The 111,159-nt window shown below is 42.7% G+C and overlaps 1 protein-coding gene across 3 annotated transcripts; it reads left to right on the top strand.

Annotated features, from left to right (window-relative positions):
* Window positions 1-3,265: 3,265 nt before the first annotated feature.
* On the top strand, window positions 3,266-99,650 carry SMC6 (structural maintenance of chromosomes 6). Of its 3 annotated transcripts, XM_075598411.1 has the most exons (28): window positions 3,266-3,548; window positions 5,700-5,851; window positions 16,941-17,058; window positions 17,242-17,347; window positions 18,319-18,455; window positions 18,718-18,779; window positions 24,326-24,406; window positions 26,678-26,779; window positions 27,156-27,275; window positions 28,945-29,043; window positions 29,828-29,974; window positions 31,845-31,933; window positions 33,392-33,556; window positions 39,679-39,857; window positions 41,776-41,977; window positions 43,032-43,146; window positions 45,077-45,237; window positions 47,828-47,963; window positions 54,509-54,589; window positions 59,193-59,363; window positions 61,501-61,638; window positions 64,666-64,811; window positions 70,859-70,984; window positions 73,161-73,266; window positions 77,616-77,768; window positions 85,515-85,612; window positions 94,875-94,935; window positions 98,372-98,440. In XM_075598411.1, the coding sequence occupies exons 2-27, from the start codon at window positions 5,705-5,707 to the stop codon at window positions 94,897-94,899; spliced, it is 3,210 nt and encodes a 1,069-aa protein (XP_075454526.1). In that variant the 5' UTR covers window positions 3,266-3,548; window positions 5,700-5,704; the 3' UTR covers window positions 94,900-94,935; window positions 98,372-98,440. The 3 variants fall into 3 exon arrangements, with proteins under 3 accessions (XP_075454526.1, XP_075454527.1, XP_075454525.1); XM_075598410.1 differs by lacking the exon at window positions 94,875-94,935 and having other exon boundaries at window positions 3,267-3,548; window positions 98,372-99,650; XM_075598412.1 differs by lacking the exons at window positions 77,616-77,768; window positions 85,515-85,612; window positions 94,875-94,935; window positions 98,372-98,440 and adding an exon at window positions 73,451-75,440.
* Window positions 99,651-111,159: the final 11,509 nt, after the last annotated feature.

The following is a 111,159-nucleotide window of genomic DNA, read 5'->3' as shown; positions in this document are numbered from 1 at the left end:
ACACACACACACATGCATACACACACACACATGCATACACACACACATGCATACACACACGCATACACACACACACATGCATACACATACACACATGCATACACACACACATGCATACACACACACACACAATGCATACACACACACACACACACACAGACAGGAGACATGGATCGGGGCAGAAGGGAGACATGGATCGGGCAGAAGGGGGACGGATCGGGCAGAAGGGGGACGAATCAGGCAGAAGGGGGACGGATCAGGCAGAAGGGGGACAGGGATTGGGCAGAAGGGGGACGGATCAGGGCAGAAGGGGGGCAGGGATCGGGGCAGAAGGGGGACAATGATCGGGCAGAAGGGGGACAGACCGTCAGGGGGCGGGCGCGTCACTGGCCGGGGGCGGGCCAGTGACGTCACGGAGCTGGTTCGCCCTCATTGGGCGAACCGCTCACGTGACCGGCCTGTCTCGCCGGCAAGCTGGGGAATTTTAAATTCCCCTAAGACCTGCGCTTCCGCAAGCGCGCAGAAGCACAGGTGAGCCCCTACTAAAGCCCTCTAATTGCGGCTGTAGTGGCTCAGTGCTGAGCGGGAGCGCGTGTCAGCACGCTTCCGCCAGCAAGCGCCAAACATGGCCAAGGCCTAAGGCTTGTATGTTGGGGTTAGGGATAGGCTGACATATTAGGTGAGTATGTTACTGTAGGGTTAGGCTGACATATTAGGTGGGTATGTTACTGTAGGGTTAGGCTGACATATTAGGTGGGTATGTTACTGTAGGGTTAGGCTGACATATATATTAGGTGGGTATGTGATATTAGGCTGGTATATTGGGGTTAGGCTGACAGGCTGGTATATTAGGGTTAAGCTGACATTAGGATGGCATGTTAGGGTTAGGCTGACATATAAAGCTGGTATGTTAGGGTTAAGCTGACATATTAGGCTGGTATATTGGGGTTAGGCTGACATTAGGATGGCATGTTAGGGTTAGGCTGGCACATTAGGCGGGTATGCTAGTGTTAGGCTGGCATGTTAGGGTTATTGCACGAGGCAGCTAGGTTTAGGACTCTGTCTCAAGGTCTCTCAGCAACATGAGATTGACCTCATTCTGCACGAGACAGCCTTAATATGTGGGACTGGTGTGTGTATGTGAACATCTGTGTACACTACAGTATGTTATTGGATGCGCGAGTGAAGGCATCAACTAGACTTAGTGGCCACTTTGAGTGTATGTTTTCTTGTCTGCATTTTTTTTTTGTGTGTTCTCTCCCCACAGGACAAACGCCTTGACAGATTTGCTGACATTTTGAGGGTAATCTTTCTGCCGTCCTATCTTACATCTGCCAGAAGTTAATAAATGTGTATCGAGAGTGATACACCAAAGAATCCCCTTTAGATAGGCGCACTGCAGACCTGAAAATAAAGACGGTCAGGGGTAGGATGTAGTGTGTATAAATAAAAAACTTTATTAAATATTTGTGTATAAATAAAAACTTTATTGAATATTAGTGTAATAATGTACACAAAACAGTATATAGTGCTGTACTATACACTGACTAATAATAGACTGCTGTAGATCTATGTCAACCTCCGTCAAGCGTCTCACTGTGCTCCCATTAGTTCTGTCTCCCTTGAAGTGTGAAAATCTAGGCAGATGCTCTAAATGTCAATAATCTAGATGGGTTATTGTAACCCTATGACATATTGGTAGGTATAGGCTCTACCGAGACTAACAGAGAAGTTCACGCAGCACATCAACGTAATGTGCACACTGCGCATGCGTCATGTAAGTTAAAACAGTAGAGTCTGTTTATATGCGAGTTGCGCATGCGCCGGGGCAGTGCGTGAAGTAAATGAGCGAGGTCCCTTTCTATAGATCTGCCAGAAGTTTCAACCAAATCGGTGCAGCCCCCCATCCTGGAATTTTTGTTTTTTTGCAGTGATAAAAAAAAAAACCTTAAACGGTGCATCTCATCAACCGTATTCTTGATACAACATATTAAATATATTATTTTGCAACGTCTACCAAAAGTTCAGACAATTTGCTTGACCCGTTTCAGAGAAATTAAATATTTTAAATGAAATTAAATTGTAACCACGGCAACAAACAAAACTGTATAACGACATACTTGAAAACGAGCGGTAACTCTCAATGTATTACTTCCTGGTAAAATATTTTATAAATAAATAAAACAACCTGTAGCTTTACTTTGACATCCAGGCGGCAGTGATAATTATCCACTGTGCAATAGGTTTTTGATTGATTTTCCACGGTATTCACAATGTCAGTATAACTGTTCATACACTCCGGCCTTCTTTATGAGTAATGAATTGTGTGTTGTCTCCTGTTTTTCCACTTTTGGACAGTTTGTTGTGAATGAAATTGTCATTGTTACATGGAAGTGTTTAACAGTTTGTGATATTATATTAAACGTATTCCCTTTTCAAGTCTCAATAATGTGCGAGTTGAAGTGGTATTTAGTATCTACATTTTGGTTTGACTTCAAGACAGCGCTTGATCGTTGTGACAGACAAGAGCTGCCTTTCTGGGCAACTTCGTTGCTGCGGCCTTGACGGTCAGTGGAAACCAGGCTTATTTATTGGCTCGTACACAGTACTGTACTGTAGTGTGACAATACTAGAACAAATTTGATTTTTAAATCCACAAATTAATGGAGTTTGACATTTCCTCGTTATGTATCTTTGTCATATTAGGTGTAATCGCTCATCCCATAATGCAGTATAAAATAGAGCGTTTTTCTTGTTGTATAGAATTTCAGCGGTGCGCAAACTGGGAGGTGCGAGATTTTTTTTGGGGGGGGGGGGGGGTAGCGGGCAGCTCCCCCCCAGGCATTAAAATTAAATGCCGGGGGACCGCGCGAAGCCTCTGCAACCTCTACTTGCCAGCCGGCTCCATTGGGTCATGGTAACGTGACATCGCATGACGCCGCGGGTCATGTGATGTCACACGACCCCACGGCATCGCGAGAGGTAGGGGGGCGGGGGGTGCACCAAGGAGGACAGCAGGTACAGGGGGTGGGGGCCCCTGGTATATATCATATCTGTGTGTATTGTGTATCAGTGTCTTTGTGGCTGTGTATACATGTATTATCAGTATTTTAGGGCCCGTGTCAATGGGTGAAGCTGACAGCTCCTATAGCAGTAGCAGCACAGCGCGTCACTGCATGCTAATGAGGGGGCCCAGTGAGTGACAGGAGAAGTCATATGATGCGTGGGGCCTCGCGTTGACAGGCTCGCGCAATGTCAGAAACACCGTGACGCACGTCCGGGAGGGGCGGCGCATGTGCGTTCACGTGCCGGGTCGGTGGGGCTTGCGGTTTGAATTAAGTTGTGTTCCGGCGGCTCGGGCGGGGAAACAGTCACACAACCTTCAGGAAGAACCGCCACCCGACTGTCGGGGAGAGAGGAGAACCGACACACTGTGGCAAGCAGCATAAACTGCACAACGTAATAATACGGTGGACACAATAACTTACCAATACAAGTACCCGGACACACACGTGACACCAGTAACAAACCCCCCACCCAGAATCCAGGTGAAATCTTCAACCTCGTGTGTGTGTGTGTGTGTGTGTTTTATAGAACAATTTTGTGAGTGTCCTGTACATAGGAAATCCATTGTAATATTTACATTACAGTAATCCCTACTACAAGCGTGTGTGTGTATATATTATTATTATTTTTAATAAGAAGAGACACTTGGGTTTATATTTGGGCTGTGTCTGCAGAGATTGGGTTGACGTGACTTTTAGACCCACTGTGCTGTTTATTTTGGATCTGTAGATGGCACATGAGCGGATGATCCAAAGACCAAAAGTGACCGGACAGAGTGTAGACTGTGTCCAAATATGCTCTGTCACCTAAAGAAACCTTAAGTTTGTGCAATGACAGCCAGATTTAAGATAATAAATGTGAAATGCTTCAAATGAAAAACCTCTAACATATTCGCATATAAATAAACATCAGGACATACTTGAAAACGAGAGGTAACTCAATATATTACTTCCTGGTAAAATATTTGATAAATAATCACTTGGCAGCTTGATGCTAGCAAACCACCAGAAGCACTGACACAATATACTGTATTACTTGAACCACATCATTAACATGATCTGCGTGTTACATAGCCCCTATTAGTTTCAAACCACCACGGGAGAACTGGCAGTCCACATAACACCGTGCAACTCTGTCAATATGATTCCCATTTAGTGAATTTGTCTTGTATGAATTATACTTAACACTTTTGGTGACTAAAAAGACACACCTCTGCACATTGCAAAACATTGGCAGCCAGTGGGTACAACTGGTTAGTGACTAATGGCCACAGTCTGATTTTCTAAATGGGAATAGCCCCAGGTTAGTAAAGACTTGCATGACCTTCACAGCATGTTTATATTTTCCTTGTCCTTTTAAATGATATGACAACCTGCAAACAGTCGTCACAAAGCAGAGGCCATGGTGTCAATATAATGAGAAATGTTTTGATTAAAGCCGCAGTTCAAACAATATCCTACATGTGTGTTTGAAGTGACCCTTCTTGCTGGCAACTACTAAATTCTCATAGGTCAAAACTCCTTCACGGAGACGAAAATACGTAACGGAAGTAAAGCGCGTGCAAGAGCGTGTGCGTGCCCCTGCTGGCTAATCTCACAGCACTAAAAATCATCGCTAGAGACGAAAATGCGATCGGGCGCGTGCATGAGCGCTCGTGCAGAAGTGGCCAGCGCCACCCGCAGAAGCACCCTAAACAGGCAATCTATGTATATTCTGTGAGATTCAGCACATCCTTCTGCATTCTGAATTCTAGTATTTTTAATGTACATATATTATGCTGACGTTTAAAACATGGAAGAACAGAGATAAGGGAGTGCAACAGTCCTCCACTCCCATATTACATTAATTAGGTATCCAGATTTGCAAATCCTAAATCCCATTGAATAATAGTGAGGGGCTGGCCTCTCTAAATGTCCTGGAAGTACAATTAAATAATTAGTGGGGGAAAAAGATAGAACACGCGTGCTCGGCGCGCACACCAAGTGAAACTTCTTTGTGTTGTGTCACTGAAATTGTAATTATACTCTTGAAAGGCTTTCATTCAATTTCAGTGACAAAACACAAAAGTTTCACTTACGAGTGTGCTCGGCCCACACTCTGTCTTTTTTTAATTTATCAGTTATAATATCTGTTCTGTACTACTGTATGATAAAATACTTTGTAGCATTTAAAAAAATAATTTAAAAAGATTTTTAATATATTATAATGTAACGAGCATTTTTGTTATAGCAATAATTTACAAAGCTACATCCCCTTCCTCTTCTGAAACAGGCTCTAGCACACCCCTTTTTGAGCCCTGCCCCCTCTAGCAGTGAACCAATTTTATCTAGTGACTGCCTGGTCACATGATCTTCCCCACAGAAATTAGCATCTTGGGTCCTCTTCTGCTGCACTGTGACAGCCATTTAGTGAACCTCGAGCCGAATCTTCGCCGATCACAGAAGATCGGAGCGATCAGCAACTTGGCTAATCACTTGTCGATGTGTAGATTGTATTGATGCGCATATTGAATGGCAAAAAAATATTTATAGAAAGGTAGCTTGAACTGCTGCTTTAAACCTATAAAACCACACTTAGTTACGTTATCTGCTTCCCTCATTATTCATACGATTTTCTACTTTTTTTTGTTTAAGCACGGATGGGTAAGAGAAAAGAAGGAGGTCCTGTGACTCCTGCTGGACATAGTAAGAAACCAAGACAAAGAGCTGAAGTTTCACAAGATGAGACGGAAAACGAGGAAGACTTGTCCCATGTTTGTTCTCAGTCGGCATCCGTTTCTCAGTCAGTAAGTTGGACATACAGACCGGTGTTTCTGTAAAGATGACGTGGTTTGATTCTGTTGAGTTTTTCTTATGCCTCTTTGCTCTCTGTGGGATGAGGCTGTAACCCTATGACTTCATTTAGTCACACGTTTTGCTGCTTCTTTCATACTTTGAAGTATACTTTGTATGTAGTCTAAAAAGAGGAAAAACATGATGGAAATTGTATTTGTTTTTACTTTATTTTGTTTTCTTTGCCCTGTCACATTTTTGTTGAACTTAGTAAGTAAGTAAAGTATACTGCAGTCAACCAAAGCTAAGTGAATAGTAAGTATATAACATTTGTTTTTCTTTTTACAAATATGTATATACAGTATAATGTCCATGAACCACTCGTGTAGCAGATGTGTTCTGGAAGTTGGGTTTCCCAATTTTAACAAAAGCCTTCTTGAAAGGTCAGATAAGGAAAAATAAAAAAAACAAGCACATAGTTGAGGAATAATATTTAAAAAATAGCCCCAAATTTCCACTGGCACATCTATACTATATTGCTAAGTTTGTTATTCCGTTTGTTTGTATGCCGGAAGGATCGACATTTCACAAACGGCACCACGTAGCACAACAACTGTCACTGGCTATTCTGCAGCGGATTTGTAGGTCAACGCAACTATTTTGAGGTTCCAATATGACTCGCCTCCCAAATTATGGACATTCTAAGTTTCCCTCGGGTGTCCTACAAAAATGTTAGTGCAGGAGCGGGGGGCGTGGCTACTAAGGCAGGGGGCGTGTCATTGGCTTGTGTGTGTGTGTGTGAGAGAGATGGGGTTGTAATGCGTAGCTCACCACAAATGAGGCGCGACCGCGGGGCTGAGCTAAGGAATTGTATATAACGCCAACCACAACAGCGAGGGCACGTCTAGAGTGTAGGATAGTCGTTCAGGCCGGATCAGGGTAACGGAAGACAGCGTAAGTGAGGTACTTGCCGGGTCTTGGAGTATGGAGCAGCAGATCGTTGGGGTACTTAGCCAGAGTCAGGGTTGGTGAGCGTAGAGTAGTCGTGGTTCCAAAGCCAGGGTCAGTTCAGGAGAGTATCACAGGGTAGTATCCATGCAGGGTCAGGCAACAGGGTACAAGCAGACAGGAACTAGGCAGTGAGTGCAGTGTCGCACAAACAGAGGTTATGCCCGGCAATGACTGGGAGCACTGAGAACATATTTATAGGACCTCCCACCAATGGGAGGCAACTAGGAAGCAGGCGAATGACACAGGATAGGCTGCTGGACTACACAGGTGCTGTGCACAACACGTAGACGACCCGGTCGCGCGCCATCATCATGCGCCGCAAGAGCTGTGCCATCACGGGGCGGAGACCAGAGGCAGGACCCGTGGGACAGGAGGCGGAGCGAGGAGTGACACTGCGCAGCGTAACCGTGACGTCACGGCGGAGACAAGAGGCAGGGCCCGTGGAGGTAGAGGCGGAACAAGGGGTGCAAACGCGCTGCGTAATGGTGACGTCAGGCCGGGGCGGGGACTGCTGACCACCGAGGAGACCGAGCGCCAAGATAGGAGGGACGGGAGTGTGCGCCATGCCCAGGAACCGAAGGGGACCGCACAGAACCCGCACGTAAGTACTGCTGCCACCAGGTTGCCACTCTTGAGTAGAGGGCCACAGATGGAGGCTATATGGAGGAGGTGGAATCTCTAAAGAGAGAGACACACATGGAGCCAAGGTAAAATCTCACAATTTATCCAAAAACAATAAAAGTGGAGGCTTACAAGATCCCAATGGGATAACAGCATAGAACGTTGGTGATCAAAACATCACATCACGCCGTCTCTGCTGCTTCAAGCCGCCATGGTGCATCACTGCCTGGAGCTGACACGTCACTTCCGGTATTGCAGCCGATTTGAAGATGACGTCACGGGATTCCCAGCAGTCTCTCTCCCTCTCGTTTCGCCGTTCTGAATGACGCGTAGAGCGTGACCCTGCAATCGAGAGGGAGAGAGACTGCTGGGAATCCCGTGACGTCATCTTCAAATCGGCTGCAATACCGGAAGTGACGTGTCGGCTCCAATACCGGAAGCAGCAAAGACGGCTTGAAGCAGCAAAGACGGCGTGATGTGATGTTTTGATCACCAACGTTCTATGCTGTTATCGCATTGGGATCTTGTAAGCCTCCACTTTTATTGTTTTTGGATAAATTGTGAGATTTTACCTTGGCTCCGTGTGTGTCTCTCTCTTTAGAGATTACACCTCCTCCATATAGCCTCCATCTGTGGCCCTCTAGTCTGTTATTTTTCAGCTACAGAGGTTCTCTTTTGGGAGCTCCATTTGTTTCATATTGCTACAGTGTTGCACTATGTATTTTATTTCTTTTTAAGGTACCAACGCTCCCCTGGTTCTTCTTTGTCCTTGTTCGTGTGGACCTTGAAACAGTCCTTCTAAGGGTTTGAGTGTTTATCTGTTCCTTTTTATTTGCATGTGATTTCATTTTGCATTTTATTTTTTCTTCTGGTCTTTTGTTTACACATTATTAGTATTCACTTGCACTGTGTTTAGTTGAAAATATATTGAGCGACATCTAGTTTGTTGGCTGCCACTCTTGAGTGCCATGGTAGTCCAATGGGCGGGTGAGGATTAAAGGGGCAGGAGCAGCAAAATGGTGAATCCTCACAGGGGGGGGATATGCCAGCTAGTGAGGGGAGATGTACCAGCAGGTGGGGGGGGGGGGGAGATGTGTAGAAGCGCGGGGAGATGTGCCGGAAGCAGGGGGAGATGTTCCGGCAGCAAGGGGAGATGTGCCGGCGGAGGGGGGTGCGGGGAGATGTTCCGGCAGCGGGGGGTGGGGGGGAGATGTGCTGGCAGTGGGAGGGGGGCAGGGAGATGTGCCGACAGCTCCCCGGGCGAAGCCGGGTACAAAAGCTAGTAAGAGAATAAAACAACTATTGCATGGCAGGGTCTATTCTTTTTGAAGTCCCATTGCATGTTTATACCATAGGATCACTGTCCCTTGCTCTCCATGTCCTCAGCTCCCGTGTACTTCCTTGTGTGTCCTCTTCGTGATGTCACTGCGTGATGTGTGCAAGCCACATTCCTATGCTTTTTGCAGTAAATTACGCCGTAAGAGGATGAGCCTCACATAGTCCATATATATATCTATATTCTTCTTAAAGGCTCAATTTGATTATTCAATTACCAGATACAGTACATCTACAATACAATCATTGCAGCTGTGCAAAAAATTACAACTGTACATCAAATGCACGATTAAAAAATCCATATGTGTAAAAGCATATTGAACATTACATTTTACACATTTTCCTTCATTGTATTCATATACATGGTCCTGTGGACTTAAGTCTCTCTCTCTTGTTTTGAACTCCTGACACCCATTTATTTAAAAAACAAAAAAATGTACACTGAGCATTTTAAATTTATAATCGGGCTGTTAATAGGATAGAGCAGGGGTTCTTAACCTGTGGTCCATGGATCCCCTGGGGTCCGTAGAGCGAGTCAGGAAAAAAAATAACTGCATAAAACGGAACCAGAATAAAGAAAATTTAAACTCTGACGATATTTTATTTCTGAGAAATAAGTACTTAGAGCAGCTCTGCTACCACATAAATGTACAAGCAACACTATAACTAGTTCAATACTAAGTGGTGCTCCCTGGAGTAGAATAGATTTACATACAAAGAAAAGGGTGCAAATCCCTTTTCTTCACCTACATGTTTTTTTTTAGTGTTTTTATTCTGGTCTGTCTTGTATGTTAATTTCATCAATTGTACATTTTTAATACATTTTGTATCCACCATGAGTGCCCCGTTATTATAATAATAATAATAGCATGTTCTTGTATAGCACTGCTAGTTTTATGTAGCGCTTTAGAGACATTTTTCAGGCACAGGTCCCTTACATTAGAAAAGAGACATTTTGAGACGGATATTGTACTTTGGGGATTGGGGGGCTTGGGGGGGTTGAATCAAAATGGATAGCTCAAAAGCTACAAACTACTTGATAAAATTGTTGAGATTGATTGTTATGTTCAGTTAAGTGAGTGAGTTAAAGGTTAATGAAAAAATAAAAATGGGGGGAAAAACCCCCAAAGTATTTCAGGTTTGAAAGGAAAAGCTCAGGTACAGGAAATGTATGAGGTGTTACATGAGGGATACATATACAAATGCATCCAGAGGAAATAGATGATTGTTAAGCAAGTAGATTGTGGCTCCTTAAAATGTGATGTGGATATCAGTCACAACTGCAATTTCGTTGACATTGATGTATGTTTAGATGTTTCCAACAAAAAATGAAATAAAAAAAGGGGGGTGGGCACTTATGATTACATTGTACATATATATTCAAGGTCAAAACAAGGAACTTTAGAGGGACCAACCTTTTCATCCTAAGAACGGTACAAAAGGGGATCCCTTAAATGAAAATTAGGTTTCACTATCCGCAAAAGAAAGGGTTGTTTACAATAAGGGCAGTTAAGTATTTTTTGTTACATGATTGAAGCAGGGGGTCTACGTAGCTAAAGCCCATTAATTCCAACTCGAGACCACCTGCTTCCAGAGATTTTTTTTTTACCTCTGTAGCGGGTGCTGGTATCTCGGAAACTGATAAGTGTTGCAACACACAGAAAGAGAGTGACAAAAACAAACTCTAAATTTGCAGGAGAAAATAAGGACCTTAGAAGAGGCACATAAAACAAACCACAATGCAATAATTGAAATCAAGTAATTCTTTTTCAGAGGGAAATTAAATATGTGCTTGATTGACAAAGCTGAAAAGGCTATAGCAGCGGTGCGCAAACTAGGGGGTGCACCCCCTTGGGGGGGCGAAAGATTTAGGGGCGGGCGTAGGCGGTGTACGGCAAAACCTGGGGGCGGGCAGAGCTGTGCACGGGCAGCCAAGAAGCTCATGCTCGTGCTGCTGTTTCTGTGTGCTTGGTAGTGTGCAAAAAACCAGGCGCTTACCTCAGATTAGAAACAAAAGTGTGCTTACAGTAAAGCGGTCAATTCGACAGTAGCTCTCTTACAAATACTTAGAGCAAACAGTAGGATCCCTTCAGCTTCAACCCCAGAAAAGGGTTAATCCAGAGCCCTTATAGAAACATGGGAACAAACAAACAATGGGGGAGCATGGGATTAGAAAGACATATACAATAATAATGGTGATGAATATTGACAGTAGTTCCAAAGGTGGGGGGCGGGTTGTAAATATAATAATACTTACACAGCCATGTGTAAGCAACCACAATTAGTGATCACCTCCTTGAGGGCGAGCTGTGCCTCTCCCAGGTAGATATAGCTGTATGTTGATGGGGTTAGGGGAAATTATATATAATCTATAAGGCTATACTCACACGGCCCTGTGTGAGCTGGTGTAGAGATTGGTTACTTTGGGGTTAAATTTAACCCATCCACATCTATTCGTCACGTAATGGGGGTTTTCTCCAGTATCCAGGGCAGCACGAAAATCAGTGCTAACTCCCAGGCGTCAGCCAGGCTCTCCCCCCAGGTGTTATGATGCATGGGGGGGGGGGGGAGGGGTTGGGTGATGAGAAAAACGAGTGAGGCACGGTTCCAGTTAAATATTCACAAGAAATCGCATTTATTAATTAAAACAGCAAAGGGACTCACATACATATAGAATGGAACCCTGGCCTCCTCACGCAGTCCAGGATCGAGTTTGAGCAGCTTTGTGCGCCCTTCCCGCGTCCGGTATGCAGGAAGAAAAACTATCCTGCTGGGCTGCAAACACTGCTCCACGGTCTGACTGCGGAAGCCTCCTTAGGTCAAAATCTTCTGGTGGTTTAGAGCAACGCGTTTCGTCGACACATCGACTTCCTAATGTTATTTGAGCCTGAGGAAGTCGATGTGTCGACAAAACGCGTTGCTCTAAACCACCAGAAGATTTTGACCTAAGGAGGCTTCCGCAGTCAGACCATGTCTGTGTTATGTCTGTATTGTGTGTGTGTGTGTGTGTGTGTGTGTGTTGGTTGTGATTGTGTGTGTGTTGTCGGTTGTTATTGTGTGGTGTGATTGAGTTTGTGTTGTGTCTGTGGGTGTTATTGATTGTGTGGTGTGTGTTGGTTGTGGTTGTGTGGTTGTGTGTGTGTGTGTGTGTGTTTGATGTGATTGAATGCAGCGGTGCGAAAAATGGGGAGCGTACGCTCTCCCAAGCTTGGCGCTTGGGGAGACGAACAAAATTTACTTTGAAGCGCACTCAGCAGCAGTCAATGTGCACACACACACACACTTGGCCACACAAACACCACACAAAAATAGCCCCAATCCATGCTCCCCCCCCCCCCCCCCCCCCCGTTTGTGCTTGCAAAATTATGCAGGACACCCTGTGCTTATGCTTGGGAGAGTTGGTGATGTCACCGCTCTCAGCGGCAGCGTGGACGCAGCCTAATTTTGCAAGCGCGAGCTGTTGAAATAAGTATTTAGACATATTTGTATTTACATTGTATACCGTTTAATAAAGGTGTGTGTTTTATTTTTATTTTTTCATGCGATTGATTATATCAGGCAGGGGGGCCCGAGAAATTTCATGGGTGAAAGGGGGGGGGGGGGGGGCTCGGATTAAAAAGTTTGCTCATCCCTGGGCTATAGCATGGACAACATTTTTATGAGAAAGCTAACAAGGCGGATACACTGCTGGCCACAAGGTTAAGGAAAGATAGGGTACAATCTGCAATACAAAGTATCAGAAAAGAGGATGGTGTTTGCACAGCAAACCCACAGACAATAGACAATTCACCAAATTCTATAAAGATCTATATAATGGAAATAAAGGAGACAAAGGCAACAAATATTAAGAAAAAACAGGAGAGAAAAAAAATCTCAAAAATATGAATCTACCTAGACTTTCACCACCAGATATACAAAGACTATCCCTGTCGATAACATTGAAAGAAGTTTTAGAAACAATAAAAGGACTGAAAAATTCCCAGGTCCAGATGGCCTATCAAATATATACAAGAAATTAGCTAATATATTAGCACCCTACCTAATAATAAAAATATTTAACAAAATATTAGAGGGAGAGAAGTTTCCACAAACAATGCTTGAATCAAAAATAATATTAATACATAAGGAGGGCAAAGACTCTACACAATGCAAAAGTTATAGACCAATTTCACTGATTAATAATGATATAATTTCCCCCAAAAAAATATTAGCCACTAGATTGAACGGGTATCTCTGATAGATGTAGATCAGGCAGGGTTTATACAGGGACGGCAAGCAAAACCATACACCATCAATGCTATTGTCCCTGGACACAGAGAAAGCGTTTGATCGCATCCTCTTCCTCTATTGATTTCTCTGGGGGGGTACCCCAGGGCTTTGTCCTGGGACCCCTTCTCTTTTCTCTTTACACACACTCTAGGTGACCTAATCACATCTTTTGGGTTTAAATATCACCTCTATGCTGACGACACTCAAATTTACCTTTCAACCCCTGACCTTACACCTGCTATACAGACGAAAGTTTCTGAATTCCTTTCTGGAATATCATCCTGGATGGCCATCCGCCGACTGAAACTTAACATGGCAAAAACAGAGCTCCTTATACTTCCTCCCAAACCTGGCCCTACTACCTCCTTCCACATTACTGTTGGAAATACGATCATTCACCCTGTAGCTCAAGCACGCTGCCTAGGGGTCACACTCTATTCCTCTCTCACATGCAAAACGTTTCTAAAACTTGTCGCTTTTTCCTCCGCAATATCACAAAGATACGCTCTTTCCTCTGTTACTCAACTGCTAAAACTCTGACTCGGGCCCTCATTCTCTCCCGTCTCGATTACTGCAACCTCCTGCTGTCCGGCCTTCCTGCCTCTCACCTGTCTCCCCTACAATCTATCCTAAACGCTGCTGCCAGAATCACTCTAGTCTTTCCTAAATCTGTCTCCGCGTCTCCCCTCCTAAAATACCTCTCCTGGCTTCCGATCAAATCCCGCATCTCACACTCAATTCTCCTCCTCACTTTTAAAGCTTTACACTCTTCTGCCCCTCCTTACATCTCAGCCCTAATTTCTCGATATGCACCATCCCGACTCTTGCGTTCTTCTCAAGGATGTCTTCTATCTACCCCCTTTTGTATCTAAAGCTCTCTCCTGCCTTAAACCTTTCTCACTTTCTGCCCCGCACCCCTGGAATGCCCTTCCTCTCAATATCCGACTAGCACCCTCTCTATCCACCTTTAAGTCCCACCTTAAGACACATTTGCTTAAAGAAGCATATGAATAGCACTGGATAATCCTGGACACATGATACATAAAGCTTGGCCTCCTGCAGACGCACTTACTAGAATTCCCTCCTACTGTCTCTATATGTTCCCCTACCAACCAATTAGAATGTAAGCTCCTCGGAGCAGGGACTCTTCTTCCTTAATGTTACTTTTATGTCTGAAGCACTTATTCCCATGACCTGTTATTTATATTATTTGTTATTTATATGATTACAACATGTATTACTACTGTGAAGCGCTATGTACATTTATGGCGCTATATAAATAAAGACATACAATACAATTGGGGGTATATTGTTGGAGACACTCAGGGCCTTTGGAGTCAGGCAAATTTATGAGCACTATAGCCTCACTATACGGTGAACCTACAGCTAAATTATGCTACCTCAATATGCAGACAGATTAAATAGACATCAAAAATGGTACGAGACAAGGTTGCCCTCTGTCACCCCTGCTGTTCTCACTAGCGATAGAACCTTTAGCAGCCCAAATTAGATCAAACACAGATATCGGGGGGATAGGGGTCAAGCGAAAGATATACAAGCTATCACTGTTTGCAGATGACATATTATTAACGATATCAAGACCCCTGACTTAACTGCCAAATCTATTCAACAACCTATCAGAGTTCCAAAAAATGTCAGGGTTTAAAATAAATAACGACAAATCTTAAGCCTTAAATATAAACCTCCCACAAGAACAATTGAAGCTCATTAAACTAAATTTTAATTTTAAATGGAAGCCTCGGGCTATAAAATACTTTTGAATCTGGTTAACCAATGCGCAGGACACCATATATGAGGCAAACTACCTTGCAATTATAAAAACCTTGAAAAAAGAGCTAGGGGAATGGTCCAGATAGCATTTACTCTACCTATCCAAGAGATATGGTATTAAAATGAATCTATTACCAAGAATCCTATACTAATTCCACACCTTACCAGTGCAAGCTAGGAATATACACAATTTACAGACAAAAATAACGAGATATATATGGAACAACAAAAAAGCGAGAATAAAACGACCCCTGCTTTATCAATGTAAAACATCCGGAGGCTTAGCTCTGCCACATTTAATGCAGTATTACCAGGCAGCTCACCTGAGCCAGCTCACCTAAGCCAGCTGATCCACTGGCATGCTCACAAAAAGGTGAAAAAATGGGTGGAGATAGTCTGACATACTCTCAAATTCATCTATTGATATGGTATTCTGGTTAACAAAGAAAGATAGACCCCAACTGATGATGCCCCTGGAGTCTGTGTCACATTCACTTAAAATGTGGAACTCTTTGAACATCAAACATACTGTCGGTTGACCAATTTAAAATCTCAGATGACGCCATTATTTGGGAATCCTAGCTTTCCCCAGCAACATGGAATCAATAGCTTTCCAGGAATGGAGCAAGACAGGAATAAGGAGGGTCAAGGATCTATGGTCAAATAAAGAAATAAAAAGCTTTGGGACAGTAATGAGAGATTTGGGTTACATAAGTCTGCCTTCTTTAGGTATCTCCATCTGAGAGTGATTTTACACTTTTTTTAGGACGTGTCTCGACGGAAGATAAGAAAGGCCTGATCTCAACGGTATATAAGCTATTAGCGGATGTTATATCAGAAACCGAAAAAACCCACATTTATGACAAAATGGGAAGAGGCCCTATGAGTAGAACTAGACTAAGAGGAGTGGGACAATATATTGGGGATTGCAAACAGTTCCACGTGTGTTTTTAATTTTGTTTAAAAATGCATGCAAAGTACTCCACCACTGGTATTATACCCCACTTAGATCATCCACGTTTTTAGAAATGTATTGCCTCTGCTCAAGAGGATGTGACTGGTAGGGATCGTTTGTGCACATGTGGTGGACATGCCCAAAGGTTACAAAGCTATGGAAGGTCACCCATGATGTGGCACAGGCGATCCTCGGGGTTGCCTTCCCCTTAGACCCATGGATGGCTTGCTATACAGACCAATTGAAAATATGGAAATAAGTGAAATTAAACCACTGATTTATATATATTCAGCAGCTAGGTGTGAAATAGCCACAGCATGGAATCGGGGACAACAACCAGCACTAGACGCAGTTAAAGCGAGGCTCCGGAGTGTTTGTCTAATGGAAAAAATGACAGGGATACAAAATGACACAGTCAAAGTGACCAGAAATTCCTGAAAGTGTGGGATCCATGGCGAAACTATATAGGTGATAGATATTTTACTAGGGGAACCCTCCAAATCTGAAGAGCAACAAAGTAGAAAAGCCATAAAGACACATAAATAAAAAATCCTTCCATACTAATACCTTTAATTTTAATCTAGTGATGTGGTTTGCATCTAAACATAATGTTGCAGCAGACCCGGAAGGGTATTCCGTATTACGCAAAAGGACTGAATGTACCATATGTTACATAACCTCCACAACGTGGAAAATACTGTAAATGCAATGATGTTTTTTCCCCCCTCCTTTTCTCCTCTTTTTGTCCTTTATCATTTGATAGTGGCTAGCTTGTTGTTTTTTCTATTGTTCTAAAGTGCTGCTGTTTAAGTTTATGCTGATTATAAAGGTACCACACTTATGTGAAAAAAAAAAAAAGAGTAACATGCTACCCTTTTATTTTCTATACCCCTCCCCACCTTTTTCATAGAAAACTAAAAGAACAAGTTTAAAAAAAATAAATAAATAAATAAAAAAAAGAGAAATCGAATTGCCATTTCTGGTGTCAGGAAGGATTTTTACCCCCTGATTAAAATTAATTGACAAGTGCTCCTTTGGGGCTTTCTGTATGCCTTCTTCCCGATCAATATAACTAAAAAAGGATGAATCTCATGCAAGTCCCTCTTTATTTTGTTTTCTAGAGCACAGCTGAAGTTGGGATAATTGAAAGCATCTCGCTGAAAAACTTCATGTGTCATTCAATGCTCGGACCATTTCGGTTTGGACCAAACGTCAACTTTGTAGTTGGCAACAATGGGAGTAAGTATGACACCTGAAATAATCTTTTGGGGTTTTCAGCAGAAAAAAATGTGGCCGAGACTAAGTTGTTAGGAACAGGACAGGATTCACGAAGCTCTGATACCGCGTTTAACTTCAATGGAAGTTAACGGAGCGTTGTATAGAAGCTAAGGAATTTCCCCTGGTTCTCTGATTTCTCTTTAGGTGGCAAGAGTGCAGTCTTGACAGCTCTCATTGTTGGCCTGGGTGGAAAAGCAGCGATCACCAACAGAGGATCATCAATAAAAGGATTTGTTAAGGATGGCCAGACGTGAGTCAATTCCTTGTTTTTCCATTGTAGATAGTCACCGATAAGACATTCGACTGTGCATGATATAATCTCCCTTATGAATTTGCACGGGTAAAATAGTTGTTATTGCGGGTTTGCCCCTGTGTTTTCACACACAAATACAAGTGTACACACACACACACACACACACACACACACACACACACACACACACACACACACACACACACACACACACACAAAAAGCACACTCTCCTAGTGCATATAGAGTAATTATAACAAATGTATTAAAATAAGGACAACATAGTCCGATAGCAATAAGAAAAATAGTCTCTGAGGAGCAGTGATTGGTTGAAAGAAAAAAATACTGCAGCTCCGTGTGTGTAACCGAAGGAGTCCCGTATGGTAAATGCGGTATGTATTTGTGAAATTACTTTCCAGCGGCACGGTTAGAACTTATTCTGGAGATAATAAAGTGTCCCTCTACTGATGTGGACAAGTCCCTACAGAACTGATCAGGGATACACGCTTACCGTGCACCCGTGAGCTGGTCCTGCGGTATGCAGGAGGGAGCAGGTTAATTGCAGACCTGATGTGTGTATGACGTTGGAGCTAAAGTCCACCGGAGTACTTTATATTTAAGATGGTAACCGCAGATTTCCAGTTAGTGGATGATACATATACGTTTGTGTGTGTGTGTGTGTGTGTGTGTGTGTGTGTGTGTGTGTGTGTACATGCACATATACACACACTCACAAACACACGCACACATCTAGGGATCAGCCAGTACAGTCCTGGTGAAACATATTACATAGCTCTTTGTAATTATTGTTGATGAGGGAAAAAAACCTCACAGATTTGTATTTAGACGTAAACTATTTAGTCTACACAGGAGAAAAAAGTTCACTTCTAAAACTGCTTTTCTATGTATTGTTAATGGGTTTTTCATATGAATTTCGTTACGTTTGTTAAATATCTATTTTGTTTCCCAGCTCTGCAGATGTTTCGATTACGTTACGGAACAGAGGGTCCGATGCGTTCAGACCCGAGGTTTATGGCGACTCCATCATAGTGCAGCAGCATTTTACTACAGACGGCAATCGTAGTTACAAACTAAAAAGTACAACAGGTACGAGAACAATACTTACTGGCTTGCAGGTTATACTCCTTGCAAGAATGTGTATTTAAAAAAAGGAAAATAAAGGGAAAATCTAATTTGGCAACAGTTCTATTTACTGAAAGTGATTACATTCACTATCTAGAAACCTAAAGACATACTATTATACACCATTCTTGACAACATAAAGACAGACAAGGATTTGCGTAGGTGTCGTTAAAAAGGCTTGTTGGTACAATATCTGGCATTATTAACCTCCTATTTTCTTGTTTAGGGATACTGGTTTCTTCAAAAAAAGAAGAGCTTATATCAGTCCTTGATCATTTCAATATCCAGGTAATTTGGAAATCCTGACTACTTGGTGTAAGTGGGGGTACGTCACAATGCACAATATTCTGTGCTAGTCCTGTAACTGGGAGAGACCCAAACATTTTAACAAATAATTGGCATGTTTATCGTTAGACGTCTATTTAGTAATGTCCAGAACTGACTACTTCGTTGCTAGTGACCACTTGAATGGCTGTACAAATTAATATATGATCTAGACTGCTTGAGTCTGGTATTTTATAGATACCTGGAATGTCAGTGTGTAGTGTATAACCTCATGGGCCAAAAGTGATCGGTAATTACAAAATGCCTTCTGCAACTGCTGCCCTGTTTCCCCAGCTCTGCAGCTGAGATCAGTATGGTAATCCAGAACCCCTTCAGCAATGCATAGTTAAAAGAAACCTCACTCGCCCGTGTGCTTCAGGAAAAAGCTGCAGCGCATTGCTGTGCTAGGCTGATCACGTTGAGGAAAAGTTTACTTAATACGTGATAGGTCAACTATGGAGAAGCTATTCCTCCAGCTCTTAATGAAATAAGTAGGTTGTATAATGCGTATTGTTTTAAAGCAGCAATGAAGTTGGTGTCTTGTCCTTTGAATATCTCCTTCTTTTTTTTTTTACTTTGTTTATTTTTTTTCTAGTGTTAGAAAAGCTGAAAACAGGGGGGATAGGGAGTGATCAACTTAAATCTTGCTAATTAACAAACAGTCATACGATAATTATATGTGGGTGCAAACTGAACTGAAAGTGAATCAGTGAAATAGGGGACACAAAATGATTGTGTACAAGGAGAATTCACTTAAATGCACACCTCTCTATTATATAAAAATTTTAATCTTTATTATTATTTACTTAAAACATATATTATCGAGTGTTCATGTAATTGTAATAAAAATATATTAAACAAAATTAAACAGAGCAGTGACAATCCCTGAGATATATATTGCCACTCATATGCTTAATTAGCAATGAGATGGTAGGGATAGAGACTGCAGATCAGCGAGGTGGGTATATCCACCAATATCAGCAGTTGACCACAGTTAAGTGAGGGAGAGCCAAATGGATCAGATAACAACTCTCAAAGTACATACTATAAACACATATTAATGTGCAGTCCAGTATTAATCAGGGACAATGCAAAAGTATCATACTATTGATGAAATAATTGCATTGGCCACACCACGCTGTGTGTGTATGATTGGTGTATAAATATATACTCCTAATAGAGTGCCACAGCATGTGATGCAGCAAGGATCCACAGCAATGGACCCCCACTGCTATGGGTGTAAAGCACTATGATGAATAAATAAACGTGTAGCATAGATGTTACATAGATTGAACTAAATGCATCACCACAGAAGCAGGATTAAATACTGGACATAGATGCCTATTCTTGAGGAGATGTGTACAACCTCACTAATAATACATATCTAGACTGTAGTTTATTTATTTATAAAATATTTTACCAGGAAGTAATACATTGAGAGTTACCTCTCGTTTTCAAGTATGTCCTGGGCACAGAGTAAAACAAATAATACATGGTTACAAATACAGTTACATAAATGAACAGGGTATACATTATATACAAGACATTGCGTGCACAGTTAAAGAAAATATATATTATGAGCGTATGAAACAGTTACAGACCAGGTTAAAATGTGAGACAGCCTTAGATTTGAAAGAACTTAAACTGGTGGTGGATGCGAGAGTCTCTGGTAGGTTGTTCCAGTTTTGGGGTGCACGGAAGGAGAAGGAGGAACGTCCGGATACTTTGTTGAGCCTTGGGACCATGAATAGTCTTTTGGAGTTCTGATCTCAGGTGATGAGTGCTGCAAGTGGTAGGGGTGAGGAGCTTGTTCAGGTAGCTGGGTAGCTTGCCCATGAAGAATTTAAAGGCAAGACAGGAAAGGTGAACATTGCGCCTAGACTCTAGTGATGACCAATCTAGTTCTTTGAGCATTTCGCAGTGATGTGTGTTGTAGTTGCATTGGAGAACAAAATGACAAATTGAATTGTAGAGGGTGTCAAGTTTGCTAAGGTGGATTTGAGGAGCCGAGCCATATACTATGTCTCCATAGTCAATAATTGGCATTAGCATCTGCTGTGCGATACGCTTTCTGACCAGGAGACTTAGGGAGGATTTGTTCCTGTAAAGTATCCCTAGTTTGGCATAGGTCTTGGTTGTCAGGGTATCAATGTGCATCCCGAATGTTAAGTGGGAGTCAAACCATAAGCACAGGTATTTAAAACTAGTGACAGGTGTTAGGCTGGTGTTAGCGTTGGTTCTAATCAGGAGCTCAGTCACTGGAAGCTTTACAAATTTAGTCTTGGTCCCAAATACCATTGTTACAGTTTTGTCAGTGTTTAAAAAACAGTTTGTTTTGGGAAATCCAGTTTTCAAGTCTCAAAAAGTCAGACTGAAGTATGTGTTGAAGGTCAGAGAGGCTATGACTGTGTGCATATAGGATTGTGTCAACTGCATACATGTGTATTGAGGCTCCCTTACAAGCTGTGGGAAGATCATTAATGAACACTGAGAAGAGTAGGGGCCCCAGAACAGAGCCTTGCGGGACACCACAGGTGATATCCAGGGGGTTGGAGTTAGAGCCTGAGATGGACACATGTTGGGATCTTCCTGATAGGTAGGACTGAAACCAGTTTAAAGCATGTTTCCCTATTCCAGAGCTCTGGAGCTTGTTAAGCAGGATAGCATGATCGACTGTGTCAAAAGCCTTTGCAAAGTCTAGGAATACTGCACCAGTGAGTTGTCCCCGTTCCATTCCACACTGGATTTCATTGCAAACTTTTAACAGGGTAGTTACGGTGGAGTGTTTGGGGCGAAATCCAGATTGGAATTGGCTAGGGAAATTTGTCTTGGTGTAGAAATCGCTTAATTGGGAGTGGACACATTTTTCCATGACTTTGGATAGAATTGGGAGAAGTGAGTTTGAGACAGTGTTTTTGTCCCCACTTTTGAAGATTGGGACAACTCTGGCAGTTTTCCAGGTCTTAGGGATATGGCCTGCAGACAGGATAGAGTTGACTATGGACGCAATTGGTTTGGCAATGGCTGGGGCACCAAGTCGTAGGAACCTAGATTGTAGTAAGTCGGGTCCACATTGGCTGCTTAGTTTTAGTTTGAGGAGCGCTTGTATAATCTCCTTTTCAGATACTGGTCCAAATTGAAAAATGTGGGCAGTGTTGGGAGGGGGTGGGACTGTAGGGATACTCCCAGAATGAGATTCATGTTTGGGGTTTGTGCTGCGTTTCGCTAATAAGTTAGTGGCACACCCCACAAAGTAATCATTGAATGCATTTGCGATGTCAGTGGGGTTTGTCAGAGTAATATCCCCCTTAGTGATATTACTTGGTTGTTGATGGTTAGGAGGCTGGAATATATGGTTGATAACCTTCCAGAAGTTAGCTGGGTTTGATGTATTCTGGTGGAGATTGTCAGAGTAATATTGTGCTTTTGCATGCCTTGTTTGCCTTGTGCACATGTTCCGCATGCATCTGTAGTGATTGAGATCCTTGGTAGTGCCAGGTACTTTGTAGCTTTTCCACAAGGCACCCCTGAACTGGTAGAGTGCTATAAGGTCAGGTGTAACCCATGGAAGGTGGGCCCCCCGTACCCTTATTTTGCGTAGTGGAGCATGTGTATCGCAGAGTTTTAAGAACTTGGATTGGAAATAGTCGAGCGCAGAATCAGGGTCGGGAATTAAATCGATTCTGTGCCATGGGCAGTTGGTAAGGTCATCCAGAAACTGTTGTGGTTTAAAGTTTTTAAATGTTCTAGTGAGGAGAACTTTAGGGCTTGATTGGGGCGGTTTAATTTTCCTTACACAGTACACTATTTCATGGTCACTGAAAATATCAGGAAGGATGCCAGAGGATTGGATTCTGCTGGGGTTTGAGGAGAGAATCCAGTCTAGCAAGGAATGGTTATGCGATTTCAGGTTTATCCGTGTGGGTTGGGAAATGAGTTGCGATAGGTTAAGTGACTTGAGTTGTATCTGGATTTTGTGGTTTTTAGGGTCAAGCCAATTAAAGTTGAAATTCCCAAGAACTAGCAGCTCACTCTTCTCATTCAGAGAGGAAATGGAGCCAAGAAATTGGGTGATATCAGTCAAGGATTGTAGAGGGGCTTTAGGGGGGCGGTAGATGCCAGCAAGCAAGATGGGCTTAGAAAAGGGGAGGCAGATTTTGCTAAATATCTCTTTGACCTATCTCTCCTAAAAATGGAGTATCTCTGAATGGCAATATTTGCATCAGGGGTTTTAGGGGATAGCCATGTTTCTGTAAGAACGATGGCTTTGGGTTTATGCATAAGGCACCATGCCCTTAGTTCGTCCAGTTTGGGCAGCAGGCTCCGGATGTTTATATGGGCGACAGATAGCCCTTTTTGGAATTTAAAGGTGGAATTCTCAAGGGCATGGGACAGAGCTGAAATGGGAGGACCTTGGTTAGGTTCAATATCACCTGCTAAAGAGAGTAATGGTATGAGTAGAAATTTGGTTAGTTGTTTGATAGTTGTAAATTTGTGCTGTTTTCCATTAGAGTGAGCAGTGGTTGGTGTGCTGGTTTTTAGAGTTCTCCACCAACATTCAGTAGATAGTACAAGGCTTTTGAGTAGTCCAGGGTGTATGGTGATGTTGGGTGTGGGCCAGGATGGAGGAGTTTGTAGTGGATAGAGGGAGTAACATCTCCACGAGGCCAGGAGAAAGAAAAAAGTTAAAATACATAGCAGGTTCATGATGGCAGAGGTAGGCAGTGCTGCAAGGAGCTGTTGTGAGCAGAGTGAGTGTGAGCAGACTAACAGCAGGTGTGTGCCTGTTCCTTGTCAAATGTTTAGCTGTATTGCAATGCTAGAGTCAGTTCAGGGTTTCAGTGTATTGTGCAGTCAGTTTTGGGAGAGACTGCAGTAAATAAGTTGTAAAGGGGTGGGGGGTTGATAGCACTGACCATACACTAAAACTTAAACAGCTCCATAACGGAGACTGATAACATTATCACGTGTCCAACGCACGTTCCCCTCCAGCTACGGAGCTTCTTCAGGGACAATTGCTCAAACTCAAACTAGAAAATTAATGTCGGCTACGCTTCCGCACGCTTGCGGAATCGTGTGCGAGCCCCTGCTAAATCTGCTCTCATTGCGGCTGCAGGGGCTCACAGCCGAGCGTGAGCGCGGGTCGGCGGCTAAGCGCTGACCATGCCCGCGGCCTTAGATTGCACTTGGGAGAACTCCATTTTAACCTCCAGGACACTAAATAGTTCAAACAGGTTAAAAAAAATAAACCTGATTTGTAAAGGGCACAGAAACAAAGTTTTTAAAAGGAAAGTTAAAAAAATAAAATGCCAAAAAAAGCGATCTGTGCAGACTGCTGCGTTACAATGTGTTTCATCAGTTGGTAAAAATAATGACATTAGTGTATTACACATTTGAATGATCCTATAAGATTGGTGTTTTGAAATACTACTTGGCTGGGTGGGTGATTTCTATTGGCCATAGAAACGTATGAATAAAATGCACAAAGTACATGTATGTCTCTCTTGTAGGTTGATAATCCTGTGTCTGTTCTAACTCAAGAGATGAGCAAGCATTTCTTACAGTCCAAGAATGAAGGAGACAAGTATAAGGTGAGCTAAGTCTTTTTAAAAATGACCAATGGCTTCTCCGACCTTCACTTTTTTGTTTCATTTTAAAAGAAAAATACATTTTTCCAAGGGAAATAGTGTGTGTGTGTGTGTGTGTGTGTGTGTGTGTGTGTGTGTGTGTGTGTGTGTGTGTCTCTGTGTGTGTGTGTGTGTGTCTCTGTGTGTGTGTGTGTGTGTGTGTCTCTGTGTGTGTGTGTGTGTGTCTCTGTGTGTGTGTGTGTCTCTGTGTGTGTGTGTGTCTCTGTGTGTGTGTGTGTCTCTGTGTGTGTGTGTGTGTCTGTGTGTGTGTGTGTCTGTGTGTGTGTGTGTCTCTGTGTGTGTGTGTGTCTCTGTGTGTGTGTGTGTCTCTGTGTGTGTGTGTCTCTGTGTGTGTGTGTGTGTCTCTGTGTGTGTGTGTGTGTGTGTCTCTGTGTCTGTGTGTGTGTGTGTCTCTGTGTGTGTGTGTGTGTGTCTCTGTGTGTGTGTGTGTGTCTCTGTGTGTGTGTGTGTGTCTCTGTGTGTGTGTGTGTGTGTGTGTCTCTGTGTGTGTGTGTGTCTGGGGCACACTGATTCTGACTTTCATATGAAGAAAGTCTACCTGTCACTGCTCCTGTATCATTGTTGAATATGGTTGTGACAGTAGGGCTAGATGTGACTGCTTTTAATAAAGGTTAAGCCCGCCATTACACCTACCTGTCAAAGTACATCTGTATTACGCTGCGTTTATAGTGACAGCGACGACGAGAGTTTGCACGCGCGGCGCGAACAACAAACCTCTCGTCTGAGGCCGCCCATAGAGCGCTCATGATTCTGCAGAAGACAAACAACTGTCTTTGCCGGGCGACGGCAGTGCCACGTGCGCGGTTCAGCCCATGAGGGCGAACCGCTCACGTGACATCACGGCCACACCTCCCCGTCGCGCAAACCCAAAGAGCAGAACTCGCTCAAGCACCCCCTCTATAATAGCAGCTTAATGGTTGTGTATATGTATCTGTTGTGTAGCCAGGTTCCTGCACTTCAAGGACCTGGGATTAATTCTGTGTTCAGCTGGAAATGTTGCAAGTTGCCAGTGACCTTTCCATGTAACTCTTTTTATGTAACCGAACTTATGTTGCAGTTAAAACCCACCAATCGGGCTAGGTCATATTGAAGGCACCTGGCCTTAACCCTCCTTCAAATGTATCTACTTTGTGCTATGGGGTATAAAGGTGGGGAAGGAGGCCCCTACTAGTGGGCTCTAGTGGGGATTCCAGAGCTAGTGCCATTTATTTATAGGTCCCGGAGTTCTGGGCCCTGTGTATGTAGGTTGGGGTCTCTGATAGCAGTGCCTGCTGAACACTGCGTGGGAGCATAACAGGGAAAATATCTGCGTAGTATTCCCCAGTTGGGAGTGTGTGTTTTATGTCTGAACAGTTGTGGTTATCTTTTACCAATAACATCACTTTTATTAACTCTGTTCTGTCTGGCGAGTTGATCCTTGGTGTGTTAGAGTCCTGGTCTCCCGTGACAAGTGTGTTTAAATACTATGTTTACCACGGCGACTCTTGCTGCTTTTCTATAATGTACACAATGTGGGGGGAGGATTTTTTTCCTCCTTGTACCTGATGAATTGGTACGATTGTGTTGCTCTCTTCCCTCCTTGCATATTGTACAGCAACGGTGTGCAAACTGGGGGGAGGGGGATTTGTCTGGGGGGGCGCGGGCGGTTGCAGAGGTCCCGCGCTCCTCCCCAAGGCATTAAAATTAATGACGAGGGATCGCGTGAGGCCTCTACAATATAAAACTTAATGGGATTCGGACATGTCTCCATGGCAACGCGGCGTCAACGGACACCGCGGGATCGTGACGTCACCGGCATCAAATGAAGCCGCGGGTCACGTGACCTGATGTCACGTGACCCCGGAGCGTCATTTGCCGTGCATGCCAGGTAGGAGAGGGGGTGCGAGACCGGGGATGCCAGGCAGGGGGTGCAGCATCAGACATTTGTGCTCACCTGTTCTACAGTTTTATCCCTTGGAAATGCAGCAGAAATAACATTAATTAAGAATAGTCTGTGATTGTAAACTTTGTTGCAGAGTAATGTGTTATAAATCGTTTAAGCAGTGAATGGGGTTAAATACGTGTACATTATTGTGTTTATCTGGTGTGTATTTTATAAAGCATTTTTTTTTCACTAGTGTCTGCAAAGCCATCCTATTTCCTATTTCTCACGTTCTATACACTGTTCTGTGTGCAGTTCTCCAAAGTGATTATTTCACGACTCTATTTTTATAGTTTTTCATGAAAGCGACACAATTAGAGCAGATGAAAGAGGATTATTCATACATCATGGAGACAAAATCCAGGACTCATGATCAGGTTGAGCAAGGAGTTGAGGTAAGTGAAGAAGTTAAACAAATTGAAGTCAGAAAGCCAGGTTAAAGCACGAAGACCGTATCCATCCGGCTGCCCCCTTATGTACAGGATCTCTCCCAATCTCTAGAGCAAACTAGATGGTAACCTTTTAAGTGAGGTATGTTGTTCTTGTATATCAAGTGTAAGCCCGGTGTGGCCAAGTCCATTGTTAATTGAGCCACCTGTGCTGAAGCAGGGATATCCTGAAAACCGGATCTATTTATGGGCTTTAAGGACTTGGGTTGGCCACCCCTGGTGTAAGCCGTAAACAAATATGACAGTACAGATGATCGATTTATGCTTTTATACATGCAGCCCTACAAGGAATAATATACATATATGGGTCCTTGTTTTCTAGCGACTTCACGATCTTCGAAGTGAGTGTATGGAGAAAGAGGAGAAATTTAAAAGTATTGCATCATTGGGAGAGATGAAGGACAAGCTAGAAGACCTCAGGCATAAAATGGCTTGGGCAGTGGTAAGCTTTCCTACTGTTCCAGTTGGTCTGTGCTTCTCACACAGAAAACGAAAGGCACGCAGACAAGATTTTAATGCTATTCAATTATAGAACCCTACTGGCATTTATTATAAGCATATGTTTTCTTACTAAACTATTACATTTTCCTTTATTGTAGTGAAAAGGTAAGAGTTATGTGGCTGACATTTAAACCTCAAGTGTACTCTTAGGCCGTGCTTATACCAAATGCGGCCGTGTGCCTGACGTCAAAACAAATGCGTGTTTTCCACTGAGCGCCCATTAAGTACGCGCGACCGAGGTGGCCACGCGCGCGATTTTCGAGCAGATCTCAGGAATTGATTTTCCTGAGCAACGGCGGCATCACGTGAGCATTTCAGCAAATGAGATGTGAGACGATCACGTGACATCATGGCCACGCCTCCTGCTGCCTGCTGCCTTCAGTGCAGGTTTCGGGCGTGAGTGCGCGCGCCCTGCCGGCTCTGGTATAATCGCAGCCTTAGATGCATGACGTTTTAATGTTATGCTATTAAATACATACCTTTATTGCTTAACTAATACACATCTCAATTTGTTCAAGTATAGCTAAATAGCCATATGGGATTCTACAGCACTAAAATGAGATGTGTGATGACAATGTGTTTTCTGCCGTCCGTAGGTATCTGTTTAAGTTGATTCTCTATAGTAAGGTTCCCCATCTTTTTGCAGTGCAGCACCTCTCTTTAAATTTCTGCGTGCAAACTTCAGGCTGTGTTATGGGATTCTGAGGTTTGTGTTTACAATTAGTTTTTGCCGCTTCAGAGGATCATAATTGAAAGAAATATGAAAGAAATGTATTATTCGTAATAGAAGCTTGTTTTGTGTACAAGCAATGCCTGTTGCTGATTAGGTATGGTTAGTTTAAGCTATTACATACTGTACATACCCACGCGTAATCCTTGGTGCACAAGGACTCTGTAGAGCAGGTTTTTTAGTACATGCTGCATAAGGCCTCGTTCAGGGTGCCTGCTCGCGACGTGCGCGCGCACGTTCGAAACAAAGTATTTAAAGTATATAGCAGTTGTCAGGGTAAAAGCTACCCTGTCGCCGAAGTACGGAGTTGACGCTTGCTACAGTTTGCATAAACAACTCAAGTTGTTTTTTCAAGCTGCAGCAGCGTCACTGGTACTTCGGCAGCCAATCAAATGATTCGTGAAAATGATTTGAACGGTGCAACATCCATCCCTAAGCTGAGGTCTGTAGCCCCGCCTCCTCAACGCTAGCAAAGGCCTGCTGGGGATGATGTGCACACATCGCCCAGCAGACGGACGCTCGCACACGCGGACGCGCGCCCTCCACCTCCTGTCTGCCACTTTGAAAGAGGCCTTAGACCATGTTGTACCTTTTGTGCTAATTGGACGTGGGCTGTATGTACACAGAGCTGAAGGTAAGGCAATAATTCATTACTGTAGAATGCATAAACCCTTTTTGAAAGTTCATCACCCAATAATGTATGTTTTCTATGTGGTTTTTAATCACTTGTAATCAATCAGAATTGTAATGGCTGATCACTGTAACTAACTAAGTGTATGTTCTGAGCTTCAAAAAGTTTGCAAAACTAAAAATAAATATTTGTATCAGACTTATTTTGTACTATGACTTGAAAATCAGTGCACTTTTGTTTTTAATTCAGGTCATTGAGACTGAAAAACAAATTAAGCCAGTCAGAGACCTAATCAATGCAGAAGAAGGACGCACAGTGAAGTACGAGCAGAAGATCGATGAATGGCAGGTATATATGTACATCTTCCGCTAGTAGGAAAGCGAACATAACCAGTTTGCTGCCGGAAAGGCTTTTACAACATTACAGCAAAAAGATTCAAATAGGAAACCTATCATTTGTCATAGTATTCTTTTTTATGATTTCTGATATGTACAACCAGCTGTCGGAAAAATCACACAAATAGGTATGATTATTATATATGTAGATTAGGTCTGTGGTCCTCACCTATTTTGCCCAGTGTGACCATCTGGGTTTTTTCATTTTGCATTTTATAATGCACAGTACACCCTTAGGGACTGATTCTATATGTGCCAAAGTGGATGGTCGTTGTATTGACTTTACTCGGGAAGTAGCAACAAATAGTGTATTGTCTTTTGTGTTTTTATTTCTCCTTGTTTGAGGTTTGTATTATACTGTATTATATCTGATTTGTATTATAGAGTGTATAGCTGCGCTTAGTGTCGGCGATAGCGATGTTGCGTTTAAACAAATACATTGCCGCCGTCACGTGCACGTATAGTAAGCGCGGAGCGACGGCTTGGTCGCGATCGCTGGAAGTCATCTCAATTTGATTTTTCCAACGACCGTAGGCTGCTGTCGCCGGCACTATAAGCATAGCCTATCACACACACACACACACACACACACACACACACACACACACACACACACACACACACACACACACACACACACACACACACACACACACACACCACCCCCCCTTCAAAGTGCCCCCCCTGTCAGATACACTTTATAATGTTATAAACCAAATCCTTTACTTTAATTCTAGATGAAAGTGAATAAGGCTGAAGAGAAGTTCAGAGCCATACAGGATCAACTTGAAAAGATAAGCCAGGAAGCCCTGGCATTGAAGCCCCAGGGTATCTCTTTAAAACAAGATGTCCAAAGAAAAAAGGAAGCATACAATGAAGCAGAGGTAAAATGAATCTAGTTTGTGTAACTTATAGGTCGGCCAGTTAAATTCGACTTTTGTTGTTCAGTCTTTGTGCCTTGCATCCAGTATGATGAGCAGCATTAGACTTTGGCTGTGTCCATAGAGCCTCAGCCCGCGCTCCACGCTGACTCTGAGGCTCGCCTGCGATTTTATGGACTGGCAGACGAGCCAGCGTGCACGATCGGGGGGAGGCGGGGCATTGACGTCGCTGGGCCAATAGCCCGCGGCGCTGTTACGTTGACACTGCTTTGCTGTGATTGGAGGTTTTCAGCCGACAGCGCGCTTAAAAACAGCATTTGCTGTCGGCTTAAAAACCCAAATCCGCACGCCTGCGGACGCTCGCGTGAGCCCCCTCTAAAGACATCCTCATTGAGGATGCCGGGGCTCAGCGCGGAGCGTCCGCACGGCTCAGCGCTGCCTGTCCTTCCATGGACGCAGCCTTTGCCACCAACGCTGTGTTCTCTCCTTTTATTGCATTTATGGTTTTGATTTTAAAGGAAGTCCAGGTTTTGGGGAGCGCAGATATATGAAAAAGAAAAGCATACAAAATACTGCAAAATGTCTGGTGTGAACTTGATTATCAGAATCCAGCAGCGTTTGTGCTCACAAATTCCCAATTATTTAGTGCATATCCAAAATCAATGGCAATGGTGTGTCTTTGCGGTGTCTTTATAACTGTACCAAGTAGATCCACAGGTGTAGTAGCCTTCGTGGAATAAGGTGAAAAGCCAAATGGTGCAGACTGTATATAGAAGTAGGAGGGAGGAGGGTCGGGAGGTTGCAGGTGAATATAGCCTTTTTATTGTGCAGAGTGCACAAATGATCCGCTTTTCGGCGGCGGCCTGGAATTTAACCCGTCATGTGACTGGGGCCCTACTGTATACCTATTCTTTCTACTGTTTCTGAAAATTATAATTTACGACCGCATGTGTCCAAATTAAAAACAAGTATGAGTCACAGTAGAAGTTGAATCCTTCCTAAAATTCATCAACACAATGTGTTTTAGTGAGAGTTAGGGGAGATTGCAGCTCTAAGGCTGCGTCCATAGATGGACAAGCCGTGCTGAGGCGTGCGGATGCTCCGCGCTGAGCCCCTGCATCCTCAATGAGGATGCCTTGAGAGGGGGCTCACGCGAGCGTCCGCAGGCGTGCTGAGGCTTTGGAGATTTCAGCCGAGCGCCAAGTTGTTTTTCAGCACGCTGTCGGCTGAAAACATCCAATCAGCCTGAAGCAGCGTCAACGTCAGTGACATTGACGTCAGTGCGTCGCGGGCAACTGGCCCAGCGACGTCACTGCCCCGCCTCCAACCACCTCCCCCCGGCTCCCTTCGCGCACGCTGGCTCGCCTGCAAGTCCGTGCAATCGCGCTGACTGAAGCAGGCGAGCCTCAGCGTTAGCGCGCCTCCGCTCTCCCCACATCTCTATGGCCCGGGCCTAAGTCTGTGACGGACACATTTATTTTAGTTTGTCTGATTTTGATTGTCATTGTAAAGCAGTAAGGAATTTAAAAGATCCTTGTATAATATTTTACCTCCTTTATAGGAACATAGAAATTAGAAGAAGCACCAGTCTTCTCATGGGAATAAGGACTTGTAGGAGTATCTGTTAATTATCGGTTATTCAAGCTCACCATACTTTCTCGCATATCTACATGATTTTACAGTCCGTGAACTTATAAAGCATTGCTTTGAAATCTTAGGTAGGGAGCCAAATAAAGAGCTAAAAATAAAATATGTTCGGTAAAACGTTTTCTCTCTCTGCAATCTGACACCAGAAAATAACACCAATATTTTCTACTTCTTTGTTCTCCGTTTCTTTTTCTTTTCTTAAACTGATAATCATTTTTCTCTCTAGCGTTTGTGCAACCGCCAACAGATGGAATTAAAGCGATTAGAAAGAGATGCAGAACAACTCCGCAAGCGTATTGAGGAGCTAGAAAAAAGGTGGGGTTTTTCTTTCTCTATAAATGCTGCTTTTTTTATTCTGCAATATAGTAAGAAATATAGAAAAAATTGATAATTGCGCCAACCGTAATACAGTATAGTTCAAGACTTCAGTCCTTCACAGAGTGTAATCCTGCTGCCCGAGTTTCTTAGAGGTGATTCACCAACCTCTATGTAATGTCAGAAAAGGGGGGGGGTGATCCTTCGGCGCGTCGTTCCACTTGTGATTCCGGGACACATGAAATGTAAAATAGAGAGGGGAACCACAATCAGGGATGATTCAATACATAATAGTACCTTGTGGATTTAAAAAGGGAACACGCTTACATTAAGCAAGCAGATCTTCAACTGCTGATGGGGGGGGGGGAGGGAGGAGGACCTCTTGATGGTTCCTCAAATAGGGAAGAGAAGGGAAATATAGTGTAACACTGTTTATTATACAACAAATAGAATAGAGATTAAAAACTCACAAGCGGCCAATAATTATTGGCATAGAGAGGAGATGTCTCCAGACTCCACAGAGCGTCCTTCCAAAGAATTGGTGGTCTCTTGTGGCTTCCGTTCCAGCTGGTGAGATGGTATGTCAGGGTACAGTTAACATCAGGGAGGATCTCCAGGAACTCGTGTACGAACCGGATCTCCTTCCGTTTGTCTTTCTCCTTACACTCCTTCCACAGCTCCCTCCTATCGGGCATGCGCTCCGGACGAAATGCTGGCCAAGCTGGAATAGTACTTTCCTCTGTGCGGTGGCCTGCTTTGTATCCTCCCCCCTTCTCTTCTTCCAGTGTTCATGAAATAAGGATGTGGGTGGGAGGTGACTGGCTGTACAAGCATTTGCTGAACTCTGTGATATCACACAAAAGGGAGAAGTCTGAGGAAATCAAACCCCTCCCATGCCTTTGCTCGCCTGTTTTTAAACCCCCAACTCCCCAAATATTTCAGAATACTTAATATGTGTCAAATTTGGGTAAAAAAAGGCATAAATTCCAAGATGTAACCCCATAAACTTGTCACTGGCTTTAGTTCATGTTGATCCCCGGAGCAATTGCTATTTTGGTTTGAATACCATAATTGTGCATTTAATGGACAAATTCTGTCATTCAGGCAGCTGCAGTACACGGCATATACGTACGAAATCTAGATTAAGGAAGAGGAAGTATCAAACCAGCAAACTAAATAGTGTAAAGCAACTTTAAAAACGTCAGGGAAAGTATTTTATGGTTAAGCACTTTTGTTGCAATCAAAAGGTTATGCAGCTCACACTGCTGGAACGCTTTAAAATAATCTTTCCCCTGCATTATTTCCTTTTTGCCTCACCTTTTTGTGTGTATTTATTTCTAATCTGTCTACAGTTTTATTTAGCGCATTTCTTTTACTGAGCAGAGCTAAATTTTTGAAGACAAAAAAAAAAAATCTATCCTTTTTGATTACATAGTAACCGATGTCTCTCTGGCTTAGTTCTGATCAGAGTTCTGAAAACGACAAGGCGGAAAGGCTGTCGGAAATAGGTCGGCTGAAGAACAGCATGAAAGCTCTTCGTGATCAAGAGATTACCACCAACGAGCAAATGGACCAGTATCAGCATGCTATTTCTAAATACAAGGAAGAGCTTACTAGGCTCAGGTATGTTCATTTGTACATTGATTTACTAAATACAGCTCAACCCCGTTATAACGCGATCCGTTACAACGCGAATCCGCTTATAGCGCGATGCAAGCGTGGCTCCCAATTTTCGTATTTATGAATACTTTACAACACGATTATTGGAATCTTAAATACTTTATTGTACAATGCATACAATTGTACATTATTTCTAACGTGATCCGCTTATAACGCGATGTGATTCTTTGGACCCCAAGCACAGCGTTATAAAGGGGTTGAGCTGTATATGGAACATACTAAATATACCCAATTGTATTCTGGTTTCCTGGCTTTTGGTGCCATGTGATGTCCAGACTCATCTTGGTCAGACAACTAGTAAGTGTACAGTGCTACCTTGTGTACCTGCTCTCTGGTAAATACCAAGTAGAGGCCCTTAAAGTAGTGAAACCTCATTTTGTTTGTAGGGGTCTGCAGTACATTACACATCCCTTCTGTAATGTATCAGAAATGGGCTGTTAGAAGTGCTTCTGTTTACTTTTCGAGGCATTAATGGAACGTGAAATACCACTTATACCACTTAAAGAATCCTTCCCTATCTTAATAAAAATAAACATTCAACCAAACGGTGTGTGTGTTGATAGGAGAGGTAATAAAACACACACACACACACTTTATATTTATATAGAGTTGCAAAAGAGCTACCAGTTTCAAGTCCCCGATGGATTTATAATTACATTTTGGGTTTAGCGTTCCAGAGGTCCATTTCCTGTGTGGCCCCTATGAGGTCTTTTCGGCATGTTTAGCTGAATGAAATAGTGGAGGAATGCCTTTAAAATAACATTTCCGGACTAAAACCTAATTAGATTATCACTCCAAATGGGACCTTCTAGCAGCCACACAGCCACAGGACCTCTCTGGGACTCTGACTCAGTGAAGTAACACCAAAGCCACAGGAGACTAGAAGCTGGCAGCTCTTCTGCAACTAGAAATAAATACAGTAATAACCAGCTAATAACACTCTTCAGACAGTCACAATATTATCTGCTCATCCTATTGGGGGCTTGGGTGACAGAAAAGGGAAAGGTACTTGTAAACACAGATACTATAGTAGAAGGAAAGAGAATCTATTGTGTGCTCTACACTCGCAATTCTTAAATTAATCACACATACTGTTTGATAATGCTCTAAATAAAATACTTTTTAGGATCAACAAACAACAAATTAAAATACATTATTGATTCAGTTTCAGTGCCTTCTAAAAGAGCCCTATTTGCTACAGTGATAATGAATCTCAAATGCTGAGTAATATCTTATAGTGATTGATTTTCACTTGAAAAAGAAGTGCTTGATGAGCTGCCTTTAAGGCCACGATTATTGTGGCGGCATGCGCGTGATGTAATGCGTGCCTGCTGGACGGGCGAAACATGAACTTGAGGTCAGAGGGGGTGTGACCATGATGTCACGTGAGCGGTTCGCCCTCATTGGCTGAACCGCACACGTGACCCGGCCGTCGTGTGACAAACACAAAATTGTTTCTCGCGAAAAAATGGCCATGCCACCGCGCTTGTTCACGCCCACTGTCGCGCTCACTATGGGAGCCATCATCAAGGTACACACTTGTTCCGGCGGCGCACGCCGTCACTATAATCGTAGCCTTAGGCCGCAATTAGTGGCAGCAACGGCACACGAGCGGTGCGAACAAAAGACGTCTTGTCTGAGGCAGCCCATAGAGTGGGTGACCGATTCTCAAGAAGACAAACTATTTTGTCTTTGGCGGGCGACAGCCAGGTCACATGCGTGATTCTGCCAATGAGGGCGAACCGCTCATGTGAAGTCACTGCTACGCCTCCCCAGGCCTCGGTGCAGGTTTTGCGCGAGTGACATGTGTGTGTGACATCACGCGCTCTGTCTCCCTTACGCGACCACTAGAATTGCGGCCTTACACGGCAGAACACTGGGTTTGACATAATATCCCAATTTATGCACTGTAGAGATGGGTAGAAACAAAAATATTGAGGGGTGGTCTAAGCCAGGGGTGCGCAAAAAACTAGACTTTTGGGGGGTGGGGGGGCATGCTGATAATCAATTCGGGTGCCGTGTCCTCAAAGCTCCACCATGTGGAGAGAGAGAGAGGGGGGCGGGGGGCTACTCCGGGCCGAGGGATACTGAACACAAGCTGAAAACACCCCCTTGGGCCTCTGCGCATGCTGTCGTAACTAGTTCTAGGCCCCGGGAAAGCTGTCTGTGGCCCTGCAACCAAATCGTGGTACAGTATGTAGGTCCTAGCATTACTGCAAAAAAGTGCACTTGCAAAAAGCTCTCATAACCTCTCTAAGGTCACGTTCAGGGTGGCTGCTACGGACGCTTGTTGTATTAATTTGTTATATATTATGTGGTATGTTTTGGGGTTTCTTGAGCTTGCTGGGATTCTGTGTGTTTTATCACCATTTTATATAACCCTGTTAGCGGCGGCAAAGGACGATGCAGAAGCACCTTTGACATTTTTAACGTGTTTTAAGATATTTTTTATTTTTTTACATTTCAAATTGGAACAGCAAAACAACAAATATCTTAGAAAATACAACAATACATACTTTTCTTTGGGTCACAAATAACGAAGGAAAGACGGCCATGATTTCAAAATTGCTGTGATTTAAAGTATTAACTGTTTTATTTTGCCACATTACTTTAAACCAGCGTTTCCCAAACTTTTTTTTCTGTGACCCTGTTATTTTTGAACTTCTCCTTCGTGACCCACTAAAAAATTTATCGCCTATAGGTAAAATAAAACAGTTATGAATGTCCATACAGATTTCATATATTCTCCCAATCCCCTCTATACTCTCCCCCCCCCCATTCTCTCTCTGACCTGCACAGAAGCACACAGTCACTGACCTACAGACACTCGCACAGACAGACCAACACAGACACTGACCATGCACAGACACAGCCACTGCTGGCCTGCACAGACACACACACAGTCACTGATACACACACACACACACACACAGCCACTGACACATACGCACACACAGACACTGATACACACACACACACACAGACACTGGTACACACAAACACACAGACACACACATTGATACACACACACACACACAGCCACTGATACACACAGCCATTGATACACACACACACACACACACACACACACACAGGCACTGATACACACACACACACACTCTCCCCTATACACACACAGACACACACAGTGAATTACAGGCAGCGACGGATGTGAGTGACTGGAGAGGGGGGCGGGGGAGAGAGGAAAGGACGGCGATCCAAGCAGGCGGCTCCACCGCCTCCCCCTGCCCGTCAGCGACTGCGCAGCCACCATTGCCCGCCCCCGTGCCCATCTCCCACACCAACTGACATAGACAGTGGGTGGGTGGCTGGGAGACGGTGACAGTGACAGGGTGACAGTGACTGGGTGGGTGGGTGACAGTGACTGGGTGGGTAGGTGTGTGGGAGAGGGTGACTGGGTGACAGTGACTGGGTGAGTGACAGTGCCTGAGTGGGTGACAGTAACTGGGTGGGTGACAGTGACTGGGTGGGTGACAGTGACTGGGTGGGTGGTAGACGGTGACAGTGACTGGGTGACAGTGATTGGGTGGGTGACAGTGATTGGGTGGGTGACAGTGATTGGGTGGGTGACAGTGATTGGGTGGGTGGCAGTGATTGGGTGACAGTGACTGGGTGGGTGACAGTGACTGGGTGGGTGACAGTGACTGGGTGGGAGACAGTGACTGGGAGGGTGGGAGACAGTGACTGGGTGGGAGAGGGTGACTAGGTGACAGTGACTGGGTGGGTGACAGTGACTGGGTGGGTGACTGACTGGGTGGGGTGACTTACCTTGCCGCCGGACGCTTTCCCCCGCTGCCCCCGATATCCCCGCGGCAGCTGCCCGGGACGGGAGGTGGGCTTGGGGGCGCGGGAGGTGGGCTCGGGAGGGGGGGGGCATGGGAGGTGAGCTCGGGGGGAACACGGGAAGCTGGCCGCGGGGGGAAGCGGGCCGCAGTAGGAGCTAGTACTTCCCCCTCCATCCCACGTAATGTGCGGGCCGCAGAGGAGCTAGTACTTCCCCCTCCGTCCCACGTAACGTGCGGGCCGCAGAGGAGCTAGTACTTCCCCCTCCGTCCCACGTAACGTGCGGGCCACAGAGGAGCTAGTACTTCCCCCTCCGTCCCACGTAACGTGCGGGCCGCAGAGGAGCTAGTACTTCCCCCTCCGTCCCACGTAACGTGCGGGCCACAGAGGAGCTAGTACTTCCCCCTCCGTCCCACGTAACGTGCGGGCCGCAGAGGAGCTAGTACTTCCCCCTCCGTCCCACGTAACGTGCGGGCCACAGAGGAGCTAGTACTTCCCCCTCCGTCCCACGTAACGTGCGGGCCGCAGAGGAGCTAGTACTTCCCCCTCCGTCCCACGTAACGTGCGGGCCGCAGAGGAGCTAGTACTTCCCCCTCCGTCCCACGTAACGTGCGGGCCGCAGAGGAGCTAGTACTTCCCCCTCCGTCCCACGTAACGTGCGGGCCGCAGAGGAGCTAGTACTTCCCCCTCCGTCCCACGTAACGTGCGGGCCGCAGAGGAGCTAGTACTTCCCCCTCCGTCCCACGTAACGTGCGGGCCGCAGAGGAGCTAGTACTTCCCCCTCCGTCCCACGTAACGTGCGGGCTGCAGAGGAGCTAGTACTTCCCCCTCCGTCCCACGTAACGTGCGGGCCGCAGAGGAGCTAGTACTTCCCCCTCCGTCCCACGTAACGTGCGGGCCGCAGAGGAGCTAGTACTTCCCCCTCCGTCCCACGTAACGTGCGGGCCGCAAAGGAGCTAGTACTTCCCCCTCCGTCCCACGTAACGTGCGGGCCGCAGAGGAGCTAGTACTTCCCCCTCCGTCCCACGTAACGTGCGGGCCACAGAGGAGCTAGTACTTCCCCCTCCGTCCCACGTAACGTGCGGGCCGCAGAGGAGCTAGTACTTCCCCCTCCGTCCCACGTAACGTGCGGGCCGCAGAGGAGCTAGTACTTCCCCCTCCGTCCCACGTAACGTGCGGGCCGCAGAGGAGCTAGTACTTCCCCCTCCGTCCCACGTAACGTGCGGGCCGCAGAGGAGCTAGTACTTCCCCCTCCGTCCCACGTAACGTGCGGGCCGCAGAGGAGCTAGTACTTCCCCCTCCGTCCCACGTAACGTGCGGGCCGCAGAGGAGCTAGTACTTCCCCCTCCGTCCCACGTAACGTGCGGGCCGCAGAGGAGCTAGTACTTCCCCCTCCGTCCCACGTAACGTGCGGGCCGCAGAGGAGCTAGTACATCCCCCTCCGTCCCACGTAACGTGCGGGCCGCAGAGGAGCTAGTACTTCCCCCTCCGTCCCACGTAACGTGCGGGCCGCAGAGGAGCTAGTACTTCCCCCTCCGTCCCACGTAACGTGCGGGCCGCAGAGGAGCTAGTACATCCCCCTCCGTCCCACGTAACGTGCGGGCCGCAGAGGAGCTAGTACTTCCCCCTCCGTCCCACGTAACGTGCGGGCCGTAGAGGAGCTAGTACTTCCCCCTCCGTCCCACGTTGGGAGCGGGGGGGGGGGAGCCCCTGCTTGCTCTGCGCATGCGTGCGGGACCGCAGGGGAATCACGCCAATTTTTTTTTAACTTGAGAGGGGGGCACCGCGTGGCCAGACTCGCTGCGACCCGGCAATTTTGGTTTCGTGGCCCGGTGCCGGGTCGCGACCCACCATTTGGGAAACGTTGCTGTAAACCATTCCCATTGAAGTCAATAGGCCTGAACTGTTACTCCAGTCGGTACAGGATAAGGCCCTGAGTATTTGTGTGGTTTATGTGATGCTGGTTGTTCTCAGATATTCTTAGATTTTTTTTTAATTGTTGGCAGCCATGTTAAATGTTTCTGTAATTGTATCGTAGTGTTGGCTTTTCTTGGGAATTATGTGCACTTTTATGTAACTTCTTGTGTAGTTGCAATTTTTAAAACTTTTTTCAAACTGTTGCCCTGCGAACGGGCTGTGACGTTTCTATATCTCAGAACTCAGATAACTTGTCAATTGTTGACATTCATGGATTTTAGCAGAGCTACAGCTGTATTTTCATACATAAGATATATAGCTGGATATCTCCTCTTCCTCCTCAGGAATGAAGAGCGTGAGGTGAAACAGAGACTGGAACGACACAGAAGACAGTTAAATGAATTCCAGGACAGTAAAACGGATAAATTGAAAAGATTTGGACAACACATGCCATCCTTTCTCGCCCTAATTGAAGATTTCTACAGACAAGGGCGTTTTACAAAGAAGCCCGTTGGGCCATTGGGTACGTTTTCTGAGATAATATGTGATCTATATATAATTATGCTATGCTATTATTGATAGCAGTTTGCCAACATATTCTATACAAAATAACAGCCAAACATAAATAGTGCAGCTCATCCCCCTTATAACGCTGTGCTTGGGGTCCAAAGAATCACCTCGCGCTATATGCGGATCGCGTTAGAAATAAGTCTGATAACCACAAGATGCGGCAATGCAGAGCACAGCGGAACAACAGGACTCGCTGTCCTGTGGAGTCCTGTTGTTCCGCTGTGCTCTGCATTGCCGCAACTTGTGGTTACCAGACTGTCTACACAACCCAGCAGAAGCACGCACATCAGAAGAAAACGGGCATGGTTCACGTGAGTCTTTGCATTGCAGCAATTTACTGGGAGGTGCACTACAGGTGTCCATAGGCGGTTATAGACTTGGTCTTTATGGGGAGTGATGTGGTGGGGCTTATATATATCTCCGCTTACAGCACTCACCAGGACTATATATATGTCTTTATTTCACGCCCACCTGCATACCCCAGCACTCATCTGTGTATAATACCAACCGTTTATTATTCTTCTTCAATCAAGATTGTATATACATTTACCACTTTTGGTCATTAGTAGCACTATTACAGAACTATGTTCTTCTACCCCGCGTTAGAAATAATGTACGATTGTATGCATTGTACAATAAAGTATTTAAGATACCAATAATCGTGTTGTAAAGTATTCATAAATACGAAAATTGGGAGCCACGCGTGCATCGCGTTTTAAGCGGATTCGCATTTTAACGGATCGCATTGTAACGGGGTTGAGCTGTACTATGTATAATGGCATGTGGAATATATATGTGAAAAGGCATCTTCTGGCAGTTGATTTCTGCTGCAGTAAAGATTCCAGGAGCATATAACCTAATATGAACAACCCCAGTGGGACAATGGAATAAAGAAACACAAGGAAAATGGCTTGTGATGTTGAAGATGTTAGATCATGAGTGATGCAACTAGAATACATACAGTATGTTTCCTGTCAGCAGCAGTTAGTTTTGTGGAGAGAATTGTGTGTGTGGAGATGAAGGGCGAGAAAACAATAATGTTTGTAAAGAAAAGGTGTCAACACTGTATGCCTTAAAGGTGCATTCCCACATAGCTGTCTGAAAGCAACCTTTTGAACAACAATTTAACAATCTCGGCTTCTTTAAAACAATCTAATCATTCTAAAAGCAGATATTTGACATGTTTCCAGGTCCCCATGTGATATGGTAAGCTCCCCTAGTACACACCACTTGCAATGTTTATAGTTTTTACTAGTGTTGACGTGACCAAAAAGCTAATCTAAATACATGAAAACCCACCAATTTCATCATTACTAACAAGTCTATATTCCTTACCATGCTGCATTTTCCCAGGGAAATTAAAATGAACTTCACTGATCTTAGGAGGTTTATAAACGTTCTAAGAACGGCACTTGCATGGCTCTTAGAACGTCTACAAACGCCGCCCTGCTCCCCAACCTCCTCGCCACCTGACAGGGCTCTAAATCTGCCTCTGTGTGCTGAAACCTCTCATCTGATTTTCTGGGAAGTGCAGGTGAGATGTCATTTGAGCTTTTTTCAAAAAAAAAAAAAAAAAAAAAAAAAAAAAAAAACTAATTCTAAGTCGATGGCTCCTTTTTCCCCTATTGAACTCCAATCTCACCCTAGTGACTTGGGAATGGTGGGAAAGAGATCTGGGTTAATTTTGATACGGAAATGACTTACAATCAAATAATTGCGTTCTGTATTTTTTCTCTGGGTATGGGAGCAGCCAACTTCCACTGATTGCTTTGGCTCCTGTTGCTTCGGGAGTAGTACGTCATCAGAAATTTGAATGCCCCAGTTGGTAATGATTTTGTTGCCTGTTTTTGTTTGTTTTGTCTTCAATGTAGGAGCTTGCATCCGTCTCAAAGATCCCCAGCTTGCTCTTGCCGTGGAAAGTTGCCTAAAAGCATTGCTTCAAGCTTTCTGCTGTGATAATCATAAAGATGAAAGAATGCTACAGAGTCTTATGGCCAAACATTTTCCACCAGGTCTGAGACCACAAATTATTGTCTACGAGTTTCGAAATGAAGTTTATAATGTTGGGCAAAGGTGAGATTTCTTTGATTTGAAGAACAGTTGTTGCCTTGTGAAGGTCTCTACATTTTTTTTATTGTAAGCAAGCTTTAAACAAGAGCTTATCTTCATTCTTCTATAATTAACTGACCAAACCCAGAGATAATCTTTTGGCCACTCTCACTGTATTTAGCAACACCTGATCATTCTAAGGGGTTTAAACCACCTATTGTTTTCCTCCATAAACGGCCTTTACTTTTTATTTTCATGCATACTACATATTTGACTAGCAAATTATCCAGCTGTTTTGAATATAAGATTAATGTTGATGTATTTGCTGGCCCTTTTTAATATGGTTTCCAATTTCCTAAAAGTCTGTCTGTGTCTCCTGTCTGTTGTGTCTCCTGTCTGTTGTGTCTCCTGTCTGTTGTGTCTCCTGTCTGTGTGTTTAAAAAATGGTTGAGACTTAGTCCTCGTTCAGGGTGGCAGAGACAGGAGGTGGAGGGCGTGTGTGCGCTCGTCAGTCTGCTGGGCGATGTGTGCACATCATCCCCAGCAGACCTTTGCTAGCGTTGAGGAGGCGGGTCTACAGACCTGAGGTTAGGGATGGGTGTTGCTCTGTTCAAATAATTTTCAAGAATGATTTGATTGGCTAACGAAGTACCAGTGACGCTGCTGCAGCTTGAAAACAACTTGAGTTGTTTATGCAAACTGTAGCAAGCGTCAACTCTGTACTTCGGAGATGGGTAGCTGCTACCCTGACAACCGCTATTGTGTTTAAACACCTTGTTTCGGACGTGCGCGGTTGCGAAGCAGGCACCCTGAACAAGGCCTTAGAACTACTGTGTGACCATGCTCATGCTTCTATAAAGAAAGTAAAAGATTAAGATTGATAGACAAGTTCCTACATGAGTTTTATTTCACATCCTTGCTAAGTAGATGCAGATTTTCAAGGTAATACAGTATGCATATCACTTTTATTGATGTATTTTTTTTTCTATTATGTAAAAAAAAAATGTGGGGCTTGCATTAGGTTATTATATGTGTATATATGTTGCTTAAATTAATATTATTTCAAATATTCCTCTAGAGCCGTGTTTCATCCAGAATTTCCAACAGTGCTGAATGCGTTAGAAATAGATAACACCGTGGTTACAAATTGCTTGATTGATATGAGAGGCATCGAGACGATATTGTTAATTAAGGTATGCAAATTGGACATCCCTATTTAACTTACTGCAATCCCAACCGGTTTTCAAACTTCGCCTTGGTAATGAGCCAGTCAACATATGTGGTCATGATCAGGAGCTCAAAGCAGGGAATGCTTTGATATGAATGTCACTTTGTGTATCAGTGTGTGCTGAGCGGACTGGAGCTCTTTTTCCATTTTTACTAAATGACTGCCATTCAGTTTCAGTGCCCAGATTTTTTTGTGCAAGCCAAGTCTTAAATTCTGAGCACCACATACCCTTAGCTGTCATTGCAAGCCCCTTTAACATAAGCCCCTGCTAAATCCTCCATTGACCATACAGTTCCAACCATTGAGATCCCTAATCATATTGACCTGCTACACCCAATCACTAACTATTTTTGCACTCCCCCCGTATAAATTTGAGCGCATTATATTTGTTTTTTCACCTTCCAGTTATGGTCCATTCACTTCCATGGGCTTTAGCGTGTATGTTTAGCTCTTGGAGATTGTCTTATTGCATAAAACCACTTAAATTGCCAGGAGACGATGGCTGATATTTATTTATTATATTTCTACTGAGCTCCGCTGCCCAAGTCAGCCTAGGTAGGCCACACAAGCGTCGAGATGCTCTGGCGACGGTCTGTTGACTTGGTATCTTAAAGCTGCAGTTCAAGCTTTTTTTTTTTTTACTTCAATAGTTTCATGTGGGCAATCTCTACTTACCTAAAGAACTGCATAACTGCCGGTCAATTTGTTCTCCGTCTATTGATCAGGCGAAGTTTGGCGACATCTTTAGATCTGGGGAATGTAAATGGTTGCTATTTGAACAAACATGCTTGTTAAAATAGAATACAAGAAAATTGGTCTTTTAAAGTTGTTGTTTTTTTTTTAAACAGAAAATGCTAAAAGTTTTTTTTTTTTATTATAGAACTAATTTATTAAAAAAACACACATGCAGGATATTGCTTGAACTGCAGCTTTAAATGTGGCACATTCAACTAATGATAACTGTAATTATTGTAACCTATTAAACATATAATTATATATTTTTGAATGTTTTTCTCCGAAGTCAAAACTTAGGGACTGATTTTTACTGCATGATCTATCATCGTGAACATGCATTTTCTAATTGGTGTGAGAATCCCGTTACCTTATAAATGAGGTGGAGCAAACCGGACTAACAACAAGTTGACTCTGAATGCACAGTACAGTATATTAAGTGCGGACTAGTGGTGGGCAACATGAGCCCTCAGAAAATCCATACATTACCTAAATAACCTGCAGCCTTATCTCTGTAATTGCCCTTCATGCCTTGCACCCCTCTAATTACCGTCAAGGTAAAGCAGCGTTACCTTTTCCAAACCAGTTTCTGTGCGGCCTTACCCCTTCCTGCGTCTTCCAAAGGCAAGCCTGACCTCTCTTGGAGCATGTCTGTATAGCTGGGCCCCTGAACTTCAACAAGGAGAGAGTGCAGGGTTTGGGGGCCCAGGTGAATCCTCCATGGGCCACCTATTGCCCACCAATGTTGTAGACCTGACCTTGAGGACTGGAGTTGGCCACTCCTGGTGTAGACAATTTCAAAATTACTGACTTTCAGAAAATAGTTAAATACTTAAAAAAACCATATTGAAGGTGTCCCCTACATTGTTGGCTCAGTTTGGTGAGGCTGCATCTATTGTTTACATTTTCTCATAGAAGGCAATTGCTTTTTTGTTGCTTGATGAATGAATAAAATCACGATACACTGTATTATTCACCCTGCTGCGCGGAGCTCATGCTTTTTACTGTAGCTTTGTATACTCTAAGAAAGTGATTTACGCCTTATCCTCAGAAATTATTCCCAAATAATTGACACTCACGGTGGACTTCTTCGTTATTTAATACTTGATTGGGGAAAATAACGCCATACGTCTTTGATTTGAGTCTTTGAAAATGTCTTGCAGAATAACAGCGAAGCTCGAAAAGTAATGCAGCAAAGCGTACCGCCTAAAAACTGCAGAGTAGCCTTTACTGGAGAAGGGGACCAAGTGTTTACTGACCGCTACTATTCATCGGATAACGACAGAGCTAAATACCTGAGTGGAGATGTGGAAGTGGAAATAAGGTGTTCTATTGATTTCTGATTGCATGATACTTCTTTAGTACTCGAGATGTGGATTGCTGAATTAAAAGGAGCATTGAAACTTTTAATTATATCAAATAAATAATTAACTACTTAATTACAATAAGTTCCATGAAAATAAAACTCCCAACATAATTATAAAGCAAACATTTATCTAAATTGGAATTAATAATTTAGCTTGGAAGCGGCAATCTTGCCATATTGCCTGCTCCCATTTTATATATACGCACACGTGCACACACATGTATACATACGCACATACACACATACATTCACACACCTACTTACCTTGGGGTTCTCTGGTAGCTTAAATTGGTTATTTCATGCTCCAGGGTCCTTCCGGTTACCGAGATACTGGTAAAGTTACCGGCATTACTTCCGTTTTTCTTGGGTACTTAAATGATAGTCGAGTTGCAGTGGGAAGCCACAGCAGGGGTTGCCAATTCCTTTTGGCTTACTTGGCCAGCGAGATTTGAACAGCCATTTTGTTTCTCATGGAGGTGCAGAGACACCAGTAACTTTGGGAACTGTGGGGATGGGGGTTATTTAAATAAAATAATCAGTTCGAAAAAGCATTTATCCTTTCCCATTTAGTATTCCAACCCTGTTAATAATTTAATGATCATTAGGTGGAGTTTTATTTTTAAGCCTTAAAACAGTGCTGGAATTAAGTTCTTCCCCCGTGTGTTTGTGTGTCTTCAATTATACAACAGTAAACAAGGAAGCCTCAATGCATATCCAAGCTGGCAAATTATTTGATTCATTTCTATGGTTTTTTTTCTTATCATTTTGGCTCATTGGCCGAAACACGTTAAGCCACCAACCATGTAAAGGAAGACCCTATCAGCAGGTCCTACACTACTCAAACAGTGTCCTTTTACATTTCCTCCACTGCATAGAGAAACGCGGAAACTAAACAATGATCTAGTCGGTAGCATGGGATGCATAACATGTACGCAGTGCCTAAGGTGTTAACAATTAGAGCAATATTTGTGGTATGTGTGAGCTACAGGGGAATTAACCAGAAGTTCCATAAGAATTAGTGGAAATATGTATACTTGCCAAGATTATTGATGCAGGAAAGATCATCTCCAACTACCTCCAGGGGCAGGAAATCTCTCAAGGATTACCTGTGTTTACGTGAACCTGCTGATTAGCGCTTGCATGGGTGAGCTTAAATTAAGAGGGACCACATACCCCCCAACAAGATACAATTAGACACAATCTTAGCGGGCTCAAAATCCAGACCCACAATATTATATATTTAATTGTGCCAACTGGAGTCCATTTTCATATAAACATATATTACAGTTATTAGATTTAAACTTAGAAACATAAATGACTTCACTTCTGACTCCTGACTAGCTGAGAAAATGTAAATACAAGTTCCTACACAATAATTCATGTTGCTCTTGTCAGGCTCACATTCTGAAGTGTTTTCTCAGTGAAGAAAACATTAGTAGTCTTATATATTTGCAATAATACAAACTATCCAGCACTCACTGTCTATATAAATCATAAGTCAAAAATGGAATGATACCAAAAAAGTATAATTTAATGTATATACAAGCGAACTAAAACCACATACGACAACCACTAAAAAATGCAACATAATAGAAAAATAAACACAGACAGTCCAGTGAAGTGATAGGGGGAGGAGGGAAACCAAAGGGGGACAATACAATAATGGGTACAACAAGGGGAGACAGAGGGGGGGGGGGCAACGTTTCGGCGAACACCCCTTTTTAGGCCCGTTCCCCCTCACTCCAAAGGAACAGAGGGGTACTTCCCTGTCCCCACAGCCCACAGAGACCAAATCAAGTACCAAACAAAATTAAACAACCCCCCACACAAATAGAAGGAAAAAGTCAGCTTTGTTATATAACTATGACTTATGATTTATATAGACAGTGAGTGCTGGATAGTTTGTATTATTGTATATATATTATTCGAGGAATTGGGTCCTCTTTTATCCTTGGCACCCTGCACTGCTTATATATCTACTACTGATTTGTGAGTGCTGTTTATCAGTATTTTGTTCAGTCTTATATATTTAACAATACTTGTTTTACAAATCAGTTTTGAAGAATATATATTCATGTCGGGTGATAACTGGTAATTATACTGCTAATGATTAATGTGCAGTTGAAATTATTACACTGCTTTTTAATATATGGGTATACCAACATATTAGTGTGGGGAGCCAATTAAACTGAAATAGTCTCAAATGTGATATCCATTCTAAATCTATAAAACAATACTTTCAAATATTAGAGGAATGTAACCATTAACTCACGTGCTTCATTACAGCTAGAATGTAACTTCGTGTGTGAATTTGGGAGGTTTTAATGTATTGGGACTCTGCATGTCTAGATACGTTTGACAATATTGAAACCGCTCATATTATACAAATGTATTAAGATGGGATGTTAAAACATTTGACAAATCTCTGACCTAATGTTTTCAAGTCTTAATCCATTTATTTGGAGCCGTTTGTGCAATGTCTTAAATTTATTTATTTTTTGTTAAATCTGTACTAAACCTTCAGTTCTTGTCTCTTATTTCTCTGCAGTCACTTGGAGAATGAAGTTAGAAATATGGTAGCACAGTTGTCAACATACCAGCAGCGTTTGCACGCCATAGAAAATGACATTCGCCAAAACGAGGACTGTTTAAACCGGTGTAATCAATCAAAGAAAAAAATACAGGTAAATTAGGTGTATGCTTTGGATGGTTACCTTTTTTGGGGCATCAGCATTTGTTTTTGTATTTTAATGCCTTTCGCTCTTCTGTTCACAAATATATTCCACTAGCTGAGAGACCCGGCGCTGCCCGTGAGTTAAATTTCCTGCTCCCTCTCCCCCCTATTTCTGTGCTCCCCCTCTCCCACCCCCCAGAGGGAGGGAGGGACAGTGGACAGGAGGGAGGGGTGGGGACAGGAGGGAGGGGTGGACACAGTGGACAGGAGGGGGGGGACAGTGGGAGGTGAGGTGAGTGAGCACTGGGGAGGGAGGTGAGGCCTTTTTTATAAGGGGGCTGGTAGCCATGAGTGTTTATTATAGACAGAGGGTGGCCCTCGCCCCACACAAACCATGTCCGCCCACTCTGTCTGACATTGACACACCTACTGGCTGTCTGGATTCTGACTGACCCCGCAGCGAGGGTAAATCCTGTAGCCTCTGATAGAGGGAGCAACCGTCACGCGCCAAGGGGGAGGGGTGAGCGCGCTGACAGTGACGGGTCTTTGGGGGGGAAAACACGCACCTGACAGGAGCTGGGCGGGAACAGACCGCCTCACTATTGGCAACGCCGCCATCTTTTTTGACCTTACGCGAGTGCCCAGCAGAGGGGGTGAGCGCTCGGACAGTGGCGGGTCTTTGGGCGGGAAAACACGCACCTGACAGGAGCCGGGCGGGAACAGACCGCCTCACTATTGGCAACGACGCCATAGCCTGAGGAAAGAAAGAGCGACATCTGGTGGGAGTAGCTGCAGGAGGAAGGGAGTCATTCCGGAGGCTGCCTGGCCACTGCCTGTCTCCCCGCCGGGAGGGAGGGAGGGAAGTGAGCGCCGGGGAGGGAGGTGTGTGTCTGTGTGTCTGTGTCTGTGTGTGTGTGTGTGTGTGTGTGTGTGTGTGTGTGTGTGTGCGTGCGCGTGTGTGCGTGCGTGCGCACCTGACAGGAGCCGGGCGGGAACAGACCGCCTCAGTATTGCCAACAACGCCATAGCCTGAGGAAAGAGAGAGCGACATCTGGTGGGAGTAGCTGCAGGAGGAAGGGGGTCATTCCGGAGGCTGACTGGCCACTGCCTGTCCCCCCGCCGGGAGGGAGGGAAGTGTGTGTGTGTGTGTGTGTGTGTGTGTGTGTGTGTGTGTGTGTGTGTGTGTGTGTGCACAGTTGGGTGACGTCAAGAGCCACCAATCTGATTGGTCCTCAGCCTCTGGTCAATCAGATTAACCGCAGCTAGTACCAACCTTTTGATTTTATATATTAAGATATATAAATTTATTTTACTTTTCATTTAATTCTAATCTAATCCTTTATTCTTCTTTATATAAAAAAAAAAGAAACATCGTGGTGGATGGAGATCTTTCTCTCATCCCAACCGGTTGCAATACTACACTTGTTACAGTACACTTCTTTTTAAATAGAGTTTTTCAATGAACCAATAGCAGATTAATATCATATACTGTATGAGGCTCAGAATATGCTGTTAGGTAAAGGGTGGGGGTTAAACGCTACAACCCCCATGTTACCGTGATCCCATCGTGTTTCGGGTCAGTGGGCCCTTTACTAAACGAGATAAAGGTGCAGTATCTCTAAGATTCCAAGTTTCTTCACTCGGGAAGACTACTCTTCACGATACCAGATTTTTCCAATTATCCCCACTAAGAGGTTTCATTACATGGGAATGTAAAGTACTAATGCCCTGCATCTTTAAAATGTTTTACCATTGCTTCTTCCCCCATCATATTGAATTGCTGCTCTGCTAACTTATTCTGTCTCGTAGTGCCCTAATGATACACCCTATATACAATATGGACTGTGGAGAAATTGGTGCCTCGGTGTATAACAAAGGGATAGGCGCGCTAAAAATGTTCAAAAACATTTCTTTTATTGGCCCACATTTTTGGTGGGCTTATCCCATTGTTGTTTTTGTACATCTTCTAAGTGCTCGAATAGCAGCACCCTCTCCAGCAGTCTGACTTTTACCAGATACGTGTGTGCCCCAATCCCTTCAGTATGTATGTATTTGCCTGGAGGAGGCAATGTGACTGTAAAGGTTAATGCATCACAGATGCAGTTACTTCTATTCTGACTCCAAAAAGATGTGGGCATGTATCTTCCCAAATATCCCACTGGAACATGCACTCCAGTAGTTATAGCACACACGGTGCATTGCAGTAGTCCTAGCATTATGTTCAGTAATTTTACAAATCAAAGAAATCGTGATGATCTGTGACCAAAACTTCAGCAAGGTGCAATGAAAAGATTGTGAGGAAGTGATGTGCAAAGTTATGGGCCCAATAACTCAGGTGTTTGTGTACACCAGTATTACCTCCTTGTTTTTAACGGAAATCCAATAGTGTGGAGTGTATAGATAAACAAAATGACAGTTCATCCAGGAAGTTTGACCAGGTAGATCGCATATTGAATTGCAAGGCTTTTAAAAATAAAATAAACACACTCTGCTTACTATTACAATAGCCACATTCTGATTTTTTTGGGGGGTGAATGACGGGGGAGGACTCAAAATTGTAATTCCTTTTATGAACATACTAGTAGCAACTATAGCCACTGAAAGGATTTAAACCGCATAAATGAATATTTCTGTTTTAACATTGTAGGGTTAGAAGAGTGGTTTTGAAAATTCAAGAATTCAGTGGCATTAAATAGACTACTTGGAAAAAACGTGGAATTCAGGGGTAACTTCAAACCGTAGCTGAGCTCCTGGGGCCCTATACAATGATCTAAAGCTGTTTCATTGCGACTTAAACCAGGGGTGAAGTTAACAAATACACAGATACCCAGCAAGCTCTCAGAAACCCCCCACTGTGTATTTTTGTCACATTGGCTTCTGTTCTGAACTTCTTTGTTTCTTGTTCACTAACTTTTCAGTCTGCGACCCCTGCCTGCTGCCCCCTCCCCCTCCCCCCCACGTTGTCGTCGGCATCAAGTGACACTGGCGGGGTCACATGATGTCACATCGCGTGCTCCCACAATGTTATTTGACCGCACGTTGCCATGATGACGCTTCAGCGAAGGGATGTTGCAAAGGCCACGCGTGATCCCCGGCATTTAATTTAAACGCCTTGGGGAAGAGTGCGGGCCCCAGTTTGCGCACCCCTGACTGATAGTAATGGAGCAGAACATTCATGACCACAAACGTCATCTTTTTGAGCGTTCTTTTTTTTTTTTTTTTTAAACAAAGGATGGCCGTTCTTACTGTTATTAAAACTATGCCATCCAGTCAACTTGGGAATAGCATTTGTGATGTCATTTTTAAGGAAATATTACCAATATAAATATTTTCAAGATTTTTAAAATGCCTGCTCTTGATGAGCAAGATGTTTTAACATTTTGTTTTTTTAAATATTGCACATGCTATGAGGCCGGTAAGGCTACCATGTTTTAACTGTTTATTGCCTACCTCATTGAACAAAATCAAAAGTAAGAATAGTAACTTTGAACATGTGAATTCAACCCTGTACACAAAGGTAATGCATTGTGTACAGTGAATGTGTTTTGAAAGTGGTGATAACTACATGTGCATAGGGAAATCTATTGCGCTTTTTTATTTAATTGTTATAAGCATTCATTATACTGTTGTGTAACTGATTAAAAAAAAATCATTTATGTGTTACTACGGCAAGATACACTACTCCACACGGCATCCGGGGATCCCCGATGCCAGAGCAACATGAGGTTTTGTTGGGCAAGAAATAGCTGCAGGGTCATCGGGAGAGGTTTGTGGCTTGCTATTGTTGAACCTGCCAGCCATCTTTGTAGTTTTTTGTAGTCTTCTCAAAGAAACGACAAAAGTAACTCTTGTTGCTCGGGTGCGGATAGTCCCTGGGGGTAGAGGAACCACTGATTTAGCTCTGAGTTTAGTTATGCTGGAAATAAAAAATATTTTTGTGGGATTGCTGCATTAAAGTTTAAACTGTTAAACTGCAACTGCCTTTCTTTAAAAGGTTTTCAGTTATAGTTCACAACATGTGCCTTTGTACAGTTGCATTCTTCAACTGTCATTTGTTCCTTACGAAAATGAAAGAGCAGAAAAGGACAAGGTTGCCAAGTGACAGCGATACCCTTTTGATTGTACTGTATTTCCATATGACTTAAAAAATGGAAGGAGCACATTTCGAATACGCTATAAATCTTGCACTTTGTGTGCTTTGTTCTTTATGGTTTGATAATTTTAGGATTGTTCACATGATTAAGGGCTTCATACATAGAAGCTTTCACTTAGCTTGCAAGCATGTTGACTATCTTGGTGAAACTTTTCATTAATACACACATGGATCAAGGGATTTGGACTTTTATGATGGCAACTGCAGACTGCATAGATGGTGTGACAATAACCATTATATTCTATCTGCAGTCTTCTAGCCAGTCGTATCACAGTTCTAGTACAAAACAGTAGATTAAGCTCAAAAAGGAAAAAAGGACATTAGCAAAAATATGGTGAATGGTGGTGTTTTTCTTTTTGTTCTGGTTGCATATTTGTTCTTTAATTTATTTCAGTCTAGTGCTGTTCCTTGGTTTGATGAGTTAAGTAAATTTCATGCTCGCCTCTGTCTGTGACAATACAACCTCTTTGAACGGTTTGGAATGCATTGCAGGTTCTTCTGGTTATCGAGGAGGGGAGCTTGTGTGAGCGCGTGCGTGCGTGCGTGTGTGTGTGCGTATGTGCGTCAAGGAGGGAAGAGAGACAGAGGGGAGGAGGAGACAGACTGATGAGGGAATGGAAAGCAGTGTGCACATGGGGCAGGAGGGAGTGCAAACAGATGGGAGGAGGAAAGGGAGTGATAGCAAGGAGTGGAGGAGACAGATGAGATGAGGGAGTGTAGTGTGCACAGAGAGGAGCAGACACAGTAAGGCAGGGAATGCAAATAGAGGTGAGGAGATGGGCATTATGGAGGAGAGTAAGGTAGTGAAGAGGGGACTAGAGAGGAATTACAGAGAGGGGTTAAAACAAAGATCTGCTACTGTAGATCGGCGTATGTTAATCTGGGTACAGCTACTTTATTTATAATGCGCTAAAATATTCTGTAGCACAGTACTATAGGGTTGGAGGATGAAAACAATAAAATATCAAACATTAACACACACATTGTTACAGTAAGTAAAGAAAGCCCTACCCCTTAGTGCTTGCAATCAATAAAGAAGGGTAAGTTGAAACATAGGGTACAGGGGGATGAGAAGGTTGGTGCGTTTTGGATAGCTGCTTGTTATTTGAAGGAGTATGCATCAGGGAAGAATTAAGTGGGACTCTGCGGAGGAGCTTTGCGAGCAGATAATGTGTGAAGATGGAAATGCTTCAACATATATATGAAATATTTTATCAAAGTCCAGTAACAGAGCAGCTGTTACATAAGCAAATGGCTCCCTTTGGCTGCCCTTCAGCTGCCACCAAAGACTTTGCTGCAACTCAGGTGTTGTTTCTAAGAGCATCTGAGGTGATGTGGAAAGAGTTGAGTAGCAAACAGACTCCCACTGCAGAGTTGCAGGGGGGAGGTGCTGATGATATCCAGAGCTGAGTTGTCCCTTATCCTGATAACTCTGTCCACTCCAAACCTCCCATTCCGCTCTTAGGGGCCACTTTTGCTTTGACAGGTATTTCAAATAGCATCTGAGGGGAAATGAACACAGTTGAGTAGCAAACAGACCCCCACAGCAGAGACGCAGGGGGGTGGTAAGGACGATATGCCGGTCTTTGAAGGGTTGTCTGTCTTCTCCTGATGATTAAAAGCTATAAAAACACTTGAAGCTTCTGAAGCTTGGATGAGGGATATTGGAGCTCAATCGACGTTAAGTGCCATTCAAGTTAATGGCAGTTCAGACCGAATTAAAATCCGCATCAAGCCTGGATGTCTGCGAACACCCACCCCCCTCTGTTTTAGATCGTATAGTCCAGGATAAAAACTGGGTCTTCAGCAAGCATACTCTGTAAACAAAATGGTCCAGCGGGCAATAGAAAATGTTCGCTGTCATTGTGAGGTTGGTAACTAACCCCAGTAGCCTTATATGTAATCTGCCACCAAATATTTTTTTTTTTAATCGGCACAAAAACGGCATCTCTGGAAACCGGGAGTTTCCGGATGACTGGGGCTCCCCGGTTCAGATGACACTTTTAATTATTTTTTTAAAAATAATTAACCGAGGTCGTTTTGCTTTTCTAAACAGAATATTGAAATGGATAGATGGTAGGGGAGAGTTGGACAGTACGTGGCAGAAAATGCCAGAGTTGGGATGCAGCATGGGAGATGTCTTGGAGATGGCAATGAGGGAGGAGGAGTGATGTCAATCATAAGCCCAGCACGTATGTTGATTTTGACTCTGAGAATTTAGTGGTTTGCATAGGAGGGCGGCAGAGGAAGAATGGTGTGTGCAGTAAGTAAGCGAAGTAGCGGCATTTAGCATGGACTAGAGGGGGGACAGGTGGCAGAGGATTTTGAAAATGTATTTTACTGTTTAGCCCTGTTGAAATGCTGTTATGTCAATTTTACTTTTATTGCATTTTTCCTTTCAGATACAAATTCGTCAAGAATTTGGTCGCTTAACCGATCTGGAGAATGTGGAAGAGCAACAATCTATAGACATCGCTACACTAGTAAGGATATCTGCCTTTTGTGCTAAACTTGAGAATATGATTGCCTTTTTTTTTATTTTGATGAAAGCACTTATATATGTAAAATCGTTTTCAGTATTTCTTCCATAGTTTAGGACAGGGGAGCGCAAACTTTTTGTGCTGACATCACGCCCCCCTGTCTCTGCCCCCAGCTCTCGCGCCCCCCCCCCCCCTGCCTACCTTTATCCGCGTCAGATGACGCTGCGTGGGCGTGTGACGCCGTGTTACCATGGCGACGCAACACAGACTGCTGAATCCCGGTAAGTAAACAGTTGCAGGGGCCTCACGCGATCCCCCGGCATTTAATTTAAACGCCTGGGGGAAGAGCGCGGGGCCTCTGCAACTGCCCGCGCCCCCCCCCCCAGCACAATCTCCCGCCCCCCACTTTGCGCACCGCTGGTTTAGGATATGCTTAATGTCTTAGTGCTGCTTTGGTTGAGAAGTAGTTAAGAAACCACCCTAAATAAAGTAGGAATTCTGCCGGTTTTGAAATGTTTCACTAATTTTGACTAAGCTAACGTATTTTTAAGAATATTAATAATAGTATTCATGTTTTGAAGGCCCTGTAAAGAATATTTGACAATATGTTCTCTGAGATGTAAAATTGCTTGCAGATGGTAAGGCATATTCTAAAATACAGATTTAGCAGAGCGAGCTGTTCCTTCCATGGTGTAGTTTTTTGGTAAATTTGTCAAGTTTTCCACATGGGAAATCGTGCCAGAACTGCTCCACTACAACCAAAAAAAATGTAAGGATTTTTTGCAAAAGTGATACCATTTTTAGCTGCTTCTTTTCGAGAATATGGGGTCTGTACGCAATTTGTGGCCATGATTACATGTGGCATTCCCATTGAAAAGAGTAGCATGCAGATTTAAAGTAGCGTTATGGTTGAGCTGGACTTGCCCTTGGGTTATGTTTTGGGTTAGGTTGTTATAGCTTTATTGTAGCATAACTTTTGCGCCAATTTTACGCACATTACGGCATGTCTCGCAATAGTGGGTGCTACATCTGTAAGTGCCTGCAAAGGACTGAAATAGATACTATGTCTTGTGAGGCAGCCGTGTTTGATTGGAATGCAAATTGTGACGCTAGATATTTGTACTACTTTGAGCCTCAGGAGGTTATTCATTAGACTGAGCGTACCAATTTAACTTGGCATTATCGTGGTTTAATGAATAATCACCCTAGTACTCTTTGTTTCAGACTGCTGCTTACAGAGCAGCAGAAACTTTTCCTATCCCTTGTGCTACAATGTAAAACCTCAGGTGAATAGAGGTGTGGAATGATGGGGATAATAATAATGAGTCTCAATGTAGCTCAACCCGTTATAGCGCGATCCGCTACAACGCGGATCAGCTTATAACGCTGTCAATGTGACTCACGATTGAAAAAAACCTCAATCTGTTTATTTATTTATTTTAAGCAAAATGGCCGCTCCGTGAGGACTTACCCGGCTTCTGCAGCTCTCTCCTCTCCCTGCTTCATCAGGCTGCCCACGTGCGCATCTCCAAGGTGTTTTTGTATTGCTAACGGACACACACACATTGCCTTTAAGTACTGTGAAGTAGAAGTTAAGTTTGATAATAGTCAATGACATCACACCAATCCTATGGTGTAGCAGGTATTGAATCGCTACCAGTGTATGAAGGGTCATGTTTTGATTCCTGCATGGTATGCTAAAATTATTAGTGTAGAGGGGAGGTGTGTGTGTCCGTTAGCAATAAAGCATTGAATGTTATTTAAAAAAAAACCGTTGGCAATGTGTGCATGAGGACCGAGCCTGATGAAGCAGGGAGAGAGGAGTGAGCTGCAGATGCCGGGTAAGTCCTCGCACGGCAGCTATTTCGCGATCCCAGTTATAACGCGGTCTCAATATGTGGACTCGAGCACCGCGTTATAACGGGGTTCAGCTGTACTTATATAGTGTGTATGTTTATGTATATACATTTATGTATATAGAATATTTGTTTGTAATTGCTTTTCTTATGTAGCACTGGCTGTGTATGCAGCGCTGTACTTAGAATTTTGCAGACACAATAAGTTCTTGCCCTGAAGAGCTTGCCATCTAATGTGTGTATGCCCGTGTACAGGGTGACTCCCAAGGTCACAGGGTAGAGCTCACACTACACGTTGAACAAGGTCGATTCATTTCCAAGGTTGTGTTGTTACCACAATGCTATGCCTTCAGGATATTGTGAGAAAGCTGTAGCCTGCTGCTAATGCTGATGAAATAGAATAGAGAACATTTGTTAAATGCAGGGGGGGGTTCAATTGGGCAAACGAGCACCATGTATCTTTTATAACTTCAGCCTTCTTTGATTCTCTGCATCTCACCTTATTAAGAATAACAATTCTGTTTCACCCCAGGACTACCTGCTAGCAAATTTCCAAATTGAGGTCCGGGGTCATTTTTTTCTCTCATTTAGACTGTTCACACATGCTGTTACTAAACTGAACAGCTTCAACTCCGCATGGAGCTAAGTTGTTATGCACATTTATTTTCTCTCTTCTGAAGAGGAGTCGTTATTTCTTCCTTTAAAATGTGGAACTCTGATTGCGGGTTTTGCCCACACACACACACAGACATAGGGAAACAATGTTTGCTCAGTACCGGTTACATTATTTTCAATAGGATGAGATTACACACCTAAAATGTATTTTGGCATCATAGCATCAAAATGACATTTTTTTCTTTTCTTTGGAGTAAATCAATCAGTTCTTTGGTATTCTGCTGGCAAGGAAAATGCATAATAATAATTGTTCTTGTATAGCGCTGCTAGTTTTTACGTAGCGCTTTACAGAGACATTTTTGCAGACACAGGCCCTGCCCCGTAGAGCTTACAATCTGTTTTTTTTTTGTTTTGTGCCTGAGGCACAGGGAGATAAAGTGACTTGCCAAGGTGACAAGAAGCCGACACCGGGAATTGAACCAAGTTCCCCTTTGCTCCAGTGTCTTAAGTACCAGTGTCTTAAGTAGCAGTGTCTATGTTCACTGAGCCACTTCCTCTCCCTTACCTCGGAGGCTTTCTTCATATTCTGGAATTTGGATCTATCCAGGAGATGGGAACTAAAAGTGCTTGAACATCATGGTTGAGCCAAAATAAATAAACACTGCAGCATCAATGGATTGCAGCTTCAGTTTCCCGGTGACATGTAAGATTTTGTTGTTTAAAAGATTTAAATTTTTATTACCAGAGGCCAGCAACGCATTGCAAAACATTATCCAGCAGAGATTTGTTATGGGAATTACAGTAGGGATTTGGAATCGAGATTTCAAAAGCTGCAGTAATTGTGGTGTGACGTTAAAATGAGATTCTGATCAAATTGGTTAGATAATGTAAAATATTGATACATTTGTTCCTCATAATATCAGTTTGCTTGCTCAGTGCAACAAAAGACCACTTTGGGATTGTGTGACTAGGTTAACATGGTTAATCTGTTTATTGCCATTCAGGAGGATAGACGTATTTAAGTAGGAGTCACTTTAGTGGCATGGTAGTGGCGCAGCCTTTGAAATGGGTGAACCCGATTTGGAATCCCAGTGTCCCCTTGTAACCTTATGCAAGTAACAATCTTGGTAAGGCGGCGTCCATGCTGCCGAAGACCGCGTGGGGGTGGGTGCGCGTGGCGCGATCACAATGCTTTAAGGCAATGATAGCACCCATAGACAGTGAGTGCGACAGGAGGGGGCGAGCAGTGCGTGAGGAATCGGTTCAATCTGTGTCCTCGGCGCGTCAGCCAAGTCACATGAGCGGTTCGCCCAATGAGGGCGACCCAGCTCTGTGACGTCACAGGAACGCCCTCAATGTCGTGTCTACGTTGTCCAAAAAACGCGGGTGATGTCACGCGTGGTCATCGGCAGCATGGACGCATCTTAATAAACTCTTCAGGGCTTGGACTTGTTGTGCCTGTAAAAACCTATGCATCTATGATTAATATTGGCACCATATAAAAAGAAAATACAGTATTTATATACCTTGAAATAGATTTCTTGGTCTCAGGTTTTTGTGACCCTGCTGCCAAGGTATTGGTCATTTCTCTTAGGAGATAGATACAGAAAAGTTACATACTAATCAGCTGCTTTATGAATTACTTGTATAATTTCTACAGTTTTATTCATTTGGATGTTTCTTCACTCATTCTAGTGACATATGACTGGCATCAAGATGCTTCATACCCATAATGAACGTGCAACACTATATGTCTATGTACACACACATACTAGTTATATTCAAACTGTTTTTTTCCGCTCTACGTTAAAGAATAGAGGTAAAACCGTTATCTGAGCCCCCTGATATACCTTTTTGGATAATCACCATGCTGGTAAAGAACTTTTATGTAAAGCTATTACCATTGCATACTCCATTAAAGAAAACACCTAAATGTTGCCCATATGGGATCTCATTTAGATAAATGGTGATTTTAAGTACGTACAGTTAGAGCTACATATTAATACTATAGAATACAGCTTTTTCATTATCACAAGGAAGGTGTTTTTTTTAATTAAATATGAAGTGGTGCTATATTAATTAGCTATATAGTTATGTTTGTCTGAGCCTTTCTTTTGCATTATGATTGCTGGCAGGAGGGAGAAGCACAAGAAAACAAGAGTAAAATAGAAGGTGTTAGAAATGAAATGGAGCAGGCACGGGAAAACATGGAGGAGTTGAAATCTTTGCTAATAAAGTCAGAGCACAAATATGAAGAAATTAAAGTGAAAATCAACTCTGTGTCTGAGGTAGCTGATCCAGTGAAGGTATGTCTTTTTACTCCAATTTATTTCTATATATGCCGAACCAGCAATCTAGACTGCTCCCACCAGCACAAACTCAAGGGCGGCTTCAAATCTTACACTTTAATATGCCATAACCCCAAGGAATGTCGAACCAGGATGAGCCACTGAGTTGTTTTAATGACATTTTATGAAGTCCACAAGGCGGCTAATAAACTAAACCTTCTTCTTTAAGATGACTCTTCCTGTTGGGAAAGACTTTTGAAATATTTGTGAAAGTTGAGCTGCCCTTTGTCAAGGAGGGGTAAAACCACCCCTCTGTAATTTAGTTTACCTGGAAAGCACAAGGAATTGACCTGCAAAGTACAGAAAACTCTAGGGCAGGGGTGGCCACCAACAGGTCAGGTTTTCAGATATAGAAAGTCTGTCCTGCGCTCTGGCAGCTAGTATCAGCACTCTGTGGTGTCAATGTGAGTCACATAGAAAAGTATAAACGGACCAGGAGATAGGTCAGAGCTGGGGAGGGAAACCTTACATATGTAAGCTCACAGACCTCGGTCCTGCTCTCCTCTGAGCTCCGGTTCCAGGCGTGCAGCCTTCTGAAGATAGAGCATGGAAAGGAAAGGATCCGGCGCTACCACCTGTGACAAACTTCAGGGCACTTCCGGGTTGTAGAAAAAACTTTATTGGGACCTCACGAACACACAGCTACACCACAATCTCCCCCTCAACGCGTTTCACGCTATGATCAGCGCGTCTCCAAGATGAAGCTGATCCTAGTGGGAAACGCGTTGAGGGGGAGATTGTGGTGTATCTGTGTGTTCGTGAGGTCCCAATAAAGTTTTTTCTACAACCCGGAAGTGCCCTGAAGTTTGTCACAGGTTGTAGCGCCGGATCCTTTCTTTTCCAGGTTTTCAGATATCCCTGCTTCAGCACAGGTGGCTATCATTGTCGGCCCTTTTTGAGCCACTTGTGCTGAAGCAGGGATCTCCTTAAAATCTGATCTGCCGGTCCTTCAGGACTTGAGTTGGCAACGCCAGTAACATTTTATCAAAATTCATTTTTGGATTAGCCGTCTGAAAATGTTGCCAATAAGATTGGGCTACTCTAATCAGAAGGGTCTGAAACAGAATAAAATGTGAGGAAGCAGGTTCATCTTGATAGACACTACTCTATCAAACCAAAAGATTAAGGTTGCTCCATTTGTCTTCTTTAAGACATTTAAACATTGACTGTTGGTTACATTTATAAAGGTTATGGTGAACAGTTCATGGTTAGATGCCAATATATCTAATCTTAGAGATGTTAAATTTAGGATTACAATTCAACTCGGTTAGTTTGAGAAAGTGCTTGAGGTAAATAAACATCTGACTTTAATGGGGAATTTCGACCAAAAGAAGTACGATCATCCACTTAAGCGGATAGAATAAGCCCCTTACTGTTTTTTTCCTAGTGTTGCTAATATAAAAACCATGAAGCCCACCATAATCGCAACCATTTTTAACACTTCTATTCCACCAAATGGAACCTTTTCAAAGTTGCTTCATTTACTGTACATTGCACAATTCTGTCCAAACATTTGAACAATGGGGCAACACTGTAAAATATAGTCTAATTAGACAGCAGCCATTCATTGCTGGCCACATTGCGCAAATAAGGGGTTCATTTTTGTGTTCTCTCCGCTATTTAAATGCAAAATTATTCAAACCGTGTACTAAATATTCAGCAGTGGTTTTCTTGTGTTCAGATTCCTTAGGGAGCTTTTAGGACATACAGTGAACATGCTTAAATAATGGAATAATAATTTGTCATTATGTATATGGGGCTGGCATTGCAAGAAGGTATACTTATGAGTTTCTCTCTTTCTGAAGTTGAGCATATTTTATGTAAATTACATCTTGTTCACTCTGTGGAATACACGGCACAGCTCCTTGATTACCTCTGTAATCTTCCAGGTTATGTAACTGCATGAAACCTCTGCTTCTTTTTTTATCACTTTCTCAACAAAAAAAACGATTGTTAACCACTTCAGTTCTAAAGAGAGCATCAGCACACTGCATAGCTTGGAGTGAGGTATCGGTGGTCAACATTAGGTCTTTAAATATGTTCAAGAATGAAATGTTTCTTATGGAACGCTCACTACATTGTACACTTTTTGCAGGAAGAGCTGCATAAAGTGGACCAAGAAGTGGAAACCTGTAAACGTCACCAAAAACACTACGACGAGAAACGAAGGGAGCACTTGGAGGGTATCCAAAAACGGAAGGAAGAATTAGCCGTCAAAGAAAAAGACCTGGAGGTAGGTACTGGAGTGCTCTGGTTGAGTGCAACTTTGGTAAATACAATGAGTGCAACATCTGGAAACATCAGGTTTCAAGCACAGAGGTATTTTGTATCAAGGCAAAAGTGGATTCATTGTGAGGCAAAAAAAAGTGCACCAGATTCATCAAAAAAAAAATCCTATTGAAGGCAGTAATTTGCTTGCTGCTTCTGGTGCACTCCTTGTCCCACACGTTCTCCATTTGATATGTATTGATTTACGAGCAAATATATTAATTCATTTTACCCGAGCACATTTTATTTTATGCTATGAAAATCAATTCAATTACCATCGTCTCTTCTCGGATGTTTATTCAATCCGTTTAAATTGAGTCAATTGAAATTGTAATAACATTAGGCATTTTTACACGTGACCTCACTTTTCACATTGTAAAGTTTAGGTGAAGTTGCCAAATGTATACAACAAAAGACAGGGGTGCCCAATGCTACATCCAATTGACAAACATATACGGTAATAAGTATAAAGTTTAAATACTTCAATAATAATAATAATAATTACTCATCATACAGAGGCAAAGGGAAGGGTTCACAGTGTAGTGTAGGACATGCATTTTTCATTGTACCTTGACGTTTGGTATGTAGGCTTACAACGCTTTGGCCAAAGGGTTTTACTAAATAACCAAGTAATTATTATTATTATTGAAGTATTTAAACTTTATACTTATTACCATATATGTTTTGTCAATTGGATGTAGAATTGGGCACCCCTGTCTTTTGTTGTATACATTTGTCACGCTCAGTAGCATTCTTTTTGACATAAATATATATTCATGATGTGGTGGGTGTAGGAGTTTGAGATAGCTGGGAATGAAGTTGCCAAATGATTATAATGCAGATATATTGTAACAAAGATCCCATCAGTTTTAAAATGGTGTAGATAAATATTCAAGATTAAAAGACTGCCAATCTGGCTGTGAATTTGGCAGCTAATTGTGAAGGACCATATCTGTTTGGTAAGATAAATCACTTTTAATGACTCGCCGTCGCCGGCACTATAAGTGCAGCCTTAGACAAGTAAATGAGCACACCGTAATATTTTCCATTTGAGAGCGAGAGAGAGAAAACACACCATAGGGCCGTTGTATTCTGTGTGGCCCTGCGCGTGCATGTACGAACGCGTGTGCACCTGCCGCATGCTTTTCGTGTGTATGCTGTGAGTGAAGGTACTATGGGCTGCAAGTTGAAGAGCTATAGCATAGTACGATAGATGCAAAAACAAATACACTGATGCACACATACCTACATTTGCATATACTCGCACTGTTGCACAAGTTTACAAAACAATACGTTTATACACATACATACCCAGACTTGAGGGTGTGTGTAATATCACGATCCTCGGCCCTTGTCGATCCACTGTTGGTTGAAGGCCTCACCTAGGATTTTCCAGGTACTGTGTGCAAGCCTCTCTTCATTCTATTCCATCCTCCCACCATACATTAGGTCATCGTCCAGTCGAGTACCATCTTTGTCCAAAGATGGTCATTCCTTCTTGCGATATGTTTGACCCACTGCTATTTTAATTTCATCCATTGTGATTAAAAAATTATAATGTGACGTACATTTCTTCGAGAGAGAGAGAGATATATATATATATATGTGTGTGTGTGGTTATATATATATATATATATATATATATATATATATATATATATATACACATATATATACATATACACACACACACACACACACACACACACACACACACACACACACACACACGCATAGACTACCTCTGAAATACACATTGGAATACTATTAGGAAGCCACAGCCCTTCCTCTTTTGAAATAGAATGTATACATTTGGATAGAACAAAGTGCTCAGAGGCAATAAGTCAATATATTAACTTTTTATCATATTGTTCCCTATGTGGTACGTCTTGTGTACTCGTATATTCTGAGCTTTTGTCATGCTTTGTTCTGATCAGGGGCTTCACAGTGTGTAAACAGGTTGAAAAAGTGCAAAAATAAGACGCACTACTGAAAAAAAGATTGAAAGGTAGACTCCAGGAGGTTCCATATTATATTTATAATCTGAAAAAGATGTCTACATTTTAATGGATTGTATATTTGTTTTGTAGTTCTGATTGGCTAGAAAATGAGGCTGTTACTATGAATAGAGGCCCCAGCCCTGGTTGGTATACGTCATACCTCTCAGGAAGCGATATGCTTTGACATGACCCAGAATAGTCGTCTTTACCACACCTGTGGCGATAACTGTTTTACTTGGAAGCTGTAAGTGTGCTTCTCTTTTTATGAATGTGGCATACATTTTAAAACTAAACTTTCTCTTCCTTGCATTCTCATCAATAATAAATGGTAATCCGTAGAAGCTCAGGTTTCAGTGGACACACTTTGTGAAGCATTTGAAAATGCTTGTTGAGGGATCATATATATCAGACACGGACACATTGGATTTTGTAACGGGTTTTGTTCTGGATGTTGTCCTACGTAGGATGATAGGCTTCTCAATAACTGCAAATAATGAAGTCTTGAAGTGTACTTTAAGCCAAGCAAACAGTTTCCAAGTTCTCATTTCTCTTGAATTCCTTATTTATGAAATGTGTAGTGCATTAAGCCAGCGGTGCCAAACTGGGGGGTGCGCCCCCCGGGGGCCGGAGATTGTCTGCGGGGGTGCGGGGTTTAAAGACACCCCGCGCGCTTCACAAAGGCACTTAATTTAAGTGTCGGGGAAGCGGCGAAGGCCTCTGTAAACCTCACTTACCTTGCTCCTGGAGACACGTCGCCAAGGCAACGCAGCATCAAATGACGTCGCGAGGTCATGTGATGTCACGTTGCAACGGCGTCATGACGCCGGAGCCAAGGTAAAAGGTGGGGGGGCGCGAAGAGAGGGGAAGAGTCGGCAGGGGGGCGCAGGGGGACAAAAGATTGCGCTCACCTGCATTAAGCTATCTGAAGCTTCATGTGTATTTGCAGGCCTGTAATGCGTGCATAATGATGTTGTACTTCAATATTGTTTCAGGAAAAGAAAGCAAAGGCCAAGCACATCTACCCAGAGCGGATGGAAGTCACTAGAACAGCAAGAAGTCTTGACACGGAAATTAGTCGCCTGAGGGAAAAGATAAACTCAGAACGTGATCTCCATGGAAACAGGGAAGAAATAATAAGGTAGGCAGATTTCCTTTCCCCATAACAAATGAATCGCATAACATTGGGAATTGATACAATGGAAAAACGTGTATTGTGGGGTTTTTTTTTTTTTCTTTTCCTCCCAGAATGTTTTTTTGTAATCTAATTTTTAGCATGACACCATCTGCTGGAAACGGTGAATTTGGATTGCTCTGTATTTAATTAGTTTTTTCAGGACTTTCTTAACACCAATAATGTTAAATAAATGTGATCACAATACAGGGTTTTTGCTACAGTACATTTTAGTCTTATTCATCGCCTTATACTAAAGGGAAGGTTACAAATCTATAGGGATCTTGCAGATAATACCTGCAACATATTTCTTTTGAAAATCGCCTTTCCGGCGATTTTCAGTACACGGCAGGCCCCTGGAACGGAATCCGCCGTATTCCCGGGACCCTGCTGTATATGTCATTTTTCAACCTCCGCTAGTATGGAAATATATAATAGCCCTGAAACCAAATGGTTATAAAATGATATACTGTATATATTATTATTTTAACCAAATATCCTTATATTCCATATCTTTAGAAAGCCATGTCTACTTTGTTATACCTTACCAAACTGCTAACGCACCCCATGGGTGATTTTTGGATTAAAGGACAATCTTTTTCTCCTGCTTAAAAGCGTGCACACGGTGTGTAAAAGTGGGAATTAATTTTATACTGTGGTGTACTGTAAATACAGAAATCACTTTGCATATGTGTTCTCTCTTTTGTCCCTGAAACCCAATATTGTATGCAGATTTCTGTATGTATAATATACATGCAGGCTGGAATATTGCACAAAATATTCTATAGACCTGGGTTACATTTCTGATTTTAAGGCAGAGAACAAACATTAATGGGTTAATTGCACACCTTATTCCAAATCAAAAGAAATATTCCCAAATGCAATTTCCTTGTGATGTAGCAATTTAAAGTTGGTGTAGAACTTTTCGAAGATGAGCTTTAAATACATTTTTAGGCTGTTAAACACACCTACAAAACATTAAAGCACAATAATAATTTATAACTACCACCGAAAGAAATGATACAGCTCAAAATAAACATGTAAATAAAAATGGCACTATAAACTTGAAGTGCAAGGCTAGATAATAAAGCCTATGGTGCTGCTACAGGGCAATAATACATACTATACTAAAAGAAAAGAACCCGGTTTAGCACTCCGGTATACCGCAAAATATAAATATCATTTATTACAACATCAAGATAATCATAAAAACGGGTAATCTCCCTCAATATATTCATGAAAAAGCAGCTCATTCAAAGTAGAGTAAGGACAACCCTAATCTCTACAAACACATGGTGATAAATGTATCCGGGCTGGTCACATGGAAATAAATCTCTTCTGCTTCCATAATATCCATGCATCGTATGATAAAATACCCCATGATTAAACAAGTACTGTCTCCTAAAGATAGAAAAAGGCAAAAAAAAAGTAATCGCAGCCACAGAAAAGAAAAAGAGGTGTGTGTGTGTGTGTGTCACGTAGGCACACCTGTGAGCACGTGATCTGCATACAAGACATGGGTTAATGCACAACTCGCAAGCTGGCCCACTTTTTACCTTCGCAAAGGTCCCTCAAATGAGCTCCACTGGTGAGCATGTGATTTAGATCTGCAACCATGTTTAATACATGCATACACACATACACACACACATACACACACACACACACGTCACTACTGGGGACCTCAAACTGTGGGAGATATTGTCCTAGTTCAGGGGTCTGCAACCTTTCAAGGAAAAGAGCCATTTTAGAAAAAATATTTGTCCAAAACATTTCGAGAGCATGCATGAATATGATTACACCACCACAAACGCATACATATACTGTAAGCACACTAATTGTTGATGTTTATACAGTATATACCTTACGACAAACTTCAATCAGAATTGGGGAAAGGAAAAAAAAAATGTGGTGGAATAAAATGTATCTCACAATAATAAGTCCCTTTATTTTGTTTTTTCATTGTTCTGTGCAAAACAGTTTGTAATTTGTCATTTCCACCCTTGGGTAAAAAACGCTAAATAAATCAAAACATGCTTGGTGCTGCGTATTTATTTACCCCTCCTCTCTCACATATTAAAGGGGGGAAAAATAATAATTGAAAAAACAGCAGCCTGGGTTGCTGCTTTAAAACAAAATATTTCTTCTTGGAGCAAGTCTGTCGAATCTATTTACTTTCCCCTTGGGGAGGAGTGAAGCAATTGACTTCATTTTCAGCCATCGGAAGATGCATTGTTCCTGAACCCAATCACTTTCATACATCTGTATGCATAACAATGTACTGTATACTACACTTGTTAACATATAAGATGGATGCTGCATACCATGCAAAGATCCTTGTAATCATTGGCTTGCTGGTAATGTTGCATGCATTTTCAGTGCCTGGGTATTAAGCAATTTGAAAAGCTATTAGATATTATGTGCATCAATACAATCCACACAATAAGGAATTAGGTAAGTTACCGATCGATCCGTTTTCCTGTGTTCTTTCGGCGAAGATTCGGCTCGGGGGTTCACTAAATAGCTGTAAGTGCAGCAGAAGAGTACCAAAGATGTAAAGTTCTGTGTGGAAGTTCATGTGACGAGGCAGTCACTAGATACAAGTTGTGCACTGTTAAAGAGAGGGCAAGGCTCAAAAAGTGGCGTGCCAGAGTCTGTTTCAGAAGAGGAAGGGATGCGACTTCGTAAATTTTTATTTATTTATAAAAAAAATGTTGTGAAAACTATAGGGGAACCCCCGCAGCTTTCACTAAAGTGGATGTAGGTGCTCCCTAGGTAGGTAATTAGATAGCAAACAGAGAACAGAAACCTAGATTGGGCACTCAGTACATCTGGTGGGTGATGAGTGAAAAAATTTAAAACAAACTCCGACGAAGCACCACACAGGCGTGAAACGCATTAGAGACAGAGGTTTTTTCCTGCACCCATTCCTGTCTGCACCATGATTTTTCAATAAAGGACTTTATTTTATCATACTGCTGCTGTCCCGTGGATCCAGTTTCTTTGCTGTGCGCTGCATTTCTACATTCGTGGCTACCTGAATCATCTCAACTGGCAGAAGCACGCATTCTAGAAGGCACAATGGGCAAGGTCACGTGAGTTTGTACCTTAGACAGTACTTAGAGGTATTTTATTGGTGTTTTAAGCAGGTTGTCAGTACCAGTCCACATTGGCAGTGAGGGGGTGGGGCTCGTATATCTCCATTACCCACACTCACCAGGACATTTATTCAGGTGTCAGACATATATACTCACCCATATATACCTCACTCATTTATATACCTTAACCCAGCCTACCACCTTCAATCAAGAAATTATTGTTTATTACATATTCTGTCACTAGAGCACTATTTTTGAACAATGTTCTTCTACCTGCTCCCCTCTGCAGCCTCCGCCGGCGCATGAGTGCACCGGCACCACTTCCACCCCCCCTTCCCCCCAGCCGCTTGCCTCACACCTGGGCCGTTGGCGGACCCCCCGCATCAACGCCACCCTGCCGCCTCACCTCCAGCCACCCGCCTCTCACCCGCACCGCTGACTCGCCTCTGCCGGTCCCGGGGGGGGAAGACATGCAGGGGGTTTAGATAACCCACCCACCCAGTCACTAACCTAAAGTCACCAAATGTCACTCAAGACACTACCCACCCACTCACTGAACTCTGAAGGGGGAGGGGAATTGGACATGTGAAGGGCAGGGGGGCCCTCACCGATGGGGGGGGGGGACAGCTGTCAATGGGGGGGGGAATCGCACATCTCTGCGTGGGGTGACGGAACACAGCTGTGAAGGGGGGGGGGCGGCGAACTGTCAACGGGGGGGAGGCCCCAGACCTGTCATGGGGGGGGGGGGGGAAATGACCAATGTGCAGGGGGGGGAGGAAAACAGAGCTGTGAAGGTGGGGGGAGGGGGGCGGAGGTGTGAAAGGGGGAGCCCAAGCTGTGAACGCCTGAGGGCCGCATTCATGTTCAGGGGGGGGGGGCTAGGTTGCTGTCAACGGGGGAGAGAGAGGGGGAGCGGAGAGAGGTGGCGCGGGAAAATTCTATCCCGGGCAACGTCGGGTATATCAGCTAGTACTATATATAAATGCAAGCACAATCCGTATATAACAGCGGTGGCCAACCCCAGTCCTAAAGGGCCATAAACATGTCAGGTTTTCAGGCTGTCCTTGCTTTCAGTACTGGTGTCTTAATCAGTTTGAGCTACCTGTGCTGAAGCAGGGATATCCTGAAGACCCGTTGGTGGCCCTTGAGGACTGGAGTTTGGCACTCCTGGTATATAAGAATGACGATGGATAGAAGGGGACAGCTACATCAGCGTCTGATAAATTGCAATTTCCCAACGATCTTACCCTGAACTCTGAAATAATGTTGAGCTGTTAACACGAGTTTGCCCTTGGTGCTGTATTAATTTCCCTCGCCTTCACTGTAGTTTAGTTTGACATTACTGTGCTTGGATGATTATTCTTCTCACAGCTTCTCATGTGAAACTTTGATATCTATATCCATGCAGTATTTATCCCTCTTAAGACATGAAGCCTATATCTATTTTAGTGTTTAGATATTCATAGTGATTTCGGTTTCCTCCTGCACTTTAAGGCATTACTGTGTTGCACATTTTATTATTTCACTCAAGATTTCCTTATTTTGGTCTCAACTCTGCATTAAAGCAGTAATCTTCCTGACTATTTAAAATGATACATTTTTTGTTGAGTCAACTCAGAATGCTTTCACATTACACTGCTATATAATGCATTATTTATCATTTGAAACTGTCCTCATTTGATATGTAAATCTTAATTTTGTAATGAAAACCTAATTACAAACCGCATAAATATAAATGCCATACACTGGTTCCCCACGTTCTCTGATCATAGAGGGTTGGTGGCGAAGCATTGGGGTGGGCATAGATCCTATATTCGGGGGAGTTCCCCTGGCTTTATGGAAGCTGTGTCTGACAGGCAAACAATAGCACCAAAGAGGTGGGCAGCTAAAAAAAACGTGGGCTGGCCTGCCTCCCACATCTGATGAATGTGGAACCCTGACTGTTAAATGCCTGTTTGAATAAAAAGAATTCACTTATTTTGCAATGATCATGGTGCAGTACATGGCAGTTCTTACTATTGATCACTGTTAGTGCTGCATTTTTCTCATTTTGGATACATAGACACTGTAAAATTAAAAACAATAACAAATACTTTTAAGCAGCATTTTATTGGTGTGTTTTTTATCCTTTTTTTTTTTTTTTTTTTTTTAATAAATCCGTTGTGTATTGTTAGATAATACTTTCTGCATTTTGTTCCCACTCTGTATGCCCTTTTTAATTATTTGAATTGCTTGGAATGCAAATAGTATAATGCCAAGTACGACAGCCTTTTAATGTACTAACTTTTAAAGCCTTTTAATGCACTTGGTTGCCACCTAAAACATCAATTTCTAACTCATCATCTTCCAGCACAACCCCTATTTGATATGGTAGAAGTGAGGTAATACACAGTTAGCAATGTGCCAAATAATGCCCTTCATTCTACCCTGGGTATTGTATTGCAGCTCTATGAAAATTTATTTTGCTTTCTTTTTGTCTTTGTGTTGCTGTATATAAATAATGTGTTTAACTAAAGTGCCGTTCATTCCTGGTCACGACTTTAAACATCCTTCTTAGATCTCCCTTCTTGTCTTTTTTCTTTTCTTCCGTACCTTGCATCTATCTTGTTAACTCCTGTTTATCGTTGTTTCTGTCACTGTTGTAATGTTGTCACTCCTGCTTATACTGTATGATCTTCATGCGGACAAGTTGTCCCTGTACCTTGCAGTATAGATATCCGTTGCAAAGATTATTAGAACCATGTCCATTTTAATTAAGGTTGTTGGCATTTTATGGCTGTGGAATTGCTGGCTGAAGACACCTAACAATAACCATGGTAATGTTTCATTTTCATGTTGTTTAAACATAGTTCTTTGTTTTTTACTTGTTTAAAGCGCGATTAACTGCTACGTATTGTTTTTGTATTTCCATACAAGGCAATACCATGCTGCAAAAGAAAATTATCAAGACGTAGAGAGTAAAGTGAAGAATCTGAAGAGGTTTATTAAATTATTAGAGGAAATAATGGCCCTGAGATACAAGACTTATCAGCAGTTTCGAAGGTAGGACCATTTTGTGTGCTATTTATCTCTGAAGAAGGATTGTGCTAGTTTAAAACTTGCTATTCTGATCTGCAGAGGTGCCATTACCAATAAAGTTTAATCTTTGTCATTAAAACGCCTGCTTCATACATTAATAGTTCTGCCAACTAGAGCAGATCACGGAGCAGCACAGTATGAGAAGGGTAACGTCTCTAAAATTATTCAATAAACGTAGCAAGGAAAATAGACCAAGTTTGACGCGAGTTGGAACATTTTCTCTTGTGAAATCATTCAGAAATTAAGGGCATTAACTGACACATAATTTCCCAGTTGAATTTATCTACTTTGATCTCCAAGTTAAGTGATGGGTATTGTAAAGTGCATCCCCTCTAATTGGGCCCTAACTACTAATTCATGTGAGTTCAACTCCTGATTGTCAGATAATTTATTGTGAGATACACTTCCTTTAATGCTCCATTACTTTGGCTTGACATACTGTAGTACGTATTTGTGTATGCCCTGTTGCGTTTAACTGTTCAAAGGGGGCAGCAGCTTCCACATAACACGCCAACTGGGCTCAGCACCTCCAGCAGGGAAGCAATCAATGCTATATCACAGGGGTAGCCAACTCCAGCCCTCAAGTGCTACCAACAGGTCAGGTTTTTAGGCTATCCCTGCTTCAGCACAAGTGGTGCAATCGAAGGCTGAGCCACTGATTGGCGGAAGCAGGGATATCCTGAAAACCTTACCTGTTGGTAGCTCGAGGACTGGCGTTGGCCACCCCTGCTAGATCATAAAAGGGAAGCTCACGTATATGACATTTCTTCTCCCTTGTTTATGTATTTCATTTGCACTTATTTGATTTGTCTAAAAGTGGTTGCATTATCTGTTCTGACCATATCTGAAGAGGTGAACCCAACTTGAGCTATATTAATGTGTAATGTCAGTCTGAGTGGCAAACTGCACAGAAAGTTATGATAATGGCATTCTGAAGATTCTACATCAGTATTCATCCCACCACGTTTCTCCAACCCTTTGTAGGATGACATTACATTAAGTCATGGTAAGATTTCCATTTAATTGATGTAGTTGATACAATCTCTGCAAAGAGAATTACAGATCAAGTTACTTAACCTTGGCTTTATCTCCAATGCCCTTTGGACTTCAAAGTCTTTGTTTTTTTCCCCCCAAAGTAAATTTGATTTGAAATGTAATTAACCCTGTAAATATAGAGCAACCACACTGAAAACAGCAGTCTCACTTGGGAAAGCAAAGTTCAGATGTCAAGTAAAACCACTCAAAGTAAATTTAAATATGGTTTGTTGTAACTGGTCTTCATTTGTATACAGTATCTTTTAAAGTGTAATCTCAAGTCACATATTACTAGAGTTGGACAATATAACGATATGATGCCAATATTACAATACAAGTTTTTTAGGTCAATATGGAAATTTATCACAATGCCTCTCTGAACCATGCGAGTCATTTGTCATTTTAGCGACACATCCGTTTAAGATGCTTCATGGCAACATATCTGCCAATGTAAAAGGGATCCTGCACCAATCTTTACAATACACCCTCAATGATAGGTGCACCCTTTTTTCCCGGTGGGTGCGTTTGCCCACTTTTGCTTAATCCCTTCTCTAACATCATCTCTGTATTTAGTGGAGAAGGACGTATTATATATTTTAAAATACCCTTTGAACTTGTTATAAATGTTTATGCTAAATACCTTTCAAATTATTATATATATATATATATATATATATATATATATATATATATATATATTGTCATTAAGAAATCCCTTTTCCCAATGTATCACATTTATTGCAGTAAAGATCACAATACATTTCTTAATATTGTGAAATTGATTTTGTCATTGCCCAACTCCATACAGTACTATGGAAATCTCTATGGCAAATACCTGAGAATATGTAGTCTGTTAAAGTTCCCACCTGGGTGAAAACAGTATAAAGTAAAAACATGGCATTACATTCAATGTGGTCTTATGAGAACTAAGAAAAACAATTACTCAGGTGATCTTTAGATCCATTTTTTTTTTAAATTCCGAATAATACTGGACATATTTATTTGCTGAATAATTGGTACTCATTCTGGGAGTGGTCCATGTTTGGCCATCATTTTCATTTCATTAACATTTCAAAATGACTTATACTTTTTCATTCATTCAAAGGGGCCTTACTTTACGGTGCAAGATTTACTTTGATTCATTACTAGCTCAAAGAGCATACTCTGGAAAAATAAGTTTCGACCACAAGAATGAAACACTTTCAATAACCGTAAGTCATTCAATCTGTATGCATCAAACACTTGCCTATGGTAGTTATCCAAAGTACAGTTAATTTATGAAAATGTGCACTCTACGTTTTTCTGTCTAAAGTCTTGGAACATAATAAAGTCTGCTTCCTTAAAGAATTTTTAAGTTACCAAGTATTGCACATATGTATTTACATGGATATACAGATGAAGCAGGACTTTGTGTCTCCGGAGTCGCAGATGAAAAAGCAAAGCTGCGTCCCATACGATAGTGACATCGCAACGGGGATCCATGCTTCCGGATCGAACTCCCCGGAGCGATAATCCTCCGGCATCGGGCACAATCTGTTCCCGTGTAGCTGACCCTCCTGTTGAACTCTGAGGACCCCCTGGTTCCTGATATTTACCTTTTATGTGTTAGTGTTTCTCGTAACTTTATTGAAATCAGTATGGCTGCTATCCACGCCTCACTCTCACAGGCCATTAGGAAGCGACAATGTCGTGTGAGATGATATGACAGCTTCTTATTGGATGACCCAGGGAGCCATCCACTTCCACAAAAAAGGGTAAATTTCTCAGGAACTGGTGTGGCTTCCTCCGCCTCTAGTGAGGAATAGCACGAATCCGCTTCATTGATGTAGCGTATGGTGATGTTGAAGTCTTTAGTTTGGTGCAATTGTTCAGTGAGTAAGAGAGACGCGCCTGCCTCAAAGTATTTAACACTGGTTATTGTGTCATATGTAAGTTGAGGACAAACTTTAAATGAATAAACACACTTATTCCTTGCGAAATGCCTCCAAATATCAACATTTCAAGCAGGTATCTCAAGTTCTCCATTCTCTAAAAGATATTTAAGAATTATTGAACAGCGTTTACAATGGGTTTTTTGTTTTTCTAGTGAAAGGTTAAAATAACACACATTTCTCATTCATTTTTGGGAATTTCCCCAAACCGTGCTCTAAATGTACTGAGCCCTACTGCTTCTGATTAGTGAGTTGTGGAAGCCTCTAGAGCAGGGGAGGCCAACTGCAGTCATCATGGGCCACCAACAGGTCAGGTTTTAAGGATATTCCCTGCTTCAGTACAGGTGGCTCAGCCAATGACTGAGTCACTGATTGTGCCACCTGTGCTGAAGCAGCGATATCTTTAATACCTGACATGTTGGTGGCCCTGGAGGACAGAAGTTGGCCACCAGCGATTGGTGCCATATTGTCAAAGGACTTGGTCAATGAAATCATTGCTTTCTGTGTTCAAACCAGAAAGGAACAGCAGAGCCCCGGACAGGGATACTGTAAGTCAACCTCTGCAGTGTGGCGGTGAAGCCAAGATACAGTAGTACTGCAGACCCCAGTTTAGCAATAATGAGGAACAGTACAGTCCCGGCATTTAGTACCAGTTGCTGCAGGTGGTCTCCTTTTTTTTCACACATTGATGTAAGACTTTATGAATGCTAGCTTCTAGATACGGTAAAGAAAGAGTATCCCTGTCCCAATGTATATTTGGATTTCTAGTCTTTATAGCGGCAACGTGGTCTACCAGCCATAAAAAAAAAATCTATTTTTAACATTACCAAGTCCTATTGCTGCTGACTTTAGAAACCAACTACTAATTTAGAATGGCAGGTTCTGTGGAGATACTGTACCAGTTACTGCGAATTTGTCTCCCTGGGTAGTTAGTGGACACTGCCATTCACACTCATTAGGACAACCAGGATGGCTTTGGCAACAGTCGATGCCAGGGAAATTATAAACATGAAAACTCTGTAAGAAAAACAAATGAAATGTTACAACTATATCAGCACAATATGAACTATTGTATAACCCCATTTTTTAGGGTAGTGCTGCTTTAAATCCATTTTGGTAAATTATAACATGTAACCTTCCTTATGAAGTTTAACATGTATTTGTAGTGGATAACCACACTGCGAGCCAATGTCAGATTCAATAATAATATTTTAAGGATAAAACGTTTGTGCCCTGTTTTGGATTTTGGAGCATTAGAATTATGCAGCTTCTTTGTGGTTTATTCAGTTCATACTGTATGCTGAAACTGTATTTTACAATCCGTAACAACCATGTGATAAAAAAATTGTTATTAAAATATAGGTGCGTGTTTATGATTAAATACCATATCAGAAAAACAGAACTTTAAAATATATGATCAGATACTCTGTAAAGTCCACGTATTCTGTGAAGCTTAGTACTTTGTGTGATGCCTTTTCTCTGCTTGTGCAAATAAAGCACAAAATGTGTTTGGAAACTGCCTCTGAATTTATTTGGGTTTGGTTAATCTCAAAATGTATTTTTGTTTGAAGGTGCCATCCCATAGTGAGTGAATGACAGTGATGATTGATACCATATTTAAAGGAACAATTTCACCCCCTCCTTGCACTTTTTTTGTTACACATGTATAGGAAGCAGGGGCTCCACAGCTAAAACATGTTTATTTAAACTCCGGAGACCTTCTGGTTCCCAAGATACTAACGGGAAGGTGGCGACAAGACTGACCCCTTTAGGTGAAACAAAATGGAAGTTTAAATCACCCGTCAGCTGTTACAGCCCACGAGATGCAGGGGATTTAAACCTCCAAGCAATTTCTCTAGTATGTATCTTGGGAGCCAGGCTGTCCCCAGAGTTGAAATTAATGCAGTTCAGCTCCGGAGACCCTCACTTCCTAAACATGTTTAAAAAAAAAAAAAAAAAAAAGGCTTTAACCCTTAGTGTCCCGAGACGTGTTGGTAGGGGAAATATAGTAGTGTCCAACGCGATCTACACTGATATGGAATGGGGATGACTCCTCCCCTTTTGTTCCATCAGTGACGGAGTGTTCGTGGTAGACCCTGGCCCTTAAAGGGTTAAAAGAAAAATCAAAGGCATATTTAGTCCCCAAAAAAGAAAAATCCCCATCGTGTTTCACTTTATTAGATGCTAAATTTTCTTGTTATTTTGCGCGTTAGTCTATTTTTATATATTTTTAGATCTGTATTTCCTGATCGAATTCATAAACTTTGTAAATTCAAGTTTATAGAATATTTCAGTGGCCCTATTAATTACTAATGATGCCCTTTCCTAATTGCCCATCAGATAAAGAATCGTGTTTTGATATTTGTTTTTGTAAAATTCAACACCAACACCTTTTTAACCTGTTAAAACCTTTCACTATTGTACTGCGTGAATGTAATCCCTGTGGGAAACCAGGTCACATACTGTACGATTCACTTGGATGGCTGCACAGAACGTACAATATGATTACTCAGGTTTTTTTTTTTCTCTCCTTAGATTGATATTTTTGCCTATTCCCCTCCCCAACGCCAACTCCTAGTTATTATAATATGTAGTCAAAACAGAAAATGCCTCTGCAAAATACTATATTTCAGACATAAGCTGGGGATGGGCTAGTAGTTTTGCGCATTTGCTTCATTACAAGCTTCATTTATATTTTAAATCTTTTTTTATTATTATTTATTTATTTTTGAAACACAAATCTTTATCGAAAAAAATAAATGAGGGGGGGAGGAAATGTGTACAAATGCATCACGGACTATGGTGAGGGGCAAGTGTGTGTGTGTGTGTGAAAGCTGTGCAATTTAAATGTAATGTACTTGTAATGGATTAAATAGCAGGATGTAATAGACAAGGAATTGAAGTGGTTGGGAAAAATGAGAGCTGCCGATCCTTGGGTAATAATGTAGTTGTTAGTTGGGTGTTTTAGAATGCAGATTAGGTATTTGACGTTTGAATTGTTGCATTGGCAATATCAGGCACTGGAAAGTAGTGGATGAACACAAAGGGAATGAATTGCACGTTAGAAAAAGATCCACCACAAGATGTCATTGCAGCCTGAAGAACTCGCTACAGATGCTGCAGCTTGTTTACCACTTTCCAACTGCACTGTGAAAGACCAAGAACATTTCTGGTTAAAAATGCTGGCAGCAAAGCAGCTAATCTGTGTTATGATCATTGGGATTTGAAGGCTATCAAAATATTTGTTGATTCGTTCCAGGCTCAATTGCTTTCCTTTTTCTTTTAAAGTAAATTGGGAATAAATGATTGGTTCAGCGTGCATACGATAGTTGACTACCCGGCCTAATTTCACAAAGCAGCACAATAATTGCAGTTCCTGGCTCAATGTGCACCTAGCAAATGGGTTGGCACAATTCAGTATCTCATAGTGACCTTAATCTCATTGATGGACACATCAACAAATTACCTTTTTTTTTTTGTGTGTAATTTATGGGACAGTTTTTAACATTTTGTATGTGTGAACCAGCATGATTGTTCAGTTATACTTTTTCACCAGATCAACTAATTGTCCCTTGCTGTAATGCAGGATTCTCTGAGAATTAAATTTCCAATGCTTTATTCAATTTCAGGTCCAGCCCGGAGAAGGAAACAAGGCTGCGTTGTCTGATATGAGATCACTTTCTGGAGGAGAACGCTCTTTTTCAACTGTGTGTTTTGTGCTTTCTCTGTGGTCCATTGCTGAATCGCCCTTCAGGTGCTTAGATGAATTTGATGTCTACATGGTACAGTCATTTTTCACTCATTTACTATAACTCAAATGTCTGTAGCAATCTCTTCTTTATTTTAATTTGCAATTTATACGTGACTGGGAAGTACTGTATAGCCATCCCTGCTGCAATTATGACCTTGAGGCACCACTGTAAATGTAGAAGCCACTCCAGCACGAACAGAATGAATAAGTCTATAACTTGAAAGATAAAGGGCATAACAAAGCAATGGGGAATGCCAGCAGGGTGCTAGGTTGGATAGGTAGCGCGGTATTAGCAGCAGAAAGCGAGCGGTAGTGATGACACTTCATCAATCATTGGAAACTTAAAAATATATATCGATGGTTTCAACGAGGTACAGAAGGGGAGGGAAGCCTATTTCAGAGAGAGACAAGTTCTAGAACAGGTGGTCCTGCTCTGAGGCCAAAGGGTGAAAGACTCTGAAAACGTGAGCAAGTATTTCACAGAAAAGGGTCGTGGACTTGTGGAAGAATAGTCTCCCAAAAGAACTGGTAGAGGCTTATACAATAAGGCAATTTAAAAAAGCTTGACATAAACGTACGGCCATTATAAATATGAAAGAGAGCCAAGAATCAAATGGGGTCTGAGGCTTTGCAACAGATAAGAGAATCGACAGACTAGGTTGACCAAAGGGTTCTTTTCAGCGATCAAATTTTGTTTAAAACATTTTGTGTTTTGTAAGCGACGCCATGCCATAAGACACTATTTGGTGCTGGAAGACACTTTATGGACTATTTATTTGAATGGGCCATATGTAAGGTGTCTTCCGTTGCTGGAAGATGTCTTGTGGCATAGTAACAGTTGAGGAAATCTTTGGTTAATGGAATGTAGTAAAGTTGTACAAATCATGTTCGAGTTCTTTACAGCTTTACCAGCTGCACTACATTTTATTTAATGAGTAATTACATTACATAAACTTTTGAGACTGGAAACAATCATGATAAAAGGGCAAACAAAGATATGAGATGATTTAAAAAAAAATTACATACATAACGGAATAAAGTTCTCACAACATTTCTTTAGTGATCATGCATTCTTAAAGGGCAATAATTAATTGTCTTCATGTACAGTATATAACCCATTGCTCTATTTTTATTTTCTTAAATTGTATTTAGCTGTTAAATTCATTATTCGCTTTTCATTGCCTGGATGGTTGGTGATATACGGTAACCCACTCTTACAAAATACAATTCCCTCGTGTCCATACTCATCTGCCTTCAAGTACATTAGAAACCGTTTGGGATTAATATGGCATAAAAATGCATACATTCATTGAACAACACACATAATTCGATTTGGGTAGAAATGTACACATTCTTGAGGAGTTTTTGAAATCACAAAGGAAATCCTATTTTTGGCGGGGGGTTTATTTAAAATTTAACACTACAGTATTGTAGCAGGTGGTCTCCGGAGCTGAACCGCATTGATTTCAGGTCCGGGGACACCCTACCTCCCGATAAACAGGCCCCTTTATGTGGTGCTGGTATCCCCACCATGTTAAAATCCTGTGGGTCACGCGACCACGGGATTTTAACATTGCAGGAGATACCGGCACCTCCCAAAGAAAAAAAAATAATTACCTTAGCAGATAGCTGCTAAGGTAATGAAGCTGCTTACATTTTATTTCTAATCATAGTGTGCGTGGGGGTCTCCTGAGCTGGAAGCAGGGGATCCCAGAGGCTGAAATCAATGCAGTTCAGCTCAGGAGACCCCCTGATCACGCACACTATGAATAAAAATAAAATGTAAGCAGCTTCATTACCTTTGCAGCTACCCGCTAAGGTAATGATTTTTTCTTGGAGGGAGGGGGGGGGGAGGGTGGAATTTGATAGTCGTGTGCGGGAGCAGGGGGTCTCCGGAGCTGAACAAAGTTGATTTCCCGAGATACGAGTTATGGGGTGCCGGTATCTTCTGCAATGTTAAAATACCATGGTCACGTGACTTACAGGATTTTAACATGGGGATACCGGCACCCCATAACGGGGCCTGTATCTCAGGAAGTAGGGGTCCCCAGACCTGAAATCAATGCGGTTCAGCTCCGGAGACCCCCTGCTACAATACGGTGTAGTGTTAAAATTTAATTAAAAACCCTGCCATCGCCTGTTGGAGGCGCGCAGGTCGAGTGACTGATTCAGCCTCTTACTGCGTGTCTCTTACAGATAGGGGACACCTCCTGTGTTAATCCGATGGGCCATTAGTCTGTCGCGGCAAATGTTGAAAGGATGTCGGGGAGATCTCGAAAACCAATTCGAGAAATGGTCTGATAACGCCCGCTGCATCTGTATCAATAAATAGATTTTTTCCTTAAACTTTGTGATTACATTTTTTCTGAATCGGTGGTTTTACTTTTCTCTGTTAAAAAACAATTTAAAAAAAAGTTAATCATTAAAGTGAATTTTGACAATTATACACATCGCGGACGAGTTCTCCAAAAATAGGATTTTCTTTGTGTTTTCACAAACATTCTTCTCAAGAATTTTCACGTTATGAATGCTAGGTGGCACCCTCACAATAACCAACAATAAAATATTTCAAGGGTTTTGAGCGAGATTCATTGTAACATTTTAGAAATGTACAATAATTATTGACCTTTGTAATCAAATACAAATACTTGTAATATTATTCATTTGCATTTTAGAAGATTTAGCAGAAAAAAGTCATAATCACTTTAAAGATCTTCACACACGGCCTCTCTCTAGTATTGAAATATGTCAAAATAGAGGCTTCTGTATGGTTAATAATGACAAATCTGTACTAATATTACTATGATCCATTCAGAGGGGAGCAAAGCAAATCATATGATTGAACTCCAGTGTTCTATAAACGAGGGTTATGTGGCGTAATGAATCTCATTAATACAAATTGTTTTTTGTGGCCAGAGACAAATCTGGAACCAACCAACACTGTGTGAGAATGAGGCTAAAACAATGCAAATGTATTTAAGATCGTTTGCTAAACTGCTGCTTTTATATAGCACAGGTCATTTTCACATAGATTACATGGCATGAATACTTCATTGAGCCCGAGTGAAAAGTCTTCACTAACTATAAAACACCTGTCTGTTTGTTTGTATGCTATACAACAGTGGTAGGCAACATGATATAATTCGAGGGCAGCATGTGCAGCCCTTTAGCCCTAACAAGGGCCGCATGTTATCCACATATTTATGGTGCACCGACAGCCATTATAGCTGTGTGTAGGAGCTTCTCTCCGCCCCCTCCAGTCTGCTGTATAGTGCCAACACACTGATAAATACAGTCTCTCCTCTTACATTGAGAAACTAGTGTCTAGCACAGAAGAGTTGTGTCTTGGTATTTATCAGTGCACGATCATTAAGCAGGAGATGGAGCAGGGAGGAGCGACTATCTACACTAGCAACAACATCCCAGCCTGTGCACTGGGGAGAGAGGGAGAGCAGGATGCTGAGGTGGCCGCAGGTGAGGAACCTGATGACCACCTGCTCCCTCCATCCCCAATGCTATAAATTCACTACACAACATTCGCCACTGTTGACCAAACAGAATATGATGGCAGGCTACTCCGCTCAAGTATTTTACCCATATTACTGTGTTGTAAATTCATAGACACTATTTGACCGTAGGCTTTTTTTTTTCTGTCGGGGACACCCATTTACCTGTTTGTTAAATGTGTTGTGCTGTTCATTGTTAGTCTTTCAGACGTGTATTTGGAAAGTCATTAAACATACCTTAAATTCTGAAAAGGAGTAATAAAGGCATGGTGTTTAGCGGCTGAGCAGTTTTAGTGTTGTGCAAATATATTGATGGCTGGTCCTGCAACTGTGATATAATTTTGCTGGAAATAAATCAATACATCACCGAAACAGCATGCTATGGACCTGGTTAGTCAGACATGTTGCTAAGCAACTAAGCCAACATATAAGAAGAGCCAGTAGGGCCTGTATACCCCTCATAAAAAAATATGTACATTTGAGAGGCTAAGGTGAAGAAACGTGGCGTACTAAAGAAAGCAAAATCAACAGAGAAGGATCGAGACTTGGAGACTAGAATAGAGCATAGGAAATACAAAGCAACATTCTGTACAGGCAAATGCTATAAAAAAAATAACGCAAAATGAAAACAGCTGTAATAAGCCACATGGTGTAAATTCATTATGGGATAAGTTTCGCCTCTAGTAAACAGTGGCATAATATGAGAAAACAAAAAACAAACATCCCTATAATTATAATAATCTTCTTATTCAAGGTCATAGTACATGGGGAAAACTGGTCAGCAAAAAAATCATGTGGTAATAGATGAATCAGAGATCTGTGTCCGATTAGAGCAGAAAATACAAGTTGTAAGGTACAGTCGCGAGAGTTTGGGAACTCCTTAGGATTTTCACGTAATTCAAACCTAAAATGTTATTGGATCTTAATCTAAGTCCAAATAATAGATAAAGATAACCTGATCAAACAAATGACACACAACCTGATACACTGATACTTTTTCAACATTTATTTATCCACAAAGGATTCAGCATTCAATATCAATGTGTGAAAAAGTAGGTGACCCTTAAGATTCAGTACTTGGTGGCACCCTCTTGAGCTGTAATGACTTAACTAAACATTTCCTGTAACTGCTGGTCAGTCTCACATCGATTTTGAGGGATTTTGGCCCATTCCTCCTTACAGAACTGCTTCAACTAAGTGAAATTTGAGAGCTTCCTTGCATGGACAGCTCCTGCCACTCCATTTAGATTGAGTTTAGATCCGGATTTTGACTAGACCATTCTAAAACGCAGACTTTCCTCTTCTGCAGCCATTCTGTTGTAGATCTGCTTGTATGTTTAGGATCATTGTCTTGCTGCATGACCCACTTTTGCTTCAGTTCACGGACGGATGGCCTGACATTCTCTAGAATCTACTGATATAATGCAGAATTCATGGTTGTGTCAATGAGAGCAAGCCATTCAGGTCCTGATGCAACAAAGCCACCCCAAACCATTACATTCCCACCACCATGGTTGGTTGTGATGAGGTTCTTCTGTTCGAACGCAGTGTTTGCTTTTCATCAAACATAACATTTCTCATTGAGGCCAAAAAGGTCTACCTTTAATTAGTCTGTCCAGAGAACATTGTTCCAGAAGTCTTGTGGATTATCTAGGTGCTCTTTGGCAAACTTCAGACTGGCAGCAATGTTCTTTTTAGAGCAGTAGTTTCTTCCTGTCACGGAAGTGCTGCCCGTAGACCAGACCCGTCCCTGTACTGAGGTGGGACATATAGTAACATGCACCCGCAGCAGAGGGAGTGTGGTAAAGGTGTTATCAGGCCAGTGAATATAGGTGTAGAAACATACATGCCGGATCCGGAACAGAGGTACCGTGGTAGATGTCATGGCCAAGGGTCGGGCGAGAGAGGTCCAGGCCGAGATCAAGGGGCGTGAGAGAGACAAAGCAGTGAGGAGCAAGCCGGGGTCCTGAGCCAGAGGAGTAGTAGTAAGCTGAGCCGGGTCAAAACCTGAGAAACACAAACAAGCACAAGGAGATCCACACTAGGTAAGCAAAGGCTATGCAGAGCAATGATTCCAGGGAGGAACTGGGGTAATAAAGGTGGTAGAGCCAATCGGAGAGGTAGGTGGAGCAGAAGTGTGCCGCGGAGCGCAAGTTGATAGGTGCGCACTGTAATCCGGAAGCGGCATCAGCTGTGAAGCGGGGGGCGTGGGTACGGCTGGAGCGAGTTCCGGGGCGTGACGGAGTGGCCAGTGCAGTGAATAAATTATAGCCGGGAGCGCGCACGGTGTAAAGCCGTCCTGCCCGCGTCCCGGCCAATATGGCGGCCGTGTGTCAGCGTCGGCTGACACGGAGCATGCTTGCGGAGGGGGTACCGCTGAGAGGGAGAAGGGGAAGCAGAGACAGTCCCTGGAAGAGGTAAGGAGAGGTTGTGAGAGCCCTATTTCCTTACACCACCTGGCTATCCTTCCATAAATACTATTCTTGTTCGGTCTTTTTCTAGTTGTCATGAACCTCACATTAGCCAAGGCGAGAGTGGCCTGAAGATCCTTTGATGTTACTTTGGGGTTCTTTGTGACTTCCTGCATGATTTGTCGGTTTGTTCTTGGAGAGATTTTGGTAGGGCTACCGCTCCTGGGTAGGGTGACTGGTGTCTTGAACTTTCCTTTTGTAGACTGTATGACAGTGGATTGGTGGAGCCCCACATTCTTAGCAATGGTTTTGGAACCCATTCTAGACTGATGAACATATCTCAATATCTATATATCTATATCCATAAACAGCAGGTGCCAGCAGCAGAAAATGTAATCTGTTCCCATAAAGAGAGAGCTTATCTGTCATCCATCTAGGGTTGAGGACCGTTTGGCATCAAAGGACGGGTTACAGAAGGGATAGTACCCAAATATTTTTCATGTAGTAAGCAACGGTATCCAGGGGGCCATAAAGTAAAGCAGGGGACAAACGGCAGGGAATCGGTATCCCAATGTAATCACACACCAGATATGTGCTCTCCATTTTATGCTCCCTTTTGCTACGACCCAGTGTTGAAATGGTGCCCAAATGAGTTCCAGAACTTAAAGAATCCCCCGCAGACAATTCATATGGGGAACACCGTAATCCACGTATCAATATGATAAGGTTCAGTTCAGGTGATTACTATAGGGATGGTTTGCTTTTTTGTTTGCTTTTTCTTTTCTTTGCTGATTTTGGTTCTTATGCCATTGTTTGCCTCAATGTGAACCGTATATGATTTGGCTTACAACCGCTCTTGGATTCCTTCTGTGTTGTTTTTGATGGTACTTAAAGGAGCAAACCATGCAATATCCTAAATGTGTGGTTTTTTTTTTTGTGTGTGTTTTTTTTTTTATAAAAAATCAGCTCTGTAGTGTTGGATAATATTTACTACATTTGTTTTCTTTCCTTATTCAACTCCATGCCATTTTTAATGAGTTTTAATATACTGAGCATCCTTTGGTTTCTACAGCAGGTTTTAGTACACTTCTCCAACAGTGCAATATATTTGCAGCACATTCCTGTTTGTGATAATTTGTTGCCAATATTCATAGCTGTTTGAGCTGCAAACTAAAACAATAGATAATGTTACCTTGGTAATATAAGAATATATTGTAGCTGCTGAGTTACACTGATGATTGAAACTGAAAGGCTGCCACACGGACTGCCTCTTTGAGAAGTTTCTCTGGTGCTTTGCCTGTATGGCATGTAACATTTGAAAAGTTACTTTGTATTTCATATACTCTTTCTGACATGCTAGTTTCTATATTTTGATCTTTCTCTATTTATATTTCTTTAGTGTACTCTGCTTCTGCACCACACTGTCTCTGTATGTCTACATATTTCTTTGAGGGCTTAATAATCACTACTCACTCTTGTGTGGTTGATTAGCAACATGTCTGACCCACCAAGTGTTGCGTTTTTGCAATTTGCCTCTCTGTTTATTTGTATTTATATTGGTTTTCTGTTTGCACTTTAGCCTTGATGAAGGTTCTTTAGGGGACTTTTTGCCATGTGTACGGTATCTTCTCAACCAGCATGCTGGTGATGTATTCACTGGTTTTCATTCTATATGATATGTCCACATGCCACTCCAGGCGTTTATACTGTGTCCGAGGCGATCCTCTAATCCACATTTAGTTTTATTTTGCTAGAAATGCTGATCACTTACTGGCACTTTTATGGCTGACCCTGCAAGCACTGAAGGTGATGAATGGTTTGCGTTTGATGCATTTTCTTTGTATCCTCTATATATTACAGGACATGGTGAATAGAAGAATATCAATGGATATGATGCTGACAATGGCAGATTCGCAAAGATTTCGACAGTTTATTTTGTTGACCCCACAACATATGAGGTAACTCATTATGCACTTCTTTCTTTCTTATTATTTTTCCAGACTGAAAACTCTAAATGAATAGAATAAAACATTTAGATAAATGGCCTAAAGACTTAAACAGTTCTGTTATTTAGAAGATGACATTGGCTAGTGGTACAGTATGTAGCCTACAGTACAAACCTTATTTGCTTAGGAATTGTGTTTGAAAAGGTAAGAATCTTTCCCCCTGCTCCCCAGTGTGCAAAAGTTCCAAGAGACAATAGTGAACTCATTTTTTGAGGCACTCAAAGCAGCAGAACATGGTGATACCTTTTTTCGTTTAAAAAAAAAAAATAGGTTTGAAGCCAGGGGTTCTCCAAAGCCTACCGCATTAATTTCAGCTTCGGAGACCCCCTGCTCCCCGAGACACCTCCGTGGGAGGTGCTGGTGGCACCTGAGCAGGTTTAAATAGCCTGGTTGCGCGGACCAATAGGAAGCCCCAATGGATGACGTCACAGCTGCCTATTGGTCTACGTGATGTGGGAGATTTAAGCAGCCATTTCGATCGTCCCACATCAACAATCGCCCCCAACGGAAGGAAGTATCTCTTTAAGCAGGGGGTCCTCTAAGCTGAAATTAATCTAGTTTAATCCCATAACTAAAATATATATATATATATATATATATATATATATATATATATATATATATATTTAAAGATGTGACCGTACATTATATATAAAGTATTTTTTTAGAACATTATTAGAAATGTTTGTCTTTGTGTGTCTATCTACAGCAGGCCTGCCCAACTCGTAAAGTGAGAAGGGCCGAACTGCTCCAAGGAAAAAAAAATTGGGCCGCACGGGTTAAATCATCATCATCATCATCTCTCCTCCAGCACCTCTCCATCATCATCATCCTCATCTCCCCCAGAACCCCTCACTATCACCCTTTATGATACTCCCCATCTATCTCTCATACCCCCATCTCTCCCCCTCACCCACACAATACAACCCTCCACATCAAAAACACAGTACCCCCTCCACATCCCCCCAGCCCATTCCATGTCAGCATCCCCCCCATGTCTCTCTTCCCTCAATATAACACTCTCTCCCCCTCTCCTAAATCACACCCTCTCCCCCTCCTCTCAATGACACTCTCTCCCTCCCCTCAATATGACAAACTCCCCCTCCCCTCAATATGACACTCTCCCCCTCCACTCAATATTACACTCTCTCCCCCTCCCCTCAATATTACACTCTCTCCCCCTCCCCTCAATATGACACTCTCTCCCCCTCCCCTCGATATGACACTCTCCCCCTCCCCTCAATATGACACTCTCCCCCTCCCCTAAATCACACCCTCTCCCCCTCCTCTCAATATGACTCTCTCCCCCTCCCCTCAATGACACTCCCCCTCCCCTCAATATGACACACTCTCCCCCTCCCCTCAATATGACACTCTTCCCCGCCCCTCAATATGACACTCTCTCTCCCTACCCTCAATAAGACACTCTCTCTCCCTCCCCTCAATATGACACACTCCCCCTCCCCTAAATGACACGCTCTCCCCCTCCCCTCAATATGACACTCTCTCTCCCCTCAATATGACTCTCTCTACCCTCAATATGACACACTCTCTCTCCCCTCAATATGACACTCTCTCTCTCCCTCCCCTCAATATGACTCTCTCCCCCTCCCCTCAATATGACACTCTTTCCCTCCCCTCAATATGACACTCTCTCTCTCCTTCCCCTCAATATAACACTCTCCCTCCCCTCAATATGACACACTCCCCCTCCCCTAAATGACACGCTCTCCCCCTCCCCTCAATATGACACTCTCTCTCCCCTCAATATGACTCTCTCTACCCTCAATATGACACACTCTCTCTCCCCTCAATATGACACTCTCTCTCTCCCTCCCCTCAATATGACTCTCTCCCCCTCCCCTCAATATGACACTCTTTCCCTCCCCTCAATATGACACTCTCTCTCTCCTTCCCCTCAATATAACACTCTCCCTCCCCTCAATATGACACACTCCTCCCCTAAATGACACGCTCTCTCCCTCCCCTCAATATGACACTCTCTCTCCCTCCCCTCAATATGACACTCTCCCCCTCCTCTCAATATGACACTCTCCCCCTCCCCTCAATATGACACTCTCCCCCTCCCCTCAATATGACACACTCTCCCCCTCCCCTCAATATGACACACTCTCCCCCTCCCCTCAATATGACACACTCTCCCCCTCCCCTCAATATGACACACTCTCCCCCTCCCCTCAATATGACACACTCTCCCCCTCCCCTCAATATGACACACTCTCCCCCTCCCCTCAATATGACACACTCTCCCCCTCCCCTCAATATAACACACTCTCCCCCTCCCCTCAATATGACACTCTCTCCCCCCCCTGCAACTCACATCACTTCCCCCCCATGCACCTCACGTCAGCAGCCCCCCCCCTCACATGCCAGCAGCCCATCCACCCCTCACATGCCAGCAGCCCACTCCACCTCACATGTCAGCAGCCCACTCCACCTCACATGTCAGCACCCCCCCTCACACGTCAGCAGCCCACCCCTCACCTCTGCACCAACCCGTTTTTCACACACCCCCACCTCTGCACCAGCCCGTTTTTCACACCCACCCCCCACCAGCCCGTTTTTCACACCCACCAGCCCGTTTTTCTCTCTCACACACGCACACACACACACACACCTCTACCTCTTTTAGATCAGCACATCCTCTCTCCCCGGTACTAAGCCCCGCCCCGGCATGCTCTGACCTCATCCGGCATCCTGCATCCTCCTCATGCTGCTTCTGCCCCCCCGCGCACTGCAAAACCCGGGGGGGGAGGGGGGGGCTTCGGTGGAGGAGGGGAGGGGGATGAATCGCCGCCATTTTTTTAAACTTTAGAGAAAATTTTTTTAAAATTTAATTAATTAACTGGCGCCCGGCCGGAGTCACTGTGGGCCACACAGAGAGGCCAGGCGGGCCGCATGTTGTGCAGCCCTGATCTACAGTATATATCTCTATTTCCAGGGCTCGATAAATTAGAAAACAATTTTGTCTTATTGTAACCCCCCTCACTTTACCCACTGCGAGTCTTACCAGCGGCGGGTGGTGTGGAGTCTCCCGCATTCTCCTGCGTCTCTGCCTCAAACTCCAGTGTCTCCCCCTGCAACTCATGTGAAAATGGGGAGCTACATGACGTTGTAGCGACCCGTTGTCATGGCAATGCAGCATCATTTGACACCGCGCAGTCATTTCCACAGGAGTGTGAGGGAGAGATGCAGGAGAATGCCGGGAGATGCCGCACCCCTCGCCGCCGGTAAGACTCGACAGTGGGCAAAATGCACTCGCACCAGAGTGCATTTGTCGAGCCCTGTCTATATCTCTATATTTATTATTACAAATGAACATTATGGATATGTCTGCAGAGACTAGTAACTCTCATCCTCTTGTGCATTAAAATTATCAAATCATAGTATTGCAATCTGTATTTTGTTATAGAATTACAAACCTGTGTTAAATACAATGATGAAAGGGGCAAACCCAAACCTTTACCATGACTTTCCCTCTGTATGTGATGCAGAACTTACTGGCATTGGAGGGTTTGTCTATGAAATGTCATTATACAGCTCCTTGGTATAGAAAGTTGTGCGTAAAAAGAAAATAGCGGACGCCAAAGACATCTTAAACATAGGAGCAGATTGAAGACTCTTTATCTAGTGAAAAGCATAAATCCCTTCAGTGTAACCCAAATCAGTCCTTGAGCTGCAGAAAAGAGAGTAAATTATTGCAGTCCACAAGACCTACAGGAAAATTACATTTTAAACCTTTACCCGCTGTTAATAGTGAATGAGCTTTAAGCAAGAAAATGTTCATTACTGACTGTTGTCCAAGATGCCAAACATATTCCTGGAAGCCAGGATTTCTTTTGATAATGCCCTATGCTTTGGGGTTGCTTTAATAAAGAATGAACTGTGAAAGAGAGCCACATTTTTTCCTAAGCCTACAGCTTTATAATGGATGTCTTGGCAAGAGGGCCTTGTTCAAATCTACCTTGAGAATTCTTTCATCATGCAGTCCGCATAAGTTGTTTCTAATCAGAACTGCCTCAGCAGTTTGTGATTGTTGCCCATTACACTAGCATCTTAACAGGCTGTAAGACTCAGCATGCATACTTTAAACCTAATCCAATCTTTGTATTATTGCAGCAACTCATATAATGCACTTTAGCAGAACTGTGTTGGGTTTCTTGCATGATCACTCTAAGAACACAAGAACGATTAAAAAAATATTTTTAATTAAAAAAAATAATCTGATAAAATATAAGTATGACAATCAAGTTGCATTCCTATTTGGGAATAGAGAGATACATATTTTTTGTTGAAGTTCGCAAACCAATGCGGAATGTGCACTTTTTTCACAAACATTTTATAACAAAAAAAAACAATTAGGAAGCATTTCAATTTGATGGGTCATTACAAATTTGGCAGAATTTCTCCGATTGCTCTTTGATATCGTTCTGATTTCTGACTGCAGAGACTGTATAAATGGGGCACACACAGTTTGGCTTGTGCTGTTTTGAGATGGCACTCTCCCTGGGAAATTATCCCTGTGTAGTATCTGGCCATTTTTGTAGACCCTCACTTTAAGGAGCCAGTGAAATATGTTATGCCTAAGGGTAAGCAGTGTCTAGATTGCAGCATTGAGGAAAGAGGACAGTAAAGAGCTATGGTCAAACTCGCCACAATTACTTCAGATTGAGTGACTGCTAAAATATACCCGTCACCGCTACAAAGTGGAACCATCACTGGGGGGTACTGTAGTAAGCATATGGGTACTCCAGATAGCGATAGACTCAGTTCTTCATCTACCTTATGCTGCGACATGGGGAAATACTGTGATAAAGAACTACCTCAGCCACTAGTAACACTGAGACCTGTTGCTACATTAAAGTATGGAGGTGGCATCAGAGGCCGCTAACATGGTGGTGACAACTTATCTCTCTCCTACCTTGGACTTTGAATTACTGTGTGAAAAAAATGAAATAAATGTGACCTGAGCTGGCGTGGGGTATCAGAATGCTTCAGCTGTCCACCAGCTAGAAATGTGGCCAGTGTGTTAAGCACAACTGGGTAATAGATAATACCCATAAAAGATCTTAGAACCAATATGTCAAGAACAGGAGAATAGGAGAAAAACAGCGCACTGCCAGGGAGTCAGGTGGTGACTGGCAGCACGCAGTTTTCTCCTATTCTTCTGCTCTGGATTTCTACCTGGACGGCTGGCACGCCACATTGGACCACCAGAGACTGTAGAGTGGGTAAGATTATATCATTCATTATGACTAACCATGGATGAGTACTTTTACCTTGATCATCCCTATGAGGTTACTGTGAGGTGATTTATGCGCGATTATGTTCCCTCCACTACTAGTGATCTTGATGTATATTGGTGACTCACAGGTCATTTGGAAGCATACCCACTCCGTTATATAGTTTCTTATGGAGTTCTTCAAGATTTATTGAGTGATATGTTCCCCAGCGGTTAGAGCACCTTTGCTACTTTTGGTTCTCTGCGGGTTGCTGAGCCCCAGCTGCTGCCTCTCTCCCTCACTATCCTGCCGGCAAACCTAATCTTCTCCCTCAGTATCCTGCCGGCAAACCTAATCTGGCCTGATCCGCAGAGGTGGCCTGCTGGAAGGTGTTCGTGGAGGTGCCTGTCCGGTCAGCTTGCTGTAGACTAGTAGGAGGGACGTTCCCCTGACAGGCACCTCCAAGGGCACCTTTCGGCAGGCAGCTTGGCAGCTCCCCCTCAATCCTCAGGACAGCTGGTAGGCAGCAGGCACATTCAGAGCCTCTCCTCCCATATCCCGGTCCCCTCACTCTCACGCCTCTTCCCGTCTCTCTCAGACCTCTCTCTTCCCATCTTTCTCCTTCCGCCCCTCTCTCTTCTTCCCCCTCTTTTTCCTTTCCCTTCCCCCACATATTTTGTCGTATGTTAATGCTTATACAGTATGTACCTATTGGTGTGTGTACAGTATGTGTTTGTGGGGGTGTAATATTCATGACTGATCCGAGACAGATCCAAATCTGCAAACCAAAAGTTGCTTATCTAATCTTTGCTAAAACTGCTCCGTGACCTCCTGTGTCCCTTAGGTTCTTTGAAATTCAGCTAAACCCCGTTATAGCCCGGTCCTCGGGGTCCACCCGATCCGACCGCGCTAGAACCGGGGTCGCGCTAATTTAAAAAAAAAATGGCCACCGCGCACCTGATCGGGAGGGAGTGAGGAGGGAAGGAAGGAAAAGGTGGCCGGAAGCCCTACACGTCCCCTAGCAACGGCGAGTCCAGCCGCAACCTGCTCCTTACCTCCCACCACCGGCATCGATTTCCTCCCCCCCCCCCAGGCCCCCACACCTACCGGCCCTCCACGGCATAGCCCACGCGGCCCTCGGAGTCCCAGCCTGCTCCTCACTCACCCCCCCTCCTCCCGACACCTCCCCCCCCCCTCCTCCTGATGCCAGCTCCGCTCCGATCTCAGCAGCCGACACCAAAGGTAGGGAGGGGGGAGTAGGATGTGTGGTGTAGTGTGCTATGAGTGCTGTGAGAGTGTGTTGTGAGTGTGCTCTGAGTGCTGTGAGAGCTGTGTGCAGTGAGAGCGTGTGCAGTGAGAGCGTGTGTGTGCAGTGTGGCAGTGTGTGCAGTGTGCAAAAAAAATTAAAACCGGGAGCCACGTGAAAACCGCGTTATAACCGAATTCGCGTTATAACGGGTCGCACTATAACGGGGTTCAGCTGTATTGTCAATGCAATAAGGAAAAGTACGTGTATTAACCAGTTTTACGAAGAACTGCTCTAAGAGTGCTGTGATCAAGTCAATGATGGTTTCAATGTGTCCACAATTACTTGCGGGCAAATGAGGGTTATTGATGCATCTGGTTTAGCTTTAAAAGAATATCATTAGGCCAATAAAGAAATAGTTTATGTGCATTTAACGCTTTAATTGAGTGAGGCCTTGGCTATGTACTGTATTACAGGCCTCAATGGCAGCAAATGAATCAAAGCACCATTTTGACATTCTCTTTGATACATGCACTAATGGAGGAGGGCATCAGTCATGTAAAATAGTACAAATAAAAATCTGAGTACATCAAAGTAATAATTCCATTGACCGTTATATTAAATACAAAATAAATCACACACGCATAAGCAGCCTGTAAATGTAGCAAAACGTGTTATAGCATTTTGCCAGTTCCAAAACCTCTACCTTATTTCAAATCTCAAGTGTTTTTTTTAATCCTTCCATTCATCTTTCCATGGCTCTTCAGAGTTATTTTGTAGTTCGTATCCATAAATGTAACGTTTTCATTAGAATTAGAGTGCTTTCACAGTAACAGATGCCTCATTTTGTGATGCTTGTCATGCTCCCTGTATCACTTGCTCTCTTGATCTGTTCCCTCACACCTTATCAGAACGATTGCTATGATCTTAATCCTCACTTCTCCCTGTCCTCTGGTACTTCTTCCTTTAAGTATGCAATTGTCGCACCAATTCTCAAAAAACAACCATTTCATTCAAAACTGGATATACTTTTAATTTTATATAATGTGTGTTTTTGCTGCATTATCACTGGCAAACTCCAGCATAACATGGTCTTCCTCTGCAGCTCTCGTCCTTGACTCTGTGCCTTACTAACTACTGTCCTGTCTCACTCCTGCTTCCTAATTGCCTAATCTTCTCCCGTAAGATCAACCTTTTCCCCAGGATCCCCTGCAATCTGGCATTCATACAGCATGCTCAGCTAAGACTGTCCTCACTAAAGTAGCAAATCATTTCCATGAATCGGAATTCAAAAGTCACTTTTCCCTGCTTATCCAACATGATCTCGTTGGTGCTTTTGATAATGTTGACCACTCTTCTCATTCAGATTCTTCACTCTTGCTATCTAAAAATAACTTTATCCTGGTTTCCCTCATGTCTCTGCTCCTTAACTGAACCTGTCGCTGCTTCCTAATAATTCCATAATTGTAATTTTGCTGCAAATACTCTAATAAATGTCCTTAGCCACTCCTGTCTCAATTATTGTAACTTACTACAAATACGACTCCCTGCCTCGCACCTTTATCCTTTGCACTGTATCAAATTCTACAGCTAGAGTTGTTTCACTTCCTCCCAGAAGAATTCCTGCTCATCTCCTCCATAAATCCCTCTCCTGGCTTCCCATTAAGTTTCGTATCACTTACAAAGTTCTTTTTATTGTCCAGACTCTCCACTCATCTGCTCCTCATGACACATCTGCTTTGAATTCTCGCTATGCCCCCGTTTGTTTCCTGCGCCCTGCTCATAAGGGGGCGGCCCCAGTCACTTCTACAGCGTACGCCGAGCGATCAAGCCCCACCCCCCCAGTCAGGCCAGTCCCAGTCCCTACCTTGTCGCGCACCTTTCCCCAGCGGTGCGCCACAGGTTTTCAGGCAGGCAGGGGAATTTGAAATTAGCATTTGCGACGGAGGCGTGGCCACGTCCCCGCCGGCGGTTCAGCCAATAAGGGCGCACCAGCCGCGGGACGTCATGGCCACACCCCCGCAAACCCACAGCCACGCCCCCTCCCGTCGCAAACCTTCCCTCTCCCCTCAGACCGCTTATCACGGTGTAGCGCTGTGCACGCGCTGCCGGGCGCGCGTGCCACAGTGAAGACTGGGGACTCACCCTTAGTCTCCTCTTCACCTCTACTGCTCTCTCTCGCCTTAAAGCTTTTTCCCTCTCCGCCCCTTACCTGTGCAACTCCCTCCCACTAAATATAAGCCAAGCACCTTCTCCAACTGTCAACTCTGAAACAGACCACCTTAAAGAATCATTTCAGTAGCCTGGACTCATCGCTACTGCCCTACAGCCGTAGTCCCATTTACCAACAAGTGTGGTCAAGCACTGCCATCTACTGCACTAACTCCATCACCGACTGTCTACGTATCCTAACATACAGTACCGCCGGGGCAGGGATCTTATTGTCTGATTTGTACGTTTGTTGCACATGTTGCATTATAATTCTTGGTGATGTATTGCATTGTAAATTGCTGCATACATTGGTTGTCCTATATAAATAAAAATATACAGCTAAAGGCATGCCTATGATTGCATTTTATGTTGGCAAGTCAGTGTAATTATGCTATTTAACTATTTTAATATACCTATATTGCCCGTGTACAGATTTCACTTTATTAAATTAAGGTTTGTGGTATTAAAATCGGAGTATTTTAACTTTTCATAATTTTCTATTTTATTTTTATAGCCACATGTTTGCAGTATATATATAACCTAAAATAAGTCAGTGTTTTATGTAGTGTCCCAAGGTAAGTAAGAACCAATTAATTAACCTCGCTCTAACTACGTTTTAGGTATATTTTATGATAATTACTGTTGTGTGTGTGCTACCAGGGAGGTACATTACTATTTAAACAAATTGAGTCGTACCAAGAAGATACAGCTCACATACAGGGATCCCTGTGCACTACAGACCAAAATGGTCTTACTGATGCTGCAATTTGAACAATATAAAACATAGATTTTAATTCAATAACAATAAGTAAATATTAATATCTAAAATAATGTATTAAAAAGCAATGTAAACCACCTGATCAAATCAACACAAATACGTAAATATACAGATCTATAGTATATAATGTGCCCTATAAATGTATAAATGTCCTGGCTAGGTTCATAGGCAATATGACAAAAATTGAATGATCAGAAGACCAGCCGCCCGTGACAGAAACTAAAACTCACCAGTGAAAAATGATTAAAAAAAACCTTTATTGAACTACTGTACATAAATCGGATACTGATCCACAAACAAAAAAGAGGTCTCTCTTTTTTTTTTTATTATTATTTGTTTGTTTGTGGATCAGTATCCGTTTTATGTAGTTCAATAAAGGTTTTTTTTTAATCATTTTTCACTGGTGAGTTTTAGTTTCTGTCACGGGCGGCTGGTCTTCTGATCATTCTATTTGTGTTGTGCTTCACCTATCGGAGGGACGCTGAACACCTAGCCAGGTGCACTGTGAAGCCAGGAGGCAAGGGGAACGGTTCTAATCGTGAGTATAAGGCTGCGCTTATAGTGCCGGCTACGGATGACATCTCCTGTCTCTGCAGCCCAAGCGAAAGTTGTAATTTGAGTTTGGGAGACGTCTCTAGCTACAAGCGAAGTGGCAGAAGGCAGAGGGGTGGGGACAAGAGCAAGGGCAGGCCCCCCCAACCCATAGCGCACCTACCACGGAAAAACAAATTTTAGCGTACAACTTTTACTTAACCCCCAATACATATAAAAATACATCCCAACCCCCCAATACATATAAAAATACAACCCCAATAATAAAACGCTGCAACGGTGCCGGATCTCTCTGCAGCGGCGGAAGTCAGCTGGGCTAAGCTTCCGCCTCGCCGACGTGAGGGAGGCCCGGCGCACACACACAAGCAGCCATTGTGAAACTGAGAGGTGCCTGCAGCGGGGCAGGACCGGCAGCAACTGCTGTGACCTGCAGCCGGGCCCCAGCCCCCCGCAGTCCCTTCAGCCGCCGGGTTACCGCCACCCACCGGCAGTCCCGCCACCCGCTGGCCCCCCACAGTCCCGCCAGCTGCCGGGTACTGTCTCTCCTCTTGTCTGACTGTCGGACTGTGCGGGTCTGCACCCATTCCACCCCTATACTTGCCTCCATATTTGGCACATCATAACTCCATATATGCTCCGCTTTCAGCTGCCATTAATATGGAATAGGCATTGTTTGCCATTAGCTGCTAGTGGGTCCTTTAGAGCTCATAGACGGATTTTTTTTGTTTCATAGGCAATATGCACTAGTAAAGGGCTACAATAAGTGAATGATCTAGAGAACAGAAGGAATAAATCTCCTGTGTGGTGTCTTAGCATACACCAAGGCTTGGCTTCATTGTAACATACTTCAAAGTCTATCTTATAAAACAGCAATAGGAAGTACATCCCTACCTTTTACCATTTAGGTTTGGATCAGGCAACAGACTGATATTGTAGCAAAATGTAGTTAATTACGAAGACCCCACACAGGAGATTTATTCCTTCTGTTCTCGATCATTCACTCATTGTAGCCCTATACTAGTGCATACTGTCTATGAACCTAGCCAGGTCATTTATACATTTACGTTTATAGGGCACATTATATACTATAGATCTGTATATTTACGTATTTGTGTTGATTTGATCAGGTGGCTTACATTGCTTTTTAATACATTATTTTAGATATTAATATTTACTTATTGTTATTGAAGTAAAATCTGTTTTATACTGTTCAAATTGCAGCATCAGTAAGACCATTACACTTGCACCTTTATAGGGATCTCGGTGTGTGTGAGCCGTATGTCTATGCGACGGGCGGGGCGCGTGCACGGCGGCGTGCGCTTGCGGCGGCGTGCGCTTGCGGCGGCGTGCACACCTCTGCATTAACTCACCCTCCTTCAATCTTGTCCCAAGAAGCGGGGGAGTACAGGGGGCGGCGCGCACGGCGGCGTGCGCACCTCTTCATTGATCCCCTCCTTCAGTCTTCTCCAACGGAGCGGGAGAGGAGGGGGGAGTGCATGTGGCAGCGCGCGCGGCTGGGTGCGCACCTCTTCATTGACTCCCCCTCCTTCAGTCTTCTCCAACGGAGCAGAAGTGCAGGGTTGAGGAGTAGTGCAGGGGGGGAGCAGGGGACGGCACGTGCGCACAGACTCAACTCGGGAGTGCAGGGGGAAGGGGGAGCGGGGACAGATGGGAGGGGGAGTGCTATGCAGTACTGTCCTGGTGCGTTCCTCTCCCCTCCTTGCTTGCTCCCATTCGTTGCGCTGAGGCTGCCCCTACAGACCACCATAGTTATGACTCACCAATTCACCTCAGCCAATAGGGAAACAGCAGTTCCTGTACTGGAGTTCTGTACAGTACAGCACATAGAGGATTTTCTTTCAATAAAGCCTACTGTATTTATATTGGTTACAAATGCATTATTTACATTAGTTATGCACATATATGATGTTTGCAGTACAGTACATGCATTGTAAAGTGAAAAAAAGGTAGTGCTTTACTTTAAGTACATTTTCACTTTACATACATGCTCCGGTCCCATTGCATATGTTAAAGCGGGGTATGCCTGTATTATAAACTAATGTGAGTGTCTAGTTTTTGCATGCCCAATACATTTTACTTCGTATTAATTTATTGAATCTCAATGTGACAACAGTATTTCACCTCCACTTGTGCTGATTTGGTAGAAAGATGTCAGGCTTGTCTATTTGGAAAACTCACTCTTAAAACTACCAAACAAGTGAGTTCTCACTACAAAGCCCTATTATTCTGCCTTTATTCACAGAGAAAGAAGTACGGCCACATAAGTGATATGAAGAACATGTAGAGATTTTTCTTACCAAAAAAAATATATATATATATATTTAATTGTGAGGTGACTAAAACAGCAAGAATAACAATAGTTATATTTTGCTGCCAGAGGCTGTAGGCACACCTGACAGCAAGAGGGTTTAACATGTTTGTAGTCCATGTCTAGTTTCCCTTTATGGCAAAGGTTTAGTTAAGCTGTTGCATTAAATATAGGGTACGTATTTGTAAACCCCATTGTCTTTTGAGCAAGTGAGTAAAGTAAATCTTTGCTAGATCTCCCCCAAATGGTCAATACTAGATATAGTTTGGTTTGTCCAACCTAATTTATGTAATGTGGTTCTGTGCTGCATTATCCCTGCCATACTCCAGCATAACATTGTCTTCTTCTGCAGCTCTCTTCCTTACAGTAATCTCATCCGAATTCTTCGCATGCAAGATCCTGAGAGAGGACAAACAACGCTGCCTTTTCTCCCAAGAAGTCAGGAGGGGGAAGACGAAGATTTAAGTTGACCCTGCTGACTTTGCTCTGATGGAAAACACTCTACCATTATTGAATGAAGACGCTAGCAATCAGTTCCCACTGCTGATGCTTTTATTGAAATAGCAAATAACCTGTTAACCACAGAATTGCCAAAGGGTTTGAGATGCGCTGGCCCTTCCGGCATTTGAGCTGGAGGATTTTTGTTTTTTTATGGTGCCAAGGTAATCTAATGCTGTCAAATATTTGTATTTGACAGTAAAACCACAATAGAGCTGTTTAATATCTTTATTACAAAACTATTAAAATCACTTGGGTTTTAATTGTACAATTTATACTTTGTTAATTATTTCATTGTTCTATACACTTTAGTTTTTTTGTAAATATAAACATTGCTCTTTATTTGTAATGTTCCAAAAACGTACAGCCTATGGAGGGGGAAACTTGGTAGCTGAACGCTTAAATGCTTTGAAATCTGATGTTGGGCCTTATTGTATATAATTTTTTGGCTTTACGAGATCTCCTGCACAGAAACACAATTTATATTAAATGTGTGAAATAATGGCCTCATCTAGTTTATATTCTCAAAGTACCAGTCCATTCAACAAAAAATAGCAGGCATCCTATAGGACATTAAAGTGCTCTCCTTCAATGTCACTCTTGTGACATTTTATTTGGGTGTTTTCGAGTCTCAAGTAAATGCCTCCAACCATTAGTTAATGCTGTGACAGAGTCCAGAGGGTCTTTGACAGGTAAGTGTCAGTGTTTAGTGAGTGAGGATTGTGATGTTAGTTAGGGATATATGTACATAATGCAAATCAACAAGAGGCGTTTTGTTGGAGAGGCATTACATTTTTGGGATGGGAGGTGGGGGGGGGGGGGGGTGTATGTGGATATGTGGTTTAGATGAAGTGATTTTGGGAGGAGTAGACTACACAGGACAAATCAAGGAGGATATAGGAAAAGGAGAGAAGTCCTTGACTATACAGCACATATTTTCTTTGCAACTATTTAGCCTCAAGTGCTTGGTGTGTGTTTAGGATTTTGAATCAGCCCCTTTTGTGATCCTCCAAAATATATATTTTGTATGGCTCTAAGGAAATCTGACAATCGGCGCAAAAAGGATTTATTTTTATTTTTTGCTGAAGTCCAAGTCCCACCAAAGAAATTAAAGTATACATATATTTTCGAAATTGTCTTTTTTTTCCTTTACATCATTGGCGGATATATTTGTAAAATCTTATTGTATTTTTTTAACTTTCAGGGAGCAAAGAAAAGTAAGATTTTTTACTTATCATTTACTTTTCACTATTGTGAATTTGCTACGGAATGCATCTCCACTTTCCCCAAATTACTAGAGCTGATCTAACCCTGTTTCTTTGATAACTACTGTAGCTCATGAAAAAAGTGGTATATATTGGTAATTTTTCGTTTATATTGGTCAGTCCTGTACTTAGAGATTTGTAAGCTTAAAAAAGCTAACGGCATGATCCCTTCGATACAGTATGTGAGGCTATTGGCAGTGAAATCAAACAATTTTTCCATCTCAATCTAGGATCGGTCAACTCCCCCCTCACATTATGGGAAGCTCATAAAGCAACATTGCGAGGCACGCTAATTAATCTCACGGCCAAACGAAAAAGAGAAAGGGAAGCCAAAATTATCACACTAAATTACATTCACTCTCCTTAAAACACAAAAATAGCCCAGACCCTCAATCCCTTCAAGAAATTAAGGATACCAAAATTGAGTTGAATCTACTTTTGACTTCAACAGCTGAGAATTCACTGAGTTGGTCAAAGAGGACATTTTATGAGAAGGCAAATAGACCGGACACAATGCTGGCGCGTATGCTCTAAGACAGGCAGTCGAAATATAACATCCCAGCCATACGCCTAAAATCCGGGTCCACCTCAGCCAACCCGATGAAAATAGTTGAAGAATTTGGCTCATTCTATGAATCTTTATATAATGGGGAGAAGGTGGCCCATAATCCTATAACGAGCGGGGCTCTGCGAGATTTCCTGGCCAGCTCAAATCTAAGGAGATTGACAGCTACTGATAGGAGGCCCTCGGGGCAGATTTCTCTATCGAGGAGCTTTCACAGGCAATCAAAGAGCTGAAACCATCAAAGGCCCCTGGGCCGGATGGCTTTTCGGGGTTATATTACAAAAAAATTGTCAAACTGATTGTCCCGAGGCTGCTCCAAGTGTTTAATGCGATTTTAGCGGGAGCTCCCATCCCCAGAGAAATGCTGCAGGCGTCCATATCTCTAATCTATAAGCCTGGTAAGGATCCGCTGGACTGTAAAAGCTACAGGCCAATTTCACTAATTAATACAGACATTAAATTGTACGCCAAATTACTGGCCAATAGACTGTCATATCCTACCCAGACTTATACACCCAGATCAAGTCGGATTTATTAAAGGCATGCAGGCAGCGGATAATATCCGACGACTTATTGATCTGATAGAATTGGCTAATAAAACAAACACCCAAAGTATGGTACTAAGTCTGGATGCAGGAAAAGCTTTTGATAGGATAGACTGGCCTTATCTGAAAGAGACGCTTGCGGCAATCGGCTTTGGAGATCAGGTGAGTGAGGCGATTCTGGCGCTTTACTCAGGCCCTACCGCCAGGGTCATACATCAGGGCTACCCCTCTCGGCCATTTCCAATAAAGAGTGGCACGAGACAGGGCTGCCCACTTTCGCCCCTATTATTCGCCCTATGCATTGAACCACTGGCAGCACAAATCAGAGGCAACCCAGACATCTCAGGGTTGAGCGTTTATGCACAATCTCACAAAGCGGCCCTATATGCAGATGACATCCTCTTGATTATTACAAAACCCCTCACCTCCCTGCCAAATCTTTTTGACCTGTTAGATAGATTCTCAAAGATCTCAGGGTTCAAAATCAACCAGTCTAAATCTGAGGCTCTCAACATCAACCTCCCTAGACATACTGAGAAATGACTTCAACTGAATTTCAAATTTAATTGGCAAAAGAAGAGTATTAAATACCTGGGAGTCCACATCACTAAAGATATTACTAGCATTTATAAAGCAAATTACCCCAATCTGATCCGGACTCTAAAATCTGATTTACTGTACATAGATGGACCTCCCAGAGAATCTCCTGGATAGGTAGGATACATAGCGTTAAAATGAATTTACTCCCCCGTATCCTTTACCTCTTACAAACGCTGCCTGTACCTCTCAGATTGAAGGATGTACTCTCACTTCAGTCTGAGATATGTAACTTTATATGGGAGGGAAAAAACCGAGAGTAAATAAATTGAATATGAAAAGACCTGTTCTGGTGGTGCCCTGTCTGTTATCATACTACAAAGCAGCACAATTAAGCCAAATTGTTCAATGGCAATCCTACACAAATTCGAAACGCTGGGTGGAGATCGAAAGCGCTGCTTGCTCCCCATTGGAACTTCGCAGCTTGATTTGGATGCCCATAACAGCACGAAAATCCGCTGCCACGCCACTTTCCTCGATGACCAACTCACTGGCAGTCTGGGAAGCAAATAAGTTGCGGCATTCCCTCATTTCAACACATACCATGATGACCCCCTTATGGAACAATCCTCTATTCGCTCCTGGCCTATTAGGTAGTAATACCTCAATTTGGAAACAAAAAGGCTATAAACGTATTAAAGACCTGGAGGGTTATAATCGGAAGATCAAAACATTCGATCACAGACTGGAAAAAGATAAGCCCCACTCAAAATTCTTTAGATATCTCCAGGTTAGAGCGTTCTACAATAAATTTGCTCCATATTCCCCATTAACTTCCTTCGAAAAGCTCTGTCTGGCAGAAACAGATACTAAGGGACTTATCTCACAGTTATATGGAGAGGTAGTTCTGCTGCACAGGGACAACAAACGCCCTCCTTCAGGTCCCAATGGGAAACAGATCTAGGAGAGACCCTGGAGGATGAGGAGTGGAAGGCTTTATTTTTAGCCTTGGCAAAGAGTTCTATCTGCTCCACTCTTAAAGAGAACGCATATAAAGTCCTTATGCGATGGTATCTCACCCCACTGAAATTATCAAGGTTTGTGCCGGGTTCCTCCCCGCTGTGACCAAGACAGTGCGGGGGAACGGCAGACCTGTTACATATGCTGTGGTCCTGCCCGCGGATCTCCCCACTGTGGGAATCAATTCGGAATTGGATCTTGAAATACCACCGAACCCATGGCTGTTCCTTCTGAACAGACCATTAACGGGCCTCACCAAAGCAAGTAATAAACGAATGGCACATTTTGCACTAGCCACGCGGTGCGAGATCGCAGCATTATGGAAACGGCCAAATATCCCAAAGATTCGGAATCGAAGGTGGTTTATATGCCAGATGGAGAACTTAACGAGTTTAGTTAACGACACTGGCACCAATTATCTAAAAGTCTGGACGCCTTGGCTGGCCCAGACGGATATCCTGGGGGTTGCGAGAGAATCAATTTGGCTATGATAGAAACAGATGCGTTCTCCTCGGGAGGGAGTAACTATCTCCAATCTAGAGACACAGGACCTAGCCCTATAGCACCACTGAGATACCACAGGGACATTAGGGAGGACCCGTCTACATCAAGCTAGACCACGGCCTGGAACGTTCCATGCGACAAATGAGGAGCAATACCACAGACACTGTCTATCCTACCTTCCCCCCCCGCCCACCTCCTTCCTCCCCCCCCCTCCACCTTTTGTTGTTGTTGTTGTGTTTGTTTGTTGGCTTATTTGGGCGTGTATTTGTTCGATGATATTTCTTAAATTTTTAGCGAATCTCAAAAACTTGTTCAGTTAAGCTATTAGACAATAGAATGCCGCCCGGCCAAGTAGGGCTCGAAAAGCCGGGCGGACTCACCCAATATATGTTATAAGTTTATTTCTCATGTAGACATACTACATTTTATATGTCTTGTTCTGTTGTACAATATATCTGTAAAACTCAATAAAAATGTAAGTTAAAAAAAAGCTAACGGCATAAGATAATTGAAAATTTTATTGCAATTCTAATATACTTTATGTTGCCAAGTAGAATTTAGGCTTTAAGGGTATGATACTACAATCTATTGGAAACAAACAAATAGGTTGCCATTTATAAAGATGTCAGGTTTTTGAAACGCTAAAGCCGCATATCTTTAATATTTGTGTCAAGTTTGAGATTTATGATTAAATCCGCTGAAAACGTGCTGCATTGATCTTAGCACAAATTGCCTCATTCCTACGTTTTCAACCCTGACTGTTCTGTGAAGTGCGTCGTCTCTCAATGACTGTCGAAAAGCAGATTTATTCCCGACACAATGATCTTTCCCACCAGGAACAATAGATCAACTTTTCAAATGAATTTAGTTTATGTAAGCGTATACAATTTCATTTTGGTGTCAGGGGTCTGATTGAGTCCTTGCTTTGTTGAGCAGAATGCTGTCAGTTGTGTTGACAGGGTTAAGATTGAAAAGCAAAAGTAAATATTGAATGATCAAGGAATCATGATGAAACTGCAGTCCGTCCTTGTCCTCTGTCATCAAGAATGGTTAAACGGTCTTTCTACTGCAGCACTAAGCCCAATGTACCATGCACTATGTTAATGAATCAAACAGTAAGTCACACTGTGTACGTGCAGATTTGATGCAGCTGGTGCTGCAATGCAGGCAGTTCGCTAAACCTTAGTCACATCTCTTAAAGCTGCAGTTTGCATTACTTGACTACTTATCTGTAAGCTTCTGGTTTAAGCTTTTGCCTGTCTGATTCTCAGATAAATCTGGCTTTTTGTGAAATAACTTCAAATGAAAACTGCCAGGGCCCTCATTGGCTGAACCGCTCACGTGACGCGGCCACTGTGCTGCAAGAACAAATCCAACTGGATTTTAAAAAATTGCGCGTTTGGTGGTGCGCACTATGGGCGCCTTCATTGCTCTATATTCATTTGTTCCGTGCCGCCACTATTATCGCGGCCTTATGTTGCTGCGATCATCTGCTCCCAGACCAATAGGTGTACAGTATTTTCATACTGTATCTTGCTCCTTGATTGTGTACCCGGATGTTTTCATGAGCAGAAGAGTAGGATGACTGAAAAAGTCTGTGTCACGCACAATGTGCCTTTGTGTTCTGCCTGTGCCTCCCCACTTGTTCTTATTCTGTATAACAAGGAGTTACATTGTTTCCTCCGAGGAATGAGTTTTGATCATTATTACTCTCCTTTCTTATTAAAGCTGTACCATGTCATTTCCACACTCTGGCATCATCTAGGTTAACCCCAAACACCCTGAATTTTATTTATGTTTGCTACGAGGAGATGTTGAACAAAAGAAGAGTTCCTGTGCTCCTCCCAAATTGGGCTAAAATATACTAGTGACATGTTTACATTTAGAACCTAAGTCTGTGTGACAAAGGGTTGCATCTTTTGATCAAAATATGATTCAATCCTGCCACGTATTTCACAAGGTTAAGTCCATAGTACAATACAAAATTACATATATTCAGTGTAGGTACCTGCTAAACAGTCTAACTTGACGAGGTTGGCAGGCTTGGATCATATTTTGCTCAAAAGATGCAACCACATGACTCCTTTGTCACATAGACTTAGGTTCTAAATGTAAACCTGTCACTAGTATATTTTAGCCCAATTTGGTAGGAATTGATCTTTTGTTTTCCATATATGTACAGTAAGGCCAATCCGTTTACCAGCAGCAAACTCCTAAAGAGAGGAGCGCTGTAATATGTACAGTCTTCCACCAGTAGATGCACTGTAGACCGTGTTCGTATCCATTTTTTGCTTGTCACCCCATTGCTTTTTTTTTAAGCAGTTACCACGTTGCCCTGCTATTTTGTTACTTTTTGTTACTTGCCAATATGGGTGCTTGACAAATTGCAATTTTGTTGCAATTATTTTTGTATCGTGTCTTCATTAGTTTTTTCTGCAACAATATGCTGCACTAGAGACCATGCTTTTTTCTTTTATTTGGAGACGATCCTTTCTAACCAGCTGGGATCCTACAACTGTGTTGCTGCTGCTTTTGTATAATTAATTTTGTGCTGATTTTCTTGGTTATCTGGTGTTCAATCACTAAGGGTGGATCCTGATTCCTATGTATTTCACTTGTTTCCCCCTTTCTATTTGTTAACCCTGAGGATGGTCTCAGGAGGACTGAAATATTGACTCCCTTTTCCATACACAAATTGAATAATAAAACGTATCTATTATTGTCTGTGTTGCCGTTTTATTTTTTTGCATTTGACATTTATAACCTAACTGACGGGGCTGATTGTGTGTGTAAGTAGTAATGAAACAACACTGAACAAAAAACATTTTGTTTGCAATTTTTTTTTTTTTAAAGTAAAGTTTGAAGAATTTTGTTTTTTCAGTGATTTGGTAAACAAAAATTGATTCTAGGTTTATTAGTGGGAAATTTGACAACGCGCCCCTCCTATCTGCAATCTTTTTCTTTCACATACACACACATGGTCTAAAACTTTCCCCAAGAAATCAGAAAATTGAAAGCTGCTTATCTTTCTGCATTCTTCTAATGGCTTATAATCACATTAAAACACCAGTAAAGAAAAGCCACTTTTTGTCCACATAAAGTTTAGTTTTCTTTAATGAAGGGCTAGTCTTTATTAAACTATACACCATGAGTCATTTTCATGAGTAAAAATTATTCCAGTCCAAACTACTGTACAGTGCAAGCACTAGCCTTGATTTTTCACTCCAACACTGAATGAGTTAAGTATAAGGAGAGGTAAGCTTGTCTGCTCTCAGAAAAGTGTATGTGTTATGGTAATGAAAATGAATAAAGGATAATACTTTGTCTACAGTTACAATTGATGAGACAATTGAAGGTGCTCTTGCTTCTCAAGTTAAAGGAAATTGAACTTGTTCATGTCACGTATTAAGATTGTCCATGTTGAATAGATTACAAGAATGTGATGAGCTCATCTCAAGTACAAGGTGCCGCATAGATATAGTTCTCAAAAAAGACCTGCCCTTGAGTCCTTGTTCTGGAAAGAATATGTGAAATGTAAGCTGCATGGCCTCAGACAATTACTTTTTTTTTTTTTTTGCATTATGTATTAAGAATAGAAGAATCCAGCTGAACAGCAGGTAAGAGGAAGCACAGCTCTGTAGAACAAATACAGGGTCCAAAAAACTGTGCCTGGTTAATAACAGATTTAATGACTGATAAAAAAGGGGAAGCATGGCAGCCACCAAAACAAGCTACTCTATTGTCAGTCAATAAATCTGTTTTTAACCAGCCACAATTTTTTTGGACCCTGTATTTGTTCAACGGAGCTGTGCTTTCTCTTGCCAGATTCGTCTCACTGCATCTTCCTGATTTGAGAAACATGCCCATGGAGTTCTGACGGGATGGGTAACGGGAGTATTACTAGTTTCCTGATTTTTCAGTCATTCTGGTTTCAGGACACTGTTGCAATATTATGGAACCCCCCCACCCCCCAATCAAACCCCTCTACTTCCCTTCCCCCTCATCATCATTTGAACCTTTCATCATTCTCCTATATATACACCGTATTTTCTAAATTCTAAGGCGCAATAGATTGTAAGTAGCACCATTGTTTTAATTACACATTTGGGGGGTTTCACTCCCTCCGCACCTTGTACTCGTTGCTCTGCTTATCCAGCGACTTCTTCCCACCACCTCCTCCTTTCAACTGGTGATGGGTGCTGGGCGGGCTGGATGAGGCAGTGGACAAGTTCCTGCTGCTGCCCATCGACTGGTAAACCAGGTAACCACATGGCAGCCAGCTGCATCCTTCCACCGGCTTCCCTTGTTAGCGACTCAAACACTGGCTCCAACAGGGGCTGCGGCTCTGGCTTCCCACCCAGCCGGTACTCCAGCTGCTCCCCCTTGCAGCCTCGTTTTTTTTCTAACATCGATTCTAAGACATCCCGATTTCAAACGTTAAAATTTGAAAAAAGGTGCGTTTTAGAAGAGAGGAAATACGGTATATGTTAAGTTCGGTGGGCCATATACTGTTCCATTATACATACCAAGAGGAGGACTTCATCAATACGCTTTTTCTTTATATATTATCCAGGTTCTAATAGATCAGCACTCTGTGTATATTTATCTTTGACTAACACAAAAATAGGAGCGCATGGAAAAGAGAACCAGAAAACCGGAATTACTGCACAATTCTTTATAGTAAAAAACACACAAAATGACACAATAGAAAATAATAATGCAATGAAAATATAAGACACTACATATAAGGCGATCTAATAGATCAAGGAAATGACCAAGACATCCACAAAGGGCAGGGTAATAACACCCAACCAGCTAAAAGAAGACACCCAAGTTGGTACAGGGTGGAGAACACTCGGCAGTCAAGTTGTAAATATAACAGACCTTGTGTCTTAAAGAGTCTCCCTGTAGCGTCCTCGTGGTGTCCTGGAGCAGCAACCCGGAAGTCTGTCGTCACGGACGTGCATCGCTGCGTATGACGTCACCACCTACGTGTTTCGTGTCAAATGACACTTCCTCAGGGCCGAGTGTTCTCCACCCTGTACCAACCAGGGTGTTTTCTTTTAGCTGGTTGGGTGTCATTACCCTGCCCTTTGTGGATGTCTTGGTCATTTCCTTGATCTATTAGATCGCCTTATATGTAGTGTCTTATATTTTCATTGCATTATTATTTTCTATTGTCATTTAGTGTGTTTTTTACTATAAAGAATTGTGCTCTAATTCCGGTTTTCTGGTTCTCTTTTCCATGCGCTCCTATTTTTGTGTCTGTATATGTGCTGAGTGTGCCCCGCTGATCACGGGAGACTAGGAGCTGCAGGGGAGACTGGAGTAGCCGAGGGAGAGCTATTGGAGGGACAGCGCGCTCAAATAAACCCCATATTTATCTTTGCACATTGATCATTTGTTTGGGACATAGCCCACTAACTCCGGTACATACTTTGTAGCACTGATGATGAACACAGTTCTATTTTACAAATGTATTGAGAAGAAACGAGCTACTGTAAGAACATACAGTCTGTTACATATATAGATGTAGCCAACGTTATTGTAACCCGTGGAGCGCTGTAGTGGTACTGTACATACAGAAACACCAGTGAGAGAAGCAGCCATTGTTTTGAATTAGCTGTGTGCAAAGGGGTCGGGGCTATCGCGCGGTTTAACCAACGGGAACACTTTACAGGTTGCAATATCATTAGCTACAACTGTAGTGTCATGTTATAAAAATGAAAAAAATAATAATTTACATACCATATACGCAATAAAAATATCCTATAGATTACTATTGTTAGACTTTTCTTTTGTCTCTATGAAGTCCCACTGGTTTCACTCTTTGATGTTAATTTAAATTGCTGAATAATAATTTTATTAAAGTGGTGGTTTGAGATACCTGCCCGGTGCTTTAATAAATTTAACAACGAATAGTTGAGATCATACTGTACAATGTGTTTGATTCCATTTTTCTTAAGGAGTTTTGAGATAATAGGTTCTGTTTTACAGGAAGTATTTTTTAACATTGAGTTAATCAAAATATACACTGCTTACAGGAAACATGACCTGTTATTTATACAAAATAAAATATATACAGGCATACCCCGCATTAACGTACGCAATGGGACCGGAGCATGTAAGTAAAGCGAAAATGTACTTAAAGTGAAGCACTACCTTTTATCCACTTATCGATGCATGTACTGTACTGCAATCATCATATACGCACATAACTGATGTAAATAACGCATTTGTATCAGGCTCTATAGTCTCCCTGCTTGCGCACAGCTTCGGTACAGGTAGGGAGCCGGTATTGATTTTCAGGACGTGCTGATGGGCGCATGCGCGAGCTGGTATTTGCCTATTGGGTGATATGTCCTTACTCGCGAGTGTACTTAAAGTGAGTGTCCTTAAACCGGGGCATGCCTGTACTAACTTTTCATAGCAATGCAACCAGATACTGTAAATTTAAAATGTATCCTGTGAATAGTAATAGCCGAAAGGCTTTGCAGATAACCTATTGCTTTGTTTCCCCATCATAAAGTGTAAGGGCAAATAGATTTTTGTTGTACAGCTATCTCTTAATAGATCAGCACGAGAATATTTCTTAGAAGCATAGTTTGCATATGAGATTCTGGGACTTCTTAAAACTCCATAGACATAAATATCTGCTTTTAAAACACACACACACACACACACACACACACACACACACACACACACACACACACACACACACACACACACACACACACACACACACACACACACACACACACACACACACACACACACACACACACACACACACACACTTGTATAAAACCAAACCGTTACTGAAAACAGCATACTACAAAAATAAATGTTCTATGCATGACTTTACTCATGGAAGAACAGTGTTGGATTAACCATATTGATTGGGATAGTATCTCTTCTGTCTGCAGGCAGTTCGCTTTTCTTCCTCTTTGTCTGATGCCTCTTTTTCTACCCCTCAAGCTCTTGGCATGTTCCTTTGTCCCTGTCATTTGATGGAAGTACAAGCAGCTTCCCTCTGGGACTGTGCTTAGTTCTGCCCTTTCAGAGATGACTGCCTCTGCATAGCTTCTCCCCCTACTCTTCCTGTGAGAGAGCTGTGTTTCTTTTACCTATTCCTTATTTTTATGCATTCCCAAAACGTTTCCCCCTTTTATTTGTGTTTATGTTCTCATAATAAATAATAAATACGTCAGAAATTCAAGAAGACTCTAATTTGCATAGAGGTTTGGACTTGAGTTAACTGCCTGTCTCAACTTAAGCCACAGACAGAACTGTATCCATTTGTGTAACTGCACCTACTGTGAAAAGATGTGATTAAATACGGTAGATGGTTTTAATTGGTGTGATCTCTCAGGAGCTCATGTGCAAACTGTACCTATGAAAAAAAAACTCATACGAGAAGCACAAGCTTTATAAAAGCATAAACTCTTAAATTATTTTGTGCAAACAGCAGTTAAGCAACCGATGAGTTGAAAAAGGACAAAACAGCTGGCTTTGAGTGGGTCCACTGACTGTATCTTCCTGGCCCCAGGTTCAGTCATATAAGCTGTTTAATGCAGCAGCTCAAGGGAATCCATGCACTAAAGTACATGGCAATGTTAAAGTGATATGCCCATTGGAAGTTCTTTTGCTTGTCTACCCAGAATCCTTGTCTGCAATTTAACCACTGTAGGACATGACAATGGAGTAAGTGCATTAGTGTCCTATTTTTTGCTGTACTTTGTATAGGGGAGGGCTTTTGCCTTTTTTGCCCATTATAATATGATTTTGTCACGTTTTACATATTCCTGAAATATGAAACTCATGCCCCAAACCATTAATATGTATGCCTCATCTATTTCAGTATTCCACCAAGATGAAAACGTGGACATTGCTTCATAAAAAAAGTAAGGCGGATAATATCCTGCCTAGGATAATAAATACCAGTATCGGTACCATATCAGATCACACCAATATGTTGCAGAGACATGAATGTTTCTATCTTAAATGCTGTACCGAAATCGGTTTACCATGTTTAATACGTCCTCATTTTAGAACTGTCATGGTGAAATACTGTACAAAAATCTATTAGAAACGCAGTAACATTGGGAAAGCATCCAAACGCAGACTATAAAACATTTTCTAATAGCTCTTTATTTATTCATGAAGGTGACACTTTGCATGCACTCAGAAGTTATCAAATGCA

This window comes from Ascaphus truei, chromosome 4 (genome assembly GCF_040206685.1).
Source record: "Ascaphus truei isolate aAscTru1 chromosome 4, aAscTru1.hap1, whole genome shotgun sequence".
In the NCBI taxonomy this organism is placed as follows: Eukaryota; Metazoa; Chordata; class Amphibia; order Anura; family Ascaphidae; genus Ascaphus; species Ascaphus truei.
This window is presented reverse-complemented; position numbering and strand designations above follow the sequence as displayed.

Coding starts and splice junctions, on each gene's coding strand:
- SMC6 (XM_075598410.1), top strand. CDS start 5,705: ATGGGTAAGAGAAAAGAAGGAGGTCCTGTGACTCCTGCTGGACATAGT. Junction 59,364..61,500: donor AGGTAGCTGATCCAGTGAAG/GTATGTCTTTTT, acceptor CACTTTTTGCAG/GAAGAGCTGCATAAAGTGGA. Junction 77,769..85,514: donor ATGAATTTGATGTCTACATG/GTACAGTCATTT, acceptor TATATATTACAG/GACATGGTGAATAGAAGAAT.